At 34.5% G+C, this 144,179-nt stretch overlaps 1 protein-coding gene across 3 annotated transcripts; it reads left to right on the forward strand.

Annotated features, from left to right (window-relative positions):
• The first annotated feature begins 25,177 nt into the window (after positions 1–25,177).
• Positions 25,178–83,419, forward strand: FOXN2 (forkhead box N2). 3 transcript variants are annotated; one of them, XM_031950450.1, is made up of 6 exons: positions 25,178–25,400; positions 52,080–52,627; positions 61,599–61,723; positions 64,732–64,796; positions 78,704–78,772; positions 79,313–83,419. In XM_031950450.1, the coding sequence occupies exons 2-6, from the start codon at positions 52,094–52,096 to the stop codon at positions 79,837–79,839; spliced, it is 1,320 nt and encodes a 439-aa protein (XP_031806310.1). In that variant the 5' UTR covers positions 25,178–25,400; positions 52,080–52,093; the 3' UTR covers positions 79,840–83,419. The 3 variants fall into 3 exon arrangements, with proteins under 3 accessions (XP_031806310.1, XP_031806311.1, XP_031806312.1); XM_031950451.1 differs by lacking the exon at positions 25,178–25,400 and adding an exon at positions 25,440–25,605; XM_031950452.1 differs by lacking the exon at positions 25,178–25,400 and adding an exon at positions 25,834–25,952.
• Positions 83,420–144,179: the final 60,760 nt, after the last annotated feature.

The raw sequence follows: 144,179 nt of genomic DNA on the forward strand, positions 1-144,179 counted from the left end.
ACATATTTGTAAACACATAGTTAATAGCAAGCAGACATTAATTAGCTCAACAAGGGGAGTCCAAATATCAGGAAATGTAGAAGGGAAAAAACTACTAAGTGTTCAGCAGCATCTATTTCTACGTTTTTTAACACCTAGGTATACAACAAGATCTTGTTGGATAGATCAGTGAGTTGTCCAGAGTCCAGTAAAATAATATACAAAGTAATCAATGTCTTCCATAAAAACCATTTAGTCTAATTTAAATACTAAATTAAGACTGGGTTGTTTTGTTTTCATGGAGCCAAAATTTAGAGGATATCTAACAGCATTTGTATTTATTCATTAGGCAGAAATAACTGACTTAACTTAGCTGGAAAGTGTTAAAATAGAGAGCTAACAAATGGAGACCTTTCTTCCCCACATCCCCCCACACATCTGATTTTACCCAAGGTCAGCTCCCTCTGGGCTGGCTGAGCCAAAGTCAGCTCCCTTTGGGACTAACCCTGTCCTGCTTTCTCTCTAGTGATCATCTCTCTAGCAATTGCCTTATGACCCAGGATCTCTGTCCTCTCTTCATGAAGTAATGTCTCAGAGTATCTCCCCACATGGTACTTTGTATCTGTCCACAACAACAAGATTGCTCTCTGAGGTCTTGGCATCTTCCACAAACTATGTGTCAGGAGCTTTATTAGGCATTAGAGTAACAGTGTCTGTTCTTAAGGTTCTTGTCCAAAGAGGCAATGTATAAATATGTGAGTGTGGGGGAGAGATATAAAAAATAAATACAATGTTGTAGGGAGGAGAAAGTCCTATTGTTCAGTAAAACTTTTTTTAGAAGGTGGTGCTTGAGCTTAATGTTGAAGAAAACTAGGGATTTTTTTCTTCTTTAATAGTGTTTTATTTTTCAAATACATGCAAAGATAGTTTTCAATATTCATCTTCGCAAAACTTTATGTTTCAATTTTTTCTACCTCTCTCCCCTCTTTCTCACTCCCCTAGACAGCAAGCAATCAGATATAGGTTAAACATGTGCAATTCTTCTAAACATTTCCATATTCCTCATGCTGTGCAAGAAAAATCAGATTAAAAGGGATAAAAAACATGAGAAAGAAAAAAACAAGCAAACAACAATAAAAAAATGTTGAAAATACTATGCTTTGATCCACATTAAATTTCCATAGTTCTCTCTTTGGATGTAGATGGTATTTTCCATCACAAGTCTATTGGAATTGCTTTGAATCACCTCATTGTTGAAAAGAACCAAGTTCATCAGAGTTGATCATCATATAATCTTGTTGCCATGTACAATGTTCTCTTGGTTCTGCTCACTTTACTCAGCATCAGTTCATATAAGTCTTCCCAGGCTTTTTTGCAGTAAGTCTGTTCATCATTTCTTATAGAACAATAAATTCATATACCATAACTTATTCAGCCTTTCCCCAATTGATGGGCATCCACTCAGTTTCCAGTTCCTTGCTACTACTAGTAGAGATACTGCTAGATCAAAGGGTATACACAGGAAAACTAGAAATTATAAAATGTAGAGGTGAGGAGAGAGTTTATTCCAGGAATGTGATACAGGACAGTGGTTCTCAAATTTTTGTTCTCAGTATTTTTATACTATTAAAAATTATTGAGAATCTGTCCAGAGTTTTTGTTTATGTGGATTATATTTATAGATTTTATTATATTATAAATAAAAGCTAATTTTGCTTTTGTAGCCTCTCTGAAAGGGTTTCAGAGACCCCCAGGATTCCCTGGATCACACTTTGAGAACCAATAACATAAGAGACAGTATATGGAAATTGGAAATGTAATATCTGTGAGGAAAAGCAACAAGTTCAGCTTAGCTTGGTTGTAGAGTATAATGCAGTAAAGATGAAAAGATGGGAAGGAGCCAGATTGTAAAAGGCTTTAAATGACAAAGCAGTTTATATTTGATCCTAGAGGGAATAGAAAAACACTGGAGTTTTGGAAGTATGATCAGACTTAGGCTTTAGGAAAAACCATTTTGATAGTTGTATTGGAAATGGCTTGGAGTTGAGGAAAAACTATAAACAATGTGCTTGATTAGGATGCCATTAAGAAATGTGATAAGGATGTTAACTAGAGTGGTAGCTGTGTGAAAGGAGAAAGGGACAAGAGCTGCTATGGAGATAGAAATGGTAAGATCTGATAATTGGTTAAACAGATATGTGAGATGAACAAGAATAAAGAGCAGGAGATGCTACTGAGTTATTAATCAGGTTGACTGGAAGGACTGATACCCTTGAAGAGAAACAGGAACATTAGGAAAAAGGGAAGAAGGCTTTGGGGAAGAAAGATAATGAGGACCATTTAAAAAATGTTGAATTTGAGTTGTGGATGGTACTCCTAGTTCAATATGGAAACAATTGGGGGCAGAAGATATAAAGTGACACACCTGGAGTCAGAAAGACCTAAATTCAAATTCAACCTCAGACACAGGCTGGTGACCCTGGAAAAGTTCCTTAATCTCTGGAGATAGTAATATCAGGTAGCTGTGTAGAAGAATGAAAATAAGAAGAGACTGGAAATATAAAGAAAGAGGCAATAATAATGGGGGGAAAAGATGAAGAGGTGGATTCAAATCATGAAGGAAGAAGTGGATTTAACATAAACAAGACCCTCTGCTCTGAGTTAAAAATGACTCTTCCTGTAGCAATGATAAGAGTCAAAAAGCATTATCCTTTTTTTTTTTTTAACCACACCTGAACTATTGATGTTGACTTCAGTATTAATCCTTTGACCCTTTGTAATGTGTACTTTTCAATCTGTACTTTGACTTCAGGATTCTTATATGTCACAGGTAGATAGATAAAAAACAGGTCTTCTGCTCTGCTCTTGTTAGAGTGCTGAGCCTGTGCTCTCATCACTTCTAGGGAAACATTATTTAATGCTTAGAGACCTCTAACTTTGAAATTATATAGTAAATCTTGGGTTCTTCCTTGGTCTCTCACTTGCAACTACTAGACAAGAGAAGTCACCGATTCATTAGATCTTTAAGTGATCCCACCCTTCGGACATCCCCTTTCTCCATAGTGGACATTGTCGGAATTCTTCAAACCTCTTCCTAGAAGTGAAGGAAGAGGGCATCTGTACTTTTCCCCACCTCAGTGGGTAGCTATTAACATAGGGCTATGATAATATATGTCCTAGTTGGTGAGCCTGAACTTGGACTTTACACTCTTGGCTACCTTTTCTTTTTTGTCTGACCAAAAAGTGATACCAAAATGAATTTGTTCAATGTTGGAGGCAGTTTTTTAACTTTAAAAAGTCAGAGAATCCCAAGTCCTTTGGTCAGAGCTGACTATCAACAAGAGGAATGAGCTTTAACTATACCCTTCTTGGAGAAGATTAGCCCAAACCTTGACTTGGTTTATGAAAAAACATGACTCTTGAAAGGGACAATGCAGAGCTGACTGTATGGGAAAAATAAGATTCAGCAGGTTTGTAAAATGCTTTATGTTTTAATGGTTTTAATTCTCAACTTTCTGGGAAAGTATAATAATGTTTAAGAATTTTGTCAATTTCTTGTGCAAAGGAATCTTCAAACTGAGATCTGGGAAAGATCTTAATTTAGAAAGGCTAAAGTCACCTATTTGCATTCTGGGCCATAACTAGTCACCTTGACCTTTGTCTTGTCATTAGATCCTAGTGACTCTAGAGGAGAGCTCTAGAGGAAGGCTGATGACTTTGGAACAGAAGAAGACAAATGCCCTAAACTCTTTAAGCCCAGGAACAGCAAGTTCAATGTGTGCTCATATATTTTGTACTCTCTTCAGTTCCAGCTTCATTGGTTTCTTGTGGCTACCCTAACCTCTTTATTGCTCTAGCCTTTTACCAAAAACTTCCCTCATTCTCTTATTCTCTTCTCCACCCCACACACACTATTTAGTTACTTTATTTCCCTTCAGTTTTATGTAGAACAATTTTATTTTATTTTATTTTATGTATTTATTTTTTTAAATTAAATAACTTTTTATCGACAGAACCCATGCCAGGGTAATTTTTTACAATATTATCCCTTGCACTCACTTCTGTTCCGATTTTTCCCCTCCCTCCCTCCACCCTCTCCCCAAGAAGGCAAGCAGTCCTATACATGTTAAATAGATTACAGTAGATCTTGGATACAATATATGTGTGCAGAACCGAACAGTTTTCTTGTTGCTCAGGGAGAATTGGATTTAGAAGGTATAAATAATCTGGGAAGAAGAACAAAAATGCAAGCAGTTATGTAGAACAATTTTTAACATTTGTTTTTGAAGCTTTGAGTTCCAGATTCTTTTCCTTCTTACCTTCTCACTTCCCTCTCATTGAGAAGGCACATGCGAAGTCATATAAAACCATTCCTTTATTCTTATCCTCATGTTTTTCAACCACCTGCAGATCAACATATATAGCAACACAATCTCTACTGCATAGTTACTTTTTCTTAATCTTTTTTTAAAAAGATGGTCCTATTAATGAGATGATTGAGGCCAGTTCCAAAGATCTTGTGATGAAGAGAGCCATCTATACCCAGAGAGAGGACTGTGGGAACTGAGTATGGATCACAACATAGCATTTTCACTCTTTTTGTTTTTGTTTGCTTGCATTTTGTTTTTTCTCATTTTTTCTTTATGATCTGATTTTTCTTGTGTAGCAAAATAATTGTATAAATATGTATACATATATTGGATTACTTGTCATCTAAGAGAGGAGGTAGGGGGACAGGGAGAAATTTGGAACACAAGGTTCTGCAAAGGTCAATGTCGAAAAATTATCCATGCATATGTTTTGAAAATAAAAAGCTTTAATGAAAAAAAAGGTCCTATTTTCACTGGCTCTTTTCCCCTCATTCTGTATCCCCTTCCTTTACTTGTTACTTTCTGTCCTGGGATTTTGCTTATTTGATCCTTTTTCTCTACTGATTTTATTTGGTTATATAATTCTTCCCCCTATACACATACACCTTTTTCCTTTCAGTCAAATAGTCTTCCTTCCTCTCGCCTTCAATTAGACCTACTTCTTAATTTTAAAACTACATTTTGTGCATCTCTTTCCAAAAAGAAGTTCTCTCACTCTCCTCATTATCCTCTTTCTTTTTAATCTAGATTCTTATTATCTGATTCATGATGTCAATAATTATCTATTGTCTTTTCTTTATATTCCTCACACAATCCAAGATTACAAAATATCCATTCTAGACTACATTGTGTCTCAATCCTTTAACAATGTCAATTATTGAAGATGTCATGAAAAAAAAATGGCCAAGATTGGGCCCATCATCTACCACATCCCTGATTATGTAGCCCATTATTCATCTATATCTTCCCTGTTCCATGCTCTCTCATTTCTCCAGGTGCCATTTGCCCTAAGAAGGTCCAATTAATCCTACCCCTTCCCTACTTTAAAGATAGGATGAGTGTTAGGATTCTTACAAGGTGCTAAGTAAGTGGAATTGAGGAGACAGTGGGTAAATCTAGTTTAGCATTGATTTAATCCTAATCCTATAACAAATAATGGTTTGGTAGTGATATAATGATTGGTGTATACTCTGTGTGGGATATATAAGGAAGAGCTATCAGGGCCAGAAAAGATAAGCCCACTAGCAGCTCTCGGAGGAGGAGACAGATTCATTCCATCATCCACCTTTGTGCTGGCTGGAGGCTGAAGCTGGCAGAGATAAAGGACTAGTGGCAGGAACTCTTGGAACCAAGGAGAGAGATAGGCCTCTAAGAAAGCTAACCAGGCTCAAAGAAGGAGACAAGACTTGGAAAGAGATAATAAAGGATTTGGACTTTAATTCCTGGCTGCATTTGGGATGATTACACTGAACTGGAAACTAAGGCTGCCTCCAGAAGCCCCCCAAGAAACCTGCTCCCAGAAAACATTACATTTTAGAGGAGAATATTACAGATGAGGAGCTTTTTTTTTTTAAATAATAGCTTTTTATTTTCAAAATATATGCAAAGATAATTTTCAATATCCACCCTTGCAAATCTTTTTGTTCCAAATTTTTTTCTCTCTCTCTTCTCTCTACCTCCTCCCCCAGAACAGCAAATAATCTAAAATATGTTAAACATGTACAATTCTTCTATATATATTTCCACATGTATCATGCTGCACAAGAAAAATCATATCAAAAAGGGAAAAAAATTAGAAAGAAAACAAAAAGCAAACAACAAAAAAAGGTGAAAATACTGTATTGTGTTCCACATTCAGTTCCCACAGTCATGTTTTTAGATGCAAATGGCTCTTTCCATCATCAGTCTAGGAATTGGTTTAAATCACTTGGATGAATAGACTTTTTAAGAATATTCATGAACAGAGTTCCATGTCCTCACATTCTACTTTGTCCTCAATTTCATCAATGTTGGATCATTTTGCATTATGTATTCATAGATGTCTTAACTAATTTACTAGATCCAGAAGCCATATTGCTCTCTGATGTTGTTTTCCCTTTTGATTTATCTGCTTATATCTAAAGTTTATGAGTTTTACTTTTTTTTTCTGAGGCAATTGGGGTTAAGTGACTTGCCCAGGGTCACACAGTTAGGAAATGTTAAGTGTCTGAGGTCAGCTTTGAACTAAGGTCCTCCTGACTTCAGGACTGGCTCTATATTCACTGCACCCTTAGCTACCCCTGAGTTTTCCTCTTACTAAGATCTTCGATAATTTCAGTCCTTTCTTTTTTATTTTTTTATTTTTCCTTCTTCCTGATTTTCCCCTATTCACTTTCTGACTCCTGTCACCACTAGTGATGATTTTTGGGGGGAAAGGAGGGTTGAACCTCAAAGTATCTCAGTTTGTTCCCACATTGATTAATTTATGGTTACCCAGCCTAGGTCTCTGGCCCAAATGATTTTTGAGTGATTAGATTCTGTGCTCTTTTCCTCAGCCTTAGTAAAGTGCTGCATACATGGTGTCATGTCCTTCTTCCTCTGCTCCTTAGTAATCTGCACTGACAGTTTAGAGCTTTTCACTGTTTGTGCTATAGGGTTGTGGCCATTAGTAGGCTTTTGTTCTGAAGAGTTGTGCAGCTATGCTGGCTAACTCACAAGAATAAATTTCTGAAACTTGGAGTTGGGATCTTCACAGCACTGGAAAGAGGGAAAGGAAAATGGGCATGAGGTTTTGATTATAAATCTGTTTTGGTTCCTTGGGCCTGCTAGTGCAGCCTCATGCCAATAGTTTGGGAGGTAGAGAGAAGTACTGAATGAGCCCAGGAACAGTGGGAACAGTTCATAGGTTTTTACAGCATTTTAAAAAAAATCTTCTTTTGGATTCTGGATGTCCTAGAACATGGAGACAACCAAAATTGTCTTATCTTTGGCACATAATTTCTGCTTTAGAGTAACTGAAGAAGTTAAGGTGATCAAAGAAATTGATTAGTATACCATCTTATTGCTCATATGACCCAGAAATCTTTTGTAAACTCTTTGGGCCAGTCAAAATGACTTAGTAATTCTTTCTCATACACAACATTCAATCTGTCATCTTCTTGTCCCTCCATTCTTAGAATGTATTCTCCTCTCTCTTCTTAGAATCTTAGAATTTCCTAGCTTCCTTTAAAGTTTAGCTAAATCACTACCTTGTAGATGAAATCACAGTTACTGTGCTAGGGTTAAGGATAAGTGATAGATACTGGACCTGTTATTTCATTGATATAAGGAGCTCTCAGGTAAGGAAGCTACCTGTACTACTGCAAATGAACACTTTCTCTGAAATTTACAGTCTTAAGAGAGTTGACTAATACACTGAAAGGTTTAAAGGATTTGTTCAGGATCACACAGTCAAAGTATGTTGGGGGCTTGACTTGAAACCAGTTTTGCTGCCTTCTAGACCAGATCTCTATCTACACTCCTTCTCCAAGCCTGAGGATCAGGTAAGATTTCATCTACAAGGTAGTGCTTGAGCTAAACTTATTAAATGCTGGTTGGTCGATTGATCAGTTATGTCCACTCCCTCTTCTCCATTCATACTGTCACCATCCTAATTCAGGGATTCTTCATTTCTGACCTAGCTTTTAAAGTATACAGTTTCTCTATTTCTTATCAACCAAATCCAAATTCCTGGACTCCATTCAGGAAGTGATCTCCTGCCCTCCTGAACTTTAGACCTGAAACCATTCTGGATTTTCATAGATGGTCTTTTACCTTATTTTCCATTTGTCAATTCCAACTCCAGCCATCAAGCATCTTTTCAATTTCTCCACTTGGGTGTTGTCTTCTTTGATAAGAGATTAGGGGCTGACTTGCCTGATTGTATTTGCATCATTAGTACTTAGCACAGTGCCCAGTTCATAATTGATATAAATACTCTATCTGTCCCTTTTCCTCTATCTTTTACAACCTGACAAAATAATCTTTCTAATTCATAGACTTGAATATGTTACTACCCTGCTTGAAAATTTCAATGGCTCTATATTACCTTTAGGTAAAAGAACAAACTATTGTGGAAAGTTACATCATTAACATCTCAATTGTGTTATAAAGTATTCAGAAATAATATTATGGCAGTATCTCAGTCTGAAGTTCTTGGTCTCTTTGAATCAAAAATCTAATCAGTCTCCCCAGAATAGAAGTCATTATCAGTTTTAGGAAAGGATCTAGATTCCCAGAAAGTAGGATTTTTATTGTTCCTCTCATTTATAGTAATACTAAGAAAATGAACTCCTCATGTTTATTCCAACTTAGAGAGCTTTCTCCTCATTCACTTTAGACCATATTAAAAGGGAAATCCTTGGAGATAGCAATCTTCCAGCATTCAAACTGATATTCCGTTTAAATAAGTTTAAAACCCCCTAAATTTAAAATATGTACCTTTGTTTTCCTTTGTTGTGAAATTGTATCTTTTGTTTTTCTATTACCATAAAATGTAAACTGGGATTTGCTTGATTATCTTGTATGACAAAGGTCACTTTGAATCTCTCTCCAAGCAGAAATGCTTTTATATTAATAAATTGTCTGGCAGATTTTGGCAAAATTTGCATAGTATGGAGTTTTATTCCACATTATGCTGTAATTTATCTTTACAGTCATAATAGAATGTTGAATTTGTAGTTAGGAAGACCTGAATTCAAATATTGTATGATCCTGAGCATCCTCAGTTTGCTCATCTATAAAATGAGAATGATATCCCAGAGTTATCATGAGAATAATATGAGACAGTGTAATTAATAGCTGGCATCCTGAATATTATGGAAGGTCATCTGCAAGTCTTACCTAGTGTCTGGATGACATTTCCACTTTTTCTTAACCAACTGAAGTCCTCTTCTCTCATAGTGTAGCTCAGATGTCACTTCTGTGAAGAAATCAGTGTCCTTCCTCCAGATGAAAGTGTACCCCCTCCTTTAAATTTTCCTAGAGCACTTTGCATCTCTTCTTTGTCCCCTTCAGAGTCTACAATACTTTTGATAATACTTTTCTGTGTATACACATATTCCACTTCATAGATTATAAACTCTTTGAGGTCATGGATAGTGCCTTAACCAAGTCATAGTATCTTGCATGAAAGAGGTACTTAAGTAATCCTTAAAAAATTGAATTATACATGTTTTGAACATCTTAATCAAATATTAGGGCTTTATAAGGTCCTTAAAAGTAAAACCAATGCCTTTTACAAATTGTTTACTAGATAAGGAATGAGGAAAAGATATCTAGTATTTTTCATGTTCTTAAGAGCTTAATGATTATTTGCTTGATTTAATTTGAACAAGAATTTTGTGTGAATTCTAAAATGTAATTGTTTTATTTAGTCATTCAGTCATGTCTGACACTTTATGACTCCTCAAACCACTGGACCCCAAGCCCTGCTGTCACAATCCCTCAAAATTTGTCCAAGTTCATGTTCATCATGTTCAAGACACTAACCATCTCATCTTCTATTATTGCCTTTTTTTTTTTTTTTTTTTTTTTTTTTTTTGCCTTCAATCTTTCCAACGTCAGGGTTTTTTCCAATGAGTTCTGCCTTCTCATTATATAGACAAAGTATTTAAGTTTCGCCTTCAGCAAGTGGACTTCCAAGTGAATTAATTTCTTTCAGCATTAAAAACTTACTTAGGTTATATCTTTATGTTTATTAAAAATTCACCTTTGGTAGGGGAATGTAGGTTTTTTCGCTATTTTTTTTCCCCAAAATCTATTTTTTCAGTTTTTCAGTTGTGTCAGTGATCATTGTTATTTGCTTTATTCCACTTTGTTTTTTCATTATTTGGTCATAGTAATGTTGTAATTATTATTATGTTGAGGTGTGGATCGAATGTTGAGGTCTACATTTGGGGTACCTAAATGAAATTAGGGTTTAGTTAAGGTCTAGTGGCAGGTTTGGGGTACAGGGAGTCAAACAGAGTTCCCCTGCAACCCCCTTGGTTTCGGCGCAAGGATACGGTGGTATATGAGGTCTAGTAGCAGCGCAAATTCCCAATAAAAGCATTTATTGGCCCGGAGAGCTAGACTGATAAAAGAGGTTTATTACTGAGTTTAGAAGTAGGAGATAGGTGAAGGTAGAGACAAGGAGGGCACTGGACAGAGGGTTCCAGTGGACAGAGGGTCTTCACATGGCTACCATGTTTGGAATCTCTGCAAAGAGGGATTCCCAGCATGGCCCTTTTATGATAGGAGACTTAGCTCAAGGGGCTTTTGGGTGTAGCCCCAAAGTTGGCTCAGATCCAGGTGGGGCTGGGACAGGTCGGGATCTTCTATTGGAATTCAAAGGGACCGGAATTTGTGAGTCAAAAGGTAATTTACATTAACTAGGGGGGGTTGGGAATCAAAGATTGGAATCTTTCCCGCATCAATTATTATTATTATTATTATTATAGCTTTTTATTTACAAGATATATGCATAGGTAATTTTTTAGCATTGACAGTTGCAAAACCTTTTGTTCCAATTTTTCCCCTTCTTCCTCCCATCCCCAGTTGGCAGGTTGACCAATACATGTTAAATATGTTAAAGTATAAATTAAATACAATATAACTATACATGTCCAAACAGTTATTTTGCTGTGCAAAAAGAGGAACTTTAAAATAGTGTACAATTAGCCTGTGAAGGAAATAAAAAATGCAGGCGGACAAAAATAGAGAGATTGGGAATTTTATGTAGTGTTTCGTAGTCATGATAGTAATGTTTTAAAACAATTTATCATCTCTGGGTTTCAGTTTCCTAGTTTAGAAATTAGGGATTTAAAGGAAAAATGTTTACTGAATTAAACTAAGGTCCTTTTTTGTCTCCAGAATTCTATGATATTCTCCACCCCTTTCCTAATAACTCTTCATTTTAAAAAAAGGATTTCACAATGATTTAAAATTCACCAAAACAACAAGTACTGCATTTTTGGAAAGTGGGAGGAACCGTATCTATGATTATAGCCTCTATATAGTTAGATGGATAAATGGGCATTTTAGTCAGGTAGTTTAATCTTTGGGGCATAATTTTTAAAATCATTGTTTACAAGTGAATTCAATGTCTCAGCTAGTTTAGTGTAGCTAGAGTTAACTCTAACCAGTGAGATTCTGGGAAATTTGCCACAAGTGAGTTATTTAAAGGAACTTCAGATGACAACAATTCTTAATTTAGCATTTTAATGAACTCCCTCAGGCAAAGGAGTGACTTTCTTGCACTTTTTTTCACCTTCTACCACTTACTTGAGAATAAACTATTTACTTTTTTTTTTTTTTTTTCCTGTTTTAGTTCCTTTAAATGCTGTGTTTGTGGACTGATAACTTTAGGTAAAAGATTTAAGGATTTTGAGAACTTCGTTCAAGGGGGCTAATTTTTTCTTAACTACTGGGAGTTTGATCAATTGATTTCAAGTATCCACTTCTATGAATTTAGGAGTACCCATGCTTAGAGGCAGCTATAGGGCTGTGACTTAGTGGATAAATCTAAGAAGTTGTTCAAAGCACCAAAAGATTAAAAGTGTGCTTTGCCCAAGGTCATCAAGTTTGTAAGTGTCAGAGACAGGATTTGGAACCAGATATGATTTTCTCCAAGCTCTTATCCACTATATCAGATTGCCTCTTCCTAAAAATATAAATGGTAAAATGTATAGGTGATATTTTAAAATCCTCTGGGTTAATGGTAGACATGAAAGTATTTTAAAAATGAATATTACAACCTTTCTTTCACATAATACACTAAGGCATCTAAATAAATGTATCATCTCAATAAAAATATACATAATTTGGAGGAAGGGAAAATAATTGATTACGACATGCAGGGCAAATGATTCTCTACATAAGCACTGGAAGAACCACAAAAGGAGGAGTGTAGGGCAGAACAACAAATCTTCCCAAATCCTTCCTTTTATAGACAACTCAGAATTTCCAACTCTTTATTTCCCACAACTGTTGCTCTTGATTTTGACTTCATAAACATCATGTCTCCTCACTTTCCACCCACCTTTCAGCTTTCTTTTGTATATTGCCTTCCTCCATTAGATTGTAAGCTCCTTTAGAGACTATAAAGGACTTATTTTTGTCCTCAATGCTTAGCAGAGCTGACACGTATGAGGCATATAAAAAATGTTTACTTAATTACTTAATGTTTAAGACATTTTGCTAGACACTAACAATATGAAAGTCGAATATAGTCTTTACTCTCAAGGTATATATATATATAAAATAACTGACATAAGGAATAGTAAAGCAACTGCCAAGGAGAGGTTCAGGGAAAGGGCTAGAAGAAATAGCAGGATCATTTTCACTTGAGAGGAGAATGGGATGGTCAGGAATACTTCATATGGGACATGGGTTGGGAGATGTCTTTCTTGAAAGAAGAAAAGGACATCTACATGAAAGCTGTAAGAGAAGTCCACTTTAAGAATGTGAAAACCTGGGGCATTTAGATGGTGCTCGTTAGAGTACTGTCTCTGAAGTCAGGAGGACCTGAGTTCAAATTCAGTCTCTGACACCTAACACTTAGTACCTGTATGACTCTGGGCAAATCACAAACCCAATTGCCTTGCCAAAATAAATAAATATGGAATGTGGAAAAACTATGAGCAAAAGGCTGAAGGCAGAAAAAGCTGAAGAAGGGAAAAGGAAGGGAAGGACATAAGCACTTACTAACATTTATTAAGGCCCTTGATAAGCACTTTACAAATATTATCTCACTTAATACTTCCAGGTAATCCTTCCAGGTAAGTACTATTAACATCCTCATTTTCCAGGTGAGAAAACTGTATTAGACAAAGATAAAATGACTCTCCCAGAGTCATACAGCTAATAAGTATCAAAGAAATAGTTTAACTGGAAAGCATAACTATATAAATATGTGTGGAATCAATTTCATTTAATCATTATTTATTGAGCAATCAAACACTTTCTGTGTTAGGGACTAGGGATAGGAATGCAAAAATGAAATAATACTTAATATTAAAGATTGGATTCTACATGGGTAAAATATATAGATAAATATCTACATTCATAAAGTAAACGTTGAGTAACACAAAGTACTTATCATCTAATTACTGTGTGGCTCAGAATGGTGAGTGGTCACCATTTAATAAGAAGCTGGAGAGCTTTAGGAGCAAAACAAAAGTTTATTGTATGTTCTGGAGAGAAGCTGGCATCCCTCCCCATCAAGCAAGCAATTGGAAGAAGGAGGCACCTTTAGGGACAGGTTTTACACTTTAAATAATCCCTAAGACAAATACCCCTCCCACCACTGGCCCTCATCCTCATTGGCTGAGGGTCTTACATTCTAAACATGGGAACTACCCAAGAAATTGAACCTGGCCAATAAATACAGAGTTGCCCATATTTGATGAATAGGGAGAAAATGATGTCATGGGAGGATAGCAGGAAGGGAATTTAGGTATGTCCTTGAGTCAATACTCAAGGACCTTCAGGCCTACTCCAACTCTGAAGTAGATGAAGCCTTACTTGATTTTCACAACTGTCTTGAGAAATCTCACTTCATCTGTTTCATTACTAAAAAAAAAAAACTATATTTATGCAAAGAAGTTTGGCTTCATCTTTCACTCAAGACCAAATGAATGAAAAATGTCTACTGCCAACAATATAGCATGCATTTGAATAGACAGTTTTTGAGTTTATCTACCATTATGTTTATCTAGGACAGTCAGTGCTGATGTACAATTTGGGGCCAGAATTTGCCTTACAGAATTTGCAAAATTCCTTTAATGGACCCTTGAAAACAAAAGCCTATTTTAAAAATACCAACATCTTATCTGTGTTATTGAATGGTAGTGAAATATGCAAAATGTGGGATTGATATTATTATTCTCAGAGGGCAAAAAAGAATAAGATGGCTGTGAGAAGATTGTAACATTTATCCCATATGGAATTTCAAAGAAAAATAGAAGTAAAAAATGTCAAGGAATTGTATAAACAGAAGAGAAAGTGGATTGATCTTTGCTGAGAGGATAAGGAAGGATGGCCAAAGTGTTTCACTACTGCTATCATAAAAGCAGAAGAAAGCAAGAAAGATCCCTAGCATATTGAGTGGCTCCCTATGGCAGATTTATGGAAGGCTATAGACAAGAGTCAAACAGAATGAATACACAAAGGACTGGGTTGTTATCTACATTGTTAGAGAGAACTTCTAAATGGATGGGTTCAAAAATCCATTTTGAGTAAATACAACTTAATTTGCAGGTGGAATGGGTGAGGGGAAGAAAAGTTTCCTTTTAGAAATGATAACTTGAGCTATGCTTTGAAGGAAATGAGAGATTCTGTAAAGTAAAGTTGAGGAGGGAGAACATTCTAAGTAGAATTAGCCTGTAAGGCACTGTGGCAAGGACTAGAACATCCTGTATGGCTGGAACATAAAGTGCGTGGATGGGAATGAATATGTGATCAGTTTGGAAAAAGAACATAGAGCCATACTATGAAGAACTACAAATGTCAGATAGAGGAGTTTGTATTTTATCCTAGAGAGAGATAATTGAGAACCTCTGAAGCACCTTATGTAGGGGAGTGACTTGGTCAGATCTGAGCTTTAGGAATATTATTCTGTACTCAAGATTTCTACAATAATTTTTTTTTTCAAATTTAACTAAGGTATATGGAGCTAAACTAGAGCAATATAGGTGACTATATTTTCCTAATCAAAAAATAAGCTACATAAGGATATTCCTTCTACAAAAATTTATGAAATCTATACTTTCTTCTGGAAATCAGGACGGTCCAAGACAATTTTGAAGACAGAGCTAGGTTCTATGAATTCCCTGCTATATTTGAATATATTTCAATTATGCAAAATATGATAATTGGTATCTTCCCAAAGGAAATATCCAATGCAAATTCAAATGATGTGACCACTTGAGGAGAACTAATTGTTTGCACTAATAAGTATCTACTTGTACTGTTACTGTACTCATGGGGTAGGATTTTGGGAGAGGTAAGTAGAAAATTATCAAGCAAGTGAATTTTCTTTTCCTTTCAATAATTTATAAAGTCACTGCAGAAAGATGCTAAAGAAGTTTCTAGAGAGCTAAAAATACTAAACATGTCTCCAGATAGAAGAGATAGTTTGAATCAAATAGAGATGATTAAATACTTTGTAGACAAATACCAGAAGGAAAGAAACTAAGTAGTTTCTTTACCAAACCAGGAATTTGGAAAAAAAAAAAAAATAATAATCAAATGCTATTCCTACACCTTTTCCAGTATCCTAGCTCCTTGTGAAATCTTTTAAGAATAGTTTCAAATTTCAGATCTCAGATTTTTTTTTTATCTCAGAAATATAAATTCTTAATGCTATTGATGAGATCCTGAAGTGTAGTTGACAGAAACTGAAGAAATTATAAAAAATTATTCTTTGGGGCAGCTAAATGGTGTAGTGGATAGAGTGCCAGCCCTGAAGTCAGGAGGACTCCAGTTCAAATTTGACGTCAGACACTTGATACTTCCTAGCTGTGTGACTCTGGGCAAGTCACTTAACCTTAATTGCCTCAGGGGAAAAATATTCTCTGGGCTCTAATAATTTGAGATCAGTTTAGTTCCTTGGTCTTATGATCTGGATGTAATCTATTCAGAAGTCCCTGAGGTTAAATTTTCCCTATAAAACAACTTATGCCCCATGATTTTGTTACTGCCCTCCTTTGGGTCACTGCTGTTGGCACTCTATTTCCCAATGTCTTTCCCTTTTACTTCTCCCCCATGCCATGTGGTATCTCTCTTAATCCGACTTACCTTGTGGTATTATTATTGCCAGACCCCACTTTTCCTTATAGCTAGTTAACTCTTTTGGGGTGCTGAGTCCCTTTCAGGATTTAGCCTGTCAACTGAGAGATGCCTCAATCTCATGATATGTTTTCTTTCTCTTAGTTAATGGCAAGTTCTACTAGAGAACTTGCCCTTTCCATCATTAATTATTAAAATCCCTTTCTATGCTCTCCCATTCTAATTTCATATTTACCACTTCTGGTATCTATTGTATCACTTCATTTTGTTTATAACCTATTCCTTAAATAAATCTATCTTTTGCCAAAGAAAATGGCCATTGTGAATTCTTCTGATGACCCAACCCCAACTTTTGGTGCCTACCATCATTTGGTGTCTTCATCAGCCACATCATTATTATGTGGGTTAAAAAAATCCTAACCTTTTCCTCCCATTTAGTCCCTTTACCAGTAATAATGAAAGAATAAATTTAAAATGATTAAAATATATACATAAATTTATTTCTACCTTTTGAAATATAGTTTAATAGAATTAAAATTTCAATTTCTATGAAGACCTATAAATTTGAGGTCTGTGGACAATAGACTATACACAGTGCTTCTCAGGTTCATTCAAGGACAATCATGGTTACCATCATATGTCAATCTACTAATAGCTTGTCTCTTTAAAAATTATCTTTTTCACTGGGTCCAAAAGCAACCCTGATATATATGCTTTAGAATATTCTCCAAAATTACTTATACCACAAAATCTAATCAGCTCAGTTCCCATTTCAGAGTGAATCAGGAAAATACCTTTATCTGTGAGAATTGGATGAGGGTTTAGTTTCCACAGTTACAAAAATGGAATTAGATAAATAAAGGGAAATGAAATTTAAACTAGAAAAGTAAAATCAAAACTCAAGAAATGGAGGTAAAGGTGGGGAACAAGGAAATAAGTGAATGTAATCAGGGGTGGAGGTTTTAGATTTGAAAATGAAAAAAAAAAGATTTAATTAGAAGTAGAGACCCTCTTACAAGCGGGGAGAAGGAGGCAAATGTAAGGACTTGATCAGAGGAGGAGACAGATTCATGTGGGGAATTAGATTTTTTGGATTGGATAGTACTCAGCCAATAGGGAATTAGGTGAAGGCGAAGGACTTCTAAATAAGGTGATGCTGAGAAGAGTAATGATATGGTAAGGGGTGAAGATTCACATTCACATAGGAGGATTATCACTCCTGATAGATTGAGACCTCTAGTATTTAGCCAATGGAGCATCAGAGGAGAAACTTAATATTTGGGTATAAAAAAGGCACTAAGCATTCCTGTTAGATAGAATGCCCACATTAGCAATTGTGAAATTAAAGACTGCTAATTTCATTCCCTTCCAAGTCCAGTGGAGTTATTTCTCATATACCCATAGGTGAGAGTTGAAACACATATTACTCAATGCGATTTATGAACAGTATCCAGTAATAACTATATGCAAATGAACATTTAAACATAGTATAGAAGCTATCATGGGGCTCCTAGTCTCACCTCTGTATTCTAGGAAAGCAGGTGAAAGGAGAGCTAGTGCCTGGATTTAGCCCTACACCCACTGGTACAGCTGCTGATTCTCCTTGCTTTTGGCTCAAATCCACTTTTCTGCCACAAATTCACCTTTTCTAGCTTATGTATTTATCTGCTCTCACTTATCTTTCTAATTGGTATCCCCTACTTTAGGAGACAAGTCCCTTCTTGAGAGCCACTAAAACCCCTAAACAATCTGCACTCTCTAAGTCCAAGGATTTTTTCATCCTTCCAGAAAGGTCTTCCAAAGTTTCTGTGATCATGAGTCTCTGAAATCTAGGTATATATTCATATCCAGGTAGTACTTTAAGGTTTTTCTAGGCAACCTCCCTCATCAAGCCCAGCTTTAAACTAAAAGGAACCTTAAAAACTATATAGTACAACTTCTTCATTTTACAGGGGGTGAGAAATTTAGATACATTGTAGTGTAGAGGTTGGAGGTTGGCCCAAAGTCACACAGTGAGAAATGAGTTGAAACTGGCTCCCTTAACAAGGGAGCTTGGGTTCTTTTCATATTCCACAAGACTTCTTGACTTTCAGATAACTAGTCTTTATTTTATTGTGACTTTTTTTTTGGGGGGGGTGGGGGAGAGAGGTTAAATAACTTGACCAAGGTCACACTACTGGTAAGTGTTAAGTGTCTGAAGCTGTTTTTGAACTCAAGTTCCCTCCTGACTCCAGAGCTGGTACTCTAACCATTGTGCCATCTAGCTTCCCATAGGCAATTAGTCTTTCAAGTAAACTATTCAGTGCAACTCTTACTCAGACGTAGAACAATTCTTCTTCATTTGAGAGCTCTAGAGTTTGCTATCTTAAAATTTAAAAATTCTCTTACTGGTTTGAAAGTGAAAGTGGAAGTTAAAGCCCCTGGAGAAAGAAGGCATATAAGAAATGGTTTGTCATTGAAAGTATGCTGTTAGGCCACTTAAAAAAGTTATGTATTGAGGGTGGAGGCTCTTAAAATAAGTGAGTAACTTCAAGACAACTATTAGAAAATAAGTCTAACCATATGAAGGGCTTATAAGAAATATAACATTTTATTAATTATTTTTAAAAGTGGAGAAAATACAACAAAATTTTGGGATGTTTTTTAAAGAACTGTGATAAATTAGTCATTGTACTTCTTTTTGTATTTGTTTTTTTTTTTTTTTAACTGCTTTTCATATCACATTCATTCACATTCCTCTCTTTCCCCTCCTCCAATCAAAACATCTCTTATAACAATGATTTCTTTTTTAAAGGGGAGAAAATCAGCAAAACTAAACCACAAAGAAATCAAGTATGATATTATATGCAGTTTTTCATCATCATCCACCTTTGTAGAAGCAGCAGCAAGTGAGGATTTATATTTTTTAAAATATTTTTTTCAGTTAGTCATTTTTATTAGTTTTTTTTATTATAGACTTTTATTTACAAGATATATTCATGTGTAATTTTTCAGCATTGACAGCTGCAAAACCTTTTGTTCCACTTTTTCCCCTCCTTTCCCCCACCCCTTCCTCCAGATGGCAGATTGACCAATACATGTATACATGTCCATACAGTTATTTTGCTGTACAAGAAAAATTGGATTTTGAAATAGTGTACTATTAGCCTGTGAAGGAAATCAAAAATGCAGGCAGACAAAAATAGAGGGATTGGGAATTCTATGTAGTGGTTTACACACTCATTTCCTTGAGTTCTTTCACTGGGTGTAGCTGGTTCAATTCATTACTGTTCTATTGGAACTGATTTGGTTCATCTCATTGCTGGAGATGGCCACGTCCATCAGAATTGATTAGTGGTAGAAAGCTCAGAAGAAAGCCTTCGAAAAAGAAGACTTCTGATGTGATAAAAAGAATTATGCTGTAGCGTAGGCCTTTTAAGACAATGGCTATGTTGGCCTTGGAATGTTTCTTCTCGTTCAACGTCTAGTCATCATTGGAAATAGTTTCAATTTCTTCGTCTGAGAATTGTCTGTTCATATCCTTTGACCATTTATCAATTGGAGATTGGCTTGATTTCTTATTAGAGTCAATTCTCTATATATTTTGGAAATGAAGCCTTTATCAGAACCATTGACTGTAAAAAATGTTCTCCCAGTTTATTGCTTCCCTTCTAATCTTGTCGGCATTAGTTTTGTTTGTACAAAAAGTTTTCAATTTGATATAATCAAAATTTTCTATTTTGTGATCAATAATGATCTCTAGTTCTTCCTTGATCATAAATTCTTTCTTCCTCCACAGGTCTGAGAAGTAAACTAGAGGATTTATATTCTTATATCACTTTTTCCAGGCCAAGATTGTTCATTAAATTAGTATTTAATTTCATTTTGTTGCTGTTGTTTACATTTATATTGTTGTACACATTCTATATATTTTTCTTGATTCTGTTTAATTCACTTTTCATCAGTTCATTTAAATCTTCCCCATGCTTCCCTTTTTTCTTCATATTCATTATTTCTTATAGTGCAGCAACATTTCATTACATTTACATATTACAATCTTTTTAGCCATTCCTCATTCAATGGATATCTATGTTTCTAGTTCCTTGCTACTACAAAAAGTGCAGTTAGAAATATTTTGCTATATACTGGGACTTTTCTTTTTTTGTCTTTAACTTCCTTATGCCTAGATTGAAAGGGAGAGGGAGATTTATAAATAGTATAATAAATTTGTAAATAGTATATAAATTTCAAGTTGAATTTATCAACTCAAATAGTTGAATTTTTGTTTTATCTAGCCAGAGTCCAAGCACTTTTGCCACTTTCTAGCCTTTTCACCTAGAAGTGCAATCCATCCCCTCTGTAACTCCCATTTTCAAGTCCTTCTCATTTTATTATCTTTTCCCCACTGGGAAGTAAGTTCCTTGAGGATGTGAACTGTCTTGATTACTTTTATTTGTATACTTAGTACTTAGCAATTAGCAGTTATTGATAGCAATTATTTGTGTTCCCAGTTCTTAGTAACCAGCAGTTATTGATTCAACAAAGGCTTTTTAAACCTACTGTATGCTTTAGCTCTATCAGTTGTTGGCAGAGTCCTCGAGGACAGGGGGTTGTAGTTTGCCTTTTTTGGTAATGGGTACTTAGCACTGTGCCTGGCACTTAGCAGGCACTTAATGTTTAATGTCTTGGTTATTGTAAGTAAAGAGTACTTTTGAAACAAAGTATTTCCAACAAAAGGATTCGGCTTTAGCTGTTATTTGGCTTGTTTTGAGACAAAGTAGCTTAGGTGAAGTAAAACTAGAGTTAGATTCAAAAGGTTTGGCTTTTAAGTCTCCACTTAGTCATTGACCTGTGACCCATGAACCACTTAACTCTTTGGTGTCACTTTCTTTCTCTGTGAAATAAAGTTTGGTTGAGATGACTTCTAGCTTTGTTTCTATTTTCTAAATATATGATTAGAGTTTTTTTGTTATGTTCCAACAACATACTGTATGAAAAAGTCAAAGTTTACCTCTTCTAGAGCTGTCTGGTGCCTGAAAGTGACACAGCTGACTGGATTTATGAAGGCAATGTAATTGGAGTAGAACTTTTAGGAAGTCTTATTGAGTAGGAAAGTTGTACAATTATGTGCTGTGTCACCAAAAAGCAGCCCAGCTAAAATCAGAGAGGCTTATCACACAATGTTGAACACACAATGAGATGTTTGACCACTACAAGACTCAAAGACTGCTTCTTAGATTGTAGAAGTGGTTATAATTTTCATTGGTGGAATAAATATCTATATTTTCAAATTCATGGATGCTTGAATCATTGAAGTAAGATGTTTTATATAAATATAATATCTTACTTCAATGATTCAAGCCTATATAAATATAGGCTTATATGTAAATATAAGGCATGCTTATTGACTCAATTGATTACCTGGGACAGATTTTGTCTCAGGAAAATAACTCATGATTTTGTTACACATTGAAGAATACTTAGGCATAACCGTATGTAGCAAATATGCTCTGGTCTCACCGTCTTCCTCAAGACTCTCTAAGTAACCTGAGAAGTTTGGGGTCTTTCTCTTCTCTACTTACTGCTTTTGTCCTGAGCCCTACTGGTTATATCTCCTCATTATTTGTTGCAAGTAACTAGCATGCCAGTTCCATTTAGTCTTCTGTCATGAATTTGCTTTTGGAAAGGACTATAAAGATAGAGCAAGAACAAAAGTGCAACCTCCATCATCACCACCCCTGACCTTGGAGGGCTCACTCTACCCTCTCTCACCTCAGTCTCAGGGGAGAAAGGGTTCAAGCTTTGCTTAGTTTCTGGATAACATTGGTCCCACTAAATTAATTTTAAATGACTACTTATCTCATCTAATTTGGGATAAATCCTGAACGGGAACTCCAAAAGGTCACTCCTTACTCTGTGTGGCATTGATACTGAACTAGCTGCACAACTTAGATACTAAGAAACTATTTTACAAGCCACCTGTCTTGGTGGGGAGGATCCAAAGCCTTTCCCCTTAAATCACTGTCCCTCACCAGAAATCATTAGGGATGACGTCAAATCAAGAGAGAAGAACAGAATGAAAATGGTGGCTCACACTAAAAATCTTTGAAAGTAGTCCCACATCTGGCTATGCAGTCAATTGAACTGACCCTAGTTATATGGTTAAAAAGTCAGAACCAGTTACAGAATGTCTATATATGTTCATTGTCTCTCCAAGATCAATACATTTTAAAATGTTTTAAGAGAGTAACTCTTTAAAAGTCAACAAAGTATAAGGTAAGTATAGAGTAAGTATTGAGAGAACTCTGAAAATCATCCAACTACAGAATCAAAGATCTGAAAGAGACCATATATCCTTAGGGGCCATATGTTCAACATATTACTTATCAAAAATCTTTATTCCAAACAAATGAATATCCAGACTTTATTTGAATATATTAGTCCATCTCTCTTTACCCCAATGAAGAACAATCTATCACATCTAGCACAGTTCATTTTGAAATAGTTATAATCATTAAGGTGTAAAGAGAGAAGGATCAGTGGAAATATGAGAACACTCTCCTTATAATATTACAGGATTGATATCTTCTCAGTGTCACATTGGTTTTATTGCTGTTCTAGCCCATTCTTATACAACTGATGGATTTCTCATCTTCTCAGTGTCACATTGGTTTTATTGCTGTTCTAGCCCATTCTTATACAACTGATGGATTTTTAATACCACATGGTTAGCATATGTGTCTCTAAACCCATCCTACTTAATACTATCCAACAACATGTGAACCGTGAACAAAATCTACACATATATGCAATGATTTGAAGGATACCAATTTTCTCTCTGGAATAATAATCAAAAAAGTGTTTGTCATATATAGCAATAGCCTTCTAATGATGCTATATGGTTTAGAATCATGAAAAACACATTCTCTGAAGAATTAAAACTGTGGGTCAGTCTAAGCTCAATTAAGAACAATATGGTGAGCTAATATGCCTGTTACCAAGAAGTGGTATAAAAAGTATTATCAAAAAGATAAAAAAGTAGAGAGGACTTATTAAGAATAAGGAAATTAATACTCATTCTGCATTAGTGTCTCAGCAATTTCAAGAGATCTAGAATCCAGTAAAGCCTCTCAAAAGTGTTGAATGGAATGCCTGTGAAAGGCTTATGTGAAAAATTGTACTATAGGAGAAAGATTCTGCATGAGAGAGATGACTCATCTACTCAACATTGAAATCCTACCAGTATTTAAAAAAATGTTTATGTCTCAAGTTTGTTCACCTCTCCCAGCACAGCAAAGGACCTTTGATTTGACTTTTTGTTTCAGTGTCTAGTGGTTGCACAATGACTATTTGTTGAGTTATTTATTGACTAGGGAATTATGGTATAACTTATCAATATGGAATTGATTCTAATTTATTGAATCAAAGAATTTAGAGCTAAAAGTTACCTTACAGCTCATGTATAGAAGAGTGAGGAGGAGGAGTGACCAATGTTCTGGATTTGTAGCCAAAAAAACTTGAGTTTAAATATTGCTCCTATTAGTATTAAATTACTAATTTAAATATTACTAAATATTAGTAAAAAACTAATTTTTACTAATTGTATGCCCACAGAGAAGAGAAAAAGCATTAAATAGCACCTACTATATACCAGGTACTACGGTAAGAGGTTTTGCAAAATCTTGGGCAAGTGAACAACTTCTGTTAATCTCAATTTCCTCATCTGCAAAAGGGAAATACCCGATGTGAGGCTGAAATGAAATAATGCACATAAAGTACATTATAATTCAAAGCTCTAGATAGCTATTATAAATAACAGATGGGTTGAAGTGAAGGGAGTTCCCAAACCATGAAATAGACTAATTGGAAATGAAATAAAAATAGACTGATTGGAAATGAATCTTTAAGTCTTTGAAGTATGTTCATGCAAAGGTATTAGACTTGTTTTGTTTGTTCTGAAGGAGAACCAGGAGCAAAGAGTAAAAATTGCAACAACAAAAAGTTGGTTTGGGTTCCACAGAAGGGGAAATTTCCAATCAGACATGCGGTATTTAAGTGTGGAACGGGCCGCCTTCAGTGGACTCTTCTTCCTTGGAAGTCTTGAAGCAGAGGCTATTTATTGAACACTAGTGGGCTGTTGGAGCAGAGATTTCTTGGGCTGAACTAGATGGCTTTTGAGGTGCTGTCCCACTCTCAGATCCCGTGACAGGTGTCCGAGACAAAGTTAAAATGTAATTAAACTGTTGGCCTAGATCACAGGTATGCCAGACGAACACCAGAGATCAGCTCTTTCTGATTGTAGCCAGGTAGTTATCGTTTGTAAAACGTCTATTGTGTGCCAGGCGCCCTGGAGAGATACAGTCCCTGCCCTCCAGGGGTTTATAATCCAAAGGGAGAGAAAAAGTGTAGACATTTTGTGGACAAGCTGAAGGTCGTTTCAGAGAGAAGCACCAGCAGCAAAGCCCCGAAAATAAGAAATCATTATCGATCTGTTTAAAGGGTAAGGAGGGATGGAGAGAAGAGAGCTCAGATCTAAGAGGAAGGCGTCAGGCACGCTCTAGGAATACATTGGTTTAGGCCCGCCTCTCAGTCTTCGTGATAAGCTTCCAGCTGGGACGTTTCCTCTATTCCCGCCCCACAGCTCCTAGCTAGACCACTCAGCGACGTCGCCCCACCTCTGTCACCCTCCTATTGGCCCAGCCCAACCCCCTGAGCGGCCTTTCCATTTTCCCGCTTTATTCCATGCCCTCTTCCCCGCCCCGGCCCACCCCTCAACGTCCACAACGCCCCCACCCACCCACCACCCCCAGTCCTCAGCTCTTTCTGCTACTGCATAGTACGGAACTCAGTGTCCCGCCCTAGTTCTCTCCTCCCCTCCGCCTACTTAGCGGTCTCGCCCTTTTTTGGGAGGGCCAGTGGGGACTGTCGGGCGAGTCAGCTCGGTAGGAAGTGGGAGGAGCCCCGGAGGAAGGTGGGCGGAGCGCCTCTCCCTAGAGCCCAAGGGGTAGAGGGCGGGGCTAGGGACTTGGGCGCCTCGTTGCCATGGTAGCAGGGAGGGAGGGAGGAAAGAAGAGGAGGAGGAGAAGGAGGAAGAGGAGGGAGGGGGATGTGGCAACGCCGCCGCTGCTACCGCCGCCGCAGCTGCTCGAGCTCCGCTGTCTCTTTCCCGGCGGCGGCTGAAGGGAGCAGCTGCGGGTCTCTGCCATATTGTGCGTCCCCCTCCCTCCCTCCTCTTTCCCTCCCCCAACATCCACCCACCCACCCTTTAGAGGCACACGCCTGACGGTGAGTCCGGAGCGCCGCCACCGCCGCGGCGCCCTCCCTCCTCCGCTCCCCCTCCGCGCCCGACTGCCGCTCCGCGCTCGCTCGTGGTTCGCGCCCTTCTCTCCCCCGCCCCCTCCTCTCAAGTTCGGCCCGGGTCGGAGGGAGAGTGGGGGGCGGGGGGCTGCCCGGACGAGGCTCGGGACGGACGCGAGCGGGAATGTCGGAGGTCCGTGTGGTCGGTGTGAGGCTGGCGCCTGCCCTGTCGGGGCACGGAGGGGGAGGCTTCTGGGGGCTGAGGAAAGGAGGGGGTCAAATGTGGGAGAAGTTTTGGGGGGAGGCTTGACGCTCCGTGGGAGCGGCTGTCGGCGAGATGTCAGCTCCGGCGGGGAATCCCCACAGGGCACCCCCCGGTGTGAGGCGTGCGGCGCCCGGGAGGCCGGGGGTGGGGGAGACGGCGAGGGGAGCCGGGGCCGGGACGGGCCGCCCCTGGGCCAGGAAGGAAGTCACCGCGTAGGACGATCGCCTCGTACTCGGGTCTAAAAATAATTGGAGAAGTGGAAAACTGCAGTTGGGGTATGTGCGTTGGGGGTGGGGATGCTGGGGCTGCTGCGTCCTCCTTGCCCCAGTGTCAGCCCGGCGGCAGCGCCAGGGGCACTCGCCTGCCTTGGTGGGGCACCGTGGGTGTCGGCGTTGTGCAACACGGGCACTTGGACCGCGTGTGCGGCTACGTGGTGAGCTCTGCTCTTCAGACCCTTCCCCTGGAACATCGGGAGGCTTCTCAGTGTGTGTGTGTGGGGGGGGGGGGGGAGGAGGAAGGAAGGGTTCTCTTTATAGGGGTCATAAGGCACATGCTGAGCTCTTCCGCCTTACGCGTCCAGCCCGGCCCGGGGTATGAGGAACTGGAGGGGGGAGGGGGACAGGGGAAGGGAAGGAAGAAAGTGACCCGAGTGTCTTCTCCCCGTGCCCAGTTCTCTTCCCAACTTCTGGAAACTGGCTCTGCCACCACAGCCCGCGGCTTGGGGGCAGGAGGAGGACGCACCGGGGAGCCTCGGCTCCGGCCCTTCCTGGTTGTGGCGGCACCCCCTCACGAGGAGGAGCTTAAAGGCCAATGTCCCTCCTTTTCGAAACCGCCTCTTTGCAAAAAGCAACTTTTTACTGTGCAAAAGGTGACTCAGCCTTTCTCTCTCCCCACCCTGTACACTGTGAGCAAATGCTCCCCGGCCAAATGAAGTAATTACTTTATCTCTGGGTTAGCTTTTGCTTTTCCCCTCCTTGTAGTTCGGAGGGTGACTGACGGGTGACCAGCTACGACTTAAAGAGGGCGGGCAGCCTTTGGGGTCAAAGGCTTTACTGGAGTCCGTGCAGCTACCTTCTGGCTGTGAGTTGTCAGAAATAACATGTCACTGCAGCTTTCGTTTGCACCTAGTCCTCGGATAACTTCTTGCCTTCTCTATCTTTTTGTTGACTCATCCATAAAAATCGAGTGCTGGCTACTCAGTAATTTAAGCAGGAAAGCTGTAGTCGATAGAATTGTGGCATTCCCCAGGCCAGGAAAAGACATGTTTTGACTTTGTTAATTGTGCAATTAATTTGTCATTAGAAAAGCTCTTGCTTTGATAAAATTTTTTGATTTGCTATTTTTTTTCTGCCAAAAGTTTTACTTCACCTCACTAGCTTGTGTTTTTCTAATTTTCAAAGGGAAACTATTACTAGAAAGGATTTAGATAAGTTTTTGATATTTAATACGAGTCTTAATATTGGAGTTAGCAACTGTTTGTTGATTAAGTTTGTTATGGAAATAGTCTAAGATTTTGGAAGTGAGCTGTTTCTTAATTCTTTTGAATTACTGTGAAAAATGAAATGGATTTTCAGTGAATGGGAGTTTTAGTTCTGAAGAGATTGCATGACATATGCAGTAATGTATGTGCAGATAAATTGAACATATGAAAGCATAATCTAGATTTAATATTTATGTCCTGAATTTCATAACTTTATACGCTGTATACTAAAATATTACTTGGAAAACAGACTACTTAGCTGCATAAAGTTTTAACCTATGAAGTTTTTTTCTCCCTAATCCAGTGTTTATTTTAAAAACTAACCATTGAAAAGCATTTAAAATGGGCACAGTATTCCAGTAGGAAAGTTTGGCTTTGTATTATCTCCTTTTGGAATGATGACAAAATAACAATGGACTTAAATAATGTGATGAATGGCAGTCAGTTGATAAAAATGTAGAAGACTTAAAGGGGAAGGTAGGTATTGAAGTGAATAGAACCTGGAGACTCGTTTAAATAAGAAAACTTCCGACGTTAACTGTGACTCCAGACAAATCACATTACCCTGTTTGCCTCAGTTTCCTCATCTGTAAAATGAGCTGGAGAAGGAAAGACAGATACTTTAATGTTTTTGAAAAGAAAAACCAAACCAAACCCTAATAGGATCAGGAAGAGTCAGGACTGAACTGACTGAACAACAGGAGGTTTAAACCAAGAGACCTTGAAGGAAAAGAAATGTCAAAGAAATGGGAACTAATCCTCCAGAATCTTATTGATCATCTTTCTCCTAATAACAGAATGTGGCCTTATTAATTATATAATCAGAATACCATAGGGACATCAGTCAATATCTATGATTATATTTATCTGAAGAAGAAAAATTTCAGCCACAACAGAACTGGGAACAGAAGTACAGAAAGTCATGGAAAGAAGTAGAATAATTTTTATTGTACATTTTTAAAAGACTGTAAAGAGTAGAATTTATGGTTTCACGTGCAGTCTCTTGAAAACTTGTACTTTGGAATATTTTTCTTTGGTTACTAAGTTTAGAATTTTTTACATCAATAAAACTTAGAAAAGTTTAACTCAAAGATTTAATCTGGGTGTGATTTATTCTACTTTTGTTAAACTCATTGATGCAAAAGGACACAAAAGGATGTAAAAAGGTAGAGGGGAGGGGTTTGAACCCCTTCCTTCCACCCACAGGTTATATAATCTGTTAGCTCTGTTACTTAAGTTTCTTATCTGTCACTTTGTCATCTTGGCTTTTGTCTTGCTCTTAATAAAATATCTTCATTGCTGTGGTCATATAAAAATTGATCAGTCAGTGATTTGATATTCTAAGAAATGCAGAATAAATTTTAACAGATTTTTTTTGTTCTCAGATTGGGAAGGCAACATATTAACAAGAGCTGCCAATTTTATATTCCTTAGAGAGGTGTCAAGCTTCTTATTCTAGCACTAAAAAAAAAAGTAGTTTTGATATATTTTGCTTTTTGTACCTGAACATATCCTCTGTCCTATGGGGGAGGAAAGAGGTGTGAGGTGGGAATAAATGAATGAAAAAAATGAAAGGGGGAAAAAAACCAGTTTAGGAAAACTAACCAACATTAGCTTACTTTGATGGTATAAACAGATTTCCCCATCCATAGTTCTCCAAAGAAATGAGATCTTGTCTCTGGGGCTAAGGTTGATTATAATAATCACACATTAGTCAGGCATTTTAGGCTCCATGACTACTCCTTTCCTCTCCATCCAGACTAATTTCACATTTCTAATATACTCTGTGTTGCAGCCAAACTAGTTTACTAGTGGTTCTCTGAACTCTACATGTATTTTCTGAGCAGACAGTGGAATGAATTGCCTCCTTCCCTCTTCCACTTTGAACCATTAGTATCTTCATAGTCTCTGGTAAATAAGTCCCTTATTTCCTGAGTTGATGGGATCATAGATATAGTGTGAAAGAATCTTTAAGACTCATCAATTCTCACGGTACAGATGAAGTTAAGTGACCTACTTAAGATGATAAAACTTCATAGGAGATTTTAATCAAAATCCTCTGGCTTTAGAGGCTAAGGTTCTTTTCCAGTTAGAGAGCTGATAATGTTTATCACTCCTGAAATTACTTTGTATTTATCTGTGGGTGATTTGTATCCCTCTAGCAGGATGGAAGCTTCTTGAAGGCAAGGGATATTTTGTTTTTTAATTTCAGTGGCCCACCCCAGTGCCTTGGAGATAGTAGTTATTTAATAAATACTTATTTGATTTGTTTAAAGTGAGTGAAAGAATAGTAACCAGCACCAGACAATAGATGATTCTATAACTTAAGTGCTAAATTATGTTTTGCAAATTAAGTACTGTAGGTAATTTCTGAGGACTTGGGAGCAGTAAGGGTAAAACTTCATGGAGAAAAATAGGACTTAAACCCAGTGATTTGCTCTGCCTCCTGAATTTATTCCTTTTGTGGTCCATCCTTCATACTACCACCATGCGGTTACAATTAAATAAAACAGCTACTACCTTTGCTCAAAAACTTATCCTTCCATTACCTATAGAATAAAGTCCCAAGACTTTCAACAATGTTCACATATTTCTAGATACGTTCCTCCCCTATTCTCAAACTACATGAAATTTTCATGCCCTTCCTCTGACTTTTCCTACATGATGGCCAGAATTGGGATACTCACTTTTCCTAAAATATAGCTTGTATTTTCTTCCTTCCTTTCCAGATGGTTTATATCAGTTCTGCCTAAATTGTAGTACTCCCATTTCTTCCTCTATGGAAATCTTACTCTTAAAGATCAGTTCATTTGTTTTAAGTTTCAAGTTTTCTTTGATTAAACAAACTGGAATTATTCCTAACACCAATTTAGCACTTAACTAATAATTGACATTCCCACTTAGATTTCTTCTTACTAGGGGAGATAGCCAGTTTTGCACTTTGGGTCAGAAATTGTCCTAATTTTACTATGAAATAGCTTGTTATTTTGAGCAAATTACTTAAGCTCACTTAAATTACTTAAGTCAGTTTTCTTTTCTGTAAAAATTGCCCTACTTAACTGAGCTAACATCCAGTGATTATCAATATTGATGCACCTCTTTTTACTATTTCCCATTTTTCTACCCAAAAAAGGGGGGAAATTGGATCATTTTACTGACTCTAGATCAGACTGATTAGCTAGTTGGCTATTAGTAGTCCTTAAAAATCTTAAAAACTGATAGTATACATTTGTTGTCTGGAACAAGTAATTTTTTTTTTTTACATTATGTTTACCCAATGAAATTAATAAGCTTATTAGCTTGTACATTCTATTTCCCAGAGGTATACAATAGACCTTCAATAAATATGTTGGTTGAAAGGTTTGTAATTAGAGTATGAATGTTAAGTATTATAACTCTGAATTTGAATTAGAATTGAAAGCTTTGGGTTCTAATCTTAGCCCTTTGTCATATACTAGCCATGTGACCCTGGGCAAGGGACTGAACTTTTTTTGTTTCCTCATCTGTAAAATGTAGGATAATTAGATTGCTCACTTCATGGAGTTGTTTGTTGTGAGGACTAAATGAGATAACAAGGTGCTCTTTAAAAGTGAAGGTATTATATAAATAAGAACAGTTTATTCCAGATGAGGTTGATGAGCAAGTGTGGAATGAGCCTTTTAGGTTGTAGTGGATGATAAGATTAGATACAGATTTTTAGAAGACCTTGAAAACCTGGCAAAATTTAGATTTGATAAAGTGGAAAACAGCTATTTGAAGGGTTTTGAACTGGACTGACAAGGTAGAAACAGTTCTTAAAAATTAATTGGGTAGCACAATATAGGGCTTCAGAAGTATGCAAGGTAGCCAGTTTGTTAGAGAGAATGAAGAGAAAAAAAAAGTGAATTAGAAGGGATCACACAGATGGTCTAATCTAACCCATACTAGAATAATAATTCCCTTTACAAATAATGCCAGCAAGTTGTCCTTCAGCCTCTGCTTGAGGAACTCTAGTGAAGGACAGTTGACTGTTTCCAGTAAACTCTTTTATTTTGTGACAGATCTAATCTTTGAAAAGTTTTTCCTTAGATAAATCCCAAATATGCCTTTTTGTAACTTCTAGTCATTTGCTCTTTGATCTGTCTTCTAAGGTTGTAACAAGTAAAATCCCTCCTGGAAAGAGTCCTCAAAGACCAACCTTTCTAAGTCTTCTCCAGATTACCCATTCCTAATTATTTCAACTGATTTCAACTTTTCATTTTTTGTAGAACTTATCATCATACTAGTTGATTTTCTCTAAAAATTCTTAAGCTTGTTAATGTCTTTTCTAAAAAGTGGAACTTAGATACGCTTTGATCAAGGGAGAATGCTGGTAAAATTATGACTTCTTACACACTATGCTATTCAGTGCAGTCTTTTTGGCTGTGAGGGCACATTGTTGACTCACTAAGCTTTCAGTCTGTTAACATACTTAGATCTTTTTACACATATTGTTTTCTTAGCCAAGCCTCCCACTTCCTGTACTTATATAGCTGATGTTTTTTAAGTTAAATTTCATCTTGATTCAATCAATTTTTTTCTGAAAAATTTAAATTTTTTTTCAATTACCTGTAAAAAAAAAAAAAAAAATTAGCATTAAATTTAAAAATTTTGAATTCCAGATTCTCTCCCTCCTTCTCCCTTCTCTTTGAGAAGGCAAGCAGTTTGATATAGATTACATGTAAGGAGGTCTTTAAAACATTTCCATATTGGTCATGTTACAAAAGAAAACACCCCTCCCTCCCCCCCAAAAAAACCCCAAGAAAAATAAAATACAAAAAAAAGTATGTTTCAGTCTACATTCAGACTTCACTAGTTCTTTTCTTGAAGGTAGATAGCATTTTTCATCTCAAGTCCTTTGGAATTGTCTTAGATAGATCCTCATTTCAGCCTACTTTTTTTGTATAAACTGCTATCCAGTGTGCTAAATCCCTCTTCATGTTTGTGTCATTACAGATTTAATGAGCATCTTATCTGATCCTTTCATTCAAATTTCTGTCTCTATATGTCTACTGAAATTATCTTAATTGCTGAATCCAGTGATCTTCTGGTCCTCATCTCGGTTGACCTTTCTGCAGGCTTTAGATATTGTTTTCTTTTGGTTTCTGTAATAATGCTCTTCTTACTCAGTCTTTTAGCTAGATCATTATAATTTTCTCATGACTTTGTTCTGGACCTATTTACTTTCCCTTGGTGATCCTATGATTCTTATTTATTATTCTATTCAAATGAATTCCTGAATGTATACATCTAACTTTTATCATCACTTTCTTAAAGTTTTGGTCTAAATCATTAACTGCTTGTATGACATTTCCATGGATGCCCCAAAGGCATCGTAAACTCATTACGTACAAAATAAAACTCATATTTCCCCTCTAAACCTAGCCTCTTACTACTTTCTATTTCTATGTAGGGCAACACCATCTTTTAGTAACCCAGGTTCATATCTTTACTGTCAACTGCCCTTACCACTCTTCCTTCTCTTTGTTGTAATCTGAATTCTACTTCTACACATCTTGTCAAGATAGCTCAGGTCTAACTTTGTCCTACAAAGAACAAATTGTAATTTACGAATGAAGACATTTTACCTGTGAAAGGTAAAAGAATATATCATTTTAAAGACACGTTTGGTTTTATATTATCAGCACAACTAATAGACATTTATTTAACACTAAAGTTTCAGGAATTGTGCAAAGAAGTGCTGGAAATACTTAGAAGTAGCAGTCCCTCTACCCCTAAGGAAGTTAACCTAATGGAGAAAAAGAAGGGAATTACAACATGAATATAAAAGTATATACAATATACATACAAAGTAGATAAAAGATAACTTAGAGGGCTGGCACTGTTGACTTTCTAGAATATTCTATTCCTGTGTTCTTAAATTCATGGAGTAGATAATTATTGTTCCTTAAGAAGTTTACATGTGGGTGTTAAAGACACTAAGTTGGTCTTTAAGGGGGAAAAGGTAGGAATTTACCATTGGTTTTTTTTTTTTTTAATTGTTGTTATTAGTGGAACAATGCTATGGAAAGTCCATAGCAAGTTTATTGTACAATAAATAACAGTGTATAGTGAATGAAGATTTAATTAACTGATTGACTTGGTTATCCAGAAAATCTCTTTAAATTGTAATTGTTATTAAAACTCTTTCTAAAATTTATTTGTGCTTATGATTTCTCATTTCTTAAAATTTCTGCTTAAATTGAATAAACAGAGGTGCACAAGTATCATTTCTGTTCAAATATAGCCACCTGAAAATGATTTAATGTGATCTGACTTCTCCTTAGGGTCCTTGTTCTGAAAAATCGTTTCTTATCTATGTTGCTATACACTGAGAAGAATAAGGTGAATTTGTACTGTTCAGGATATATTTTTCAAAATAGACTTTTTTGAACAAATCCTTGAGCAAGTTATTTTCTTGTAATTTGATACTTAAGAAAACAGCTATTTGAAAGTTCTAGTTTAAGGTTTAACTTTTAATTTAATGTTAGTCACAGTTATGCATCTTTATCACTTTGATAGTGTACCTCTTACTATAAAAAAGATTTTAATTATTCAAAGAATCTTTTCACAATATTCTTTTAAATGAGGTGACAATCATTTCTTTTATTGTTTTACTTGTGAGAAACTGAGGTAAACTGAACATACAGGCAATGAAATAAGATGAATGAATTGTATGGTTGTTGGTATGTATAATTGAGAATTAGGGATTGTCATTGAAAAAAATCTTAGCTTTCACATTCTTCTGTTATTTATGAAATTCCAAATATTCCATCCCAAAGACTTTACATTTCTTTTTTTACCTTTTTTTTAAAAGAGAAATCTCGATTTAATTCTAAAAAAAATTTAAATTAAAAAAAATTTTGTTCTTATCACATTAAATTTTGTGATGTATTAAATTTTTTTTTTTTTTTTTACAAATTTACTGACTTTTTTGGAAAATCATATTTAAACCTGTCTAATTCTTTTAAACTCATATTTTATAGCTGCTACAGGTTATATATATCCAAAAGCATTAAAATCTGTTCAGTGGCCTTGATTATTTCCCTCTAATGAGAGAGCACTTAAGAATCAATTATTGCCTTTAGGGACCATGTGAGAAGGGTCATGGGATTATTTTTCTGTTGTAAATACTTTAAGTGTTTGTGCTTTGCTGATGTTGCCTCAGGTTTCTCTGTTTTTTAAAAATAAGACTAAGTTTTAACTAAACATAGACTAAATAGAATTTCTATGGAACAAAAATTTTGCAACATTTTACATGATGCTGAATATTTATTTTGGTACCAAATAACCTTTTCTTTTAGAGGTATTAATCACATAGAGGAACAAGATATTGGGAAAATCTTGATTTGGAATTCCTTTCCAGGGGTCCTCAAACTACAGAAAGGTAATCCAAATCACCAGGGTTTCCTTGAGCTAAGACATCATTTTCATATATTTAGAGTTATGCTATCATATCCTTTGAAAGTTTGTATTGTTTATAATGTATTGGTTTATATTGTTTACAAATGAAATTTTACATGGTATAATATCTTTATTGTCTTTAGTGATGGTGTTTTAAAATGACAAAAATGTTATTCAGAAATATCTTTTAGAGTGAAATAGGTAACTTTGCTACTTTGGATTTATGAACCTATCAATGTGGGTGTATGCAAGAGGCCAATTAGCCTTAGTTACTGTAAAATAGTTTATTTTCCTGTGATGGGATATGTGGTGTAGTGGATTAAATACTGTTTTTGGAGTCGGAGAAGACTTGGTTTTAAGTCTTGCCAGAGATACATACTGGAGGAACAAGACACAGTATCTCAATCCCTCAGTGCCTTATAGCTTCTTAAATAAGATATGAATTGTTCTGTGTTAATAGAGGGGTTTTTGCATCAGGAATTCTGTGCCAGTGATCACAAATCTTCCACTGTCCACCTATCCCCCAATCCTTATATATTGTGAGGGAAATAAAGTGTAAGCATTATAATTAAGCAGAGAAGTGAGATGTCTGAGATATAAGAAAAGAAATGCTTTGCTTTGATTTTAGGTGCACTCTAGATGTTTTGTGTGAATGAGTAAAGACAGGAATGCTTAGGAAATATGCATGATCTCAAGATAATAGGTGAATAATTTGTTAAGTGCAACTGCTTTCTTTTTTCATTTCATTTGGTGTTATGTCTTTATTTTTAATTACCAAAAAACTTAAGGGTCTGAAATAATATTATTTTAAAGCTTTTTAGGAAAACAAATGGGACAATGCTTTAAATATGTAATTACTTTTTTTTTTTTTTAATTTTATAGCCTTTTATTTACAGGTTATATGCATGGGTAACTTTTACAGCATTAACAATTGCCAAACCTCTTGTTCCAGTTTTTCACCTCTTACCCCCCCACCCCCTCCCCTAGATGGCAGGATGACCAGTAGATGTTAAATACATTAAAATATAAATTAGATTATGTAATTGCTTTTTAATCTATAAGTTTTTTTTCCATTCACAATTGTATTTGTAGATTTATATGTTGGTATACTTCATTGGATTAATTTTTATTATCATGGGTATTCCATCCAACATTCTTGCCTCCTACATTCCTTGTCCATATCTTTTTGTAAATTCTCGGCAGAAGATCCTTCCTAGATGCCTTTCTCATGAATAAGATAGATCTTCCAAATTTTAGTATACCTTTACTCTTGCTACTTTACTATTCTACTTCCTTTTCCAGTCTTTGACTGGTATAGTGATGTCTTCTATAGATAATATCTCAGATTTCCAGAGACTTTCAACTAGTTCAGTCCATACCTGCCAAAGAATCTTTCCAACTGCAATTCCAGTAAGTAGTTGTTTAATTTCTGTATGGAGATGGCCAGCCATTACCTCTTGAAATAGCCCATTTTTACTTTAGAATAACTTTGATTGTTGAGACATTTTTCCTCGTGGAGGTCCTAAATTGGTTTCTCTGAAACTTCCTTCTGCTCATTGTACTTAGTTCTCTGCCTTTTGAGGTCAAAATAAACATAACAAAACTGTCTCATGATGCTTATCAACTAATTATTTGAAGATATTTGTGGTGATTCCTCTAACTCTTCTCTTAATTAAATAAGCCCATTTTATATGCTGAAACCTGTTTATTCCTACTACGTACATGTCTATTCATTGATCTTTGCTTCACCTGCAGTTATAATTCTTCAGAGGTAGTTGTGTTCAGTGTAGTTACTACTGGGAGAATAAGTATTAAAAAGATGAGCTTTAAGGATAATGACAATTTAAAATTTTAGAAAGTGCTATACAAATTCCTAAATACCATTTAGGTTAATCTTTTCTACAACCTTTAGATTCAATTTTTTGACTCTGTGCAGTTCATTTGCTAGAAATACGTACTTTGTTTTTCATGGTGAGTTAAAGCAATCTCTTTTGAGTGACAGTGGATTTGAATGAGAAGGCTCCTGCAGCCTTCCAGGAATTGATATAATTAGCACAGTGTCATCTGCCAGCATCCTATCTGTCAATTGAGCTTTGAATCAGGATATCATCCATGGCACTGGTAAATAGTCTTTGTGTTTAATGTTTATACTTATTCGGCTGTGAAATAGATTTTTCTCTTTGGTCACATCTACCATTCAATCTTATGTTATTTCAACATAGCACATGACATTTTATTAACAGTTTTAAAATAAATATTCATATTATTAATATGACTACTTCAATATAGTCTCCTGAACTAATTACTAAGGATTTTTAGCACAAACACTTCCTAGGCAAATCTACTGCCAGAGAGAACAAGCCAAATAACAAATCATCTTAATCTATACTTCCTCTTCTCTTATTCCTATCCTCATGTTTCTTTTTGAGGAATTTTATAAGCCTTTCTTTACTTTTTTGCATGTAGACTCAAAAAGGTTGACTGGTAACTAATGTAGAACATAGAAAGTACCTTCTATTAAATTGTACTTTCCCATGACATTCTGTTTAGTAGGGCATTTTGGATTTAATATATTAACAGAATGAAAATAATAACCTGAATTTTCATTTTGAGATGCAGTTTTTCTATAGTGATCACATAACAATCAATTACCATGGTCTTCAGAAATACACTTCTTAATCTTGCTTCTTTATGTTTTTCTAAGAAAAATCTTGTCTTGTTTCTTATGTATATCCCTTCTTTAAATACCAGCTATATATAAGATAGGTGCTAAAGATGCAAAAATGGAATAAACTTTGAAAGAAAGATCAAATAGTTATTTAATCTGCACAAACTTTAGCAGTCCTTATAATTAAGTGCAAAACACGAGTCACAATGAATATCGATGTTCTAACTTAAAAAAAAAAATCAGTGAGAAACTTGTTCACAAGAAAGAACCAAGCATACTGTTCTTCCAGCATTATAGAAATCTGAACTAGTTATCTAGAACAAGATTTGGGAGAGTTTTCAAAGCATTCTGGGCATTTTAGTGTTTTCAAATTTTACTTCTTGCAATCCTGAATTAGTTGAATTTTACTCTGCCTGATTAGTATATGTAAATAATATGCTAATTATTTCATATACAAGTGTAACTACTAATTGAAGGTATAGCTACATGATATCTAGCTAGTCCATAAAGGTAGTCATCATTTTTTGTTTAAAAAAAAAATTCATGTTTAGTATTTTGGGAAGTATAAGGCACTTTTATTTAGGTAATTGTACTGGGTTGGAGTTAATTGAATTTTAAGTAGGATTGATTTCATTATCACCTATTAAATTAAAGATGGTGTTATAATGGAACTGCATCTAAATAGGCTTTTTTCCCTTTATGTTGAGCTTTAGGAAGTAATAGATTGAATGCTGTCAAGTTGTAAAATTCAATAAAATGATTTAGAATTTCTAGAAACAAGTTCATTTTGCTTTTGAGGTTTGTTTTATTTATGTTTAAAGCTTCACAAAAAAGATCAACACTATTAATAAGATAAAGTGTCCTTTACCTTTATTAAATGTATTTCTGTTCATTGTTATGCTTTAAATAGTTGCTTATCTGTTGACAGCAATATAGTAAAGTAATGGAGTAAAAATGGTTGGAGAGATTGACTGTATGACAGACTGTAATTATGGCAAAGATTCAAGGTCATTGAAACCATATTACACATAAGTTTTGATGACAAAAAATTACCAGTAGCTATTCTCAAGTCCAACAGAATTTACTCTTGCACATTACTACTATTCATTGACTTAAACATTTTTGAAATGAACTTTGTTCCGTATATATCCATTACATTTACTTTTATAAAATGCCATTGAAAACTATTAGTCAGAGAACAAAGAACTAGTACCTGTATCACTTGGAGCATATAACAGGTAGACAGTCCTTCTTACTATAAATGATGAGAATAATTAGCATTTTATTCCTTTTTCTCCACTTTTAACAAAAGTTTTTTGAGATTTATATACGTTGTTGGAACAATTTAAAAATGTAGAGATTCTTAAATTTGGATTTGCTTGCCAATTATGTTTTATAATTTGCATTTGCTTTTTATGAGATTTCTAGATAATGGCAAAATTTTTAAAGTTCAGTTTCTATTAGCAATATGCTTAGCAAAATATGTTAGAAATAGCCATGATTCTTAATAGAAAATGTTTTTGCTTTCCAAATATGGGTCTGTATCTTTTGTGATGATTCTTTTTGAATACAACTATGGGAGAGGAGATATTTGCTGACAATAGAAGAGCCATTTTATATAAAATTGTATTGTATTGCTGAGACTAGTCCTTATTGGGTGTTCTCCACCATGTCGCTTTCTTCTCCATAATAGGTTCTAAAATCGGAGGTTTTGGTGCTGTAAATGGATATTGGAGGTCACTAAGTCCAAATTCTTTGTTTTATATTTAGGGAAATTGGGGCTCAGAGAGATGAAGTGATTTGAGCAGGGGCACACAAGTAATTAGTACCTGAGAAGAGATTTGTTCATACCTTGATCTTTCTGATTCCAAATTGAGTACCCTCTCTAAAACTCAACTTAAATATATTACCTCATTTTCTTAAGATATGTACTTATCAGCAATGTTTTACTTTGATCACATATATAGTCATTTCATTTCCTAAACTAGTGAACATGACATCTGTTGAAACCATTGAAAGGGGAAAATAGTGCATGATATATAAATAATAAAGACCTTCTAGTTTTCATATTGGCATATTTCATATGCCAGTAAATCAAACTTTCTCAGAATTAAAGTTTTGTTTTTCAAATTGAAGTTATTATTTTCCATATATTTATATTTCTTCTTTGTTCTTATTTTCCAGTGAATGTCATTTTTAAAAATCTCCTAAGAATGATTTCCCTTAAGATTTAGAGAAATTATTTAGGTGGAGCTGGATTTTTAAACACTTCTTCCAAGAGTATTTATTTAGCCAAATTTTGGGAGCAGGAAAATTCAATGTAATGTATCAAAATGAAATTAAAATTTTTTTTTATTGTATTCTGCCTTTGAAAGATTAAAATTATTTTTCAAATGACCATGGCTTATAACCCATTAAAAATAGTTTTTAAAAGTTTTCCTATGAAAACAGGTCCTCTATCCTTTTGTTTTGTCCCTTTTTGTTTTGCTTAAGATTGCAGCTGCACACATTGTTCAAAAGATCACATGCCATGTCACCTAAATCTATGACCAAGAGGCTGTTTTATCCCAGGGAGACCATAATGCTTCAGTTGTCCTGGATACATGACATCATGTTGTATTGTAATCAAATAGAAGCCTTTTGCAGTGCATTTGGGATTTATATCTGATCTCTAGTCTGAGTAGCAGGTTTTTATGACATGGAAAAAACAAAGTGAAAATTGAGAATTGTTAAACCAATGAAGAAAAAATGATTCTCTTTTGTGTATTTTAGTTTGTCTAAAGTCCTTAAGATTATCTAAGTTGTTTTGAAATGGGGCAACCTTATCATTTTTTGCTTCTAAATTATTAATCATGACTTAAAATTGGGAATTAATGATTAGTAAGAATTTAATTTTTTCCTTTTTTTTTTCCAAAACTGAGACATTCTTCTGTTTCAGAAGTTTGTCTTTAATCTTCTTGAGACAAAATATTTTAAGTCTTGTTTGTTTTATCTACTAGAGAGAAGTTAGCATCTTCTCAAGTAATTGGTATTAATGATATCTTTCTAAAAGAATGGGATTGTGAAGAGAAGGAACCCAGAGTTTCCTTTTATGGTATTTTATAAGGCTAAGTTTATAGTAGTAAAATGAATTGTAGAACTGTATCAATTGAGAGGCTCTTCAAGCAAAAACTTAACTTTCATTCAGCAAATCTCTTTGAGTTCCTTCTATATCTCTATTACTGAATGTTATGGAATGTCTAAATTAACTGGCTAGCTCAGCTCACTTTACAAAGGCATACCTGGTCTACTTAGTCAAATGAATAGCTTTCTGGAAAAAAAACAAAATGGGAGAAGCAACATAAGTCCCTTCCCTTTTCTCTCATGACAGTTCATTTACCTGGGAATTTTAAAATTTGCAGATGACACCATATTCTTCTGGATTGCAAAATGTTTTGATAATTGAAATAAAGCTAGCAAAGATATTAAGTGTCAGAAAAGGTTTGTAAAGATAATGAACTAATGTAACAATTTTGTAGTATTTTTTTGTTGCAGTTTTGCTTTAACGTAGCATACACGTATAAACACACAAATCAAAAACAACTCCTCAAATAATATGAGCAAAAAAACCCTACAAAAAAGAATTTGTAATTTATTTTTTGAGAAAGAAAAGAAGACTGTATGCTTAAAGTTTTTAATAGAGTTGTTGAAGTTAGAGTCTGACTTTTGTTACAGTGGAATATTATCTTGATTTACTCATATTTTGTATATATACTGGGTGTATATTCTCATGGATCTGTAAATGTTCATAGGAACCATTTGTGTTCAATCTCTTGTAGGGCCTTTCAAGCTTCTAATGTCTGCTCAGCAGACACAGTTGGACACACTGTACCTTATTTCCAACATTTTGATGTAATTTTGGTCCTCTGCAAGCATGGAGGACAACCACCATTCTTAAGCATTTAGTGTTTCTGCAATTTAATTTAATATAAATCTTCCTATATATCTTTGAAGTAACTGTAAATTCAGGTTTCCAAAAATGTACCTGCCTATATAGAGTGAAAATTAATTTGGATTCTATCAATTCAGAATTTGTCATAATGTCATCTCTGTCCTGAAGTTTCTTTGTAGGGATTTGTGAGGAGGGGAGAAAAATGTGGAAAACAAAACAAATAAATAGTTTAAGTAGGGAAAATGTTTAGCCTACATAAGTGAATATTTTTCCATTAATCTGAAAACAGATCTTTAACCACATTGGGGGGGAACACCCACACCCTGCTAATTATGCATGATTCTTAAAGCCTTTTAGATTTCTCTTAAATTGGATATTCCTCTTGCATCAAATACAATATAATTTTGTTTGATCTACCTGTTTTCTGACCTGTCTTACAATCTATATTTGTGGATCAAAGTATTGCTTTGATATGGATACAACAGATTCTCCATAATGAATTACACAATAACAGGACTTAGAAATCACCTTGTGTTTTTAACTCCATAAACTCCACAAACAATTATTCAAACAATACAGTCATACATTCCAAAATAAAAAATAAATGTGTTGATATTTTCATTCTTGAATCTTCAGTGTCCTTTTATATTATTTGTATTAGTGTGTAGAAAAGCCCCTAATTTTTAATGAGGAAGGAAAGTGCTAATCAGGTTATATAGAACAGACTGTTCTAAAGCACTAAGTTCATAGTACATGTTTAATAAAATGTTTGTTAATTGATTCTTTTGATAGATGAGAATTTCACATATAAAGTTTCTTCATAATTTTTTTTTGGGGGGGTGTACTTTTCACCTGTACAAATTATAGCTCCTTAAAAGGCTTCTCTAGAAGTTTTTTCATTTGCTATGTCCAAAGAAATTAATTGCTTGTTTTGCTTACTTCATGTGAAAACTTGACTTTATAGATAACTACAAATGTGGATTTCAGTACAACTTGGTCATAGTAGAAATTCTTCTGAATTGCTGAAATTCAGTATCCAATGACTAATCGTGTGATAAGCCATTGTACTTAGCTGGGTTAGTCCTTCCATGACAGTCTTTTGCAAGGTTGGCATGCAAACATTTCTCCATCCTACTAGCTAGCACCTTCAAGAATTTATATTCTACTAGAATAACCCTAGATAATCCACATCAATACAGTGATAAGTTGGACTTTAGTGGAGGAATAAGTAAAATAAATTAATGAACATTACAATTTACAAAAAGCCTATGTTTCCCAGAATCAGAATTGGAAGGGACCTCAGAGATTATCTAAGTGAATCTGCACTTAAACAGAAGTCTACTTCATTTTTGAAAGGACAACTACTTCGTTTCCCTTTGATGGGGAAAGAATTAACTACTCTCCAGGCAGTCATTTTGGAAGCAACTCTGAACATTAAGCATCATCTGAAGTCCAAGAAAAACTTTCTTTCTGTAAAATTTTTTTTGAATAACTCTTTAATTTACTTTTCAAAGTACCATATTCCATTTTAAAACAAAACAATATGTCAGTTTGAATAAATGTTCTCTTGTCTGTAGAAAAACACTTATTTGATGATATGACGGGGGATTTCCCCCGGAGCATCAAATTATCTGTCCTTTACCCCATTTTCAAAATAATTTTACATATTTTTTCTGTTTTCCTTAAGTAAGGTCTTAAAGATCTTACAAAGATCTTAAAAATAAGAATTTTTGTTTCATCATTCTTTTTGAAAGAACTACAGTTTTTATATAACCTCTTTACATTTTATCTTAAATTCAGATTCCTTATTATACAGATCACATGTCACATGTGTTTTTCCAATGATGCTTGTTTTGATTTTGCTCTGTTTTTCTTCCAATTCAAATCTCTATAGTCTTTCAGAGAGGCTACTGAGATTTTGTCACGTGTCCCTAATTTTTTTATCTTTGAATTTTTTTCTTATGAATTTTTTTTTTCCTAATAATCCTGAGAGTCTCTGTTTTCCAACCTGATTTCTTTTTTTGATGGTCATATGTAAAATCATTTTGACTTGTAAATATTTATGTATCTTGAGTCTACCATGAAGAAGGTAGTATTGAAAACAATTCCCATGAGTTTTGATAAGAACACAGTACACAGAAGTGAATTTCAGCAATCTGTCCATGGGCGGTTTTTAGAATTTTCTTGGAACAGTATCTTAAAATGTATTATTGAATCCTTTTCAGAAGATTACTGTTACCTCACATCAGAGGGTAGGTGGCCCAAACTGGCAACATCACAGTGGTTGTGGTTTTATGGCCTTGTATGTATGTAGCCTTTGTTTTCCTAGTTCTCACCCTGGTTGTTCTTGGCAATCCAATATTTATTGTTCTCTTTATTCTTTTTATCAGTACCATAACCTACCACCTGGACTGCATGGTTAAGGTCTTTATCTTGGTTTTTGTCGTGATAAATCCCTAATTGGGAAGCTATCAAGGCCTGCATAAATGGCCACAGAGATAGGTTCCACAGAAGCCACAGCCTTCCAGAGGACTTTCTCATCACTTGAAGGAATGGTAGTAATACCAGTGATATTGAGATCATTTATGTCTTTCTGGGACTGTCATTCACCATTCTTGGAAGTATAGGGATAGAGATCCTCAGAATCTATGCCCTCATTATCCTTGACATACTTGAAAGGGTTTGAAAAACCAGCTCCCAGAACAACCAAAATTGCTGTTCTTCTAGGTGCAATTCACAAGAGTCTATTCACTTAAGAATAGCAGATTGCCTGACTTGCAGAAAAACTGTCCCTCCGAGGCACCAATGGCACTAAAAGCTCACCAAGAGCCACAGTAATCCTGATTTTATCTATTTTTCTCTCATGTGCCAAATAGGACTATTTGTTGTTTCCCATATATCACATCGTTATTTCCTGCCTTCCTGCTTTTTGTCCAGTCTACTCCTCATAATCAGAATATTTTCTGTTCTTACCTGTGTCTCTTTGGAACCTCTTACCTTCAAGCCTCAGATCAGATGCTCTGAACTTGAAACAGAGGATTCTTACAAGGTGCTAAGTCAGTGGAATTGATAGAGACAGTGGTTGGTTAGCATGGTGCTTAACAGTTCTCTAGTTCAGTACATGTACTTAGTACTTAATATAGTTGTATAAGATTCACACCTATGATAAGAGAGCATATAATCTCAGACAAACTCAGTCAGAATCAGAACTGGAAGACACTGTGGTGGTAGTCTGCCTGCCTCCCCCACAGAAAGCAAGACACATTCAGGAGGACCTCAAAAAGCTGGCAGAGGCAGAAAACACAAAGGACTGGTGGCAGGAGCTCAAGCTCTTGAAACCAAGGAGAGAACCTCTAAGAAAGCTAACCGGGCCCCAGGAAAGGAGACACAAGACTTTTTTTTTTTTTTTTAAATTTTTAATAACTTTTTATTTACAAGTTATATGCATGGGTAATTTTACAGCATTGACAATTGCCAGACCTTTTGTTCCAATTTTTCCCCTCCTTCCCCCCACCTCCTCCCCTAGATGGCAGGATGATCAATATGTGTTAAATATATTAAAGATTAAATTAAATATATTAATTTATATTTAATAAATATATTAATAATAAAATATATTACAATATATTAAAGTATAAATTAAATCCAAAATAAGTATACATGACCAAACTGCTATTTTGCTGTACAAAAAGAATCGGACTCTGAAATATTATACAATTAGCCTGTGAAGGAAATCAAAAATGCAAGCAGGCAAAAATATAGGGATTGGGAATTCAATGTAATGGTTCTTAGTCATCTCCAGAGTTTTTTCTCTGGGTGTAGCTGATTCAGTTCATTACTGCTATATTGGAACTGATTTGGTTCATCTAATTGCTGAAGATGACCAGGTCCATCAGAATTGATCATCATGTAGTATTGTTGTTGAAGTATATAATGATCTCCTGGCCTTCCTCATTTCGTTCAGCATCAGTTCATGTAAGGGAGACAAGACTTTGAATCAGATAATAAAGGATTTGGACTTTTAACACCTGGATGTACTTGTGGTGATTACTGGACTGAAATGAAGGCTGCTCCCAGAGACCCCAAGAAAACCTCAACAGAGAACACTACAAGGTGCCAGCTCCTTCTTTCTTTTAAATAATAGCTTTTTATTTTCAAAATATATGCAAAGATGGTTTTCAGTATTCATCCTTGCAAAATCTTGTATTATAGATTTTTCTGCCTTTCCCTCCTCTCCCCTAGATAGTAAGTAATCCAGTATATCTTAAACATGTGCAATTCTCCTGTACATATTGCCACATTTGTAATGCTGCTCAAGAAAAATCAGATCAAAAAGGAAAAAAAAAGCAAGCAAACAACAATGAAAAAGGTGAAAATACTATATTCTGATCCACATTTAATCTCCATAGTCCTTTTTCTGGGTGCAGATGGCTCTCTCCATCACAAGTCTGTTGGAATTGGCTTGAATCGCCTCATTGTTGAAAAGAGCCACGTTAATCACAGTTGATCATCATATAATCTTCTTGTTTCCATGTACAATGATTTCCTGGTTCTGTTCATTTTACTAGCATCAGTTCATGTGAGTCTTTCCAGGCCTGTCAGAAATCATCCTGCTGATTGTTTCTTAGGGCACAATATTTTATTACATTCATCTCCTATAACTTATTTAGTCATCCCCCAATGATGGGCATCCATTGAGTTTCCAGTTCCTTACCACTACAAAAAGGGCTGCTATAAACATTTTTGCAAATATGGGTCATTTTCTCTCTCTTATGATTTCTTTGGGATACAGACTCAGTAGAGGTATTGCTGGGTCAGAGAATATGCAGTTTCGTAGTCCTTTGGGTGTAGTTCCAAATTTCTCTCCAGAACGTTTGAATCAGTTCACAACAACAGCAACAATGTATTAGTGTCCCAGTTTTCCCACATCCCCTCCAACATTTATTATTATCTTTTCCTATCATCTGAACCAATCTCAAGGAATGTAGTGGGTGCCAGCTCTTTCAAGATGCTTCTCTCCAGTTTTTAGCATCCCTCCCCTTCAATAACTTTAAACATTTAGTATTTATCTTGTATTCATTTATTTTTTACTTTGTCTTGCCTTATAACAGGTTAGCTCCTTGAGGGCAAAAACTGTCTCACTTTAGGAGTGCAGTATATGGCACAAAGAATGTAGTTAATAAGTGATTTTAATTGCTTAATTTTACTGTTGTCACAGAAGATATCCACTTCAGTGTTCTGCAGGCTTTCTTTATAGATGGAAGATTCTATATACTTGTATTGGTTGCTTGGTGACACTGTGATGATAGTATTAAATCCCAGAACAATGCAGAAAGATTTACAACCTCTTACAAGAGATAAATAGTAATCCCTATGGAAAAAAATAATTAGATGAAGACAATAATAAGATGAAATTTATTAACAATAAATATTAAGTACCTGTTTCAAATAGTATGGGTCAGATACCTTGTTAAGCAACAGAAACAGAAAAGACCACTTCAATTATAGAGATTTTGTTGGTTGTGCACTCATTTCCAATGCTTCCTGACTCCATTTGGAGTACTCTTGGCCAGATATTGGAGTGGTCCACCTTTTCCTTTTCCAGCTCATTTTACAGATGAGGAATCTGGGGCAAATCTGTGTGATTTAATCAAGTGTCTGAGACTGGATTTGAACTGAGGAAGATGCATCTTCCTAATTCCAAGCCCGGTGCGCGGTCAGTGAGCAACCATTTGCACATGAGAGTATCCCATGTTTTGAAGTGACCAAATAGACATAGAGTCATCTTATTCAGACTTTGATATCCAATTGGATGGACAACTTATTGCCGTAGTTCCATATATATATATCTGTATGTGTTTATATACATATTATATATATATATGTATATACATATATATATATGTATATACATATATATATATGTAACTTGAAATTGTGGCAAAGTAAAATGATAAAGGCAGGCTGAGACAGTTTTTTTCAAAACCAAGAAAACAATTTTGCTGGCCATCTCAGCCAATAAATTAGGGACCTAAAGATCGATTTATAGTTAGGTAGCAATAACTAATAAATTGGGTCAGTAGCCTCTCTCTGATTGGCCTATCAGGATACCATTTAAACCTCCCTTGGCAAAGATAAAATGATCCCAATTGGTAGATAATTTAATAAGGAAGTGGGTTAAGGATCACCCCATCTCCTCCTTAATGTTTGTTTGGTTTGTTCATTTTTGTTGTTGTTGTTTGGCAAAGATACTGAAATGGTTGGCCATTTCCTTCTGCAGTTCATTTTATAGATGAGGAAACTGAGGCAAATTGATTAAGTGTCTTGCTCAGGGTTACCCAGCCTGGTAAATTTCAGAGGTCAGATTTGAACTTGGAAATTTGAATTTCTATCTTCAGGCCCAGCACTGCACCAGCTAGTTGCTCTAGCAATTATGGAATATTAATTTCTTGATGTATATAATATATAAATGTATATAAATTACATCTAGTAATCTTGGTTAGACAATCAGAACCATCTCAGTGGTTTTTCTTTAGGGATCACATTATTCCTAACTTTAACAAGAAAAGAGGGTAGGAAAATCCCACTCAAGCAGAGGCTTAAGCCAAGCTGGTTCTTTGCTTGTAAATAAAAGTTAGTGTCTCAGGTTCAATATCAAGTATTTCTGGGCTAAGAATGATTATTCTACCATGCCTATAGTTCAGACTGGGAAAGTGTCTTTTGAGCTAGAATGAGAAATGGAGAATCTTAAAATGGGAAATAGGATAGGTTACATAATAATATTGGTTGTTAAATAATATTAATTTTCCTCAAGATGGACAGTGAATTGGATCCAGAATTAAATTAGAGAGAATGAGCTTTTTTTTTTTTTCTATACTGTGTTCCCCTTTTGACAGTCTGGTGAAGCCAATGGACTTCTCTGAATAACAGCAAGGCATCCTGAGGGGGAGAGAGAGGAAGCAGCATATGCCAGGCAAATCATACCACCATCTCCACTTACATCATTACAGAGACTGCTCAGAGTCCTTGACCAAACCCTCAAGAGTAACAATGCTTCTAGTCCAATATCTTTAGTTATTACTCTGAAAAGCAACTCATATAGAAATACAGCCTGGTGGCTGCTTCTGTAGATGCTACAACCATACCTACGAAAGTCTCAGAAAAGAAATCTTTATTGTTGTCCAATGGAAATTGGAATGCTATCAGTCAAAATAACATTAAAGAAGAGTCATTACCATCTGCTTTGCTGAACCTTAAACACCCTGGGACTTGCACATCAGACTTAACTTGCTGAAATCTTGCATATACTTTTCTCCCCATTAGATTGTGAACATCTTGAGACCAGAAGCTCTTATTTTTCTATTTGTATCCTCAGCACATAGTACATTGCTTTGCACATAATAAGAATAAATGCTTCCACCCATAAATTTTTTTTGCCTGCATTCATAATGGAAAAAATGCTTAATTTTAGTTAGAAATTAGGAAAATTCAAGTTTACTGAACCTTTGAAATCTGGTTATTCTCCAAGTTAAGAACTCTTACTCTAGAATGTTGGATGTAAACATTGAGGAAGGTGTGTGAAAGTGATAGAAGCACAGGATGAGTAAGACTAGGTAACTTGTGATCTGCATAGTTAGAAGTAGTACTCACATCAATGATAATACAAATGAAGATAGTCTGTTTACTTGTTTATCTTGTCCAACTTTTCCTGATCCCATTTGGGATTTTCTTGGCAAACATAGTGGAGTAGTTTGCCGTTTCCCTGCATTTTACAAATGAAGAATTGAAATAAATGGGGTGATTTGCCCAGTGTCACAAACCTAGTAAGTTAAATGGATGAGTGCAAATTTGGACTCTGATCTTCCTGATTCTGACACCCTATCCAGTATGCGACCTGAAGATTAGAAAAGTGCGGATATTCTAATAAAATTCACAAATCTCTCCATACCTTAGTATGCAGCTTATTAATAGCTGGGACTAAAATAATTGTCATCTAGAAAACCCTAATTTCTTCCTTTGCCTCAAAGTCTTTCCAATTTGGTAAAGTCCATCAGATTTTCACCCGTCTCCTAGAATGGAACATACTAGGTTAATTTTAGTAGAGATCATATGAATCTTGACTAATTTGGAATTTCTCTTTACAGACTAACTTGTAAGTGGTGAATTTTTTTTTTGTCTTTTGAGTATAGTATTATGCTTACTTAAAAAAAAACAAGTTAATAAATAATATAAATATTAAAGATTACCTGAAGTTTTTGACATTATTATTACATGTCTCATCCCTTTTCCTCTCCCACCCATCCCCGCCCTCCCAAAAAACTATGACTTTACATCAAGTCTGTCAAAGAGAGATAAAGAAGGGTAAATTCTAAACCTTTTTATGTTTTCAAAATTTTCAATTTGTTAAAGTTGAAAATTATTAAGGATGGTTTGAATATATAGCATGATTGTATTTTAAGCTCACATTTTACTACTATGGGTGCAGTGGACCATATATCTCTAAAGAACAAGGAAATGAAAGTATTATCAAAAACATGTGAATTCCCAATTGCAACATTCTTTTTTTTTTTAATTATTTTAAAATTTATTTATTTTTTTATTATAATAACTTTTTATTGACAGAACCCATGGCAGGATAATTTTTTACAACATTATCCCTTGCACTCACTTCTGTCCCGATTTTTCCCCTCTCTCCCTCCCCTAGATGGCAAGCAATCCTATATATGTTGAATATGTTGCATCCTAGATACAATATATGTGTGCAGAACCAAACAGTTCTCTTGTTGCACAGGGAGAATTAGATTCAGAAGGTAAAACTAACCCAGGAAGAAAAACAAAAATGCAAACAGTTTACATTCATTTCCCAGTGTTCTTCCTTTGGGTTTAGCTGCTTCTGTCCATCATTGATGATATCCACTTCCATCAGAATACATCTTCATACAGTATCATTGTATATAATGATCTTCTGGTTCTGCTCATTTCACTTAGCATCAGTTCATGTAAGTCTCTCCAAGCCTCTTTGTATTCATCCTGCTGGTCATTTCTTACAGAACAATAATATTCCATAACATTCATATACCACAATTTACCCAACCATTCTCCAATTAAAGGGCATCCATTCATTTTCCAGTTTCTAGCCACTACAAACAGGGCTGCCACAAACATTTTGGCACATACAGGTCCCTTTCCCTTCTTTAGCATCTCCTTGGGGTATAAGCCCAGTAGTAGCACTGCTGTATCAAAGGGTATGCACAGTTTGATAACTTTTGGGGCATAATTCTAGATTGCTCTCCAGAATGGTTGGATTCGTTCACAACTCCACCAACAATGCATCAGTGTCCCAGTTTTCCCACATCCATTCCAACATTCATCATTATTTTTTCCTGTCATCTTAGCCAATCTGACAAGTGTGTAGTGGTATCTCAGAGTTGTCTTAATTTTCATTTCTCTAATAGTGATTTGGAACACTTTTTCATATGAGTGGTAATAGTTTCAATTTCATCATCTGAAAATTGTCTGTTCATATCCTTTGACCATTTATCAATTGGAGAATGGCTTGGTTTCTTATAAATTAGAGTCAATTCTCTATATATTTTGGAAATGAGGCCTTTATTAGAACCTTTAACTGTGAAGATGTTTTCCCAGTTTGTTGCTTCCCTTCTAATCTTTTTTGCATTAGTTTTGTTTGTACAAAAGCTTTTTAATTTGATGTAATCAAAATTTTCTATTTTGTGATCAATAATGGTCTCTATTTCATCTTTTGCAACCTTCTTTAGAGAAACAAAAGGTTTTATTTTTAATCTTTTCTATGATTACAGATTGTACTGTAACTAGTCAGATGACTTTTGAAGGTGATAATTTGCCATTGATTACAAGAGATTGCCCAAAAGTATTCCATTGGTTCAAAACCTGCAATCTTTTTAATACATTAATTTAATTCTGTCTTAGAAGAAGACTTTGACTTGATGAAAGCACTTTCTCGTAGTGCTTCCTAATAGCTCTGACAGGATAGATATTAAATATGGATATGGTTCATGTAGGCTAGGTGACTTGAACTCATCCAGGGTGACTAGATGTTACTTTCTCCTAGGTTATCTTGGATATCAAATCCCAGATTAGCCATTTTTTTCACTATTTTACAGATCATCTTCTTGGCAGAAAGCAAAATAGCTTTTTATTGATAACATATGCATGGGTAATTTTCCAACATTGACCCTTGCAAACACTTCTGTTCCAACATTTCCCTTCCTTCCTTCCACCCCTTCTATATGACAGGCAGTCTCATAAATGTTAAACATGTTAAGGTATATCTTAAATACAATATATGTGTACATATTTATACAGTTCTCTTGTTGCACAAGAAAAATCAGATTTAGAAAGGCAAAAATAACTTGGGAAGAAAAAAATGCAAGCAGTCCACACTTGTTTCTCAGTGTTCTTTCTCTGGGTGTAGCTGGTTCTGTGGATGAATTTTATTTTAGAAAAGAAGTATTTCAAGTAGTAGGATCTAGGGACCATTCTAAATATTAGTTTTTGTTAATTCTTATTCCACATATAATATCAATGGATTTAAAAACTTGGTTTTGTATCTACAATTGGAAAATATTTTTGAATAAGTTTTCTATTTATTGCCTGCTCTTGTGATGGAATACAACAGCATTCAATAATGGACTACAACAGTATTCAATAAGTAATCTTTTGATGTAAATATGGGGTATTTTCCATTTTCTTAATTCTTAATCTAAATTTATTTCTTTTTGGCTATTTTACATATAAAATATATATACATATACATACATATATAAACATATGTTGGGTAGGCATTTAAATCAACATTTTGAGTGCATAAAAGGTTGAGTCTTGAGGATTACATTGATTTATAATTGTTTTCTTTGTTGCAGAGCCATAGGATTAAATGGGTCCAGTTACTGGAATGACTCCAGATAAGAGAGCTGAAACTCCTGGAGCAGAAAAGGTTGCAGGATTAAGCCAGATTTACAGAATGGGAAGCTTGCCTGAAGCAGTTGATGCTGCCAGGCCAAAAGCTACATTAGTGGACAGTGAATCAGCAGATGATGAGCTCACAAACTTGAACTGGCTTCATGAAAGTACTAATCTTCTAACAAATTTCAGCCTTGGAAATGAAGGTCTTCCTATTGTTAGTCCAATATATGACATTGAAGGTGATAATGTCCCATCTTTTGTACCATCCTACCAGAACCCAGAAAAAAAATCAGGGAATTCAAAACCCCCTTACTCCTTTAGTCTTTTAATTTACATGGCTATTGAACATTCTCCAAATAAATGTTTGCCAGTCAAAGAAATCTACAGTTGGATTCTGGAACGCTTTCCATATTTTGCTACAGCACCAACAGGTTGGAAGAATTCTGTCCGACACAACCTTTCTTTGAATAAATGTTTTCAGAAAGTGGAAAGAAGCCATGGCAAGGTGAGATTTTTTGATCATTACTTTGTTGGGGGTTTTTTTTGTGGGGGGAGGGGGACACACAATCCATAAAGCATTTTTAAATGTGAAAGGATTCTAGTAGGTTAAACATTCCTTAAAGTATTTGCCACAAACTATTGGCTTTAATTTCAAAGTTTAAAATTCTATTTTCTAGTTTCACTACTAGGTATGTAATGTTCAATAGCTTTAATGTACCATTTTGTTCTTAGTGGAAAAATTAAGATAGAAGGCGCCTCAAGAAATGGAATAATTACTTTGGTCCTGTAATTTTAAAAAATTTGAAAGTTTTGAAAAAAATTATGACTTAAAACTTTTTAAATACCTATAATGTATAAGGTGCTGAAATACAAAGATTAAATAAAGACATCATACTAGCATTCAAGGAAACAATGCAAACATAGTTTTCTCCTTTTTATGTTATGAAAGGTCAACTTTTCACTTAAAATTTCAGCCTAGTAATCTAATTCTTGAGCCCTGGTAAGTAAGTTTGAATAAAGTAATTTAATTTCTTTTCATCATTGCTGTTATTTATAGAATTTGCACATTTGTAAACTGGCTATTGATTTGTTATGACTTCGTAGAAATTTTTGTGCTTCATTCCAGATATATAAAATGGACATAAAACTGCCTCTCTGAATGAAGCATGATGAAGAGTGATTAAATGTGTTTTATCAATTAAGAGAATCTCTTTAAACATTGAATAATAAAGTAAAATGCTACAGTAGTAATATAGAATTTTGTTATAGCTGTAGTGTTTGTCCCCATAATAATTTACCTTCATCATCATCACATAAGTTTTTTTGTATTTTTTTTTTTTAGTGAATGCAGTGAGCTTCAGTGATCTGGGAGATTAAAAAAAAAAACAAAATTAGGTTTTTGAGAAATATTTTTAAAATCTTCATTGCCTTATTTAACAGAAGAGACTCAACATAATTTAATCCTTTCTTGATGACGGGTTCATTGACATGAATATCTGTTATTATAATATGCATTACTTTTTACTTTTCCTGTCAGCTTTTTCAGGGTTGTAAAGCAATTTGAGAAACCACTTATGTTCCACTAAGTATCAAGATCTGGGTTATGTTAAGAGAAGCAAAGACAAAATAGTCCCTATTAAATTAAAAAGCTTAAATTTGTTTGACAGAAGAACAACATCTAAGGGCAAATAATTCCTAAGGTAGGGGGATTGGATTTGGGGAGGGGAAGGGACAGGTTTACAATGTACAAAAGTTAGAGAATTCTGGTGTTCACAGTGAAAAGAGAATAGCTCCTTCACCTATCATCTGGTTGCCCTTTCCAAAAAAAAAAAAAGATTAGATTGTCATGCCATGCTTTTGATGAAGCTAAGTTGACTTTTAATGGTTACTTTAATGCTTACTTTCTGAGCTCTCAAAGAAAAAATTATGATATACCACTGAGTAAAAGTGGTATCTACCTATATAACAAGTTCTTTTTTTGTGGGTGGAGAGAATTCATTTTAGAAAAGTCCACTTAAAATGAATCTACTTCAGATGGGGACCAACAATTCATATGAAAGGTGTGATTGTGTGTATATCTTGAAAAATAAAACAAAGTTTTTAAAATGTTAATAATAAATCATTGTAATTAATAATAATAATTTTTTAAAAACCCACTGCTGATTCTTAGAATGAACACAGAAACACAGAATGAACAAATTGGAAGATTAGACCATTAAAAAAAAATAGCCTTTTTATTTTTCCAGATACATGCAAAGATAGTTTTCAGTATTCACATTTGCAAAAGTCTTGTGTCTAAATTTTTCTCCTTCCCTCCCTTCTTTCCCCCTGCCTTTAGATAGCAAGTAATCTGCTAATGGTTCAACATGTGCTATTTCTTTAAACAGTTCCATATTCATCATGCTGTGTAAGAAAAATCGGATGCAAGGGGGAGAAAAACGAGAGAAAACGAAACACCACCACCACCACCAAAAAAAAAAAAAAATGAAAAAGTGAAAAATACTATGTTGTGATCCCTCATTCAGGCTCCATAGTTTTCTCTCTGGATGTGGCTGGCTCTTTCTATCACAAGACTATTGGAATTGCTTTGAATCACTTCATTGTTGATCATCACACACTCTTATTGCTGTGTACAGTGTTCTTTTGATTCTGCTCATTTCACTCAGCATCCATACATGCAAGTCTTCTCAGGCTTTTCTGAAATCATACTGCTCATCATTTCTTATAGAACAATAATATTCTATGACATTCGCATGTAACTTGCTCAGCCACTTTCTTAATGAAGGACATCCACTCAATTTCCAGTTCCTTGCCACTCCAAAAAGGGCTGCCACAAATGTTTTTTCTCATGTGGGTCCTTTTCCCCTTTATTATGATCTCTTTGGGATACAGACCCAGTGGAGACACTGTTGAATCAAAGCATATGCAATATTATAGCCAAATTTATAAAGCTTTTTTTTTTTTTTTTTTAAGAAAAAGCATAATAAAGCAATATATTTTATTTCACATTTGACATACATGACTATAGAGATGGTCATTGTTGCAAAAATATTGTAGGGCTTCATCTCCTTCTTAAGCTTCTGTTAATCCTTCGATATTCAAATTATTCCCTTTTTAATACCCACCAAAAATCAGGTTAACAGAGACATGATAATGAGTCAGGACAGGCATATATTATATTCTTAAGGCAAGAGGATTATTTAAATTGGGACAAGTTCTATAAATAATTGATTCATTAGTGAATGGTTAAGACCCTCATTTTACCGTTACAGTTACATAGCCTCTGAGGAAGAATTTGAAATCAAGTCTTCTTGATTTCAGTCCATCTCTCTATCCACTTAACTCTATCCACTTGTTGCATGTTAAATGGAGAGAAAGTTATTGTATAGTTAAGAAAGGTAATATACAACAAGATAACATTTTCAAAGTAAGACAGTTCTGTAGAATGATATTGCTTCCTTGTTTCTGTTTTTATCCATTCTTTTGTTTACATGGAATAATACAATCAGGAATGTTTTATTCCTTTTAGAAAGAGTAATGCTATTGTTTGAATATTTAATAGATAGACAAGGGACAATTATGGTGGTATAGAGTCAGGATAACCAGAACTTAAGACCTGTCTCTTGATGTATATTGACAGTATAATCCTCAGTATAACAGTTGGATTGGCAATGGATAGTTTAAATCATGAAACTCTCAAACAGACACAAATATTTTTTAATCTTTATGTAAGTTTTGTGGCAGTTGTTTTGTAACATTTGTATCTTCTGAATTTTAAGTCTTTTCTTGAGTTCCTATGCAAAGGTACAGGGGCATTTGGGATGTTCAAGGAGGATTAGTTCCTCTGGTGTGATGGCTTGCCTTGAGCTCTTTTTAGGGCTGCTTATCTACTTTTGGTGTCCACATAGCACTTGGCTCTCATCTGTGGCTCAAGAAGCTATAGCATATGCAGCAGTCACACCATACCCCTGAAAAATTGTCTCAATGTTTGGGCTAAACCAGGTTAAAGATAACCAACCTGACAGTGAGTTAGTTATGCCTCAAGCATGTGAAGACTAAGGTTGGAAGAATGGGTTATTGAGAACAATTTATTCCAGTAGCCATGAAGACTTAGAACTTGTTAAGACATCTGAGATATCACTCCCTTTTAGTTCAACAAGATTTTGTTTATTGTACTGGAGAGAAATCAATTTAAAGAACTTTTCCCAAAGAATTACATTTAGTTGTATGAAATAATTAAATGTAAAAACCACTTGGTATTTAGAAAAGCCTAGGGGAATTAATGATGTGAGGCAATGTAGAAATATCAAAACATTCCATAAGTGCAAAAAACCTATTGGTATAGCGGTCACTGAAATTAATAGGAAAGGCCTCATTTGAGAATTGTACCTTGATCTATGCTTTAAGGACAAGTTTTATGCAGAAGAAAGATATTTCAAGCAGGGAGTAAATTGAGGGGAGAAAAAAGGGGATTTCTAACTTGGTTTTTGTAATAAGATAGGGCATTGATTTGAACCTCACACTCTATACCAATTAGCTTTATATTTTACCTACTGCCCTTAGAGCCTGTCATCTTGATTGGTGAGCTTTTACCTCTTCCTGACCCTGTCCAGATCCCTTTGCTACTGATCAAAATGCCACACACTCCTTATTCTCCAGTCTAATGATTTCCTGACCTAAACACTCCTTCCTGGCCTCCATTCCTACTATCTTTGTCTTTTATTAGAGTGTAAGACCTTTGAGGTCAGTGACCTCTTCCTGTTTTTGTGTACTCAGTGATTAGCCCAGTACCTAATAATACAAATTGTTCACCATTCATTTCAGTCATATCTGACTTTTCCTTTCCCCTGTGGGGGGGGCAAAGATTTGCTGTTTTCTTTTCTAGCTCATTTTACAGATGAGGGAACTAAGCAGAGTTAAGTGACTTATCTCTGAGAAGGAAATCGTGATACATAGGAAGCATTTAATAAATACAGTTTTATTCATTTTTTCATAGGGTAAGGCTAGATTATGAAGAGCTTTAAATGCTAGGCTGACGAGTTGGCAGTTTTTTATAGACAAGTCATATTCCAGCTTTAGAGGCTCATTTATTCTAATTCATTCATTTTATTGGTTAGACCCAGGAAAGGTAAGTGACTTGACCAACAGTGATAAAATTAGAAATCAGCAGAGCAAAGATATGAAGTCAGGTTTTCTGAGTTTATATTTAGCATTCTTTCTACTATAATATGTGGAAAAAAAGACAAGTTTACACAAAGATTCCAAATAGAAATATCTTTGAATACTTGGCTTCAACTAACAATTGGTATTTCTATGTGTAATACTATGAATTACTCTTATTCTAAGCACGGAGCTCAAGTAGTCCTTGCCATTAAGTAATTCATTCTAAGTAGGGGAGACAACATGTAAATAAATACGTACATACAAAATGGTGAAAATGGAAGACACCAGGAAGTGAGAAATGTGAGCATTCCAAACTGAGGTACAGCTAAAGAGAAGGAAGATGAAGTGTGCAAGAAACAGCAAGGAAGCTAGTGTGGCTGAATCAGAGTACCTGGACGGGGAGTAAAATGTAGACTGGAAAGATAGGAAGCAGCCAGATTGGGAAAACCATAAGAGCCAAACAGGACTTATTTGGTCTTGGACATGAGAAGAAGTTATTGTAATTTGTTGAGTACACTTTGGAAAATCACTTTGGTAACCATGTGAAAGATGAGTTTGAGTGCAGAAACTTTTTTACTTCATTTTCTATGATCCTTTCTGTTTTTCTGCCTAGAGATTTGAAAGGTGATTTCTTCCTTGCCCCTCCAGTTTGTTTTTTATGGTACTCCAAGTGACATATTATGTCTTTTAAGTTATATATGCCTTTGGAGCTTATCTTGGGAAGCAGGATAAGCTATAAATTTATACTTAATTTCTATCCAGACTGCTTTCCACTTTTCCCAGCAGTTTTTTGTTATAAAAATTCTTATCCTAATAGTGGAGGATTTTTGAGTTCATCATACATGTGACTTCTTTGCTCAATTGCTTCTATATATTGTGAATCTAACCCATTCCACTCATCTTTTTAAAATTTGGGCAATATCGAATCATTTTGATGATTATATAAAATAAAATTTTTGCACAAATAAAATTAGAAAGGAAACAGGTAAAGGGAAAAAAAAAGTTTTGTAACAGATATCTAGTACAAGTTCATTTCCAGGATAAAAAGGGAATTGATTCACAGTTTTTTAAAAAAATAAAGTTTTTCAGCCTTAATTGGTAAATGGTAAAAAGAATACGAACAGGTAGTTTTCTGAGGAGGAAAACCAACTTATCAGTAACCTATAATGAAGAGAGATACAAATTAAGGAAATTCTGTGGTCCCACCTTATTTTCATAAAATTGGCAAAGTTTGACAGAAAGGAAAGTGATTAAAAGTTAGAGAAGCTGTGGGAAGAATATGTATTAACACATTGACGAAATTATGAATTAGTCTAGTCATTGTGGAAAGTAATTTGGACTTTTTCTCCAAAAATTACTAAATGAAAAACTTTTTTCCACAATCAAGTCCGTACTTCAAAGGGATAAAATAGGAAACCTGTATGTGCAAAAATATTTATAGCATCATGTTTGTGGTGGAAAAGAATTGAAAACTAAAGAGTACTGTTCATCAGTAGAGAAACAGCTGAACAAATGGTAGATAAAATGTGATAGAATACTTTTACACTTTAAGAAATGATTCAGAAAATGGTTTCAGAGAGCAACCTAGAAAACCTATAAGAATTGAAATCAAGAGAACAATATATACATTAACAATGTTGTAAAGACAGTTTTAAGAGATTTGATAACTTTGATCAATACACTGACCAACCGTGATTCCAAAGGACCCATGATGAAACATATGCTGTCCCTTCTTTTTGACAGAAAGATAATAGGATACAGATTTGAGACATTTTTGGGAATGGCCAGTGTAGGTAGTATTATAATAACTATAGAGGCAGGAATTATGTCAATATCTATCCTTTCTATGAGAGGGATGATATATGTTCCATCATCAACCATCTGAAACTGATATTGATCATTGCATGTGATCTGAGTTCTAAGTCTGTATTGAAAATTTTTTTGGAAATAAATACAAAATAAAAAACAGTAAGAAAAAATGAAAAGGAAAACTTAAAAGCCAAAACAACATTGGCATGTAGTATATGACAATAAATTTTCGTTTCAAGAAAGCATATATAATAATAGAAGACATAATATTCATGAGCGTCCCTCTTTCCTTTGTTTCCTTGTAGATTATTCTTTTGTTCTCTGCTATGCACTTTTAAACTTTATTCTTTTTTTCCCTTTCATCTTCCTTGCTTCCTCTAAGCAGGATACAGTTAAGCACAGGGGTGTGTGTGTGTGTATTAATATTCATACTCAGACACACATATACACATTTACCCATATGTAAACTGCATCTAAAGCAATATTAATATGGCTGACATGTAGATTTGATTGCATCTTTAAGTTTGACTTTGTCTTAAGATCAATGATTACTAGTCCTGCTTTTTTTCCTAATAAATTCTACTCATGATCCTTGTTATAGTGTTTGTGTACATCTCTTATTTCTGATAGTGATGTTATCTTGGTTCTAATTTATTAACTTAGCATTATTCCATACAAATTTTCGCATGTTTCTCTCATTTCCTTACATTCTTTTTTCTTGATAGTGAAATAATCCATTACATTAATTTACTACAATTTATTCATCTCTCTATTGATGAAATACATACTGTATTTAGTCACATTTCTTTAGTGGTGATTTTTAGCATTTTCCTCTCTTTTGTTTCTTTTTGGATAAAGAAAGTGCTTGCATCATTTGATTACTTATTTGTTGGGGAATAAACTTTGCCCATTTAACTTAGTTTTGTGTAAGAAACTATACATTGTTCTAAAATGTAACAGACTGAGAGACAATGTATGCATGTTTCCCGTTTCCAATCACATGAATATCTTTTCTTTGCACATTTAGTTTGACAGCATTCTCTAAGAATCTCTTCATCTAGTATCTTAACCTCATGAGTCTCTGATACATCTGTGTTATTTTAGATGAAAATTAGTAAGTTATTGAGTGTATTTTAGCTACATAATCTAAGGCGCAAAGCTATAAATACATAATCATCTTATATTACCAGTAGCAGAGCTAGGGAAAGGAAATGCTACTGTGGAAACATAACCAGAATTACTTAAGACCACACTCAAGAAGCTTAACTGTCCTCTAGCAATACATTTTCAATATTGATTTTCCTACTTTCAGATTTTAAGATTTCATTTCCTAGTGATCAAAACAATTACAATCTTCCCACAAAACAATGTGAAATGCCATTTTAAACTTACTTTCTGAGAGTCATAAAAGCTATGCCAAAAAAAGTTTATCTATCTAATGTTCTATTTTAGCTCATAGAATATTAGGTAGATAATTTTTTTTGAAAACTTGATAACTTATTGATGATTAAATTATTATGCCTTTTCTACCTAACAGCCACAGTTCCTATAGGTTAAAATTTATTTTAATCTAAAACTAAGCAGGATTTAGCAAGCAGTAGTGTTGATTCTATAATTTGATACTGTGATTTCAGAAACACCAAAATTATTTGTGCTTTAATTTAAAATTTTATTATTCCTTTCATTCATATTTTAATAACCCCCCCCAAAAAAAATAAAACAAACTAGACAACATATCCAAAGGCTGATATTATATGCAGTATTCCACAACCATTATTCAACTTCTGTAAAAGAACTAGATGTGTCCTTTCAGGCTTATTTTTTGAGACTAAGATTATTATAGTTTTGTAGTCCTTTAGTGATATTTTTATCTTGGTTTTCTAATCTTATTAGTAATATATGATTTTGTTACTTCCCAATTTCTTTGTGTAGATAATGTTCTTCTGAATCAGCAGTGTAAGGATTGTAAATTGCTTTAACTTCAAATAATTGCTTTCTTGTAAAACCCTCCCCCCCACTTCCTGCTGTCTTGTGTTATGAATCTGATTTAATTAATCCTCTTTTTTTTTGGGGGGGGGGAGGGAGGTTAAGTGACTTGCCCAAGGTCACACAGCTAGCTAGTAAGTGCCAAAATAGTTGTTCCTAATAAATTCTCTTTAAAAGGCATTTATATTAGCAAAAAAGGTACTTGATCTAATCGCCATGAACTTTGGATACTTTGCAGTTTATGTATTTCAGTTAGCAAACTTTAGTAAAACTTGGGATTGAGCCTGTGATCTGTCATTCTCAAAGATTATCTTGACTGTTTTGTCTACTGACGCTACAGAGCCAGCAGTACTTTCTCCATAGCATTGTATTTTCTCTCCCATCCCAGTTGTCTTTCTCACTTCCTACCCGTCTTCCTTCTTTATAAACTAATAAAAACATTCGAATTCTGGTTATCTGTGTATTCTAAAAAAAAACAAAAACAAAAACCATTAATCCTGTTGGTTCTTTACTGCTAGGTGAATGGAAAAGGTTCCTTATGGTGTGTTGATCCAGAATATAAACCCAATCTTATACAAGCACTGAAGAAGCAGCCTTTTTCCTCAGCACTTGCATTTTACACCCCTCCTGCATCACCACAAAAGTAAGGGTTTATTCAGTTACAAATAATTAGTGGTTTAAGTGTTTGGGATTCCTGAAATAGAGAAATGGCAAAATTTTCATTTAAAGTTGAATTTAGGATGAGACAGTGACCTACACTTTATGCTTTTGTTTTGAGGTTATTTCATTCATGCTTATAAAAAATAAGTAATTATTTTACATTTATTTTAACAAATGTGTTTAAGGCACTAAGGATATGTTAGGAACATGTATTTTTAAGTTTGTAAAAAAAAAAAAGAAAAAAGCAATTTTTGGTTCATTTTAAGTTTATATATTCAGTTTAGAATTAGTGAAATCTCTCAATTTCCATGTTAAAAGTTCTTTTCCTCTTTGAATAGCACATTGAAATCGCAAAAATAATCATTGAAATGCCAGAGAAATTTTGCCAAGTAAAATAAAACTTTAATGAGTTTCATTTATTTACCCATGAGATGTTTGTAATTCTTCTAACCTTTGTCTTTGGGTACATTTTCTCCTATTGACCCCCTACATTTGACATTGCAATCCAGACCTTAAATAAATTATATCTTTGAATTGGAGTTTCTTTTGTTCAAAGAAGTATTTGATAAACTTTTTTGATCTGTTGAGCTTTGTGCAATCATTTTTTGATTTGAGTTAGGTAGAAGTTTGCAGCTTTTGTAAAAAGCTTGCAGAAATGTGCAACACACTTATGACAAGAGTTTATTTTTAATAATTCTAAATTCCATTAAAATTTTTTGTTCATTAAGACATTACAGTTTCAACATGGAGTTTTTTAAAAAATTAATCACAGTGATGGAGATCAGTATGGGGATAAAAGAAATTCATTTGGGGCAGATACTACAAAAGGCCAAATTGACATGTCTACAATGAAATTACAAAATATTTTTAGCTTTCTAGTGAACTCTTATTAGATTGGGAAAAGTGTATATCAATAAGATCTATCTTTAGTTAATACAGCTTAAAAGCCTAGTAGTTTTTACAACTATCTTTCTTAGAGTAAAGGAAATGATCACTTAATGATACTCATTAAGAACCCATGCCAAAGAACTGGTCAATAATTAAAAATTGGCATCGTTTCCCAAAACCTACATATAACATATTTAAAATACTATCTTTAAAATATTGTTTTTAATATTAATCTTTTTTTTTTATTCCCCTTATGTTAAGGGAGTTACTGAGCCTACTGTCATTTTATAATTTTTTCCTTTCCTAAAACAAAACAATTGATAGCAATGTCACAATACAAGGAATACCTATTTTAACATAAAGGGTATTTTTTTTTGTTTATGCATTTTGCATTTAATGCTGTCATTTTCCAAAGGCCACTCATTTCTCCACCAATAAAAGCAGTTGAGAAAATCTGACAAATGACTGCATCTAGCAATGTAGACAATATTTTGTACATTCTTCCCTTCCCTTCCTATATTAGGGAATTAGGTTTTGTCTTGTGATCCCTAAACTTGAGCTTGGTCACAGCAATTAATCTGAGTGAAGACTGCTTTTTAGAAAGGTTATTTATTAGTGTCATTGTATGTATAATTCTCTTGATTTTTATTTCATTCTGCTTTAACAACTTTATTTTGTTAAAAATTTTCCCATTTAGAATAATAACAGCTAGAAGAAAAGCTTAGCAGTATTCTCCTATAATTTATTTATTTTTTTAGATGACAAAACTTAGTCCCAAAGAGTTGTGATGACCAGCCTGTTACAGCCTACATCAAATATAGTGAGATTATACTCCTGTTTTGATGAGTTTATTTCAGAAACATTTTCAATAAAAATAAATTTTTGAACTGAATGATCTCCCTTTGAACTCCTAAAATCCTATCATATTTATTTTTTTGCTACCTCCATCATCTTCACTTACTATTGTATCACCTCTATATCACCAAATTCATTATAACTATTATTCCCACACTTATCACCACAGAATCATAGGACTAGGAATTCAGAAGCCATCAAGTCCAACTTAGAATTCACCAGATAAGACTTGGCACTGTGATAGAAATACTGGATATGGAGTCCAGGTTTGAATCCTGGCTTCTCCTACTTACTTGCTACTGCCAGTATGACCTTGGGCAAGCCACTTCACCAATCTGGGCCTTAATTTCCTTAACTATAAAAAGGAGAGATTAAACTGGGTGATTTTCAGCCCCTACTTGTTCTGATGCATACATCCTCTTGTGACATAAAGTTTTAATTCAAAAGCTAACAATAATGTGGTTCCCAATAAAAATTGGGAAATTTTTCTGACAAAACATATTTACTCTAATATGGTGCAATTCAGAAATAGGTTTTTGGTCCAGTTTCTTTATTCTTGAGATTACTTAAAATTTTTTTTAAAATGTTGGTGCTTAATTTCATATACTAGATATAAATATTTATTAGTGAATACTAATGAGTATAATATTTGCAACTTTTTAAAGTACTCATGATTTGTGAATGAGCTTAATTGGTTGTCAGCAGAAAGGAGTCTACATAAAGTAGATTTTTTTTTTTAACTTTGTGGATTATTGAAACTTTTGTCCCCATGATAACATTTATATCCATCATTTAAGCATTGAATCTTTCCTAGATTTCTCCAGTACCAAACTGGTCTGAGTGTCATCTCAAGAAACAGTAGAGACAATACAAAATTTTTTCATGTAGTTATAAGGGGGAATATTGTAAAGGGAAAATCCAGATAGCAAGGTCCAGCCCTGTGATTCTATCTGCATGGGGAATTCTTACTAAGAAAACTCCTTCCACCAATGCAGCAACTATTCTGAATCTTAGAATCTCAGAGAATTACCTAGAGTTCTTAAAACATTGCTCAGGGCACAAAAGCACTATGGATCAAGAGTGGATTTTGAACCTGGATGTACGTCACCAAGGTCAGCTCCTCTACTACACCACTTTACCCTCCAGCAAGTAAATATGCTAACTAATTAAAAATTAACTGTGAAGTATTAAATACAAAAAGAACATAAAACTTATGCTGTGATTTTTTTTTTTTTTTTTTTTTTTTAGTGGATCATCACCACCTCATTATATAACCTCTGTATTAAAGCAGAGCCAAGTTCGAACTCTCAAAGGTACGTATTAAAATTTGATGTTATGAATTATTTAAAAAGAACATCAGAAAATATTTTATTAATTCCTATAGAATTTAATTTCTCAATAATACTATCACAGATATTCATTCTGTTTCTGTTTATATTAGCACATAGTGTTTTTTGTGCCAGTTCCTCAACTTGTTTTTTTACTAGATTTGTTTATTAAAAAGATGACTGAGCACTGTCAAAAGTTCAATATTTGATATGTGTGACCTATATTTCCAAGGATTCTTCTTTTCTTTCCCATTTCAATAGGACCTGTCATTTAAATTGAGGAGAGGCATTTTCAGAGGTTTTTCCTACCAATCTCAGACATCTCTTAAGTAGACATATTCAGATTTTCCTCCTCCCAACAGAAGAGATCTATATATCAGTTTACCTCTTACACCTCCTCTATTTCTTTCCCCTTTCTCTTTCTCTTCCACCCACCCACCTTCTACATCTTCCCACCCCTCTTAGTACCATTGCCTTTCCTCTGCATACTGCCTTCTGGTACTCCCCTAGGGGAGCTAATGGATAGTCTATTTCAATTTATGCCTTTGTATTTATCAACTTTTCATGAAACTTTTCTAGTCATTTTCCCCACTAATAATCATGAGAAAAGTCTAGATTTAGAACAGTAGGGCTGATTCTTTCTGTTTTAGGGTATCCAGCTTCTATTAGTGATAATAGACTTAACAGAAAACATGATTATAGAAAACTGGGAAACCAGTGAGTTTGTATAAAAGTTCAATCTCCTCCTTCCCCCTCCTCCAACTTAGATAATTACATTGGAGCAGGTGCGTAATACAGTAGATAAAGTGCCAGACCTGGAATCAGGAAGACCAGGTCAAATACAGATCAGACTCATACTAGCTATGTCATACTGAGCAAATCACTTAACCTCTTTGCTTCAGTTTCCTTATTTGTAAAATGAATATAATAATAGCACCTACCTTCCAGGAATGTTATGAGGATAAAAATGCATAATAATTGTCAGGTGCTTAGAACATAGTAAACACTATGTATGTTAGCTTTTTTATTTGGATATTTCTATTATAGTGTGCCAGTTTGCAAGATTCAAAGGAATTACATGCTAAGTAAGCAAGAGAACAAAATGGAGAGTGTGTATTTTTAGTTGGGTTTTTGTCTTGTTTGAGGTTGGAGGGTAGCATCAGAAATCTACAGTCTGAGGATCTAGATGCAAATCCTTGCTTTTAATGCTTCCTATTTGAGGGATTTGCAGCAAATCATTTAACCTACCTGGGCCTTAGGTTCCTCATTTGTAAAAAGAGAGGATTGAAGGGGTAGCTAGATGGCGCAGTAGGAGAGAGAGAGGGAGGGAGAAAGAGAGACAGAAGGAGAGAGACAGACAGACAGACGGGGGAAGAGGAGAGAGGGAGAGAATGAGAGAAGATTGGATTAAATGGCTATAAAATCAAAGAGATTAAAAGGACTAACAGTTAACTCATACTACCCAATTTTTTTCTGGGCCAATAATTCCAGTTAGGGATATCTTTTCCATTAAGATTCTCTAATTATGTGTGTTTTGAGAGATTACAAGATCTTTTCCATTTAAAGCTTAATTGAACTTCAACCCCCTTTCTTATATCATTCCTTTACTTGATTAAATAAGAAATGTTGATAACTATCTTTGCATCTCTTTTGAAAATAAAAAAAACAAAACAAAACTATTATTTAGGAAAAAAATAAGAAACACACCAAAAAGTTATTAGTTTGTCTTTACCATTATAAGACTAATGATGAAGTTTTTAAGGATTTCGAATCTCAAGAAAATTGCTGGCATTTTATCACCAGTTAAACTATATACCAAATACAAAACAGATAGATGATTTATTAAGCATTTGTTATGTGCTTAGCACAATACTAAGAGCCAGGAATATAAAAATAAGGAATTTAGAGTTATCAAAATTAAGTTAGAAACTAGAGATCTGAATTAGATATTGCTTATTATGGAGCACAACCAATAAACTTTGGGAAGTTGCATGGAGATTAGATCCCTGATAAGGCAAAAAAAAAAAAAACAAAAAAAAAACAACTCACCTATTAGAGTCAGGACAGCCAGGGATGGAATCTGTTTCCAATAAGGCAGAGGATCAGAGAAAAGGGTCATGTTGAGGATACTGCCCTCTTTAAGTCTTTTGGAGTGGATGTGAACCTATTTCTATTCTGTTTATAGTTCTTTTTTTTTTTTTTTAAATTGATAGGACCACAAATTTTTTTTACATCTCTTATTGCCACTTAGCTTAAGGAAACAAATACATACAAGCAAGCATTGTACCTAGCTCTACATTAGATTATTTTTTGTAAGATCCTAATTCATTACTATGTAGTATGGTTGTTAAAAAGAAGTAAGAATAAAATAAAAAAGAAGTTTTAAATGAATCCCTTTATTATTTAAGTGAGCCCAGAATTAGAAGTCTTTTAGGAGTTTTACTTATGAAAATCTACCCAAATAAATTACTGAGAACAGGTGAAAAATTTTTTTCTTATGCTTTGGTTACATAGGGATGTGTAGTTAGCATGGTTTGCATTTGTATTGAGCAAAACAATAAAACACAGTAAAAGCCTATTGACAAAAATGTTTTCAGTTATTAAGTTAATATTAATAAATTAAGTTATTAATTTTTCTTTTCCTGTCTACCTGAGGGCAGGGATAGAATGGGGCGGGGGACCCTTATTAACAAATATATAGAGCTGAACAAAACATTCCCAAATGGACCGTGTGCAAAGATGCTTTTCATTCTATATAGTTAGTCCATCACCTCTCAGGAAGTGGATAGTTTTTTTCTTCATCCCTTCTCTAGAATCATGGTTGTGATTATTGTATTATATTGATTAGAGTTCTTAAGTCATGAGAATCCATATTTAACAACGTTAAATCAATGGCATCATTATCAATGACAGATAATTCATTTTTATCTTCTAACCAGTCAGTGATTTGGATATACAAAGACAGCTTGTTATTTTCTATCTGGTTAAATATAACTCATTTCTGTTGTTTTCATGCTAAATTGTGCTTAGTATGTCCAGTGCTTTTCTCTTCCTTTCTCATGAAAATTATTAAAAGATTTCTGATACAGTATTTTTGGCTTCTTTTTTCATTTAATCCTTTACCATTTTTTTCATTGTTCTTTTGGTGTCTACCTTCATATTATAATTGCCAAGTATCCAAGTATATATGCTAACATAGTTTGGAAGATTTACATTAAGATCTTTGTAGACTTTTTTCTGCCTCATCATTATATCATTTGCATATAAGGTACAGCTCTTTATTCCTCTTACTTGTGCTCTTCATTAACATAATTATGTGAAATGGCCAAATATCCTTTGAAATAATATCTCTTCCTAACTTTAGGCATACAATGAAACCAATTCTTCCTTGACAGAGAGCATCTGTAAATAAATGTTCCTTCCATTTAGTTGTAGCTTCTTTTATTATTTGTTTTATAATAGTGCCCGTATATGTAGTTCACTTTTTACACTGGTATACTATTGATTATTGGACAAAAATGTCACACTTGAAATATCAAGTTACAGTAATATTTTTAGATATTATTAAAAAAGGAAAAAAAAACCCATAGCATCCTTTGCCCCTTTCCCTATTACTTTGTAAAAAGAGAGGGATGGACCTGAAAGGACTAAAGATTGTCTTGTATTGTTTTTGTTTTGTGGGTGATATTGGTCAACTTACTGATGATTAGCCTTTCCCAATTGAACTACATCGACTTTTAGACAGCCATGCCCCCCCTGACATAGCCTTCATTCATTCATTCATTCATTCATTCATTTATTTATTTATTTTAGAAGGTCACAGAGAATGTTTTCTCTCTCTCTTTTTAAAATAGCTTTTTATTGATAGAACATATGCATGGGTAATTTTTCAACATTGACCCTTGCAATCATTTCTGCTCCAACTTTTCCCTTCCTTTCCTCCACCCCTTACCCTAGATGGCAGGCAGTCTCATAAATGTTAAAGTGTATCTTAATTACAATATATGTGTATACATCCATACAGCTCTTTTGGTGCACAAGAAAAATTGGATTTAGATAGGTAAAAATAACCTGGGAAGAAAAACAAAAATGCAAGCAGTCCACAGGCATTTCCCAGTGTTCTTTCACTGGGTATAGCTGGTTCTGTTCATCACGAATCAATTGGATCTGGATTGAATCCTCTCATTGCTGAAGATAGCCACTTCCATCAGAGCTGATCCTCATATAGTATTATTGTTAAAGTGTATAATGATCTCGTGGTTCTGTTCATTTCACTTAGCATCAGTTCATGTAAGTCTCTCCAAGCCCCTCTGTTATTCATTCTACTGGTCATTTCTTACAGAACAATAATATTCTACAACATTCATATACCATAATTTACTCAGCCTTTCTCCAATTGATGAGCATCTGTTCATTTTCCAGTTTCTAGCCACTACAAAAAGAGGCTGCCACAAACATTTTTGCACATACAGGTCCCTTTCCCTTCTTTATGATCTCTTTGGGATATAAATCCAGTAATAACACTACTGGATCAAAGGATATGTACAGTTTGATAACTTTCTAAGCATAGTTCCAAATTGTTCCCCAGGATGGTTGTATTTGTTCACAACTCCACCAACAATGCATCAGTGTCCCAGTTTTCCAACATCCCCTTTAACAGTTGTCATTGACATAGTCTTTAAAAACTCAAGTTTATCTCTTTGGCACAGGGAGACATAGATTTTAGACTTGTGTGGAAGCCGTTAAAAATACAGATACAAGGTGCTTCATCAATTAAAATTCTTAAATATGTTTAAATGTAACTATAAAGATATATTTTTAGTTGAGTTTGTTTTACAAAGTTCTATAGATTAATATTACAACAAGCATTGTTATTTTAATCTTTAATCTGTAAACTGAATTAATAATGTTTTATCCATATTATTAGTTTCCAGATGTATATAAATGGTATTATATTTAATAAAATATAAATTTACTTGAATTTATTACTGACCATAGACTATTTGCATAATAACTGCTTCTATCATATTTATGAAATCATAAATAATCATAAATATGAAATCAAAAATAATCATAAAACTATATACTCCAGATTTAATTTTTTTCCCCTAAAATTCAAAATTAATGAAAGACTCAATGATAGAACATTGGAACTCTTTATTTTGAAGATTTTTAGATTCAGTACAGGGGAATAATATGTATGTCTACATACATATAAAAGTATGTACATATATATAGCTATATGTCTATAGCTACATATACAGACTACTATATGTAGCAGTCCATGATCCCTATAATGGTTTCATTTGGCTCCTTGTACAGTCTAAATTTTAACATTAAGTGTCCATTTTAATGTTAAATTTATGTCTGTATGCTAATCCCTTATTGAAATTCCTACTTTGTTAATAGCTAGTTTGGGTTGGTAGTTCTCAGCATCCACCCTCTCATCTTGCTTATATGCTTTTGAATACTTATGGACAAAATCATGAAATTATATCATTTAGGTTTACTACATCATGTTATTTAATTTCTACTATGCCAAGATTGCTGCATGACGGATTGTTTTGCTTTTATTATTCTTGTATTATACTTCATACAGCAATTATTTCAAAAGTTTGCTACTCAGGCCTCCAAGTAACTCCCATTATTTTCAGTGATTGTCTCGAGTCTTACTTTAGAAGATGAAGAACCTTTAACATGAATTTCATCTACTTTTCTCTTAAAGAATTCAAATCCTTTCTTATGTTTTCTTTTCCTTCTGTCTCAGGAAATGGTAGCTATTAATTTGTGTCCATGAACCCTTCTCCTCCATTATTTGGAGAGCCATCAACCATCCTTTTCTGAATTTCTATTCTTAATCTCTTTTTCCCCTCATTGACCCTTTTTTCTGTTTATAACCAGGCTAGGTTTCCATAATTCTAAAAATAACCTTTGTTCCATCCGGCTCCCCTCTTATTTTTATCCCATTTTGTCTTTCTCTTCATTATCATTCTCTTTGTTAAATATCTACTCTAAAGTTCACAATTTTGCTACTGTCCATTATCACTCTACTAACACTGCTGTCTTAAGTTGTCACCCAATCCCAATAGTTTTTCCACTTTTTATTCTTTTCCCTCTCTTCAGGTTTAACATTTGACCATCCTTTTATTCTTGGTCCTTCCTATGCTTTCTAAGATGTAGTCTTATATATCTCATACATATCTTTTTTGCTATCTCCCTTACCTTTTGCTCCTCCTTGTTAAATGGAAGCACACACATACACACACCCCTCTCCAATTCTTTAACCCTTTTGCTTTCTTGTAACTTATTCAATACTTAATTGTTTATGAAAGGCACTAGGCTGGACACAGGAGAGATAAAGAAGTCTTCTTAAAAACCTTCAGTTATTCTTTACTTTTCTTATGATTGTACCTCTCTTCCAGAGTTGTGAAGCTTAAATGAGATAATATTTGTGAAGGATTTTATAACCCATAAAGAGCTATGTAAATATATATAAATGCTGATAGTGGTGGTATTATTATTAGTAGTAATATACCTGAAATTACTCACCACAACTTGTTATTCATAACTCTTCTTTATCACCTCTCTAAACGTGTACTTTGCTCAAACCATTCCCTACATGTAGAATGCATTCCCAGTTCATTTTTCCACTCTATCTCCAATCTTTCCTTTTTGAAATCTTTCCTTTTCAGTGTCCCATTTAAATACTACTTACTTGAAGTAGTCAAAAGTAAAGCTAACTGGGAGTCATAGCTGGAAAGGAACTCAGCATATAGTTTAACAAAAAACTCTCATAGCATTTTATGTTTTTCCTATTTAGTTGTTCTTGTTTTTATTTAAGTAGCAGTTACTTTTAGTTTTTTGTTATCCCTTGCTTGAATATATGCTTCATGAGGCAGGGAATCTTATTTTATTTGGTTTTTGTACCTTCTGTAGAACCTTTCACATAGTGAGTGCTTGAGTGAATGAATGAATAGTCTTAAAAAGTCTACTTTCCAAGAAGGTTGAAGAGTAAGAAGTCTTGAATAAGAAGCAGAAGATCTTAGGGGCACACCTGTTATTTTCATCACTGGTCCCCATTTAAAACAAGGAATTCAGAAGAAAAAGGCAATTTGAGAAGTGAACACCTGCTTAAGAAAATATTTAAGAATAGGATTTGGATTTATGGACCATGGCTTTTAAAGTATAGGAATGACAGGCTTCCAGTCAACAATGGAGTGTTGGCAAGAAGATATTACCTAGAATCTTAAAAATCTAGTCAAAAGAGTTATAAAATGAAAAGGAAGTGGAACGGGGAAAAAAATCTGCCAATGTATATTCACCAAGCTAGATGTCAAAGAGTTAAGTAGAAAAAGAATTATCTCAAATCTCTTTCACCAGAAGTCCACAAGACACAGAATTGGAAAGAAGTCTTTAAAACCTAAAACTTAAGAAAATGCTAAGTAAGATGCACTAGAAATTCTAGAGTAAGGAAGCAAACTTGACCTCAGTGATTATATCATTGAGATCTGATGGGATGAGATATATGACTAGAATGTGGTTCTTAAAAAAAATTAGCACCAGTAAAGTTGGAACCTGGTGTTCAGTGGTACACTGTGTTTTAAGAAGACATATGCATGAGCAAATCCAGGAATAAAAATAGGGGGCAGGAAATAACTTCATTTGGGTAAAAATCAGTAGAGGTATCAGCCAAATAGAAGTAATATTACCATTGGAGTAAGCTGTAGATCACCTTGACTGAACCAAAAGAAGAAATAGATATTTTTGAGGAATAGATTACAGTTCTCTGCCAGTATGTAGTATATACATTTATGTAGTATGATACAGGACTCTATCCAGATTCCTACTGAAGCTAGATAATTCTTTCTGTCCAAAGCAGAAGTGTTAATAATTTCTTGTCTTACCTTAATGATGATCTTATCCTTTAAAAGGTACAAGAACAAACAAGGAGAAATTCTGAATTCACCATCAAAGAGGAAGAAGTTACTGAGATGGAAATGATAGGAGCCTTGGGGGAAATCATGAAATGTCATAGGTAGACAAGATCTCAGTGACTGGCTAGTCTAAAACATAACTTGAAGAAGAATCCCTTTTGCAATGTACCAGACATCTTATCTCAAGACATCGGGTCAGAGTGAACTTCCTTCTAACCACCTATACCAACTTAGAGTAGCTCTAATTGAAGTTTTTTTTTAAGCCTAGAATAACTCATATTGAGCCCAGATTAGCATCCTTGCAACTTGCATTTGATGCTTCTGTTTTCTGGAGCCAAGCAAAACAAGTCAGAACTTGGTGCACTGGAAAACAACTCTGTAGTTTTCTTTGCCTCAAATTATTTCCTCTGGGCTAAAGATACCGTGCCCAGTTCTTTCAACCATTTTTCATAATTTGAGTTTGAGGCCCTTCATCATCCTGGTTGTACTTTTAAACATTGTAAAGTTTATCAGCATTCTTCCTAAAATTTGTTGCCCAGATTTGAACAATGTATTCTAACCATGACAGACTACATTGAGATTATCACCTTCTTATGTTTATAGGCTACATATACAGGCTGTTTACTTATATTGAGCTTGCTAACTAAATATTGTGTCTTAAAAATTGTAACTGAAGACATGAAATATGTATATATTTGAAAAGCTTCCTAAATTTAGGACAGCACATTGCTAAGGGTTTAAAGATAAGGTAAATAGGTTTCTGTTGGGATATTAGAGTTCTGAAGTTACTTCATCCAACAAATCTTTTATAAGTGTTTACTCTGTACCAAATACTATAAAAACAGAAACAATTCCATTGAGAAGAGTAAGAAAAATACCTGGATAGTGAATACGACAATCAACTTAAATTTTAGAAGATATGCAGAAAGTGAAAGCATGGAAAGACAACACAGGATCAATATATTAGCCTGACACAAAAGTGTAAGATTAGTGTTGAGTGTTAAGTCTGAGCATGAGTTAAAGAAAATGGGAAAAATTAAGGATAACAAAAGGATTTTTTTAAAAGCTATGTTGGAAAAAAGAAAGAAAGGGAAAGTCACTGCTTAGGGTAAATGGGAAGATGATAAGTGACATAAGAGAAGACAGTTCTTTTTCTTTTGTTTTTCTTTTCATAGGAGGACAGTCTTTAGGTTGGAAAGAAAAGAGCAAAAATGACTTATAAGGAATTGATGCCCAATATTGTTAGTGAAATATAGGTATAGTAAGGGAAAACCTAGTCAATCTTGATGAATTTTAAGTTTTCTGATTCAAGAGGACAAATTTAGCTTTAAACATGATTGTCACTCTTGGATGCCAGGTGGGGTTCATAGATGTTCTCCAACAAACCTTGAATAAGTCTCCTAGCTTCTCTGAGTCTGATCGTCCTCATCTGTAAAGGAGAAGGTTGAACTTGGTGACTTTTATGATCCATTTCCACTCTTAACTTGTGATTTTATATATATCAAAAACACTAAACAAACTGTAATCAAATATGATCTCTGAGTGTCAGCTATTTTTAAAAGATCAATGAGAATAGGGAAAACATGGTAGTATTGGAAAAAAGCAAGTATCTTGGTTTCCCAAGACAAGGGAAATGGAGTTAGCAAAATATAGTATGTATTATTAAAAGGTATGCTTAGTAAGTATCCAGACAAAGAAACAGGAATCACAAAAGATTAGTGTGTCTTCATACAAAGTTAGGTCATGGTAGATTAACCTGGGAGAAGGGGGTGTATTTTGATAGGGTTACTAGCTTTGTAGAATAGGGAAATGTTGGAATTACAGTGAGGTCCTGATAATTTGAATAATGAATCCTAAAAAGTCGTCGACTATATTTGAATTTACAATCTTTGAAGTTAGAATTATATGAAAGTCATTTGATCATTGGATATATGCAGTGTGAATTTATTTTTGGGAGGAGGGGATTCATTATTCACACTAATCAAGATCTATCTATATATATTTTATTATTTAGCTATTTATATTTTATTTTTTTCTATCTTAATAGAATGGAAAAGGTAGGTAATTTTTGGTTAGGAACTGGTTGAATGATCAGACCCACTGAATAGTAATTAATGTTTCCACATCAGATTGGAAAGAGATCTCCAATGTTACACCTATGAATCTATGAATAACTTTTTTATGGATTTGCATAAAGGGATAGATGACATGCTAATCAAATTTTCAGATGATATAAAGTTGGAAGGAATAGCTAACAATGAAAGCATTATAGAATTTTAAAATATTTTGATAGGCTATAATATTGGATCAAATATAGTAAGATGAAAGTTAGTAGTATTAAATGCAAAGGCCTACCATTTATTAACAAAATCAACTTTCCAAATACAAGACATGATTAAAAAGACAAACAAACAGCAGTTTGTCTGAAAAAGATTTAGAGGATTTAACGGGACTACCAGCTTAGAATGAGTTTCAGTAATATGTGATAGCCAAGAAAGCGAATGCCATTTGGGGCTACATTAAATAGATACATAGCACTGTTGGTGGGGCAGTCAAAATATGTCTTGTTTTCCCACTGCCACTTCCAAGGCTTTCTCCTCCTTCAAAATTCATTCTATCTAGCTTTTTTTGTTTTGTTTTTGGATGAGGCATTTGGGGTTAAGTGGCTTGCCCTGGGTCACACAGCTAGGAAAAATTAAGTGCCTGAGGCCAGATTTGAACTCGGATCCTCCTGACTTCAGGGTTGGTGCTCTATCCACTGCACCACCTAGTTGCCCCCCACCTAGCTTTCTTACTCATTCCAGATCCTGCCAGTTGTTATCTACCAACACACTTGGTAGAAAACATTCCTTTTTTTTTCCCTCATTGAATTCAATGGCCGGTTCACATTTTCTCTCTCCACCTCAACTATTCCTTTTATACTCAGTGATTTCGACATACATAATTGATGCTCCTTCAAGGTCCTTTACTTCTCTATTCCTCAGTCTACTTGGCTACCATGATTTATTCGTTCTATTTCACTTTGATTTTATACAGGCATACATGATTATATCCTAAATCTTATAATCACCTATAAGTGTTCTGTATCCATCATGTTTGAGAACTTCAAAATTCTCTCTGATATTCATTTATTCCATCTCTGCTTATGCTTATAGACATACTCCAGAGCCTATTCTCTCTGATCCAGTCCTTGTCATTAGGACATCAGTCCTACTCTTAGAACCAGTTTGTTCTGACATTCTTCTTTTTACAAGAAGCTAGAAAAATGAACAAATTCAATAAATTGACAGATTTTATTTTTATTTCATGGTGACTTCTAAAAATTACTTCCCTGTTATGGTCTTGGAATTTGCCAATAAAGTATCTGGATAAGTTGAGTCTCAGTCTCACCTCTTTTGGCATTCATCCAGTCTTCAGTGTCTTTTAAGTATGTCTGAGAAAATTTCTTGTACAATCTCCTACAACATGATAGACTCTTTAGTCATAGGAAGCTCAATAAGTCTTAGGTTTTTTTCTCCTAGTTCTGTCCTACAAATCTATCATGTTTCTTTAAAAGCTTTAAAGTATTGTTTGAGCTTGATTTTTTTTTTCTTTTTTTCATCTTTCAGCAAAAGTTTTACCTCAAAATTCACTATTTATATTCTCCATAGGGATTTTCTGAATCATTGCACTTCATCATCTTCTTGTCTCATGTAGTTTTTGCTGATTTTATTTTTCTCTTCATTAAATTTATCCAAGTTGATGTGGTTTGTAATACTTTTAGTTTGTTTCTGGTGTTGGTTTTGATATTCATTATTTTTCTTTTGCCATCTTTTGTTTAATTTTAATCCATAATATTTGTTCATCAAGGTGTGAATTTAGCTTAAAATGAAATTAGACTTGATGGATAAAACTTTTAAGAATAGAATTGTTGTCTAATGTGGATTACTGTTGAATTATTTGATCCTGTCATCTTTGTCACATTGATAAGGCTAGTCAATTGCAATTTTCTTGAATTTCTCTACAAGAACTGTGGAATAAAGTGATAAAAATATTTATATTATAAATATTTATAATTTATATTATTACACTTCAAGTTTCATTTTACCACAATGAAGTAGAGAAATGGAAGGTGTTTTTTATGCTTAAGCCTTGTTTCAAATTGGATATCATATTATATGAAATAATTGTTTTGCCTTATTCAGTCCTTTTTAGATTTCTTAACTTTTTAAGGTGAACAATTAGCTTGAGTAGGCTGATTACTTATGTGAATTGATGAAATCCAGTTTAACTGGTCTCTATTCTGTAGAATGCTTATTTGCTAAGGTTTAACTGCCTCAAAGACCAGACATTTTCCCATCCTAGCTCTTTTTATGTTGTAGTACAGTTAGAGATAAGTTTCTTAGATCCCTAGTCCTTATTCTTCATTTTTTATTAGGCAGTTCAGAGAATGTCCTCATTTCGTGGTATAGACTACCTTCACTGCCTTGTCTCACTAATAATGGGGCAATCATCTATTATCTAATAAAGCATAGCTTGACCAATTGTACTTCCATGTTCTTTGGCTTTCCTTCTCCATCTATTATGTATTGCTTGTACTTATTTCTATATACATTGTTAAATGTTAGCTTTTTGAGGGCAAGGACTGTATTTTTTTTCTTTTTCTTTGTACCTCAGTCCTTAGTACTTGCCTGGCTAATAAACATTTGGCAATTGCTTGACGATTATCTCTCTCTTTTTTATCTTTCATATTATCATTATAATTGATACATAATGTTCATAATAGCTGAGATTTGTATGCCAGTTACCATATGTGATCACATTTGAGCCTCACCACTCTCTACAGTGGGTACTTGGATGGCACAATGGATAGAGTGCTGGTTTTGTAATAAGAAATTCATCTTCCTTAGTTTAAACTGTAGGCAAGTCATTTAATCCTGTTTACCTCAGTTTCCTCATCTGTAAAATGAACCAGAGAAGATGGCAAACCTTTCCAGTATCTTTGCAAAAAACAAAACAATACAAAACTCAAATAGGGTCACAGAGTCAGACATGAGAAAACAATGTGATGCAGATATCACTATTTTAAAGATATGAAAACTGAGGTTCAGAAAGAGTAACTGGCCCAAGATCACAGAGCCATTCAATGTCTGAGTTGGGATTCTGACCCAAATGTTTCTGATTTCAAGTTCTTAAATAATGGTTATATTTATAGATAAGAACATTATTTGTATCAGGAGGCTGTCATTGGCAACTTTATTAGTTTTATATACTTGGCTGTTTGAGCAGTGAGGTTTGCATAAATTAATTCTTAGGCATATGTCCTTGGCTTTCCCCCAAACTAGAACCTTGAAAGCTGGTACTTTGTTTTTTGTTTTAGCTTTTGTTCAGAGAGCAGTATTAAAAGGTTTCAACAAGTAGTTTAGAATGTATGAATGAAGGTATCAACTTTAAAAAAATTTTTTTTTCAATCATCTTTATTGGTCAAATTATGCCGTACACATTCCAAATACATATTTCAAGCTTCTAGGTTAAAAAAAATAATGCATGTAATGAAAACTTATTACACAGAATGAAATTCTAAAAAACTTTAAATTTAAATCTCAAAATCTCAAAAAATACAATATATCTGATGGTCAAGAGAAGATAAATTAAATCAAGCCTTAAAAAAAAAAATAATAGCTGCCTCAAGATTGTCACATACTAAATTTTAACAGTGCAGCTTGTTTTGTTTCCTTAAGTTAATTGGGATAAAGCCAAAATTATTTGGACAAATCTGCTACCAAATCAAGTACTGCTTCTTAAAGAAAGTAAGGCAGAAAACAGTTACCAAAGAATTTCAAGAAAAAATACTATATTTAAAAATTTATAATCTTCATTAAGGCCTCTGGAATTAAGTTCTATTCAGGTATCAAATTTTTAAAAAATGTTCTTTTAACAAAATTTCTAAAATGTTACTAATAACTTTTCTCATTACAGAATCCGATATTGATGCAGCCACTGCTATGATGCTTTTAAATACATCTATTGAACAAGGAATTTTAGAATGTAAGCAATTTATTTTTTTTACTGGAAAACATTTTGGACTTTTGGGTGTTTTTTTATTACAATGTAAAGTATTAAGGATTTTATTTTAAGACCTTAGATTTCTATTGCTCTCTTTTCTTCGTTAAAGCAATCTGTGTTTGCTTGGCACCATTACTTTTATAATAGGTCAATGAATTTAGAACTGAAAATCATTTTAGTCCCACACCTTTGATTTACCTTTGAGAAAACTAAAAGCCAAAAAATTGGGCCCATGATTCACTCATGCATTACATTCATGTAGTAGAGCCAGGCTAACAAAATCTAATGCCCTTTTGCATTACACTATGCTGAAATTGTGCTATACCGATAAATTGTACAGCATTTTGAGAAAATTAAGTACAATTTTAGATAATCTTATTTAATCTGTAGCTCTGCCAAGGAAAGATGTTGTATAAATCCAAAATAGTAGTTTAGTTGTCTCTGCAAGAAAATCTTTTATATAAATAGCTCTTCATGTTGAGGTAAATATTGTATTCATTGATTGACCTTCATTTTATGCAGGTGAGAAGCCCTTGCCACTCAAAACGGCTTTACAAAAGAAAAGGAGTTTTGTTAGTGCATTTAGCCATCCCAGTGCCATAAATTTACAAGAGAGTGATTCTGCAGTCAACAATATTGATCCAAAGGAAGATCACAATTACAGCGCAAGCAGCATAGCAACACAGCGTTGTGCATCCAGATCTAGCGTATCTTCCTTATCTTCTGTTGATGAGGTGTATGAGTTTATCCCAAAGAATAATCTTGCAGGAAGTGCAGGAAGTGATGGCAGTGAAGGGTTTCACAGTGAAGAAGATACAGACATTGAGTATGAAGATGACCCTCTTGGAGACAGTGGCTATGTATCACAACCTTGTGCAAATACCTCTGACAAAGACCGGCCCACCAAGAAACCTAAAAGAGAGTCATGTCAGGAAATTGATGAGGAGCTTAAAGAGGCCGCTGGATCTCTGCTGCACCTTGCTGGAATCCGCACGTGCTTGGGTTCCCTAATAAGTACTGCAAAGAGCCAAAAGCAAAGGAAAAAATAGTAGTACCAGATAGTGTGATTTTTTTTTTTTTTTTTTTTTAATGTGGCAATACTCTTCTACTTTCTCTTCACAAGGGAGATCAAAGCCATAATGGACTTCTTTAGCTGGTCGTTGGGGGTGGGGGTGGGGGTGTGCTAATTACCTTTTTTCCTTTATACCTTTTTTTTTTTTTTAATCACTGCAATTAGGGTCATCCTTACCTAGGATTGGGCCAATCAATGCATGATTGAAGTACTAATAGCAATTTTTAAAAAAATCATTGATTCAGAAATTTGGAAAACTTCCACAGAAAAATCCTCAGGCTCCCTTTTAAGACTGTAGACAAAATCTTTCCTAGATGAATATCTTTTGTTGGTGTAGAAAATGGGATAACATGCCACTCAGTATAGCAATTTTTCCATTTTTTTTTTTTAAACCACTGAATACAGTGGATAAATTGGCTAAAAACGTTATTTGCCCCTTTTATCCTATTTACTTTTATTTACCAGTGTAGAGTATGTTTTTAGTGAATGCTGGTTGAAGCATAACCAAGTAGGGAAAAAAATTAAATTTGAAAAGATCTTAGGTAGCTAAATTAGAATGGCTGCTAGAAAGTTCTGTTTATACAAGTAGAAAATGGGGAAACTTGATTTTTATTGTACGTTCTAAGTCCACTCCATATCTCTTATAAGATCTTTTGAAATTCTTTGGCTTATCTGTTGTTAGATAGACTGTATTGGGGGCACTTTTGTTTTTACCCTTAGTGCTTTAAATCAGTAATTAGTTGGCCAGTTTTCTGTTAACTATTAAGTTTTTATATAACAGATAGCCAGTGAAATGATAATATGTAATAATTTTCATTTTGGCAGACCTTTTCAATGAAAGGTTCTCTTCCTTATGTTGTCTCTGTGGGAACAGTGATAATTACAAATTATAATCATAATTTAAATGGAGTGTGATCTAGAATTTGGTTCATTTTAGCAATTTAATGCCTAATATGTGCAAGCCACTGTGCCAGACACTAGAGATATAAAGACAAAAAAGGAAGCAATACTTGCTGTTTTGGAACACATAATCTACTAAAATAAAAGTTTTAAATGTTTACAGTTAAGTAATAAGCAATTTTGGGAAAATCTATCCAAACCCAGGGTAAAATAAGTATAGTCTTAATATTTGAGAAGTAGAAAAATTAAGCCCCTTTGGAAAAAGCAGTATAATACCCAAATGTGCCATTAATCTTTAGTTAATAGATATCACTACTTCTAATAATGAATCCATTGGTTGAGGTGGTTTAAGTATTATTTGAACAGTTCTACCTATATAAGAAGCATTTTCTGATTTGAAGTTATAGTTCTTCAGAAAAATCTACAGATTTATGGTGAATTCAGTATTTACTACATGGAATTTTTCCTCTTCTGGGCTTTTGGAAGGAAATCTTTTTAAAAGTTTATCTTGAATCTTTTGTTTCCTTTTTATTTAAGATTTTCCCTGTGGGATTTTTCCCCCCCAGAAAAACACTTCCTTTCCTTTCCTGCCTTGTTCAGATGATGCTGCCTTGATGCTTTCAAAAAATTTCAAAATCTTAGGATTGTTAAAAGGGATAAAACAACTTCATGTTTAATTTTTAAAATTTGTTTGGGCATACTTTTCAAATAAGATGCATGTTAATAATAAATGTCTTTCTTTCACAGAAACCTTAAGCAGGGATATATATATATATATATATATTGTTAAATGTTCTCTGTTTTGTATTAATGTCACATATTTTAGTAGTAAATTGACCTGCTTCAGCCTTGTTAGTAGAATCAGGGGGAGTGTGGAGATAGTCATTTTATTTATTGTTCATGAAAAATAGCTCTTAAGCACAACTAGGTTATATTTCTTTCTTTTTTTTTGTTATTCAACCATATATGATGCAGTTACCAGAGGACATTAGTATCCCTCACTAATAACTGTTAGATAAGTAGTAAATATAACACAAATGCTTATTACCACAGTTTTTACAATATACTCTTTCTCCTACTAAGTTCAAAATAGGGCTTTTTACTTGGTAAGATTGGGAATTAGCTCTGTTTCATGGCTAGGCCCAACAGACCAGGTATGTGATGTCTAGCAATTTATTTATAACAAAGTTCCACTATAGCAACCACTTAAATTTCCCAGGGAGTTTGTCACAATGGAATTTTGCCATTGTGGCTAAAAACCATGATTTCATTTCAAATACAATTTGCCATATGTCAAAATAATAGAAATAGTATTGAAATGTATATTGATCTATATAATGTTCCCCTATTAAATTTTTTACTTACCATAGTTAGTGTTCATTTTTCTTATCCCAAACATAAATCAGTGTCTTCTAAATATATACATATATATATATGCACACACATATATATATATGTATATGTATATATACACACATATGTTACTTTGCATGTGCAATGTCTTACCAAAAGTTATATCTTTGTTTTATTTTTTACATACAGAGAAAGAACATAGCCTTTCCATAATATAGGAGGAATTTTTATTGGTGAATCATCTCCTTTTTTCTCTAGTCTTGTAAGAGCAAGTTTTTCATATTCCTTCCATATCCAGCATGGCTTCTTTTAAGTTAAAGAATTTTTTTTTTTTTTTGTAAATAGTATAAATTCGGTGTAATCGGAATGAGAGGGGAGGGGTTGTAATTTTTTCCTTTGCTTTCTTTCGTTTTTCTTTTTTCTTCTTTTGGGCTACTTTTCATGACATTATGTAAAGGGTTCATACCAAATGGTCAATTAGATTGTATTTTAGCAGGAATTCAAAGGTAGGAGGAAGTATATCTGGAGGAATGTGTGAGACTTGGTATACCAGGAAGTCTTTTCTGCCAGTTTAAACAACAAATGTGGATACTTCACAGAGCTCTAAAGACTATTGTCTTGGATTCAACAGCAACTTTTTTTGACATTTTGTGAAGCCCATAGATTTTGTTGAAATTTTCAGGCTTTCTGGTTTGCAACTTCTCTAGAGTTCTTTGTTAGGCTGGAAAGGGAAATCTTTGATTTTAAGCAAAGCTTACTCAAATTTGTTAATAATGATGTAGTCAAAATATTTATTGACAGGAAAAGTAGGATATTTTAAGCATTATACCTGCCATTATTTTTAAAGCACACTCTTTGTATCTAACTGCCAGTGCCATTATCAAAATTTTTTTTAAAAATATAAATGTATGTTTCTATTCAGCTAAAGTACTTAATTTAAAAGTATTATGTTGCCATCGTATAGTGATATGAAACAATTTACAATTGCCAAGTCATTTTAATTATTATTTATTTAAAGTAAAAAATGTAGAAATGCAATTTGAGTTATACTATCCCTTAATCCTGTTTTCTAATGTAGCATAAGAAATGTCCTGGACTGTAGAATAATTCTGCCAGTAGATGACCAGTTATGAGTGAACCTATTTTCAGTTCCAAGTCTTTTGCTCATTTTAAAAACAATTTACAAATGTTTAGTTTTTGTATCTAATCTCTGTTAATTAAAATGTTTATAAAGTTTATTTTTACCAAAGAGATGCAATTCATTAAGATAAAGTATTGCAGAATAAACTTTGTTTTGTAACATTTGTACTTGCTTTTTTTCATTGGGAGTAGAGGTGGGTAGTACATTATTGCAGTATCTTTCTTTGATGGAGAAACTTGTTAGAATCTCATCTTGGAAAAAAAAATTCTATGACCCCCAAAAAGAACTATGACCTCAAAAAGAATTATATATACTTCCTATTTTGTAAATGTAGGAAGTCCCTGGTTTTAGAATAGTGCATGTACTTTCAGGAGTTGGGGAATATGTTAATTGATTTTGCTGATTTATTTTTTTTCCCCTCTTTTTTTCTTTAAAAAAATTTTTTTTATATAGGATGTCTCTCTAGGAGGCATACAGGGAGAAATTTTAACTGATATGGGAACAAAAAATTCTCAGTAGAGTTTTTTGTTTGTTTTTAAAGAATAAACTTATTGAAGATAGGGATGGTTATATTTATATGTTTGTATCACTAGCACAGCACAGTGACTAACACATAGAAAGTGCTTAATAAATGTAATCAGCTATCTCTACTGCTTTGAAAAACAACACTCTTCAAATTCCATTATAAAGTAACTTCAGTTCTTTTATTTATAGAAAGATGTTCTTGTTCCTGTTTTATTTCTCATAAACCACTGATGACAGAAGTGGTATTAGCTAGTTAAAATCAATTTTATTCTACAAGGTGTGCTAATGTTTCTTTTAAATACTTATTTTTTTAAAAAGTTAGAAAAACATACTAGCTACACTGGAAACTTAATGCAGTGGAATTACTTGTAAGGAGACATGTTCTCAATTAAAAAATAAATACTATTGGCATGCAAAGTATTAATTTCATTGCTCCTTGGTCATGGGATCTTTTTGTGAAAAATACCAAAAAAATTAAAAAATGCCATGATATCCCAAATTAAATTACACATATAATATACCACCTTGTAAATCTATATTGGAAAATTCTGAAAAGTCATTACAAAATGTGATTATTTTCAGCTAAATCTTTGATACTTAAAAGTGACCTTTATACCTAGGCTCAATTAGTCCAAATAATTAGCATCAGTTTGAAGTTATAATTATGTAAAATACAATAATTAGTTCCAGCCCAATGGTGGAAATATGTAGTATGAACTTAAATAATGTGACTGTTTTATAGGATTCGTATTCACATAAATCAGGATCTAATTTTAAAGGAAAAACATTTGTGAACAACATACACCCTATGACATGGTATCCTTAATGAAGTATACTAAATTACGTTATATTTGGGATCAATACACCTGTCAATAGATCTTGCCAAAAAAGTTATTGACATTCATTCCTATTATTGTTTCCTAAAGAATATCTGTCCTGAAAGGATATATTTTGAAATATTTATACAAAATCTCTAGAAAAAAATTTTTTCTTGTTGTTGAAATATATGTCATTCTCAAGATTTTCAGGAAATCCTAATTTGACATTTTATTAAATAACTGGCAATAAAGCTGGCACAGTGCCATTAGCATACATAGGAACAAATTGTATAAAGACTGAATAAAACTGTTAGAAATGAAAATTATTTTGTTCATCTTTAAAACCAACCTTATAGATGGCCTAGCAACACCAGAGCAAAAACTATATTAATAAAGCAGCAATTGTCAAAAACTATTTGGTGCTGTTTAAGAGTGATAGATCAATGGAATAGGTTAGGTACACAAAACATAATAGTCAATGAGTATAGTAATTGCTGTTTGGTTAATCCAGAGACTCCAATTTATGGAATAAGAACTCACTATTTGACAAAATTTACTAGAATTGTAAAATAGTATGGCACAAATTAAGCATAGAGTAACATCTCACACCTTACACCATGATAAAGTCAAAATGAGTTCATGATTTACATAGAAAGTAAAGATTGATACTATGAGCAGAGTAGAACAAGGAGAACACTACATGTCAGATCTTTGGAGAAGGGAGGAGTTTATAACCAAACGAAATAGGGAACGTTATGAAATGCAAATTAGATAATTTTGATTACATTAAGTTTAAAAGATTTTGCACAAAACCAATGCAGCCAAGATTAGAAGGGAAGCAAAAGACTGGGGAAGCAATTTTTAGAGCCTTTATTTGTTTCTAATAAAGGCTTCATTTTTAAATTATGTTTGAGAACCAAGTCAAATTTGTAAGAATACAAATCATTTCCCAGTTGCTAGTCAAAGGATATGAACAGACTATCAGATGAAGAAATTCTCTATATTGCTTGATTAGAGAAATGCAAATTAAAACAACTCTAAGGTACCATCTCACACCTATCATCAGATTAGCTAAAATGACAGGAAAAAATGATAAAATTTGGAAGGGATCTGGAAAAACAGGAACACTAATGCATTTTTGGTAGAGCTGTGAACTATTCCAGCTATTCTGAAGAGCAATTCTCTTCAGAGTATAAAGGATTATAAAAAGGAGTACAAAGGAGTATAAAACTGCATGCCCTATGAGCCAGCAGGGTCTCTTTTGGGTCTGTTCCATAAAAGGGGAAAAGAAGACTCATGTGTGCAAAAATGTACCAGACCTTTTTGTAGTGGCAAGGAACTGGAAATGGGAAAACACCAATTGGGAAATGACTGAAGAAATTATGGCATGTAAATGTAAGAAAATAATTATTCTGTAAGAAATGATAAGCAGTCTGATTACAGAAGAACCTGGAAAGCCTTACTTGAGTTGATGCTGAGTGAAGTGAGCAGAATCAAGGAGAATATTGAACATAGTAACAGCAAGATTATATGATGATCGACTATAGATTTAGCTCCTCTCAGCAATGTAGTGATTCAAGACAATTCCAATAGATTTGGGATAGGAAATACCATGTACATCTGGAGAAAACACTATGGAGACTGATTGCAGATGGAAACATACCATTCTCACTTTTTTTTTTTTTCTGGTAGTTTTTTCTGATTTTTCTTGCACAACATGACAAATATGAACAGGTGTTTAAAATAATTGTTCATGTGTAACCTATATCAGATTGCTTGCTGTTTTAGGATTAAGGGAAGGAGAGTAAAGATAAGAAAGGAAGTGGGAAAAATTTGGAAAATATTTTTGAAAAGTATCTTTACATGTAATTGGAAGAATAAAATATTGAAATAATAATAAAAAAAGAAAGCCAACATTACAAATGTACTATTGTAAAAGTCACAAGATCTCAAGAGTTTAGAAGGAATTGGGGCATCTAGATGGCACAGTGGATAGAGCACTGGTTCTGAAGTCAGAAGGGCCTGAGTTCAGGACTAGTCTCAGACACTTAACACTTCCCAGCTGTATGATCCTGGGCAAATCACTTAACTCCAGGTGCCTTGTCAAAAAAAAAGGGGGTGGGGTGGGGAAATGACAAAAAGTATGCCCATCATTTAGGGAATGGCTGAATAAGTTGTGATATATGAATGTAATGGAATATTATTCTCTTTTTAAAAAGATGAGCAGGCTGATTTCAGAAAAGCCTGGAAAAACTTACATGAACTGATGTTGAACCAAGAAAACATTGTACACAGTAACAAGATTATGTAATCAACTGTGATGGACTTGGCTCTTCTCAGCACTGTGATGATTCAAAACAGTTCCAGTGGACTCAGGATGGAAAATGCTATCGGCATCCAGAGAGAGAACTATGGAGACTGGATCGAAGCATAGTATTTTCATCTTTGTTTATGTGCCTTTTCTTTCTTGGGGTTTTTTCCCTTTTGGTCTGATTTTTCTTGCACAACCTAACAAACATGGAAATGTTTAAAAGGATTGCACATGTTTAATCTATATAAGATTGCTTGTTGTTTTGGAGAGGAGAGGTAAGTGATCGAGAGAAAAATTTGCAACACTAAGTCTTACTAAAATAAATGTTAAAAATTATCTTTACATGTATTTGGAAAAAACAAAATATTGAGAAAAAATAATAGAAGGGTCTTCCTTGATCATTAGTGGATTGTTCCTTAGAAGGCTTCAAGTAAAGGCTGCTACAAGTATTTTTGTTCATAGGAGACCTCTATTTTAGATAGCTCTATTATTCCCTTACAGCAAACCTATATTTCTTTCTTTGCAACTCCCACCTAGTCCTTTTATTTCTGTCCTTCCAAAGCAAGTAAAACATGTTCATGAACAACTAGGTGGCATAGTGAATAGAGTGTCAGAACTGAAGTCAGAAAGACTCATCTTCCTGAATTCAAATCTGTCCATAGACAGATTTATCTTGGCTGTGTGACCCAGTATAAGTCATTTAGTCTGTGTTCGCCTCAGTTCCCTCATTTATAAAATGGGGATAATAATAGTACCTGCCTCCCAGAGTTGAAGTGAGGATCAAATGAGATACCTATTTGTAAAGTGCTTAGCATAAGTACCTGGCACATGGTAAGAGCCATATAAATGTTAGCTATTATTATTAGCAAAAATAATGATGTGATATTTGTTTCTTTAGGGTTCATGAAGGATTTGAACATGAAGGTATATAATATACCACTTGATCCTCCCCAAAATGTTGTAAAGTAGGTAGTAACTACAAGAAAAAGTAGACCTATTTTATTGATGACGTTAAGTGACCTGTCTAATATCATATAACTAATAAAAAAGCATGTGAACTCAACTGCATCTAGCTAGAGGTACAGCCCATTTTATGTTTTATTTGATGTTTTATGGAGTCATTGATTTCTGTTTGGTCTATTATTTTCAGAAGTCCATTTTTTGGGTAAAGTTGACCATTTTTTCCTTTAAGACTCATATTTTGAGGTTTTTTTTTTTTTTAATTCTGTTTTATTTTATTTCAAGTATGCATCCTCTCTTTTCTGCATTGAGAAAGCAAGAAAAACAAAACCCATTCCAAACATTTATAATCAAACAAATTACCACCTTGACCATGTCAATAAAAAAAAAAAAGCTTCAATCTGCACGTTTGTGTTCATCACCTCTCTCTAGAAATAAATAGTATGTTTCATCATGAATCTGGATTGTGGCTGGTCTCTGTGTTCATCACAGTTCCTAAGACTTTCAAAGTTGTTATGATATTGTTACTGTACACAATCTTCCTGGATTCCTCTAAAACTGTCCCCTTCATCATTTCTTATAGCACAATAATATTACCTCACATTCATTTACCATAACTCGTTCAGCCTAATTGACTGGTATCTCCTCAGTCTCCAATTCTTTGCCATTACCAAAAAGGTTGCTATAAATATTTTTGTACTTATGGATCCTTATCTTTTTTTTTTTTTTTGATTGTTTTAAGGTATAGAGCTGGTAGCAATATTACTGGATGTGCACAGTTTTATTGGTTTGGAGACATTATTCCAAATTGCTTTCCATAATGACTAGACTAATTCACTAGTAGTAATCTAATGCACTACTGTGCATTAATCTATCTGTTTTCCTACAACTCTTTAAGTATTTAAATTTAAATTGAAGCATTTCCCCCCCTTTTTTTTTTGTCATGATTGATATGAGCTGGTGTCTCAGAATTGTTTTAGTTTGCATTTCTCCATTTATTTATGATTTACAGCAGATCTATAATAATTTTTGATACTGTTGCCAAGGAACAGCTAAATGGCACAGTGGATAGAATGCTGGATCTGGAATCAGGAAGACCTGAATTCAAATCTGGCCTCAGACTCTTATTAGCTGTATGATCCTAGACAGTCACTTTACCTCTATTTGCCCTAATTTCTTCAACTGTAAAATGGGAATAATAATAGCTCCTACCTCCCTGGCTTGTGAAGATCAATTGTGATAATATTTGTAAAATATTTAACACAATGATTGGCACTTAGTAGATAAGGTCCAGAGTACTGAATCTTCTGGTCCTTTGATGTCTCAGCTCAGAGGAACCTCAGATTGCCTGGTCCTTGACTATTCCTGGATTTCCAAGGTCTCTACCCTGGGACTTTTGAAGGTATGTCTTCTCTTCTTGCTTTCTTAGGATGCAGTCTTGATGACTACACATGACCCATCTTTGATTGCAGTAAGAAATTACTGTCCCTTGATACTTATTTTCCTATTGCCCATGAGCCTCTGGCTAATTTTTGGTGCAGTTCTGGGGAGAAAGTAGTTACTACAACTTCTTATTGGAATTCTTGATAATTTTTTGCACTCTGGTGTAAACATCACCAGATGTTTTGCTGGAGTTTTGCTGGAGTATCTTTGTGAGAGCTAAGTAGCCTGCTTGCTATGCAGGCTACCATTTTGGCTAGAGAATAAACATGTGTTAGAGCTTAAAAGAACCCTAGAGGTTCCTTCCATTCTACTTTCCTATTTTGTAGTTAAAGAAAATGAAACTCAAAAGAGATAAAACTGATTTGTCTAGTGTCACATAAATAATAGAGTAAGAACTCGGGTCTTATCTCCAAATCCAATGCTATTTCTATTTTATCTTTTAAGGTGAATATTCCCAGTTAGAGATTTCTAGATTGTTGCTTCAATTTAAAGATGCTGATTACACAGCTCTTTTCTATTCCTAGAAGACAGTACAGAGAAAGGGAAAAAAACAAGATAAGAAGACTGAATTGTGGACTGAGAATCTAAATGGAGTAGCACTCCTTAAATATACAAGCCCAAATTTGAAAGAGAAGATATTCCCCCCTGCTATCCCCTTTCTGCTCCCAGATATCAGTAACCGTCAATGAAAAGGTTTTCAAAGCAAATTTTAAAATATTTTATTATATATATTTATTATCTATTTAATATTTATTATGCTATTAGGCTTTCATCAATGAAGAAATAAAATTATCAGCAAATACTGTGCATATTATGCCAAAGTTTCAGTAAGTGTTGGAGCCCCTTTGCTCTAAATTCTCAAAATTTGGAAGCCCATTATATTCTTTCTTACCCAGCTATGGCATAAGGTCCAGGGAGACATGGTATTTAGTGGAAAAAACACTAGATTGAGAAACAGCATACCAAGGCTCTTAATCTTGACACTGCCACTAATTATACAACTTTAACCTTTCACTTAACTTTTCTGAATATCTCTTTTTCTCATTCATAAAGTGAGATGGTTAGCTTAAATTATAATTATGATCCCTCCTAGGAACATTATTTAATCCTTGATTTTATTTGACCTATCCAGTTCTAACATTCAATCCCATGTTCACCAACTGAAGAAAACCTAATTTCTACTTGTGAATATTAACTAGACCAACAGTTTCTAGCTCTTGGTATCCAGCAACTTTTATTATAAATAGCATCTTTAGGAGGTGGGAAAAAAATAGGTGCCAAGACATCTTTTGGTGAGAGGAGGCAAATACAAGAGTGGAAGTCTCTAAGCTAGAGCTATAAGCAAGAAGTAAAAACTTCCTTAAACAGCATGAACTGAGTTACCCTTGGAAACTGTATGACAACATTGCCAATCAATCACCAAGTATTTTTTGAACATTTCATGTATCCCACCCTTTGATAAACTCAGACAAAAAGAGACCTGAATTTATAGTGAACTTCTTTTTTTTTTTTAATTTTTATTTAATAGCCTTTTATTTACAGGTTATATGTATGGGTAACTTTACAGCATTAACAATTGCCAAACCTCTTGTTCCAATTTTTCACCTCTTACCCCCCCTCCCCCCCCAGATGTCAGGATGACCAATAGATGTTAAATATATTAAAATATAAATTATATACACAATAAGTATACATGACCAAACCGTTATTTTGCTGTACAAAAAGAATCAGACTCTGAAATATTGTACAATTAGCTTGTGAAGGAAATCAAAAATGCAGGTGGGCATAAATATAGGGATTGGGAGTTCAATGTAATGGTTTTTAGTCATCACCCAGAGTTCTTTCTCTGGGCGTAGCTGGTTCAGTTCATTACTGCTCCATTGGAAATGATTTGGTTGATCTCATTGCTGAGGATGGCCAGATCCATCAGAACTGGTCATCATATAGTATTGTTGTTGAAGTATATAATGATCTCCTGGTCCTGCTCATTTCACTCAGCATGAGTTCGTGTAAGTCTCTCCAGGCCTTTCTGAAATCATCCTGTTGGTCATTTCTTACAGAACAATAATATTCCATAATATTCATATACCACAATTTATTCAGCCATTCTCCAACTAATGGGCATCCACTCAGTTTCCAGTTTCTAGCCATATAGTGAACTTCTAAGACAATCCCATTGGAGATTTATTTTAGGCCAATATCCCAGTTGAGAGTAGCACTTTCCCCTACCATTGCTGCCACAAATCCTACCCAGTTCTCCCCATTCTGTTGGCCTAATTATGACCAAATACCATTTCCCTTTAGTTCTTCGGAGACAAAATTTGGATTCTTTAAAATAAGATATTGGTATAACAAATGGGTTTTGATTCATTAGAATTCTTGTGGCATTTGAGAAAGAGAAGCAGATAGCAAATGGACAGAGAAATGTCCATGTGCTTTCCAGGAGTGGAGCTAGAAAAAACTAATCATTAAATCTATATATACGAGCCACCAGAGGGTGCTCTAGACTTGAGGGGCTTCAGCTCTCTTCCTTTGCTCATACTTTTATAGGATGTCTTTTCAAGTTAAGATTTACTGGCATAGATTTCTTGCCTCCCAACCATTTAATGATTTAGAAATCTGCCCAGGGAAAACATTTTTAGATTCAATGGGTCTGATAAAGGCCTCATTTCCAAAATTTATGGAGAATTGACTCAAATTTATAAGAAATCAAGCCATTGAAAAATAGTCAAAGAATGTGAACTTTCAGATTGCTTTCAGATGAAGAAACTGAAGCTATTTCTAGTTGCATGAAAAGGTATTCCAAATTACTGTTAATCAGATATTACTACACAGCTGTCAGATTGGCTAAGATAACAGGAAAAGATAAAGACAAATGTTGGAGGGGATGTGGGAAAACTGGGACACTGATACATTGTTGGTGGAACTGCAAATGAATCCGACCACTTTGGAGAGCAATTTGGAACTATGCTCAAAAAATTATCACACTGTGTGTATCCTTTGATCCAGCAGTGTTACTAATGGGTTTATATCCCAAAGAGCTCTTAAAGGAGGGAAAGGAACCTACATGTGCAAAAATGTTTATAGCAGCCTTTTTCATAGTGGCTAGAAACTGGAAATTGAATGGATGCTCATTAATTGGAGAATGACTGAATAAATTGTGGTATATGAATGTTATGGAATATTATTGTTCTCTAAGAAATGACCAGCAGGATGATTTCAAAGAGACCTCGAGAGAATTACATGAACTGATGCTAAGTGAAATGAGCAGAACCAGGAAATCATTATACACTTCAACAATAATACTATATGAGGATCAACTCTGATGGAAGTGGCTCTCTTCAACAATGAATTGATTCAGACCAGTACCAATTGTTCAGCAATGAAGAGAGTCATCTACACCTGGGGAGAGCCATCTACACCTGTGGGAACTAAATATGAAGCACAACATAGCATTTTCACTGTTTCTGTTGTTGTTTGCTTGTATTTTTGTTTTCCTTCTCAGGTTTTTTTTTTTTTTTCTTTCTAGATCTAATTTTTCTTGTGCAGCAAGATAACTGTATGGATATGGGATTTAACATATATTTTAACATGTATTGGACTGCCTGCCATCTAGGGGAGGGGGTTGAGGGAAAGAGGGGAAAATTTAGAACAGAAGGTTTTGCAAAGGTCAGTGTTGAAAAAATTACCCATGCATATGTTTTGTAAATAAAAAGCTATAATTAAAAAAAAAAAAAAAGAAAAGAAATCTGCCCAGGTTCTATCTTACTTCATTTAGTCAAGGGCAAAAAACATGAAGATTATAATAATTGATTTGACTTGTTTATTCAGACATATTAATATTCTAACCTTCCCAATTTTCTATTGCTCTAAAACTCTGCATTAACATTGATTTATCTGAAAAAACTCATATTTCATATAATTTAATGATCTCAAGGTTATGATGTTATCTGCCCCAAAATATCAAGTCTTTGCCTACATTTGAATTTTGTTCTACCATAAAATATATATATTGTTCTTATGTGACTTCTTTTAAAATATTTTTTTAATTTTAAATTGTCACTCTCTATCCAACTTCTCCCCAACTTACTGAGCAAACAAAACATATGATATCTATTATATGTTTTATTTTGCATTTCAATATTGAACCAGTTGTGCATTTTTAGTATAAATCTAACCTGGTTATAGTGTATGATCTTTGTGATCTTTTGCTATATTGCCTTTGCTAGCATTTTATTTTAAATTTTCTCATTAGTCTTTATTAGAGAAATTCTATAGTTTTCTTTTTCTGTTTTTGCCTTCCCTGATTTAGGAATCAATACCATATTTGTGTTAAAGATTGAATTTGTAAAACTTCTTTTAACCCATTTTTTCCCAAATAGTTTATATAGCATGAGAATTAATTGTTCTTTTACTGTTTGATAGCATTTGCTTGTAATTCCATCTGATTTTGGGTTTTTGTTTTTTTCTTGTAGTTTTATTGCCTAATTTCCTCAGTCATTTAACTTTTCCTTTAAGAATTTGGATACTATGACATTTGGCAGATACACGTTTACTGGTGATACAATTCATTTTCTATGGTACCTTTTAGCAAAATGTAGGTTCTCTGATTATCTATTTTATTTAGGTCTATTTTTTGCTATTGCTTGTCTAAGATCATGATTGCTATCCCTGCCTTTTTTTTTTTTTTTTTTTTTACTTCCACTGAAACATAATAGATTCTGCTGTAGCCCTTTATTTTTGTGTGTGTATTCCTGTTTGTTTGTCTCTTTAAAATTGTTGAATTCTAGTTTCTATTCTATTATCTACTTCCATTTTATGGGTGAGTTCATCCCATTCACATTTATGATTGCTAGCTGTACATTTCCCTCTATACTTTTCATTCTTTTTTTTTTTTTTAACCTTATCCCATCTTCAAAAGTCTGTTTTGCTTCTGATTACTTCCTCCCTCAATTTATCTCCTTACTTTCAAATGCCCTCCTTTCTCTTATCCTGTTCTCTTCCTACTTCCTGTTAGGGAATATGAATTTTTAAGGATATATGGTCTTTAGTATTTTTTGTGTCTCTTGTATTAAGCTACAACTTCTCTTTTCATAACTTTCTCACATTGCTCTAATTTCATTTCCAAATCTTTATTTCTCTTATTTTATTAAAAAAAATTTTTGGCACAGTGGATAGACCATCAAGCCTAGAGTTAATAAGGCCTGAATTCAAATCTGGCTTCAGATACTTTATACTTACTAGCTATGTGATCCTGAGCAAGACATTTTACCTCAACTGCCTCAGAAAAAAGAAGAAAGAAACATAAAAAATAGGGAGAATTTTTTTTTACTTTTCTTAATAGGTCATTTTCTTTTGTTCTTATTAAGCTTTGCTCCAATCTTTATTTTTCTTTGAGGCCTTGCTTGTAGATATTTTTAAGCCATTGTTATCTTTTGAGTTTGTGTCATAAGCTTCCCTATCACTTCATGAGATTTTTATGGTTAGGTTCTGTTTTTGTTGTTTGTTTATTTTTCTTAGCTTATTTCTTGACTTTGGACTTTATGTTAGAATTGGGTTCTCTCTTTGTCTGTCTCAAGCTTCAGGCTTTTGATTATGCACTAGTTCAGGGAGTGGGGGTGAGGAGGGATGCTATAAGTTTTTGTTGCTTGGAAGGTGGTTAGTCATTGTCTCCCAATCTAAACTCTGGTCCTTATCCATATAAGATTTCTGCTCCTTTGTGACCAAAAGTTATTCTCTTCCCTAGAACTGTGACCTAGAAGTTGATAGTAGCCAATGGAATTGCTAAATGATGCCCAGACTTGCTTTCAATAATAGAACAGGAATCTTCTATAATCTCTTTGTAAAATTTCAATTCCCATATTGTCGTAGGTGCTGAGCACTTCTGATACCTGCTATTGCTGTTGCCACTTCAAAATTCCACAACTGATATTATTTCTACCATGTTGTGCTCTTGTTCAGGCCTCATACCAGTCCCTCAGATTTCTTTTCTATCCTTCTAAGCTGTCCTAGGCTGGAAAAAGAAACTTACCCAAACTTTTTGTTGGTTCTGCTGCTTAGAATTTGCTTTAATGTTCTTTAAAAAGATGTTTGGAAGAAAATGTTGAGAGAACTTGACAAAAATGCTCTATTTTATTCCACTATCTTGGCTCTACCCCCACCCCTGTGCTTCACATTATAAATTAAAGTACATTTATTGAATGAAATTGAAATGAAAAGAGACTGAGGCAGTCATTCTTAAAATAATCTGAAATCTCAACTTTCCAGAAGCTACAGTCTCTCCTGTTCAGATCTGCTTTCTCAACTTGATTTTCACTATGGGAACAGGGTGTATATTAGGAGGACTACCAACCATGATCACCACTACCTGATAACTTCCCTATATCAAAATCCCCAAAAGAAAAAGTTAGCAATTTCTCCATATGACAGGTAATTATACCCTATCTTTACTTCTCTAGGAACAATATTTTTTTTCTGTTCACTTATCAAGTGACACCTAGATTTAGATGGTCACCAGAGGTTCTCTAATATCTCCAACTTCCCCCAACCTGCTTCAATCACTCCATACTGCATTTTTCCTGTGTGCTGTGCCAAGGACATGCTTTTTGTGTGTCCTTCTCTGGCTTTGAGGATATCCTCTTGTTTATCCTCTGACATATTTCTCATAAAACAAGCAATAACTTTTTCAATTTCCAGATATAAAATGAAACTTTGAACAATCTTTTGATCTCTGTTTTCACAGCCACACACTTCCTGTCCCTTTTGCACTTTTAGAATGAGAATAATGCAGGGAAATTAAACCCTAGACCTGATTTTGTTATGTGGCCCGTTAATATGCTTTCTTCTGAAATAAACACTAGAGGGTTCAAAAGTGGAGATGATAGAGCCCAAGACTTCCAGGATTTCATAATTTATCTATGAAGAAACAAAACATACAAGTGAGAAACAGTTAGAATTAGACCATATTTTTGTTGTTCAGTTGTTTCAGTGGTGTCTGATTCTTTGTGACCCTTTTTGTGGGTTGTTTTTTTTTTTTTTTTTTTTTTTTGTTTTGTTTTTGCAAAGATGGATGGTTAGTCATTTCCTTCTCCAACTCATTTTACAGATGAGAAACTAAAGTAAACAGGGTTGAATGACTTGTCTGGAGTCACAGAGTAAATGTCTGAGGCTGAATTTGAATTAAAGAAGTGAGTCTTCCTAATTCCAAATGCAGTGCTCTACCCACTGTATCATCCCGCTACTCTAGGCCATATAGTTAGTGATGTATTGATCGTACATTATACATAAATATATTATATGCCAATATGATTCTAAAAACATGGAATTTTTAAATCTTAATCAATGCAAGATGTCTCAAGAAATCCTGTAAAGTTTTCTAACTCTTGTCTTTAGAGAATGACATAGTTGGATCCTGAATACTTGGTTTTCTGTTCAAAAGCTGATATTTGGAGATTTCTGACCATATTTGCAATAAAACTCCTTGACACCTTGAGGGTTAAATGTTTTAAAATTAGCTCTCACCGTTTGCTGGATCCTGTTGCCTAGTGACTGCTGCATAGCCTGCCGCTGTCACTCACATGGTCTCTAGGGACTTTGTTACCCTCCTGCTTTTAAAAGACAGGTTATGATTGGATAAAGGTGACATCATATTGAATAATGGAATTATATCTTTGTCTAGGGAGTGCCGAATAAAGTAATTCAGGATTTTGTAGCAAGGCATTTGGGTTCTTTGTTTTGTTTCTTTAATGTTGCTCAAAGGCAGACTGAGTAGCCTTGACTTCTTTGAACAGTTTTAATACACAATTCTGCAGTTTCTATATATCCAATATCTATACAATGACTCTTCATAGAGTCATTGGCAAGGATTAAATGGGGGTATATTTCCCCATTAAAACATATATACACACATTCACATGCCCTTTTTCAGATTTTAAAGGATGTCTTCAGCTTCATTCTTTTGTCTCTCAAATCAGAATTAGTTCCAGCAAAGCATTATGTCCCGAGTATTTTTGGAGCTTCAGATAACTATTTTTCACTTGAGAAACTAAATGAATACAAGCAGAACACAATTACACTGATAACTTGTATTCATTCAATAAGCACTTATTGCTTATTGAAGTGCCTACAATATGCTAGACAAATTGCTTATCTTAATAAGCAGTGGGGATTTAAAAAAGAGGCAAAAATCAGTTCCTGCCTTCAAGGAGCTTACAACTTCCTTATAAAGCAAGTTCTTTGTGTAGTCCATTCAAGGAGGTTTAGTTACCAAAAAATTAAAAAGAACACCAGTATAACATGATCCCATAGCATCAGTGCTCCAGATATTAGTGAAAGATTCCAGATTTATAAGTATATGTCATTTGGAAGTTTTAAAAAGTATCAGAAAAGTAGTTGGAAAACTCTTTCTGGTTAAAGAATAAATATGCTGGGTTTTTTGTTTGTTTTGTATTCTAAATTATATTTTGGGGAAGCTAGAGGGTGCAGTGAATAGAGCACCAGCTCTGGATTCTAGAGGTCTTGAGTTTACATCTGGCCTTAGACTTAACACTTACCTCCAATTGCCTCACACACACATACAAATTATATTGTGCTGCACATTTTGCTGTCTTCTAAATTATGATAGACCAGTTTTTATGTGATGAGAGCTTATTACCTTACTTCTTTGAAGATTCCAAATATTAAATAGCAGATTCATTATGCCACAATTCTGTAATAAACATTTGTTAAATGTTCCCCCATCCTGACATTGGTAAACAATCCAATGTAAAGTATAATTGGATAATTGCTTCCAATTAATGCTCCATTTCAAAAGCTGTGACGCCATATAAAGTATATAATTTAGTAGCAACCAAGGCAAACCCTCATGGTGAATAAAAGCAGTGAAAATGAAGAGACTTTCCTAAAATCCTACTGACAAGCTGTTATGGAGGCAGTTCTTATTAATTATATATGGCTCTGCTTTTACTTGAACATATAAGCTGAGAGACATATATAAACCACTTCCTCTTAAAAGCTGCTTGAGAGCATTTGTGATACTGATGTTTCCAATTTCAATAACATTGTTTTTACTGTGAATTAAAAGGCTTCCATATATTTTCGAGCGCCATTCATTTCAAAGTTGAGAATAAAGCATTTCAATCATTGCAGATTCCAAGCTCCATTGCTGAGCTTGAGTGATTTTTATCTTGCATAAGCAAAGGATAAATACAACATGTGTGTCTACTAAGAATAGATTGGCAGTGGCAAGTTTTGAAAGAACAAGCCTATTGATCAGAGACAAACCCATAAATGGTAAAGAATGAAAGAATCTTCATCCCAGGTTTTTGACATCCTCTGTGTGTGTGTGTGTGTGTGTGTGTGTGTGTATGTTGGGGGGATGCTTCTTCCTCAAAGAACAGGCATTAGTTAGATTGCTTCAAGATCCATGGCCACTACCACCCCCACTTTAGGGACTTGCCACTGTGTCTTATTCCTTCAAACTGTATTTGGGTGAGGGGCTAGGACCCTGGATAACAGGCCACCACGCCTAGTGCAAATGCATCTACGATTTTAATATCCTCTGAAATACTACATCCTTTCCTCCCATTGATGGACAGCCACACACTCTTCTCCCTAGAAGAACTTGCACCAGGTATGGTTTTAATTACTATAATTCTAATACTATAAATTTAATTACTGTAATTACTTTAATTCTGATCAAAGAAAGGTTTGCATTTCTATTTTGTTTTGGGTCAATTGAAGAAAAATACTCTTTATTTCCTCCCCATCTTTTTCAGGAGAAACAACTTTTATGTGTCCATTTTCTTTTAATTAGGTTGTTATAGACAGGTAAATTAATAATGCATAAGTTATTGCAAGTCTAAAGATGAGCATGTGTGAAAAATTTCTTAGGTAAAAATATTGCTCATTTGAGGACAGGAGAAAAGGAACAATATAAAGCTGAATTCTTAAGGACATTGCTAAGAGGAGTTATTTCAAGAAGTGTTTAGGAAGTACCAGGTACTTAAGTAGGCACTAAATAAATGTTCATTGTTTGCCTCATTGAAAGTAAACACACCTCATTAATCTGCATGTCTATAGTTTGGAATATGTAGTCCTTTAAGCATGAATTTACCTAAAGTTTATCTTTGCCCTGTATAGGACAGAATTGGTAAAATAAATTGACAATAGAAACAATATCATAAAAGAAAGTTTTAGGCTATATTTCACACATACTCATTACAACTCATTCCACATATTCACTGTTTGCCTTAGTTTCAGTTTTATTTAGAATTAGTCAACAAGCATTTATGACTGTCTACTATGTTCCTCCTACCTCACCCCATCACTATTGGAGGATTTGACATAGATCAATGAAACTATGAATTATGTTGGATTGTAATGGAGAGTTCTAACAATTCTAAAGAAGAGAAATATCAAGGAATGTTTGAATTACTGAACAATTGTGTTCATTTTACTGTTAGCAAGATAATGTTTAGATTCTGCAAGGTAGGCTTTAACAATATGTGAACTAAAAATTACCAGAAGAGCATTCACTAGATTATGAAGAAAGGAAAGGAGTTCCAGAAAAACATTTACTTCTACTTCATTGCCTATACTACAGCCTCTGAATGTGTGAATCATAATCAAATGTGGCAAGTCCTCAAAGAGCTGGAACTATCATATCATCTTACTTATCTTCTAAGGAACCCGTATTCAGGCCAAGAAACAACAGTTAGAACCAAACATGGGAACTACTGATTAATTTAAGATTAAAAGGAATACAACAAAGCTGTATATTGTCACACTATTTATTTAACTTATATGCAGAGTACAACATATGAAATGCCAAGCTGGATGAATCAAAAGCTGGAATTAAGGTTTCTGGAAGAAATATCAACAATCTCAGATATGTAAATGATACCACTCTGATAGAACTAAAAAATCTTTTTATGAAGGTGAATAAGGAGATTATAAAAGCTGGCTTGAAGCTTAACATTAAAAAAAAAAGAAAAACCTTAAAGACTTTGACAACTGGTCCTATCACTTCCTGATAAAAAAGGGGAGAAGAAATGGAAGCAGTGTCAGATTTTATATTCACTGCAGATGATGATTGCAGCCATGAAATTAAAAGATTCTTGCTCCTTGGAAAGAAAGCTATGGCAAAAATGGACAGTATACTAAAAGGCAGAGACATCACTTTGCCAACAAAGGTCTTTATAGTCAAAGCTATAGTTGTTTTTTTTTGTTGTTGTTGTTTTTTTTTCCAGTAGCAATGTGACTGTGAGAATTGGATATAAGGGAAGATGTGCATTTCAGAATCAACATTTTAGAATTGTGGTCCTGGAGAATTTTAAGAGCTTTTTAGTGAACAAGGAGATCAAATCAGCCAATACTTTAAAAAATTAATTCATGTTATTCAGTGAAAGGTAAAAGATAGAAGGGCCCAGAATTATAGTCCATGGAAATCACAAACAGTCAGACATTACTGAATAACTAAACAACAGCAAATGTATCAGGCACTGTTTGAGAGTTCATTTCTTCATATTGGAATTCAGACATCATCTCTCCATATCTTAATTAGTAATGTTTTACTATATGATTGAAGAAGAGAAGACTGGTAGATAATGAAAAAGTGAAACATTTGGTTTTTTAAAGTTGTTTGTTCATACTTTTTTTTACATATTCTTTTTTTAACTTTATTTTTCTTGAGGGCTTTTTTTTTGGAGCGGGGAGAGATGTTCTCTGGTTCTGTTTTCTTGGGATCTCTGAGAGCAGACTTCTTTTCAGTCTGAGTAATCACCACAAGAGTAGCCAGGTGTTAAAGTCCAGATTCTTTATTATCTCCTTCCTGGGGCTGGGCATCTTTCTGGAGAGCCTTTCAGTCTGGCCTTGATCTCAGTGGAGAAATGCAGGAGGAGAACCTGCCACTAAGGTGGTGTGAGATGGGATGAATGAATCTGAGTCCAAGGGCTTGTGCTTCAGCCTCCAGTCTGCTTGCTTCTATAGCTCTCTCTCTAAGCCTCAGTCCCCCAGGAGCCTGAAGATCGAATGAATCTCTCTCCTTGGTTCTGAGAGCTTAAGCTCCTGCCTCCAGTTCCCTTGTCTTCTCTGCCTCTCTGAATGAATCTAGTTGAAGCTCCCAGCTTATATGATCTACATTGAGTATAAACCAATCATTATATCACTAGGAAACCATTATTTGTGGTAAGATTAAATCAATGATATTGAGCTTAGAGAACTATTAAGCACCATGCTAAACTAGATAACCATTGTCTCATCAATTCCACTGAATTAGTACCTTGTAAGAATCCTTGTTTCAAGTTCAGACTTATGGCCCATAACAGAGAGAACTATGTTTTCTTTTGCAACATGAGTTTCAGGGAAATGTTTTGCATAACTTCACATGTGTCTTCTTAGCAGAGTGTGGGGGAGTGGGGATGGGGAGAAAGGGAGAAAATTTGGAACTCAAAATTTTAAAAACAAATGTTAAAGTTGTTTTACATATAACCGGGGAAAATAAAAATATTAAAGAACTTTAAATTAAAGTTTTTTTTCTTGCACTTGAATTTAGGCATCTCCACTATTCTGAGAATTTACATTTCAAATTAGACAATGAAACTTTGTTGCAAACAGTCTAAGTTATCAAGTCTTGTTGATAACATGATATGGGGAGTAAATTTTGTGACCTTTTAAGACCAACACAAAAGATCAGTCAAAAGAAGAAAATATCTTTCTCAGTTTATAATGAGCATTTATCTTAGTTTCAAAGATCTCTTCTTTGTAGACCTATCAAGTTGACAAATTTGATTATTTCCACTACAAGTGTGAAAGGGACATGTTTTTTGTTAACCTGGTTTTTACAGCCTGTAATTTAATCATATCAGGGAGTGGGATGTCAGCTATCACCATGCCTTCCACCGGCAATCCAAGATACCTGGAAAAGATATATAGATAAAACATGTATTATGCACTTGGATATGTGACAGGCACTATATTAATATACACCCAATTTACCTCTGCTTCATTGAATCTCTAGCTTCTTTCTAAGCTCAGTTCATGTTCCACTCCCTATAAGAAACCTATCTTGATCCTTCAGTTACTAATATCTTCTAATTACTTTTCTATGTATGTGTTGTATTTTCCTAATAGAATATAAGTTTCTTGAGAGCATATCCTAGAGCAGAATATGTTTTGTCTATTCCTCTAGAATCTTGGCTGGTCATTGCATTGACAGAGTTCTTCGGTTTTTCAAAGTTGTATGTCTATACAATGTGATTGTAACTGTATAGATTGTTTTGGTTCTGCTCAATTTAATCTGCCCCAATCTATGCAAATATAATCTGGGTCTAAGCCTGAATTTTCCTTTTCATAAGATTTTCCTTTTTGAAGGAGAATATGAACAATCCATGTTCATTGTATGCAGATCAATCTATGTCCACTGTCAGTATAAGGAATGAATAAAGATAAAAGATAATTTCAATTATGTGAAACTATAAAGCTTTTACATGGACAAAATGAATACAAATAGGCTGAGGAAGAGGTTGGCTGGGAAAAAAAATTTGTATCAAATATCTTTGATACAAGAGTCTCATCTCTAAGATAAGAAAACCAAAAAATATCAAAGCAATAGTCATTGCCTAGTAGATAAGTGATAAGGGAATATGAAGGAAACAGTACTAAAATGAATTGCAGGTTTTTGGAAACCAATTGAAAGAATGCTCCAATTCACTCATAATAAGATAAATGCTAATGAAAACAATCCTGATATTTCTTTTCATATTCCACAAACTTGACAAAGATGACAAAAGCTAGGGATGGCCATTTTTGGAAAAAGGTTGTGGAGATAAGCATACTCATGTCATTTCTTGGTGGAACTGTGACTAAGTACAACTATTCTGAGAAGCAATTTGAAATTATGTCATAAAGTGATGAAAATAGCCATAGCAGCATCTTTGTGGCAACAAAGAACCAAAAGCAAAGTAGATATTCACCAATAAAGGAATGATTAAACAAATTGTGACAGTATAGTAACATAAAAAATATGCCTATCTGTAATGATAACATGATGAATACGAAGACTTGTGGAAAAATTTATCTGAACTGTTACAAAGTGAAGTAAGCTAAATCAGGAATATAATATATAATGACTAGAGAAATGAAAATGGTAACGAGCAAAATAACAAAACAATACAAATTGAATATTATATAATTATAATGATGAAAGCCAGGCTTTAAAAGAAATATGAGAAGCCACTTTTCCTCCCATTCTTTGCAGAGGTGGGAAGCCATAAATGTGACCTGCTTATAATGTCAAACTTTTTCAATATGTTGGTAAGTATTGTTTAACTTTTTCTTATTCTTTTTTTTTTTTTTTTTAGACTTTATTATGAGAGATGGTTCTCACAGAGGAAGAAGGGATAGAATGATGATGATTATGCTGATAACTAGAGTTTACAAAACTCTCTCTACATACAAACAAGATACCACTATTTTTTTAAAGAACTAAACAGAAGGTTCATAGTCCAAAATTCTGGTTTAGTGTGGCTTTTCTAGTCATTTACGTCAGTCTGACTTTTGTTACTTTCATGCTAATCCCAGTAAGACCTTACTGACCAACTCTTGCAATTTTCTTGAAATGGGAAACAAATCTACTGAAATTCATGGCACCTGGCTGCTTCATCAAGTTGTTCTTGCCTAGCTATATAGGTGTTAGCTGGTGAGCAATCCTGGAAATCTATATGCTGCTGTGGTTTTTGCTTTCCCATATTGCTTCTGTGTTCCCACTACTGAGCATCTCCTTGTACTCTCTTTTGAATATATTAAAATGTCTTATAATAAAAACCTATTGCTTTAAGGATTTACCAGCTCTATTTTTCTGTAAAATTTTTCTTATGACCCCAAATGACTGAAAGAGATGGAAATAAGTGTCTGAAAATAATGACCTTCTGTCTAGTTGGAGAGATGGAACTAACACACATAAGATTATCGAGCTACAAGAGACCTTATGGATTATCTATTCTAATTTTATTTATTCTTATATATAATATATATGATTTATTATAGTTATATAATAGAAATTACATAATTAAAATAACATTATTTATTTATTTATTCTTATTTCATTCATGAAAAAATTGAGTACCTAAAGTAGTCAAATGACTTAATGGAGCCTACACAGGTGGCAGACAGAATTTGAACTCAGAGTTTTAGACAAATCCAATATCAGATTCCTGTACCACACCATCTCTTTCATTAGGAATTTTTATAATCCCATTTCTTCAGTCAGTAAAGATTTCTCCATTCATGCTTGAATTTTCCATAGCCCTATTTGCTTGTGTTATTTCTCTGTTATGTTCTACCTTATATTTTAATTAATATAGTTATTATTTAGTTACTTATATTATTTAGTTAAAATAGTTTAGTTTGCACCTTATCTCTCTGTCTGCTCCCAACGCAGTACATAAGGAGATTTTATTAAATATTTGTTGCTGAATACTGTTGAATGAAGTACCCACATATAAAGATGGAATCATTTGACAGTGGCGGGGAAATGGTCCTTGCCTTCTAGGTACTTACAATCTACAGTATATCAGTCCCTTTTGAAGTGGACCCTGCTAAGAATCATTAGTCCCTACTTCATTAACTCAATTTTTAAGAACCTTAAAGGCACCGGTGAAATTTACTTTTCCTATTTTCTTAAAAATAGAGTCTGATATTGATATGGTAAACAATTTCTGTAGAGAGAAAGTGTGAAGTACTTAAGAGAACATTTGGTTGCTGAGCACTCCTCTGGCTTTTCTAATTGTCAGTAATTTGTTACTTGATTCATAGGGTTTTGAAGGGCCTTTATGAGGCCATCCTTATCCTAGTTCTCATTAATATATGTATTTGAAAGTTAAAAACTAACACTCAGAAAACACCATGCACAGCAACAATTAACAAGCAGCAATTCTTTTAAAAATATTTTGTTTTTCTCCCAATTACATGTAAAAACAATTTTAAATATTCAATTTAGAAAATAAAATTTGAGTTCCAATTCTTTCTCTCCTCCCTTCCTCTCTCCCTGATAGTAAGCAATTTGATTTAGATTATCATACAAAATATATTTCCACATTAGTCATATTATGAAAGAAGACAGAACAACAGCAACAAAAAAAGAAAGTGAAAAATGATATATTCCAATTTGCATTCAGATTCCATCAGTTCTTTCTCTGGATAGCATTTTTCATCACGAGTCCTTTAGAACTGTCCATTTACAACTGATCATTGTACAGTATTATTGTTATTGTGTACAATGTTCTCCTAGTTCTTCTCTATTTTGTATCAGTTTGTGTAATTCTTTTCATGTTTTTCTGAAATCATTCTGCTTGTCATTTCTTCTAGAACAATAGTATTCCATTATAAATATATAGTACAATCCATGACAAATATATACAACTTGTTCAATCATTCCCCAATTGATGGATATTCCCTCCTTTCCCAACTCTTAGTCACCATAAAAAGAACTGCTATAATATTTTTGTACAAACGAGTCTTTTTTCCTTTAACAAGCAGCATTTTTCAAGACCATTCAACAGTTAATTTCTTCCTTTATTTCTGACTTTTTTTTTTACTAGTTTTTTGAAGAAATAGGGTTATACAATTATATTAAAACCCAGGAGCACAAAGATGAATGAAAAAATATCAACAAATCAGTCCAAAAGAAAATATTAACATTATTCTTACAAAGCAGATGTATTGAAGTGAAAGAAAGTTAACATGTTAAAACCATTATCTATTAAGACCATTATCTACCAAAAGCACAAATTGATCTTTTTGTTATTCTTTCCTACTCCACAAATGATATACTAACTTCTTTGAACTACAGCTCTTTGCAATTCTTAGAGACTCTCTGTAATACTTTGTAGTTCTCTGCTCATCCTCATTCTCAACATTTAAGCTGTCTTCTTGTTATTTAACCTCACCAGTCTTTGAATAGTAGTAACAGTAATAGCAGCAATTGGTAATATTGATAGTAGTTGGAAGATAGTAGTTGGATAGTAGTGATAGCAGTTGGAAGAAGGAGGAGAAAGAGGAAAAGGAAAAGAACAAGAAGACTTTCCTTTCTCAATCTGTAAAATGGACTAGTTCAGAGATTCTTAGGCTGAGGTTTATGAACTTGTTTTTTTAAAAAAATCTTTTGATAATTATACTTCAATATAATTGGTTTAATTTATAATCCTATATATTTATTTTATACATTTAAAAATTTTATTCTGAGGACAAATCCAGAGGCTTCCCCAGCTAAGGGGATCTATGACTTTAAAAAAAGTGAAAAATTCTTTTTTTTTTATTATAATAACTTTTTATTGACAGAACCCTTGCCAGAATAATTTTTTACAACATTATCCCTTGCACTCAAAGTGAAAAATTCTTGAAAAATCTCTTTCAAATCTGAAATTCTTGATTCTGTTGATTGTGTAAGGTGAGTGAATGATGGAGTTAAGCTCTCTTATGAAGAGCTTATAGCTCTAGCAATGAAGTAGCAAACCTGGAATTTTTCCTTTTTGGCAATTATTTCCAAACACAGGGCAAGGACTTGTAATGAAGCCTCTGTATACAGATGCTTAATTTCTTAGCCACACAGAAGTGATCAACATAAACCCTATTTCACATAAGTTACTAAAGCTAGAACTCAACTTTTATATCCTTATTATTTGATATTATTATCGGGCATCTTTCCATCTTCACCTTTCAGGCCACTGGTCTGATGCCTCAATTATTTCCCAATTCATTCTTCTTAGGAAAAGATAGAATTAGTCAAAACCATATAATAACAGAGTTAAACATGCTTAAGATATGTTTGCAATTTTCCAAAGTTGTCTTGGGGGTAACAGAAGACTGAATCAGGCTATTTGAGAGATCACTAGATAGATTCATAAAATTTAGAGCCAAAATCAACTTCTTCAAATAAGTGAATTGACTTGCCTTAGGTCAAACAGATAGAAGAGCTAGAATTCAACCTAGAAAAAAATCAAATTCTGATTCCAGCGTCAGTGATCTTTCCACTATGTGATGCTGAAAACAGACTATGCTTTACTCATGGTTACTTGGACTGCCTCCATCAATTGTTTTGTAATAAATCAAACAATTGAGAATTGATCATGGTGTCTTTGTATGCAGGCAATAGTTAAAGCAAGTGTTTTGGCAGAGCTGGCTGGTTTGTGTGAGAGAAAATGAAATGAAAGCTACTTCATTTTTTTTTTTTTGTCAGGATTACAGAATAAAAGCCACACTAACAGGGAAATTGGTTCCAATAAAAATGATCCAGTATTCAATAAACATCTATGAATAACCAACTACACAATAATTACAACTCACATTTGCATAGCACTTGAAGTCAATCAGCAGCATTAATTAGAAGATTACTATGTATTAGGCATGGTGCTAAATCCTGGGGCTAAAAAAATAACTTTTGTACTCAAGAACCTTTCATTCTAAAGGTTCTTGTAACATGTACCTAAATAGGTAGGTACAAGATATATGCAGAAAAGATGAAAGACAATTTGAGAGGGGAAGGATGAGGAGGGAATGGGGCTGGAAAAGCTTCCTGAAGAAATGGATAAATGCAAAAAAGATAGTAGGAGAAACTTGATGAGAGACAGATGTGGATTCCAGCTGAAGGAGAAAGTCTTCATGGAGGAAGTGATATTCAGGTTAGGCCTTGAAGAAAAAGAGGAATTTCAATAACTAGGCTATGAAGTTTATTCTAAGTATGGCGGAGGGGAATTAGCATAGCATGAAAAAAAAGCATGATCCAAGTGCTATCTCTCTTGCATGACAGCTCTTCCCCCAAGTCTTCTTCTCCCTTTGTGGACTTCTTCCTGGAAAGTTCAGAACTATAGTTCTCTCAAAGCTGGAAGCAAAATAAAGATTTCTCTCTCTCAAGCTTCTGTCAACTCTACTCTTTACTCAGGCATGGAGCACTGAGCAATCAGTTCCATCAATGAAGAAAGTCTTTTGCAAATGTCCTTGAGCTCCTGCTTATATTTGGTCAGTAATGGGGAGCCACTAAATTTTAAATATTTTTTATTAATATTTTTTGTTTTCACAATAACCTATATTTAATAATATATCATTTTTCTCCCAGAGTGACATCCTTTATAGCCAAAAAGAAAAAAAGGTGAAAAAAAGAACAGTAAAACTATTCAACACATTGAAATAGACTGGTACTATTTTATAGTATTCTATACCAAAGCCCTCTGCTACTTTAAAGATGGAAGGAAGGTTCCTTCTTATATTTCAGTGGTCAATAAAATATGGAATATAATAGTCTCCAAAGAAGTGAAAATTAGAGTCATACAGAGGACAATGGAGAGGAATGGTAACTATGAATGCTAAATAAAAACCAATGAGGAACTTTAAAAGAAGAAGAGGAAATAAAAGAGATCATCAGAAAAATGTTTGGTAGGAAAAGATGGGTTGGTTACATGGCAAGAAAGATAAGGTTATCACCCACAGTGTTCTACTAGTTTCTCAAGATGTCAGAGAATGAAAAGAGGTATTATGAGACATTGGTAGGACCCTTTATGATGAATGTATGGGGGAAAAAGATGAACAACTAGGGATAGGTGGCATTCTTTATAGAAAAGACCAAATGAATAAATCAAAATTCCATTTAAGTATTAATTTTGAGGTGTAGTGTTATTGTGGGAATAAAATAACATGATACTTGTAAGGCACTTTGTGAACTTTAACATGTTATGTAAATGCTTGTTGACATTATTTTTATTATTACTACATAAGAGACTACTAAGTAGTGGACAAAATTATGACTCAGTGCTACACTCTGATAGTTTGTTGCCTTGTCTTGTGTACCTACATGAGAAGAAAAGTTAATGTGCAAACTTTGGAGAGCATTTTCTTCATTTCTGGTTTTTAAAGGATACATATAGTTCTGGCTTTCTTGAGGAAAAGTTCCAGGAATATGGATGGAAAGAGACTTTGGAAGGCAGGTATAAAAGAGAAATGCAGTTCCTTAAGGCACTGCAGATTTCCAACTCACTTTCTTAGAGATTTTGGTCATTTTCTTCTTGAGTAAGATTCAGCCTCTGTCTTTATTGAACAAGATATCAGTTTGCCACAATCTAAGAACTCTTTCACTTTTTCTTTGTTTGGATTTTTCTTTGTTATCTGGTTGGATAAATAAGTTTACTTGCTGTTCATTGTGATAGTCTTTTGTGTAACAACATTTAGAAGGAGCCAGATAATTGTAAACTTATGATACACTTTCTTTTTAAGGGATAGCAACCATGGAAGATAGTAGTTTATTTTACAGTACCATATCCCTAAACCATTAATATTAGGAGAGTGCCCTGATATATATATATATATATATATATATATAATTCTAGTCAGTAATCCCTCTGAGAGAACAGATAAACCAGTATTAGATTCCTACTCCTGCTCCACTCCAGGGTGAAGTCAAAGTTTCCCTTGTAGAGAGGTAGGTCAGATTCTGGAGATAGGTATCTATATGCCTCCCCATGAGCCACATTTTGAAAATACATGAGCCAATTTAGACATGAAAGGAACATAAAAATATCTAAGAGAGGTTGGTCAACAGCAAAACTATAAGAATATTTCAAGAATATTGACAACCTTCTTTCTCTAGAATCTACTTGTCTTAGGAAGGACAGAAAGAACACTGGATTAGAAGTTATATATATAAATTATAGCTATTGTTAAAGTTTTGACTGTTGCTAAATTGTCATGGAAGCTTGGATAGTCTCTCTTTTCTTGAGTTTTCTCACCAATAAGGCTGCTAGAATATTCTTAATCACAGAGGGCCATTTTGAGGATCAAATATCTATGAAAACTATTTGAAGAGCATAAGGATAAGTACCCCCAAGAATATTGAGTGCTACTATGTATGAAGGAGAAGGTATGATTGCACAATCGGTTTTATTCAGACTCTGAGAAGTCTTGTATAATTTTTTATCTTACCCTTCTCTCCAAGGTTTCTTTCATAGAAGTAGAAAAATCAGATTTGGAATCATCAGATGCCCTGTCAGGCCAGTCCACCCCCCCACTCAGCATCTTTTAGAGATGCATCAGGGAGCATCAGGAAAAGAGCTGCTAGGATATGGCTGTTGCTATGATTTTAAGAAAAAAGAAAATAAAAGAAAACATGAACTGAGAATTATACTATTTCTGAGGATGTGGTTTATGTATTGTTCTCCCCAATGACTGTCCAATGACTGTCAATGGCTTTTTTCCAAATATTTTGTTTTGGACTTAATCCATTTCTTAGAAACCCTTTTGATGTAAAAAAATGTTCAGGACTGGAAGTGCTGTCATTGCATTTCATCAACACCTAAACACTAGAATGTAATGAGGAGCTGGGGGATCAGCAGAGTTTTCAGAAATAGTCTTGTTCATTTGGCTGAGCTGGGTTCTAGCTACCTCTCCTGGAGCTTTCCAGCCAGGAGGAATTATGGTCCTCAAACAAAATGTGTTCAGTGGACAGTCTTTGTTTTCTTTTAATTTCTCTGTGCACAGTTTAGTCTTTTCTCTGTTACCAACTAATTGTATAATCTGGGACAAATTCCTTTATCTATCATTGCTTGAGTTTCTTCATCTGTAAAACGAAAATAATAATATCTTCCACAAATTTACCTCACAGAGTTGCTATGAGGATAAAAGGAGCTCACTGATGTAAAAATCACTTTGGAGAGTATAGAGTACAATAAAAACACCATGAATTCTTAAATGAAAAGCATTTTTTCTCCCTTAAAATTGACCAAGCATTTTTTTCTCTTTACTTTAAAATCTTTGAGATGGTTTAGTGGTGCAATGGATAGCCTTGGACCTGAGTTCAAATCTGGATTTAGGCACTTAACAGTTACTAGCAGTGTGACCCTTGGCAAGTCATTTAACCCCAATTGCCTCCCCCCTCACAAAAAATCTTTATTACAAGATTAGGCCCACTAGAGGTGGGAAGAGATGTGTTTAGAAATGAATGTCATTCCAGTAGAATGAATACAGAGAGGCTTGGAGAGACTTACATGAACTGATGCTAAGTGAAATGAGCAGGACCAGAAGATCATTATATACTTCAACAATGATACTGTATAAGTATATATTCTGATGGAAGTGGATTTCTTCAACAAAGAGAAGATCTATCTCAGTTTCAATTGATCAATGATTGACAGAAGCAGCTACACTCAAAGAAAGAACACTGGGAAATGAATGTAAACTGTTTGCATTTTTGTTTTTCTTCCCGGGTTATTTTTACTTTCTGAATCCAATTCTTCCTGGGCAACAAGAAAACTGTTCAGTTCTGCACACATATTGTATCTAGTATATACTATATAGTATCTAGTACTATATACTATATTGTATCTAGTATATACTATATAGACATATTAACATGTATAAGACTGCTTGCCATCTAGGGGAGGGGGTGGAGGGAGGGAAGGGAAAAGTCAGAACAGAAGTGAGTGCAAGGGATAATGTAAAAAATATTACGCAGGCATATGATCTGTCAATAAAAAGTTACAATTAAAAAAAATGAATGTCATTTAAAACCCAATTAAAAAATTTTTTTTCAATGAATTGATTAGTTGTGCTGACTTTTTTCCCTTCTCCAAAAAATACTATTTATCATATGAGATGAGTTTCTGGGAGTGGGAGGACAAAAGATATATGGGATACAGTAACGATGTAAGAAACAAAAAAAAAAAAATCAATAAAAATTTATTTTTAAAAATTGACTGAAGCTTACTAACCTATTCAAGAGTGACCCCCAAACCAATTAACCTCTCTGAACCTTGGTTTTCTTTTCTATAAACTGAGGGGATTGTAATCTCCTCCAGACTCTGGCCACTCTTTTATTTGATTAGTGGCTATTCCTTAAAAGTCCTTCTTAACCCTAAATATCTAGAGCTTGAAGTGACCTTAGAGGACCTGGTTTGAGCCTTATTTTTTTAATTAACTCAAGGAGGTTAAGTCATTTATCCAAACTTATAGAGGCATTTAAGTTATCAATTTATTATAGAGATGATACCTTCTTCTTCTCTGGATACTAGACAGGCATGAAGTAGAGGCTCAATATATAAAATGAAGAGAATGCATGTTGATAGATGTTAAATAGAATCAGACTAGGTTAAATGAAATAAAAAATGAACTGGAGCTACTTTACAAATATCAGGGGACATCTCTCAGCTATAAGAGATAGAGACATCCAGCACATTTGGAATCCAAGCTTTCAAAAGTTGAATTATTTAGTCTCTATTTTTTCTGGTCCTTGTGAATTCATAGACAAATTCTAGAGCTAGAAAGGATCTTAGAAATTATCTTGCCTAATTGTCTTATTTCAGAAGTGAGGAAACTGAGGCCTAATGGGTGAAGTACTTAGCTCAATGTCACACAAATTTAGATAAAGGTAGTGCCCTATTAACTTTTGGTCTGATGCTTTCTATAATAAAGACCAATAGCTTGGGGGGGTGGGGGTGGGGAGGCTAACACTTAAATGAATGAATGAAAAAAAACTTACTATGTGTCCAATACTGTGCTAATCATTAGGGATATAAAAACAAAATGAAATATATTCCTTGCTCAAGGAGCATAAATTCTAAAGTAGGAGACAATTTTCTACTTCCTCCCCATAATAGTGGCCAGGATAGGTCACTTGGATACTAAAAGCTATAAGGATAGTAATTAGGGCTTTGGTGGGGAAGTGGATTGATAGGAAAAATAACAAAGCTGATATGAGCATAGTTAATAATAGCAGAACTGGAGAGAAAAAGGATGGGAAAGAAAGAAGTTAATACATTATAGCAAGATAATTGTTTTTGTTGTTGTAATTATTTGGGAGTTGACTTTTTTTTTTTTGCTTGACTGATTCTTGATGTCTCATGAAGTCATTTATTTCCATTTGTTTAGTTCTGATTTTTAGTGAATTATTTTCATTTACTTTTTTTACTTTGTTTTGTATTTGTCCAGTTGTATTTTAAAATGAGTTGTTTTGCTATATGGATTTTTTTTCCCATTTCACAAATTCTGTTTTTTAAGGAGTTATTTTCCTTTTCCATTTTGTAAAATATCATTACATTATTTAACCCTGAGCAATCACTTCATCTGTGAAAGCTCCAGTGTTACCTGATATTTCACACTGCCAGTCTCTCCTGATTCCCAGGGCTCCAGAGTATCTCTGGCCACTGATCTTTGCAGCGTCAACTAATTCTACCTGGCTCGCCTCCTCTGAGGCCTTCAGAGATCTCTGGCCATGATTTCTTGAATCATAGTTTAATAATCAATAGCGCGCTCACTCACGAACAGCCATGTGCAAACTTAAAGCCTTTATTAAACTTGCTGATATAAGGCCCTGACTTGTTATGTCCCTAGTGAACACCTGGTCTGAAGACCCATGTGTTCACTATCAAGCTCCTTACCTCTCTTGGCTATCCATCCACTCAGCTTAGCCACCTCTAGATAAAGAGAGTGACCTGCTGCTTGCAGTGGGCTTAAAAAGGGTCTGTGAGGTCACACACACAGCCAATCAGTGAGAAAGAGCCATCACCCATTACGCAGCTATCTTGATATGGCCAGGATCCTGCTATGAGGTAGTTCTTAACCACAGAAATTACTTTAGGACCACTCAAACCTCCTGTTGCACTGTGGTCGCCCATTTAAAGGACTCTTACACCATTCCACAAATTCTGTTTTTCAGGGATTTGTTTTCTTTTTCCATTTTGTCTATTCTATTTTTTAAGGGGTTATATGTTTCTTTTACTAAATCTATTTTGAAGTGAATTTTCTTCAGATAATTTCTGTGTTTCTAAACTCTCTTGTAAAGTTCTCATTTCCTTTCCCCATTTTTCTTCCAGCTCTCTTTTGAGATCCTTTTTAATTTCTTTGAGGAGAGTGTTGTGTGATGGGGATCAATTTATATCACTCTCTGGGGCTTCATCTGGAGATGATCTGCTTTTAGTCTCCTCAGGGTCTGAAATCTGTTTTTTTCTTTCACCATAAAAACTATCTATGGTCAGAATTCTTTTTAAATTTTCATTCATTTTTTTTAAAGTTGAGATCTGCTTTTAGGGCAAGGGGGGTTGTCCAAGCTTCCTCTACAAGCAGCAGTGGTTGCATTGACTTACTTCAGATGCTGACTGGTCATAGCCAGGTCCCATGATATTCTGGTGTTTTGGAGTTCACTCTTTACTTTTTGTGTCTGTGTTGGATGTTTTATAACTTCTCTGCTGATCTACTAAACTTGCAGCCAGGGCAGAATAGCCAGCACTGTGGTAGAGTCCTCCCTGAAGACTCTCAGCTCTGTGGAGCCCCCATTGCCCGGGGTCTGTGCTGCCTCCACTGGTGTTAGGCCTGCTTGCACTTAGCCTGTCTCCCTCTATGCCCAATTGAAACAGACCTTTTCTGATGAGCTTAGAAATTATCTTCTGCTGATAATTTGTTGCACTCCCAATATTTGTGGGTTCTGCTGGTCCAGAGCTGGTTCAGAGGCTAGATTTGGTAATCAGTGTGAGGATTGCGGGAAGAGGTCAGAAAGAAATGTGTGTCATCTGTCATCTTGGCTCCTCTTCTTTTTTTTTTTTTTTTTGGTAAGGTAATTGTTGAGATTTTTCAAAAGATGGACAGAAAGCCTAGATGAGTCTTTCTTAATCTTGTGGCCATAAGGAAAGGTAGGGGCCCAGGACAGAAGCTTCTCCAGGTTTTCCCAAAAATTGGGAAGATTGTGAAGAATAGAGCTGGGAGTGGACACTTGATTCAGACCTTTAAAATTGTTACTCTTATGACTTTCTTTGCTCACTTCCAACACCTGTAATATCCTTCATTCTTCTCTTTGAATCCAATTATCTTTCCACAAACACCCCAAGTCCTACTTCTTCCATTCATTTTTATAATATACATTGGCTTTTATAATATACATTGACATCTTCCTCTCTTCCTCTTATGAATAGGTATAATATTTATTAATAGTTGTTACTCATAGATCATAGAATATTATAGTTATCAGTGTGCTGGTAAAATGTTAACAAAATGTTAAATCTTTAAAAATAAAATTATGAAGAACACAAATTTTAATTGTGTTAATTTAATTAACAAATTTTAAATTTAACCTGCATTATCAACATTTTCTCCATCACTTTATTAAGTCTAGAAAGTCAATAAAACAATAAATTAAATCCTAGTTTGTAGCATTTGCTAGTTTCTGAGGTGTAAATGCTCTCATTGAACTTTTAAAAATCAGCTTCTTTGAATTGATTTGAGCTGGCTCCAACACACCCCCTGGATATACTTGAAGGAAACTTAAATACTGGCCAGATACTTCTCTGAGCTGAAGACATGGGCATGGGAACAAATAGAAACTGCTAGAATAACTGATGAATCCACAAAGTATGATTTCTGATGTGAAATGAAATTCCACTAATCCTATGAATATACTGTAAACTAAACTAGCTCATTCAAAAGGTGACTGGCATCTGTTTAACCTAGAGTGGTACACTTGAAAAAGGCTCCAGTTCACTTCATGTTTTCTTAAAATAAAACAAGATTATTCTACCATTGGTATGTATGGTCTCTTAGACCTAGCCTGTAGCTCTGAACATAATTGTTTTCCTGTGACTATTGTTTTGTATTGCTTTTACAGAGACCTCTGAATAATTGGTAAATCTAGTTAGTAATGTATCCTTGTCTATATTTCTTATGTCACTGTTGATTTGTATATTATCAATAAATCCTATAATTAGATTTTTCTGTTTTTTAAATCAACTGTTTATCAAGTTCTTGTCATGAATAAGGCACCATACTAGATACTTTAGGGTTCCAAAGATGAAAAATGTTATTACCTGCAGTCAAGAAATTATGACATATACATAAATATAATGTAAGGTAAAATGTAATCAAGATAAAAGTGAGATTCAAAATGCTCTAAAAATAATTTAAGTCACTGAGCCTCAGTGATCTTATAGCCACAAACTTGTAGAGGGAATATTTAAAACCAGCTCTTTCTTATTCCAAGTCCAGTGTTCTCTCCACCAAACCATATTACTGCCTTATCAAGGACAGGCTTTATGAAGAAAAAGTACACTAAATATGGCTGAGACAAAATACGAATAATTTCAACAGGCAGAAATGAGGAAATAGTTTTAAAGCATGAGGTAAAGTCTACCCAAAGGTCATTGCAGTGCAGAACAAGAACAAGATTCTGGAAGCAGCTCCTCATCCAGTTTGACTAGAATGTAGACTATGAGTGCATGAAGGGAAATAATGTGAAAAGTAGGTCATACATTGTCAGATGTGAAGGTGCCTAAATACAAGGAAAAGGAATTTTTATTTTATCATAGAGATAATAGCTACCCACTAGTGTTTTTTAAGCAGTAAAACAGCATGATCAGACCTGTACATTAAGAAGATTATTTGACAGTCTTGCAAATTATGGTTGTGAGAGCAAAATAAATAGCTATGATAGAAACATTTATTTTTCAAAATCTGCTCCCCTTTCCCTCAATCAAAGAAAGATACAATTCCATTTCTTTGTCTTCAAAGTGTAAACAGTCTGTTGAACAAGTGAGGAAAGTACCAGGGGAATAGATATCTATTGCTTTCTTTACTGGGAAGCAGCATAGACATATGGCAGCTGACAAATAAATGGAGTAGATGACAGACCCTCTTCTTTACTAGAATTTGCCTTGCACATTGAGAAGATTATCAGGTGCTTGGATATCTCCAGAGACACACTCAGAAGTCAGGAGCTAGTAACTACACTAGCTGCTAAGTGATATAAGCGCCTAGAATCTTTCTGGGTCTTATTTCACCACCTGCCTTGCTTTACTCCAAAGTATTGTGCCCCTGGGTCTCCTGTTTGGATTCTGGGAAATGATTTTTGGGTCAGTCCACCATAATATTCTGCCTTATGTCCCTCTCATCCTCCCACCATGCCTTTCCTTCTAGCTAACTAACTCTTTTAGGGTGCTTTTAGGATTTAGCCTGCCATTAAGAGCAGACCCCAACCTGTCTTTCTCCTGTCTACTCCCTCTACTAGGGAACTTGCCCTTTCTATCATTAATTATTAAAACCCCTTCATTGTGTGTGGGATGCAAAGATTTTAACTCAAATTGACTGCTCAAAGGCATGGAATAACAATTTCTTTATTTTGATTCACCAGAAAGTCTGGAGCAAGGAAAGCCAATTTTACAGAACTAAGGAGTATAGTTATATAGTCAAGATTTACAGAAACTATTCACCCACCCATCTCGTATTAATCCCTTTAAAATCATTGGCCAACTCAATCTTTATTCCTTATTTTTCTTTGGAATACAGATGGGCTTTTTGTGGTAGGGGGTTCTTGGTTAAACAATAAATGTTTCAAAATGTTATTAAGAAAAAGTGATCTGTTTTGCTTCAAAGGTTAGTAATCAATTAAGCAAGAGGTATTAAAGGTTTCTAAATGACTGAACTAGTAACTAAGGGGATTTGGTCTGTTTCAAATTTCAATCAATCAGATAGAGATAGTTTGGAGACTTTTTAGATATCTCCAGGCCATTAAACAATTGGTCAGGTTTTTTTCTCTAAGCAGTTAAACAAAGGTCAAAAGGATTACCTTTTGTATTTTCTGCTGTATTTCTAGCAGTATTTTCTGCTGGAAGAGTAAACCTTTGTTCTTCTCCCAGAGCCTTAATAATTAATCAAATCAAATGCTGAGTTTATACACTACCCAAGGTTATTGTTCTGAGAAGTCCTCAGTTTCCCATTTCACTTACTTGCTAATATATGCCCTCCCACTCTATTTCATTTTTACCATTTCTGGTGTATGTTGTATCCCTCTCTTCTCTTCTCTTTCCTCTTTCCTTTCCCATTTCTCTGTCCACATAAGGTATTATACCCTTACCCCGGGTTCTCTGCCTAAAAGAAAGTAAAATTTCACTCTTGAAATCTAACAAGATATCTTGGGATTTACTGCTTTAAATCCCAATCACACAGGCTCTCTCTCATTGATTGACCAGCAATAGGCTCCAGGCCAAGCCACTTTTGATCATTATTTTTATCCTGATTTTCTCAAAGTGAATGTAAATAGCAATTGTTTCTGTTTTGGTCAGAAACCCGGAGGGTCCTCCCCTCCCAGATTTATTTATTTATTTATTGACTAGGTAAAAGCCTCATTGGTTGGGCATTGCCTCAATCAGTCTGAGACTTCTTAAAGTCAGCTTAAAAAGGCCAATGTCTCTCACTTCATTGGGGCGAACTTCAGTCATCCAGATATAGATCTGGCCAGTGGACCCAGATGGTTCTGGAGAAAGTGAGGCTGGTGACTTTGCACAGCTTAACCTCACTTTAATCCAATTCACTTGTGTATAAGATTGTAAAGACCAAAAAAAAAAAAAAAAAAAAATCAGAGATTCTCAAGATAAGACAAAAGCAAAAAAGGATTTATTATGATCTCACAAGAAAGGGCAACTTCCAACAGATTATGTTGTCAACAAAAGAATGCAAAGCACAAACTGCAAAACACAAGATTAAATAGACCAGAAGTCCACACTACACCCCTAAACACTCTAAACATGGAAGTCTATTCCCAAAACAAGCAAAAGAATATTAGTAAATAACAAACTCTTAATTTAAATTTCCCTAGAGAACTGCTATAAGTAGATAATCTTGGATGAAAGAATTCTTTTACATGAATTCCCAAAGCCATCATCACCTTTAAAAGAAATACTTAAATGCTAATTAAGAGGTGTTGGTGTGTGTGTGGGGGAAACAGGAAGAGAAATGTTCATCTAAGATAATCGAACATCTGCAGTTTTTTAGCTATATTTCAACTTGTTATTGCAAAGTCTTAAGGCTATATTCCCATGAGAGATCTTTATTCAGTTTATCTCATACAATCCTCCTCTTTAAATAAAGAGGAGTATAATAAAGGAAAATAAATATTATCTTTTGAATACTTCTCACACCATTCTTGATACATTTACCCAAACACCTTGTTCTCAGTCTCCAAATCCCCTGGGTCTGGTTTGTCCTTTTTCTCTCCTGGGGTCCATCCTCATCAGGAACCAAAGAATGAGTTTCAGTTTGATTCCTTGGTCCTACCCTCTAAAGATCCAAGTCTAACTGGACCACCCCTTCAAGTTTGTTCAGTCTTTCCTCTGAAAATCCTAGTAATGTCCTGGAGGTACAAAACCTACTTATTTTTAGCTGCTACCTTCCCTTGGGTCAGTCCACTCAGCACTCTGCCCTGTGGAATTTTTTTCTTCCCCCTTGCCACATGGTATCTCCCCTAACTCTGCTTTGCTTCGCAGCTCCACTTCTCCTCCTTACAGCTAACATTTTTAGGGTACTAAGTGCCTTTCAGGATTTAACCTGCCAACTAAGGGCATGCTCCAATCTCCTGGGGGTATTACTCCCTTTCTAGTGGAAAACTGTGAGTTCCACTGGGTAAGTTATCTTTCATATATTCTCCCATCTCTATTTCATATTTACCATCCCTTCATTTTGTTTGTAACCTATTCCCCTAAATAAATTATCTACCTTTTGTCATAGAAAAGGGCCATTGTGAATTATTCACATGACCGAACCCCAACTTTTGGTGCCTGTCATCATTTGGTGACAGACCCCACACCATAGCTCACATCAGTGAGGACATGTCTGGAATGGGACATGGGCCAATTTTCTGATGGTTTTGGCAATTTCCTTTACTACCTATCCATTAATATCAATTTTCACATAGCAAAAATTTCATTTCCCACAAACTCTATCTTCTTCAGCCAAAAAGTAGTCTAATACTAATCTATGCTGGAGTGCTGCTTCTCTAGTTTAAATGGCCCTGTCTGCTAACAATGGCCCTGTCTTTGTTGCCTGGTTAATAATTGTTTCAGCCATGGTTTGAAGTCTAATGAGCCTATTCAGCATAAAAATTGGGGTTCTGTATCCAACTCCCATCGAGAGCCATTTGTGTCCCCACTAATAAGAGTAACTTCACAAATAAAGATGCCCCAGCAACAACAGAAATGCTAAAAGAAACAGATATATGCAGTTAGAAACAGATAAAAGACTAGGCCAAATATTCAATTACTTATTTAGGATATAATGACCACATATTATCAGATAGGAAACTGCAAGATCTTACTTACTTGAATTGTGCTCAAAGCTCCTTCTGAACACTTGCCCTCATTATAGAAATTGGCCATAAGAGGAAAAAGTAGGGATATGATTATAATCAATAACTGGTCCTTCAGGCCTCAGCCTGAGAGCACATCCATGAAAGGATAAAGCATCCTTAGCTAATTGTATGCAGTAACAATTCTACATTATATCTAGACTCAGGAAGTCAGGTGGTTTCTTATTCAAAGGAACACCATTAGGAAACTGAGTCAGAAGGATCCCATCTTAAGCAGGGGCCAAGGTTGTCCTCCCAACTCTTGCCCAAATACTAACTCCCATCTGTAATTCAGGATCACATTTCTCTGAGTTATTTGTGACATATTCCTTTCAGATGATGGATTACTGGCTTGATAATTCATCTGACAATCATTTCTGAATTCAGAACTCCAAATAATGTTACCTACAGTCCAAAGAAATTTTATCTTAAAAAAGAAGTCTCCTTACTCAAAGCTTCAGGTGATTTTAACTCTCAAGGATCACATATCCTAAATAAATATCAACTATAACAGTAAGAGATTCATCCTAGAAAGTTCACAGCCTACCTACATATCTAAGTAGACAGGTTTTAAATTCACACAAATCATTTTGCTTTAAGATGCTCAATAACCAATCTATATCAAAACATGTTCAGGTGTTAACCGTGTTCAAAGGGACAAAGACATAGACCACTGTTCTCAGAATCTCCCCAAACAATGGGAACAACTTTAAAATGACTTAATACAACCAATTACATCTTACATAGAATACAGAATACACTACCCTAATTTCACATTAAAGAACCCTATCAGAATTAACATTAATAATTTCTTTATCCTAAAAAATGTTAATTCAAATTCCTCCAATCAAGAAGTCCCTATTCTAGAAATATAAATAACTGGTATTAAAAATTCCTCTAAGCACAATTAATCTCCTCTCCCATCAAAACATTCCTAATTGCAAAGTCAATTTTAGAAGTTATAAATTGTCCTTAATAGTCCATTTTTGAGGTTCTTCCACAGGTCCTTTAAATCTGGTATTCTCAGCCTCCAGACTGCAGTCCCAGTTATCTGTAACATCTGGTAAGGTCCTTCCCACTCTGCTTTTTCCAGGATTTAGTAAGAGCTCACTCTCCTTGAACTGCAAACTCTAGAGATGTTGACTGAGTCAGCAGTCCTAAGGGCTAAAACTGTTAGTATATAATTTCTTAAAAACTTATCCTGGATTTCAATGTCTTTCTTTCTTCCCAAATAAACCAATCTCAAATGGGGAAAGTCCCATATCACTTTTGGGAACAGTTCTGATTCTTTAACAAAGAAATAAGCAAACATTTGGTGTAAGGCAATTTAGTCTCTAACATCATTTTAGTAATTCATTTCTTAAAATCTGATTCATTCTTTCCACTTTCCCTGATAAGGGCAGATGTGCTGGTGTGTGTAATTGCCACTCAAATTGCAATTTTTCCCCATTGTTTCTTATAAAATCTCAGAAGTAAAATATGATCCTTTATCAGAATCAATAGTCTCTACCAATCCATATTTAGATACAATTTGTTCCAATGTTATTCTACTAACCCCTCTTAAAGCAGCAGAGGTCAGGGGAAAGCTACCATCCATCCCCACTGGTATCATTTCATTAAATTCTAACTTGAATATTTTGGAATCAGGCTCCTGCTCCTCATGGGGACACATCCTCAATACCTTAATCTTTAGACATATTACACACCTTTCAGATAAAATTTATTTTGCAATTACATATATCCCTATATACCAGATTTTCTTGTTTTTACTTCTTTGTTAAAGGGAGAAAGCAAGACAAACCTTAAGATTCAGAATATAAGTAATATCTAAATAACTTTAGACCAGATTTCATAAAATTCAAACCACATATCCAGCTGGACTGATAAATTGTTAAAGCACAGTTCATACAATTTTTACAAATTACAACATGCAATGTACAAATTAAAACATACAATTTAGCAAGCAACATAGTAGTTTAAATATATTTTATCTAATTAGGAGATACAAACATGTGATTTCTTTAATTAAGTTACCCGAGAACCAAAAATTTTAACTTAAAATCAAATCAAATACAGATTTAAATTTCTAGTGTGCATATATATAATAGTGTACATATTTTTCTAAAATCTTATGCCAGAATAAACAAAATCACAATCTTAGCACGCACTAGTTAATAGTAATTATTTCATACAATTTTCAGAATCAGAATTCCAATTTAAAAATGCAAACACAGTCCCAGAATTTAAGGTGGCAGAAAACTGTCCTTTCAAGTCTGTCTCCAGAGCTTTAAGAAATTGGCGGGGGAGAGGGTCAGAGAAATTTGGACCTAGATGTCTGGCTGCAGGCCTGTGGCCCAGTGACTAGACCAAAAATGCTAGGGGACCATGTTGAAGATGTTGGGGCACCAGTGCAAAACCTCAGAAGAATTCTGGCCTGCCAGGGACACCAGCCTACTCAGGACAGATTCCACAAGCCTGAGAAACTTGGAAAATCCCATAGAAGGTGATTTTTCCTTTTGCAGTTTTTCTATAGTCCTTAAGTTCATTTTGCCTTAAGAAGGCTTTTAAATTAGGCCTACTTAAAAATACAATAGACTAACTCAATTTAGCTGACTGAGAGATAGTGCCAAGCAACTTAAAACTTAGTCTCAAAACCCCTAAAATCTGTCAAAATGTTTTGAAGCAGTTCTATAACTTTAACTATTGCTGCAGACTCAAATTGGCCAGTCTTAAAGGTCCACAGAAAGGTCAGTTTTTTTTCTTTTTGTTATGGAAGTTAAAAACTTTTCCCATCTCAGAACACAAACTGTTTTTCTAAATCATTCAAGCTCCTGTTCCCAGCCCCATCTAGAGGAGTTCTGGATCTGAAGCCTCAGGAGCCCTGTGGGCTAGGTATTGAAGGGTCCCTTGAATTTACACCCAGTTCTTGGGGAATCAGTTCCTCCAAGCTAGCTAATTAGGGCACCTGCCCAAACAAAACAACAGTATCCCTATACATTTGGGTATTTCATCCCAATTCTTTCGAAAGAGCTGTCTTTCTGGGACATTAGTTTGTTGTTGGTGGTTTTTCAAGAGCCAGATATCTTCATTTTTCAAGGTTCACAGCATTTTATTCTCTTTATGGAGGACTTACCCAATTTTATCAAAGGAAAATAGGATAATCTTCTGGACTTGAACTGCTTAGAATTTTCCCAACTTCTTTTTAAAAAAATTTTTTTTTATTATTATAGCTTTTTATTTACAAGATATATGCATGGGTAATTTTTTCAGCATTGACTCTTGCAAAACCTTATGTTCCAATTTTTCCCCTTCCCCACTCCTCCCCCAGATGGCAGGTAGACCAATATATGTTAAATATGTTAAAGTATATGTTAAACACAATATATGTGTACATATCCATACAGTTTTTTTGATGCACAAGAAAAATTGGATTTAGAAATAAGGTAAAAATAATCTAATGCAAGCAGACAAAATTCAACATTACCCAAAAGTAATTGGAAACTAAATAATCTCATCCTAAAGAATGAATGGCAGCTCCAGCCATCCCCCAGAAGCCAGATCCCATCAGCTTGACATAGCTCTTCTAGAACAACTCTAATTCACAGTTTGGAGCCCCATGGGGTTCAGACAGTATACAAAACAGGAAAATGTAAAAGTATTGACTAAAATGACATAAGAACAAATATTCCCCTATAAACCAGGAGTAAATTTTCCCATAATTATATAGAGAATGAGGGGCATCAATTCTGTACAATAGTAAAGGTTCATATGTAAGGAATTAAAAAAAAAAATAAAACTGGACAACTTACCAAAAAAAAAAAGAATGAATGGGTGAAACAGCAAATCATAGACACAATTAATAATTTCACCCAAGAGAATGACAACAATGAGACAACGTACCAAAATTTGTGGGATACAGCCAAAGCAGTAATAAGGGGATATTTTATATCTCTAGAGGCTTACTTGAATAAAATAGAAAAAGAGAAGATCAATGAATTGGGCTTGCAACTTAAAAAGCTAGAAAAAGAGCAAATTAAAAAGCCCCAATCAAATATTAAACTTGAAATTCTAAAATTAAAAGGAGAAATTAATAAAATTGAAAGTAAAAAATCCTATTGAATTAATACATAAAAATAAGAGTTGGTTTTATGAAAAAACCAACAAAATAGATAAATCTTTGGAAAATTTGATTAGAAAAAGGAAAATCAAATTGTTAGTCTTAAAAATGAAAAGAGAGAACTTTTCACCAATGAAGAGGAAATTAGAGCAATAATTAGGAGTTACTTTGCCTAACTTTATGCCAATAAATTTGATAACCTAAATGAAATGGATGACTACCTTCAAAAATATAGGCTTTCCAGATTAACAGAGGAAGAAGTAAATTGTTTAAATAGTCCCATTTTAGAAAAAGAAATAGAACAAGCTATTAATCAAGTCTCTAAGAAAAAAATCCCAGGATCAGATGGATTTACCTGTGAATTCTACTGAACATTTAAAGAACAGTTTTGGGGTCTCTTTCAGATGTTTGATGAACTCTTTCAATGGCTATTTTGACTTCTGATTCTAATACATCTGGGCAGTTCTCTTTGATGATTTCCTGAAAAATAGTGTCCAGGCTCTTTTTTTATCATTGTTTTCAGGGAGCCCAATAATCCTTAGATTATCTATCCTAGATCTATTTTCCAGGTCTGTTGTTTTTCCAAGTAGATATTTAACATTTTTTCTAATTTTTCTTTTTTAGGTTTTGTTTGACTTATTCTTGATGTCTCAACAAATCATTCATTTCCAGTTGTTCAGTTCTGATTTTTAATGAGTTATTTTCCTCATTAATTTTTTTTTACTTTGTTTTGTGCACGTTCAATTGAGTTTTTAAATGAGTTGTTTTGCTCTATGGAATTTTTTTCCATTTCACAATTTTTAAAAATTAGTTATTTTCTTTTTCCAATTCACAAATCCTATTTTCTTGGGAGTTCTTTATCTTTTCCAATTCACAAATTCTGTTTCCCTGGGAGTTTTTTACCTTTTCCATTTCACAGTTCAGGAAATTGTTTTCTTTTTCAAATTTTTCTTTTAGTGAGTTATATGCCTTTTCCATACTCTCTTGCAGAGCTTCTCTTTCCTTTCCCCATTTTATTTTTAGCTGTCTTTTAAGATCTTTTATAATTTCTTCTGGGAAAGCCTTGTGTGAAGGGGATCAGGTTATATCACCCTTTGGAGTTTTGTCTACAGACTGTCTGCTATTAGTCTCCTTGGGGTTAGAAATATGCTCTCTTTCTTTATAGAAGCTATCTAATTAGAACTCACTTGGCTTTTTTTATTAATTTTTTAAAAAGACCTTAGGGTCTGCCTTCAGTGCAAGGAGGTTCTCAGCTTCTTTTACAGAACAGGGACAGATAGACAGTGGCTGTCCTGCAAATGGGCTGTGAAGAGCAGCAGCACAGAAGTGTGACTGCCCTAGGCAGAACCCCGCACTGCGGAATGTGACCACGCTGTGGTTGTGCTGAGTTACTCCCGGTGCTGGCTGGGTGTGGCCAGATCCTGTGAAACTCTGGTGTTTTGGGGTACACTCTACCTTTGGTGTTTGTGTAACTTCTCCGCTGACCTACTGCTTTGCAACCAAAGCAGAGCAGCCAACCTGTGGTAGAGTCCTCCCTGCAAATTCTCAGCTCGTGAAGACTGCACCCTGCCCCCGTCCACTCAGTGTGCACTGGCCTCCGGCTTCTGCCTCTCTGCCTGTGCTGGCCTCCTCCCACCCATCAAGACTGACCTTTTCTGGCAATTTTCCAAGTTATCTTTGGCTGGTAATTTGTTGTACTCCCAATATTGATTGATTTTACCAGTCAAGAACTATTTTTGAGGCTGAATTTGGTAATTAGTAAGTGAAGGTAGAAGGGAGCACAGAATGAAGCATCTGTCCTCTCTGCCATCTTGGCTCTGCTGAATTTTCCCAATTTCAAAGGAAGTTGGAAGCCGTAAATTCTCTCATTCCCAATTCTAGTCACCCAGTTGGCTGAAGAGTTCTTGGCAGAGGGAAAGTATGGAGGACTCATCTGATCTTACCAAGGGAAATGGGCTTTTCCCAAGGTTCAAAGTATCTTATCCTCCTTTTCTCTCCTACCACTCACCAGCTGCTCACCTACCTGAGCTAGTTACAATTTAAATGACTGATTACAAACTTTTTCCATTGCCTTGTCTCCTGAGCTGAATTAGTCCTCTATCTTTGCTAACCCACTTCTATTTTTGCTTTCTTTGTGTTTGTTTTTAGGAATTCATCCCATCAGAGTGGGAGTTCACCAAGCTAAGTCCAAGGACCCCTGGAGAACTCTTCAGAAGACACCTGCTCAAGGATTCAGTGTTAAAGAGATCCCTCATGAGCAGGAAATACTTTGGAACAAACCCCCAAACTGTGTGCGACAATAATGACCACAAAACAATCAGAGACTCTTGAGGTAAGAAAAAGACAAAAAGGGTTTTATTATGATCTCACAACAAAGGGCAACTCCCAACAGACAAGGTGTTGTCAGTAAAGAAGAGCAAAGCACAAACTGCAAAACACAAGATTAAATAGATTAGAAGCCTCTCTTCCCAACACTCTAAACATGGGAGTCTATCCCAGAAACAAAAGAATATTAGTATATAACAAACTCTTATTTTAAATTTCTCTAGAGAACTGCTAAATAAGCAAATATTCTTGGATGAGAGAATTCTGTTACATGAATGCTTTCATCATCACCTTTAAAAGAAGTATTTAAATGCTAATTAAGAGGTGGGGAAAAACAGCAGAGAAAATGTTCATCCAAGACAATTGAACATTTGCAACTTTTTAGTTATAGTTTAACTTATAATTGCAAAGTCTCAAGGCCATATTCTCATGAGAGTTCTTCACTCAATCTATCCCATACACTAGTATGTCATGACATCACTTTCCTGATGTCATGGTCCTTTTCTATAATGAAGGACAAAGAAGATGGAGAGGCACTAAAAAGTAAGATGGAAATAGTGTATACTGCTAAACTGGGAGTCAGAAAGACCTGAGTTCAAATACTACTTAAAATTATTTATTACTTATTAGTTGTTGGACTAACAAGTCACTAAGCTTTCTGTCTTTTAATTTCCTACTGGTTGGTTGGTTTTTGTCCTTAGTTCTTGAAGAAGACCAAAATGACATCACCATGTTAGAGTCAAGTTTACAGTGTGTCCAACTGTGGCTGATCAGACCATTAGAAGCTCCAAATGCTCTGCCACAGGTTGGACACAAATAGTACCTGGGAACATTTGGGGTGACTTCTCTAGATTTGTGCATCTCATGTTTCTTCTGAACTAATTCAATTCTGCTTTGCTCAAAGACCACAGAACCTTTTTTGATGAGGGCACAGCTGGGTGGAGCTGTGCCAATTGTTTTCCCAAGTCATACAATAGATTCTAAAGTTTTTAAGAGATACCTTGAGAGTGTCCTTGTATTGCTTTTTCTGACCACCTTTTGAGTGCCTTTCCTGTGTGAGTTCTGTGTGGGAAAAGGTGAAGAACTTACAGATTAAGCACATATTGATCAGAAACTATTAGCTAAAGTAGATCAAGCCTATAGAGCCCCAGTCATGTGATTTTAGATAAGGCCTGGACTGCATTCCATTGTCCAAAGAAGGGATTACGTGGCTGAAGAAGGTATATATCACCTTGTCTACTACATTCCACTGACCAGCTAAGGGAACACTAGACTTATGTGACCAATCACAACATATAGAGGGTGGAATTTTGGAAGTGTCTGAAATGTAAAAAGCTGTAAGCATTTTCAAGGCTCTGGCCCTATCCTGCTGTGAAATTTTGCTTACAGATCAGGGTGGCATCTGCTTCTCAAGAATCTAATAAATAATTCTGTTTTCTATGAGTGATCTCTGAGTAGTCAATTTGGGTAGATCTTTTTGTCCCAAACAGTTCTCCATAAAATAATTTTTTTGGCAAGTATATATTTGACATTTGAATAATGTAGCCAGCGCAACAGAATTATGCTCTCCATTGTATGACCATGGGGAGTTGGAACACTTGGCAGTTGAGTTTGAGAAAGGACCTCAGTGTCTGCTATCTTCTTCTGCCAGGTGATCTTCAGAATCTTCCTAAGATAATTTCCTCTAAAGAAGTCTCCATAGTCTAATTGGCCCCTTCCACCTCTAACTCTATGATCCTATGGCAGAGGTCAACTTTTTCATTTCTAAACTCTCAGTCTTTTCCTATTCATTGTAGAAACTTGAACTGCAGTTCAAGACCAAAGGCAAACCTATTGTCTCTGACAATCTTTAGCCCCTTTCTGACCCTTTCATATGCAAATTGACCATTCACTTCTGAAAGGGCTTTTTGCCCATGCCCTTACAAATGCAAATGAACTACTTGAAGTCTGACACCTCGTAATCTTGTTAAATGAATTGGGGTCTCAGTTGATCATGGATCCATTAATCAAATCCCACCCTCTTACATGTGTAAATAGGTTTCATTGGGTTAAATTAAATAAATGGATTCTAGATCAAGAATGAGTTATTAATGGCATTTGGAAATGACTAAAGATATTATCATAGACGGTGATTGTAGCCTACTACATATGTCCCTCTAATTCCCTTTCATCCAGGACTCCTAGGTTGGAAAGAATTTAGAGCTGGCCATAGAGGGATTTTATATGGTCTTGTGTCTTAGGTCTTGTATGACTTCTGAAAAAAACAAAGTGGACATTTATTCATGATTTATATTCTCTTTGATAAAAACCATGAGGTATTAATTACCATGAGAGTCAGGAAGGTATAAATGGGTAGAAACTTGGAGTTAGAATACCTAAAATGAGATCCAAATAGTGTCATACTGTTTTATCCTCATAACTATCTCTCTAGGATTGTTTCATCTTTCAACTGCAAATAATCATATAACTATAGAACTCACCTAACAGATATAAGGATCAAATGAGATAAAGTTTATAAAATACTTTGCAAGTTGGAAATTACATATCTTCTATATAAACTATATAAATTATCAGTTTCTAAGAGGAATTTGAGGTAATTAAAAGAGTTCTGAAACTTTCCTAACATCATCACCCTCTTATAGTCATCTCCTATTTCTATTTTATTCTGGGCTAAATTTATTGCCCATTTGTTCTAACCTAGAAATGCATACTGATTCTTAAGCTGTATAGGTTGCCTCTTTAACTTTATGTCATTTGTCCTTCATTCTCAAAAAGGACCAAAATGACATCATTATGTTAGAGGCAAGTTAGTGTGTCTGATTGTGTCTGATTGGATCATGAGTTCAGAGTGCTCTACCACGATTAGTCACAAATGTTCCCTATGAACATTTTGGGGTGAGTTATCTTTGTACAGCTTGAATTTCTCCTGGGCTAATTCAATTCTCATAGAGCACAGCACCTTCTCTGATGAGGGTGTACTGTGCTGGGTGATTCTGTGCCAGTGTCTCCAGTGTCATACAATAAATTCTAAACTTCTTAAGAGAAATTTAGAGTGTCCTTATAGCTCTTTTTTTGACTATCTTGTGAATGCTTACTCTGTCCAAGTTCTCCATAAAATATTCTTTTTAGCAAGTATTCATTTGGTATTTGAACAATATGGCCAGCCCAACAGAGTTGTGCTCTCTGCAGTAGAGTTGGAATGCTTGACAGTTTAGTTTGAGAAAGGACCTCAATGTCTGGTATCTTTACTTGTAGGTGATATTCAGAATCTTCCTGAGAAAATTCAAATGGAAGTGATTCAGTTTACTTTATGTCAAAATGTGAGCAAAAAACATTTTTTTCATCCTCATATATCCCTTTCTGGAATTCAGGCCAAATTACTTTGCATGTCTATAGATCACTTATGAAAGGATCTGAAATTCTGGGGGCTTTGTGCAACCAACAAGATATAATTCACAAACATCTAGAGAACTTTGCTAAGAAGAGCGGAGTACCTCTTCAACTTGGATTTTGCTGGACCACAGTGGCAAATATCTTTGGCAAACATATATCCCTTATTTATACTTCTTCAGTCATTTATAATTAGATCATTGAGTAATGTTATCACTGTTTTATCTTTCAAAGAATCCTGAATGATTTTGATGTATGAATACAAGATATACTGTTGGAAAAGAACCTTGCTCTGTCAAGTGCTTTTTCATAATCAACAAATAATCTTTTGAATATCAATACGTTGCTTGTGGTATTATAGGACTATGAGATATGAAACCCAGCTTTCTCAGAAGTGGAAATGAATTATCACACAAAGAGAATGGAGGGTTACACTGTGATAGACGATGAACAGTCTGCAACATAAAACAAATGAGGAACTTCACAGAAGAGCAGGAGTAAAAGATGAAATTAGGGAAATATAGGACAGGAAAAAATGGGTGGATCACTTGGAAAGAATGAAAGATGATAGATAGGTGGACACCCTTTGTGTTCCATTGATATCCTTGAAATGTCAGGAGAAATTGAGGAAATTCTTTATGGTATACCCCCTATACAATATGAAATAATACAAACATTTGTTAAATATTTACTCTGTGCCAATAGAAACTAAGCTAAAGTTATGAATCAGTAGAGACTGGAGGCACAAAGTTATAGATGAGTTTTGATGGGTCATGACTCAGCATGATTAGAAAGAATGATTTAATGAATTGAAATACCAGATCTATTGGAATTTCTGAGGAGAAATATTCATTCTTGTTATTTTTTTATAACTGCTGGAGAAGTTGTTATTCAATCGAAGAATTTAGTAATTCCTTCACATAAATTGTATTCCAATTCCTCATTGTAACTTAGAGGTAACTTTGAGTTCTTAAAAGTGATGCCAGAAAAAAACCGAAAACTTGAATATGAGCCCAGGAAAGGACTACATGTCTGTCATTTGAGGACCAGCTTACCTGAATACAAAGAGGTTTATTTTTTTAAGACTGAAATGATGAGATGATTTATTTTTAGCCAGAGCAACTTATGAAAGGATCTACTAAGGAGGAGAGGAGTTATGATCTACGTTTGAGGAAAAAGGTCAGTGGGGATACTGATGAAATCACATCTTTGACTTGTTAGCTTACTTCGTAAATGTATCTTCATTTTCACAGACAAAACAAGAGAAGGACTTTAAGTTAGAACACAGTCTAATTTTCAGTAGGACCCCCTTGTCCATAAATTCTTTTGCCTGATTTTCAAATTCCTCCAATAAGTTATAAACAAAAAACCACAGAAGTGATAAATAAAACTAAAAGCTGGCTCTTAAAAAAGTAATAAAATTGATAAACTTTTAGTTAATCTAAAAAACTGAGGATACACAAATGTAATGTCCAGGCTAGCTTTTTTAAGGATCTCTCTGGAGTCTGGAGTCTGACATCAAACTCGAGTATACTCTCATTGGAGTCTCTCTCGAGTCTGCTTATTTCAAGTCCTCTCAGCCCTTATATACCTTAGCACAATTACATCAATACAACACACTGAGCATGTGTTAATTGTAGAACCATTACATCACTAAGTACTGAGTATATGTAAACTAGAGAACCATTATCTCATCAATCCCACTGAGTAAATACCCTGCTGTTAAGTATCTTTGCTTCAAGTATACTTTTCTCAGAGTTCCTCAGTAGAACTGTCTTCTACACATACAAAATAAAATCTCTTCAAAAATATAAATTAGAAGAGAATATGAAATAGAGATCCTAAATAACTCAGTCTCAGAAAAGAAAATAGATCTAGCTGTGGAAGGGATGGTGAAGGGGTAAACTTCTGCTCCTGATGGATTCACAAGAGAATCTTATCAACCTTGTAAAGAATAGTACCCATATTTGACAAATTATTTCCAAAAATTAAGAAATTACCTGCCAGACCTAAAAGTATATTCTAAAGCAGTGGTCATAAAAACCATTTGGTATTGGCTAAGAAATACAATAGTCAATCAGTGGAATAAGTTAGGTAAACAGAACAAAATAATCAATAACCATAGCAATATAGTGTTTAACAAACCCAAAGACCCAAGCTTTGGGGCTAAGAACTCACTATTTGACAAAAACTGCTGGGAAAATTGGAAACTAATATGGCAGAAACTAGGCATTGATCCACACCTAGCACCATATATCAAGATAAAGTCAAAATAGGTTCATGATTTAGACATAAAGAGTGATATTATAAGCAAATTAGAGGAACCTAGTATATTTTACCTCTCAAATCTGTGGAAAAGGAAGGAATTTGTGACCAAAGAAGAATTGGAACTCATTATTGAACACCAAATAGATAATTCTGATTATACCTTAATTGTCCTGCCTCAGTTTCCCTAAATTGTTTTGCCTCAGTTTCCCTGAACTGTTCTGCCTCACTTCCTTTTATCATTCTGCCTAAATTCCCCTGTTTGCAACACCTCCCCCTCTTGCTCATTAGGACTGTGGCCACTCTGGAATTCCAAAAGATAAAACTCCAGATGTCCTATCTCAGATACCTAATTGGTATTGTCTACCTCTATCTCTTCAGACTGCCTGACTCTAGTTTGACTATCTCCTTTACTCCCAATTTATAAGAATTTATGGTCCTACCTCCAACCTATCAGAACTACATTGATGGTCCCTTCTTGGAGATTCCTGTTCACCAGAGTTTGGACTCCATCTTCCTGCCTTGGACTTTACCCTGATAGCTTAAGAGCTATGTGTATGTATAGGACTGCTTGCCATCTAGGGGAAGGGGTGGAGAAAGGGAGGGGAAAAGTTGGAACAGAAGTGAGTGCAAGGGATAATGTTGTAAAAAATTACCCAGGCATGGGTTCTGTCAATAAAAAGTTATATTTAAAAAAAAAAAAAGAGCTATGTGTATATATATTTCATGGGAAACTCACATAGCCCTTGGATGCTTTGAGACATCAGCCCTGGGGGCAACATGCCCCCAGCACAATCTCTCCCTCTCAAATAAAATATTAAAAACTCTCTAATTTCTATCTTGCCTCAGTTTATCTGGGATTACAATGTTAAGTTAAAAAGTTTTTGCACAAACAAAACTAATGCAGACAAGATTAGAAGAAAAGCAATAAAGTGGGAAAACATTTTTATATTTAAGTGTTCTGATTAAGACCTTATTTCTAAAATATTTAATTGACTCAAATTTATAAGAATTCAAGCCATTCTCCAATTGATAAATGGTCAAAGGATATGAATAGACAATTTTCAGATGAAGAAATTGAAACCATTTCTAGTCATATGAAAAGGTGCTCTAAATCATTATTGATCAGAAAAATGCAAATTAAGACAATTCTGAAATACTACTATAAATCTCTCAGATTGGCTAAAATGACAGGAAAAGATAATGATGAATGTTGGAGGGTATGTGAGTGGGACACTAATACATTGTTAGTGGAATTGTGAACTGATCCAACCATTCTGGAGAGTAATTTGGAACCATGCCCAAAGAGTTATCAAACTGTGCACTCTGATCCAGCAGTGTTTCTACTGGGCTTATATCCCAAAGAGATCTTAAAGGAAGGAAAGGGACTGACATGTGCAAAAATGTTTGTAGGAGCCCTTTTTGTAGTGGCAAGAAAATGGAAACAAGTGGACGCCCATCTGAGAATGGCTGAATAAATTATGGTATATGAATGTTATAGAATATTATTGTTCTGTAAGAAACAACCAGCAGGATGATTGCAGAGAGGCAGGAGAACATTGTACACAGTAACAACAAGATTATACAATGATCAATTCTGATGGATGTGACTCTCTTGTGATGAAGAGACCCATCTACATCCAGAGAGAGAAGTGTAGGAATTGAGTGTGGTTCACAACATAGCATTTTCACTCCTTTTGTTGTTTGCTTGCATTTTATTTCTTTCCCATTTTTTCCTGTTTGATTTGATTTTTCTTGTGTAGCAAGATAATTACATAAATATGTATGCATATATTGAATTTAGCATCTATTTCTATTCTTTTTTTTTTTTTTTTTAACATATATTGGATTACTTGCCATTTAGGAGAGCGGGTGGGAAAAGGGAAAGGAAAATTGGAACACAAGATTTTGCAAGGGTTAATGTTGAAAAATTATCCTTGCATATGTTTTGAAAATAAAAAGTTTTAATAAAAAATTTAAAAAAAATAAAAGTACCCTAACTCTTTTGTCCGACAAATGTAGCTCTAATACCTAAGCCAAGGAAAGATGAAAACCATATTACAATATTGTTAATAATTATTGACTCAAAAATTTTAAGCAAAATCCTATCAATCAGACTACAGTGATTTATTTAAGAAATTATTCTTTATGACTAAGTGGTATTTATACTAGAAATGCAATGATAGTTCAACATTAGGGAAACAGTCAATGTAATTAATGATTAATGTTAAAAATAAAAATATGATAATCTCAATAGCTGCAGAAAAGGCTTTTTGAAAAAGATACAATACTTTTTTTAATGCTAAAAATTCTACAAAGTATCTGCATGATGGAATTTTAAAAAATTTTAAAATTTTAAAATTTTAAAAAAATTTCACCAAAAGCATCTATCTAAAATCAAAAGTATGCTTTATATTCAATGGGCATATATTAGGATCTTTTATTCTAATAAATAAAGGAATATAGGAATAAAACAAGAATGCCCACTTTCCTCACTATTATTTGATATAATTCCTTTTTTAAAGCATTTTCCCCCAGTTATATGTCAAGAAAAATTTTAGCATTCATTTTCACAAGATTTTGAACTCCAAATTTTTCTCACTCCCTCTCTCTTTACTTTTCCCCTCCCCTCTTCAAAAGATGGTAAGCAGTTTGATATAGTTTATACATGTGTTATAACTTATTTCCATATTAGTCACAATTATGAAAGAAGAAACAGATCAAAAGAAAAAAATGCTAGAAATATTAAAGTAAGTAGGAAAAAAAATCTGCATTCTAAATCCATTAGTTCTTTATCTGGTTATGGATAGCATTTTCCTTCATGAATCCTTTGTACTTGTTTGGATCATTGTGTTGCTGAATAGAGTTGAATCATTCACAGTTGATCATCACTGTGTACAATGTTTTCCTGGTTCTTCTAATTTCATTTTGCCTCAATTCATGGAAATATTTCTAGGTTTTTCTAAAATCTGCCTGTTCATCATTTCTTATTACAAAGTAGTATTCCACAACATTCATGAATCACAGTTGGTTCAGCCATTCTCCAATCAATGGGCATCCCCTCAATTTCCAGTATTTTGCCACCACAAAAAGGACTGCTATAACTTATGTAATATAGTTTTAAATCTTTCTATCAGAATATACCTGTCTTTTGCCTTTTTAACCTTATCTGTTTTTTTTTAATAACTTTTTATTGACAGAACCCATGCCAGGGTAATTTTTTACAACATTATCCCTTGATTAATGAAAAAAAAATCAAATGAAGGTGGCTTAGCTGTACCAGATCTAAAACTATATTATAGAGCAGCAGTTACCAAAACCATTTGGTATTGGCTAAGGAATAGATTAGTTGATCAGTGGAATAGGTTAGGTTCAAGGGATAAAACAGTCAACAAATATAGCAACCTAGTCTTTGACAAACCCAAAGACCCCAGCTTTTGGGATAAGAACTTACTGTTTGATAAAATTGCTGGGAAAATTGGAAACTAATATGGCAGAAACTAGGCATTGATCCACACTTAACACCGTACACCAAGATAAGGTCAAAATGGGTTCATGACCTAGGCATAAAGAATAAAATTATTAATAAATTAGAGGAACACAGGATAGTTTACCTCTCAGACCTGTGGAAGGGGAAGGACTTTATGACCAAAGCAGAACTAGAGATCATTACTGATCACAAAATAGAAAATTTCGATTATACCAAACTGAAAAGTTTTTGTACAAACAAAACTAATGCAGACAAGATTAGAAGGGAAGCAATAAACTGGGAAAATATTTTTACAGTCAAAGGTTCTGATAAAGGCCTCATTTCCAAAATATATAGAGAATTAACTCTAATTTATAAAAAATCAAGCCATTCTCCAATTGAAAAATGGTCAAAGGATATGAACAGACAATTCTCAGATGAAGAAATTGAAACTATTTCTAGTCATATGAAAAGATGCTCCAAGTCATTATTAATCAGAGAAATGCAAATTAAGACAACTCTAAGATACCACTACACACCTGTCAGATTGGCTAAGATGACAGGAAAAAATAATGATGATTGTTGGAGGGGATGTGGGAAAACTGGGACATTGATGCATTGTTGGTGGAGTTGTGAACGAATCCAACCATTTTGGAGAGTAGTTTGGAACTATGCTCAAAAAGTTATCAAACTGTGCATACCCTTTGATCCAGCAGTGTTACTACTGGGCTTATATCCCAAAGAGATTATAAAGAAGGGAAAGGGACCTGTATGTGCACGAATGTTTGTGGCAGCCCTTTTTGTAGTGGCTAGAAACTGGAAACTGAATGGATGTCCATCAGTTGGAGAATGGCTGAATAAATTGTGGTATATGAATATTATGGAATATTACTGTTCTGTAAGAAATGACCAACAGGATGATTTCAGAAAGGCCTGGAGAGACTTACACGAACTGATGCTGAGTGAAATGAGCAGGACCAGGAGATCATTATATACTTCAACAACAATACTATATGATGACCAGTTCTGATGGACCTGGCCATCCTCAGCAACGAGATCAACCAAATCATTTCCAATGGAGCAGTAATGAACTGAACCAACTATGCCCAGAGAAAGAACTTTGGGAGATAACTAAAAACCATTACATTGAATTCCCAATCCCTATATTTATGCCCACCTGCATTTTTGATTTCCTTCACAAGCTAATTGTACAATATTTCAGAGTCTGATTCTTTTTATACAGCAAAATAATGTTTTGGTCATGTATACTTATTATGTATCTAATTTATATTTTAATGTATTTAACATCTACTGGTCATCCTGCCATCTAGGGGAGGGGGTGGGGGGTAAGAGTGAAAAATTGGAACAAGAGGTTTGGCAATTGTTAATGCTGTAAAGTTACCCATGCATATAACCTGTAAATAAAAGGCTATTAAATAAAAAAATAAAAATAAAAAAAACAACATTATCCCTTGCACTCACTTCTGTTCCAATTTTTCCCCTCTCTCCCTCCACCCTCTCCTCAAGATGGCAAGCAGTCCTATACATGTTAAATAGATTACAGTAGATCTTGGATACAATATATGTGTGCAGAACCGAACAGTTTTCTTGTTGCTCAGGGAGAATTGGATTTAGAAGGTATAAATAACCTGGGAAGAAGAACAAAAATGCAAGCAGTTTACATTCATTTCCTAGTGTTCTTTCTTTTGGTGTAGCTGATTCTTTCCATCCTTGATCAATTGAAACTAAGTTAGATCCCTTTATATTTTAATATATTTAACATCTACTGGTCATCCTGCCATCTAGGGGAGGGGGTGGTGGGGTAAGAGGTGAAAAATTGGAACAAGAGGTTTGGCAATTGTTAATGCTGTAAAGTTACCTATGCATATATCCTGTAAATAAAAGGCTATTAAATAAAAAAAAAAAAAAAAAAGAAACTAAGTTAGATCTTGTCTTTGTTGAAGAAATCCACTTCCATCAGAATGCATCCTCATACAGTCTTATCCGTTTCTAATCTATAATATTTTATTCAGTTTAACACATGGCTGTGAAATGCCTTGTAAGATATTGTGCTAAGTGCTGGGAATACAAAATCAAAAACTGTATAGTTTGTGTCCTTAAGAAGCTTACATTGAGAAGAACTAAGAAATGTGCAGAAATAACTGATATGAAGGAGTATTTAAAAAGGGCAAAGTGGTCCAGACAAAGTACTATAATAAAAACTTACATTTATGTCTCACTTGTGTGGGGAACTGTTTTCATTGATATATAGAGCTTTCAGTAAGGACAGTTCTTCCACCAACTTAGATCAGTCCCTACTTTATAACTTACAATCTTAAGAGATTTGTCTGTATTTCTGAGAGATTAACTATAAAATATTTTACTGTTTATAAAACATTTTCTTCTTGTAGTACAGGGTCTGAATTATTTCTCAATTCCTATTTACACTGGAAAGTAAAGTCTCCAATAGAAAACTGATTACTTCTTTTATTAGGGTTCAAAAGTAGTCTGGAGATGTCTTATAGTATTACTCACAAGTCCCCACCAGTGTATCCCCATTAATTATTACCTATATAATTGACAGCCAAAGTTAACTAGTTTGTTGTTATAGGCATTTACTAAAGAGTCATAATAAGAATAATTGTTATAAAACCAATTGCCCCCAAAAGTCTAGGACATACTTTCCCACAAATTTCCATAGAATACAGGAAAAAGGAGGCTCACTTCTAGAGAACACGTGGGGCAAATGGGAAATTATACTGGCAAAATGAAGTCCTTTTTTCTGTGGAATCCTCATGAAGTTCTTCTTTGGTATTGCTTTTTTTCTGGTCTTTATATAATCTTGAAGTTATTTTTTAAAAAATGTCTTTAGTTTGTCTTCAAATTCAATAAATACAGCTAGGTTATGATGGAAAATCCAAGGTTTTCAAAGTTCAAAAGGTCATCTTTTGATTTCATTATTTCCCCCAAAAGTGATTTATTTTCAGAGGCTTGGATAACAGTGTGGCAAAATTAGTTTTATCTGCTACAAAATCCTGTTTTCTGAGGCTTGCTGGTTTTTATCCAAGGCCCACTGGACGTGACAAATTCTCCTCCATCAGTCACACCACCTTTCCTGTGTGTCCTCATTTGCTTTCATCCAATGCTCACTCCTTCTGATTGACTATAAGAAACTAGTTTTTGTGTTTGATTGATTCATACAGATGTCTAATCTTTTTTCGCCTCTAGTTGGGTCTTATTGATTGATTCAGTAGAGATATCTAGCCTTGTTCACATCCAGTTTATTCTTCTTAATTGAATGATTCAATCCAAAAGTCTGGCACTGTATTTCTTGAATACTCTTCTTATAATCTTAAAAGAGGCAGCACAAGCATTATTATTTCCTTTAATAGATGGGACACAGAGGCTCAGGGATGTCAGAGAATTGGTCAAGAACACTCATCCACAGTTCCTAGCACTGGAGCTCCATGCCAACGGCCAAAACTCTGGCTTTATGGTTGACATGGATGTCAGGAGAGGTTTCTATTTATGGAGTTTCAGGGACCAAGTCTTATTGTCACCTAGGGCTTTTAAGGGAGTCAGAAGGAATAGAAGTTGCATTACATTCATCAAATGGACCTACATGAGATGGGGTATGGAGAGAGTGTATAGGATGGGCAGAGGCAGGGGTGGGGGGGAGCAGCAGATCTTGGATCTATCCATTTTGCCAGGTGCTGCATGTACTTTCCTAGTTGTCCCCCTCAGGAATGGTTCCAAGAAGCTGTGGCATATGCAGCTTTGAGATGTTCTGTTGCCTATTGCCTACAAGCTGGAAAGTTTCTTTTGGAGAGGACAGTGATAATAAAATATGGCCAAGGATCAGTACACGCTGCATCTTGAAAACACTGTCTCTGATTTTCTCCCCAGTCCTGTGGATATATCTGTGCCTAAATTTCAGGACCCTGTTTATTCATAGGCCAGGCACCTTGAGAATAGCATTTGAAGATGTAACACATACGGATTTTTATGGGGAAGACAGAATGGTAAGTCAAAAAAAGTGCTATACTGGACTGGACCTTGGATAGTCACCTAATATTGCTGAAACACCTCAGTTTCTTTGTCTGTTAAATAGGGTCAATAATAGTTATAATATCAACAACCAAGAGGTTGTTGATAGAGTTTTATAAACTTTCAGGGACTGTATAAATGCAAATGGTGACCTATTTCTTTCTGGCATAATAGATGCTATTGGCCAAATTGCAAGCAGCTTGAGTTTCCAAGGTTATAAGTTTCCTAAAATGAAGATATGAAGGGGAGATAGAGAGGGAGAATGAGATTTTTAGACATCTGAACTATTTCAGGTTTTTAATGAGGGCATTATTAGGAGTCTATTATGTGCCAGACACTATAAAAATTATTTCATTTGATCTTCACAACAACCCTGGGAGGAACTATTATTATCCCTCTTTCATAGTTGAGGAAACTGAGGCAATCAGAGTAACTTGCCTAAAGTCATACAGCTAATAAATATCTGAGGCCAGATTTTTTTTTTCAGATTTTCTTGACTTTAGGTTTAGCAGAATGTCCATTATATCACTTGGCTGCTCCAGCATTAGTTGGGAACCTTTTCCTTTTCAGGCTTATTCTTTCTTCATTTACTTCTAGGTGAATGCTGAAAAACAGTCAAAGTCCCCCACTATATCTGGGGGCCGTCTCTAGTTATAGATCTCTGTTTAGAGACTGGGAGAGAGTGAGGCTAGTGACCACACAGACCTACCTGTCTAAAATCCAATTCACTTGCAAAGCCGACATCACCTTCCTGAAGGATTCTGGGAAGATAGCAGAGTAGATTAGTAAAATTCAGACTCTCCTGATTTCCCCCACAAATAGAACAAATTTGTGCCTTAACGAAAATATAGACTGGTGAAAAATCAAAAAGAATTGGAGCAGAACCAGGTCTTTTGGATAGAACTCAAGAAGATCTGAAGACCCCAGGCTGGAGATTAATCAGCCTGAAGTGCAAACACCTCCAGCTGGCTCCATAGAAACATCAAGTGGGATCCTCTCAGGCTAGCTGGGAGTGGCTGGAGCCTCAGCAGGAACCACAAAGACTTTTACCTCCCAGTATTTGTAGAGTGGGGGATGGAGTGAACCTCAACTGATAGGGAATGCCAGGCCCAATTGTGTGGCAGAGATGCTGCCCTGGGGAAGAAGGAACCAGCACCTGGTGAGTGCAGAAGCAGTCAGGCAAGGCTGGCTGTGGGCACTTACAGGAAGGTGAAGTTCTTGGTTTGGGGTTCCTGGCCAGAATAGAGAGGTGAAGGGAAGCTTGAGGCACCATCTCCCCACCTTACCATTATAGGTGCGTATCTTTAAAAAAATGAACCACAGAGAGGAAAAAACCCCACAACTGAAACATATTATGGGAGCAGGAAAGACCAGGCTTCATCTTCAGAGGAGGACACTGAAATAAAATTTTTACCCCAAAAGTAACATGAAATGACTCGCTGTCCAGAGAGAATTTATAGAACTCAAAAGAATTTAAAAATCAAATGAAAGACATTAAGGAAGAAAAAGAAATCATCTCAAAAAAACAAGATTATGAAAAAAAAGTTAACCAACTAGAAAAGGAGGTACAGAGATTCAAAGATGAAAATAATTCTTTGAAAATTAGAATTGGGCAAGGGGAAGTAGTGAAGCTATGAGAGACCAAGAAATAACAAAATAGATCATAAAGAATGAGAAAATAGAACAGCTCTTATAAGAAAAATGACAGATCTGGAAAACAGATCAAGAAGAGAAAATAAAAGAATAATTGGACTGCCAGAACCTTGACACAAAAATGCAGGAAATCATCCAAAAAAATTGTCCTATAATGATAGAACATGAGGGGAAAGTAGAAATAGAAAAAAAATCCACTGATCACCATCTCAAAGAGATCTGTTGTGGGAAAAAACACAGGAATATTATTGCCAAATTTTGAAATCCCCAGATCAAACAGAAAATTTTGCAAGAAACAAGAAAAAAAAATTCAATGGAGCTACAATTAGAATTGTACAAGATTTAGCAGCACCTACAATAAAAGATCACAGGTCCTGGAATCATATCTACTAAGAATCAAAAGAACTAGGCCTGTGACCAAAAATATCATATTCAGCAAAATTATCTATAATTTTCAATGAGGAAAAACAGACCTTCAACGAACTTGCAGATTTTCAGGATTTTCTGTCAATCAAGCCAGAACTTAACAGAAAAGTTTACATGTTAAGTGTTGGAGTCCAGCTCCTGTAGAGATGAAGGGTGTGACTTTTACCAGGGCCAGGTGGAGAGAGTCTCAATTATGGACTCTTCAAAGTTTATTGATCAGAGAGACAAATATATACCTCAAATGCTCATAGACTTGATACAAAGTATATTCTTTAAAGTTCCTATAGTTTTCTCTAACAAAAAAGATTTACAGAAATGTAAATGATTAAGCCCCCTATCTTGGTTAATTAGACAGAGATGCAAATAGTTGAGATATACATGAGGGTAAAGTTTATCATACCATTGTCTCAAGTATCTTTCTCCCAAATGCCTTTCTTTAATTTCTATTGTGGGCTCTTTTTCCTGTCCTGAGTTCAAAGATTTGCCTTTAATCCAAAGAGTAATGTTTGCATTTTGCTTCAGTCACTAGATTATTAATTTATTATATTGGCAAGCAGTCTCTGCTATTTCAAAAAGGGAGTTTTGGGTGATTCAAAACCGGGAATGGATTCTTACCTCCTAGCCCTCTACATATAAGAGATAATATCAAAGCTCAGTTTTAAGGAACTCAACATGGAGAAACTGTTTAAACATGACAAATGTTTATTTATTTTTTTTACATGGGAAATGTATACTGTATGTTTAAGGTTCACATCAACAATAGGGTACCTCAAAAAAAAAAGACTGGCAGAGTTAAGGTAAAAATAGTAATCATGTTATACAAATGAGGTGCAGAGAAAGACTAGTCACAGAGGCATTAGAGGGGAGAGGAGGGCTTGTATTTCTGAAAATCTACTCACATCAGGAATGGATTCAATAGCTAACACTACATATATTCCTTGAAGGGTATAACACCCTCCAAAATCTATAAAGAAATAAGGGGGAAGTGATGAGCAGATGGGGAAGCAAAGAGTAAGGGAAGAAGACAATGGAGGGATCCTTGGGTGGGGTTAAGTAATGGCAAAGCAAGTTATGGGGCAGAATTCAATTAAAGAATCAGCAGGGATAGGAAAGACATTTGTGTATGTGTATGTGTATGTGTGTATACATAAATATATCTTTTCTTAATTGTAGTTCACTTGGGGTGAGGGGAGGATGAAAGGGAGAAAAAAGAATAAAATAAATAATGTGCACAGCAGAGAACAAAAGAACAATTTACTAGGAAGTAAAGAAAAATGGCCATTTATGAAAATAATTTCTTCTACTACTACATATACTTTCTCGATCTGGTAATTTGTTGTTATATATTTTGAATCCTCCCTGATCTGGTGGGCACATGACAATGTTCTCTTTTGTTTTGCCTTATTTTGTTTTGTATTCCTTTTCTGTTTTTCTTTTTTTTTTCTTACTCTTTTTTCAAATTAAAAGGAGAGGCATCACTTTCCTAATGTCACTGGTCCTTTTCAAGAAAGAAGGACAAACTGTAACAATAGGTGAATGCAAATCTTCCTGACATTGGCTAGAGCTGGGAAGGATCAAGGGAATATTGAGATGGACTTCTGTGGTTGCTAGGTGATGAGAATTGGGAAAGGAAGTTCATTCTGAGTTGGTGTATTATATGCTGAGGACAGGGGGCCAGAGATGAGATAAGAATCTCAGTATCTTTCTGTTAGATGTTCTCATTAGAAGGGATAAAATTTATACTTCTGCTTTTGTTTAGAACGTTTAAGACTTTTCCAGGTTTCAGAATCTTCTGGCTAGAAGCAGCTTTTCAGCAGTGTATTTAGGGTTGGCCCTTGATGATAAAATTGAGTCAGAAAATTATTTATCTTTGGTGCCTTCATTTTTTTGCCCTCTCTCAGTACTACATGGAACCACTCCCAGTACCTGCCGCTTTCTGTGAAGTGATGTGGTCACGACAGCAATACTTAGTTCGAAATAAACATGTGACAACTTCACAATGGCCATTCTCTTCGGCAAAAGGTAGATTTATTTGG

The sequence above is a fragment of the Sarcophilus harrisii genome, chromosome 2 (assembly GCF_902635505.1).
Source record: "Sarcophilus harrisii chromosome 2, mSarHar1.11, whole genome shotgun sequence".
Classification (NCBI taxonomy): Eukaryota; Metazoa; Chordata; class Mammalia; order Dasyuromorphia; family Dasyuridae; genus Sarcophilus; species Sarcophilus harrisii.

Excerpts from the sequence above, each read along its gene's own strand:
- FOXN2 (XM_031950450.1), top strand. The coding sequence starts at position 52,094 with ATGGGTCCAGTTACTGGAATGACTCCAGATAAGAGAGCTGAAACTCCT. Across the intron at positions 52,628-61,598 it reads TGGAAAGAAGCCATGGCAAG|GTGAATGGAAAAGGTTCCTT; the intron begins GTGAGATTTTTT and ends CTTTACTGCTAG. Across the intron at positions 61,724-64,731 it reads CCTCCTGCATCACCACAAAA|TGGATCATCACCACCTCATT; the intron begins GTAAGGGTTTAT and ends TTTTTTTTTTAG.